We start from the raw sequence: 121653 nt of genomic DNA, 5'->3' as shown, positions 1-121653 counted from the left end.
GGGACAGGGAGGCTGCCTGGGGAGGGAGGCTGGGAGGGCGGGACCGCAGGCCCCTCCCCCGCTGCCATGTGCCTCCCAGCCTGACCCTCGGGACCGTCCACTGTGACCAGGGAACTGGCAGTGTTCCTGGTGAGGCCGACCACAGGAAGGGGAACATCTCAGGGCCCGGGGACAGGGGCTCCTGGCAGTCACCTGGCCTGTGGCCTGAGCCAGGAGCCCTTGCAGGGAGGCACTGACCAGGGACACTCGTGCAGGGGAGCCGCCGGGTGGAGTGCCTCAGCATTTCTGGGCGGCGGGGCCAGCGCTGCTGCATGTTCCTAGAAACCCAGGCCACCTCCGGGACCCTCCCGGCCCACCCTCCCGGTCCACCCTCCCGCAGCGCCGGCCGGTCTGCCTGGAGACGTCGATCAGGATGGAGTATGGGGTCACTTAAGATGAAAGGGGCCTTGGGGGTCCCGCCCTCCAGGGTTCAGAGAGAGCCATTTACAGATGGGGACTTCTGGGGCTCCGTGAGGGCCGGCCAATCATCCGCTGTCCCCAAGGTGAGCCACCAAATCCTGGCCCCAGTCCTGGCCCAGGGAGCTGAGCCAAAGTCCCTCTGGGCACCTTCACCCCCAAGCCCAGCTTGTCTGTCACTCAAACAGGATTCTTACCCAGGGCATCTCCCCAGGAATAAGGCTCGGACATCCCTTCCAGGCTGAGCATCAGACACAGAGCGGCCCCGGCTTGGCCCACCAGCAGCCCCCACCTGGGGACCGTTACAGGTGCCACCGGCTGGGCGGAGGAGGGCCAGGCCCTGTGTTCCTGCGGGACACAGGCAGGGAGCCTGGGATGTCCGGCAGGGAGCCGGAGCGGCCGTCAGCCCCCTGCCTCCAAGCAGAGCTCTCCCGGGCCATCTGAGACACGCCCAGGGCATCCATGGCTCTGCCCCGGGTGACAAGTGCCTGGATGGAGGCCTCTCCAGACAGAAACAGGGATGAGTCCATGCTCCAGGGGTAGCCTGGTTTCTCCATTTCTGCAGATCATGCGACTGCGAGTACCCAGAGGTGGTGTGACGGCCTCCCCGGGCACAGGGCAGGACCAAGCACTGCTGTGACCTCTGCTAAAACGCCACCAACCACCTGCCCATGACCACGCCTGGCACACGGCCAAGGTGGAGGCTCCACAGCCGCACAGGCCCCCCCCACATCCAGGAGGCACACACCGGGCCCGCCCTGGAGGGCAGCGGCCACAGGCCCTTCGCAGACGCTGACAGAGCCCAGGGACAGACACCTACTGACGGCCCCACCCCCAAGGAGACCACGCAGAGCTGGTGGTCGCCAGCCCTGGCAGGGAGGGGGTAGAATAAAAGCCCCAACCTGGGCTCAGCCAGGTCTCTACCATCGGGCCGGGCAGCTGCCCCAGCCCTGACCCGCCTGGCACTGGGCGGCCCCACGTGGGCAGGGGCAGAGCAGAGGACAGTCGGGCAGTGCAGACGGGACGGGGGCGGAGGCACACAGAGCTCCAGGCAGATGCTGTGGGCAGAGTCCAGGACAACAGCAGGGCTTCCAGGACCTTCTGTGGGGCGGGAGCCGCTGCCAGACAGACGTGTGCTGGTCGGACTGCTCCGTATGCCACTCAACTTTTATCAAGACAAACGGTTCAAGTCTTCAATAGGAAAGTGCAAAAGGTGTACAAATAAATGAAATCTCCTCTAAGAAGTCGTCTGGCAAGGCGGCCCGGCGCGTCTCTGTGGTGTGGCTCGACGCGGTGTGGAACACGTGGGTTGTGATGACGTGGAAGTCCTGGGCCCCGCCCACGTGATGGTATCCCTCGTCCCCTTTCCGTCCCGCGGTGGCAACGGCTCCTACAAAGGCGGTAGCTCTTCTCTCCCGTGGGGGCCAGGCAGGTGGCCCAGCGGGCGTGGCTGCAAGAGGCAGAGCCCGGGGACAGGTGGGTGGTCAGGTCTCCATTTCAGAGAGCACCCCACACCTGTCCCTCCCCACCACTGCCTGTCACAGGCAGCTGCACTCAGAGGGGCGCCCTAGCCAAGACCTCCCAGAGCGCCAGGGCGCGCCCGGAACCAGCAGCCCACTGGGGCAGCCGGTCTGGAAAGCCCTCCCCTGCGCACCTCCACCTCAAGCTGAGTTCTTACAGGACAGACAGGGCTTGGGGGGCAGGGTGAACTGGAATAAGCTGCCTCTGCTGGCCCCACCCCAACCCTGAGCCACCCTCCTGGTCCTGGGCGGGGAGTGGAGCACCCACTACTCAGCAGGGCAGCGGAGACAGGAGAGGAGGGTTCCGGGCAGGGGCGATGGTCCCTGATCAAGGCCATGGACACGCGTGTACACACAGGAGCACCTTTGTGTCCTGCCTTCCCCGGCTCCCAGGAAGCTTCTGGAAGCCTGGGTGGACACACCGGCCGCGACACAGTCCCCAGGGCAGAGGAGGCTGGGGTGGGGGCTCTGGCTCGTGGGCAGTGAGGACCCCACGCTCAGGGGCATGAATCGAGCATGGACCAGGGTTGACTCTGGCCGGGCCTGACCCGCCGAGCTGGGGAGGGGACGAGGGACACTGGGGCATCCAGGAGCATCCTTACCTCAGCTGGGAACGAGCTTTGCAAGAGAGGGAATTCGCGGGGACGGCTAGATATCTGACAGAGAGAGAGAACCAAGGCTTGCCCGGGGCGTGGTGGGCAGGGCCCCGCGGGCGCCCCTGTGCATGCTGCCCGGGAGCAGACGGGCACCTACCAGTCACATAGGGGCCCAGGGGCATCTGGTTGTAGTTGACAATCCCTCCCGGTCCAGGGCCCCGGAAGTTGGGCCCAAAGTTGTTGTTGTACATCTGGGAGGAGCCGAAAGCACCCTGGAGGCAAGGACTCGGGTTTAAAGATCACAGTCCCGCACCGCGGACCCGAGCCCCAAGCCAAGGTGCTCAGGACCTGCGTGAGGGGGACTCGGGCCCGGGCGCTGACCTGCTGGATGGCGGGGTCGCCGGCTCGGTTGGTCAGGCGGCTCAGGATGCTGCGTTCCGACATCTGGAGGCGGGCGGCCACCGGGGGGATGCGGGACAGCATGGAGGGCAGGCGGGTCACGTCCGCCTTCATGTCACTCAGCAGCTCCTCCAGCTGGTTCAAGACTGGGGGACAGAGGCGGGGAGGGAAGGGCTGATGCAGATGCCCAGGCCGCTGCTTCGTTACCAGGGTGTGTCGCTGCACCCCCGGGCCGCGGGCACCAGGGGGCGCTCCTCACAGGGCCCGCAAAGCAGGGACATTCCACCAGGGAGAGGACCCGGGTTCCCCAAAGAGCGTCTCCCCGGGGACCTCGGCTATAGAGAGGAGGGTAGAAACTTCCCTCCAGCCCTCAGCCAGGCTCCCGGCTCCCGGGGAGGCCCGCAGCCCCACCCAAGCGGGGGACAGGGAGGCCCACGGCAGAGCGGCCTCAGGGAGCATCTGCCAGACGGGGGGCCAGCGAGCCCAGGGGGTCCCGTCCGCCCACCAGCTGCAGCTTCCTGGAGACACGGGCAGTGAGGGTCAAAGGTCTGAATCGGGGAACTCTCGGGCAGTGACTTCACCTCCCTGAGTTTCAATGCCTGGTCTTTAACGTGGGCATAAACCTCCCCACTCGCGGACGCACGAGGGTTACAGAGAGAACGTATTAAAAGCATGTCGTCAGGGCTCGAGGGGCTGGATGCTGGGCCGTCTGGGCCCCGTTCTGTCCCCAGCCCCATGCCCCCATCACGCCCTCATCCATGGCCGCCCTCCCCTGGGCGGGGGCAGGCGGGCAGCCTCGGGGAGCAGGCTCCTCACCCTTGTGCAGGACGGCGTTGGCAGGCTTGTTCCCGGCCAGGGACTCCTTGGACAGGTGCTGGTGGCTCTCGGCAAGGCACTCCACCTCGGCCAGGCGCGCGTTGAGGGCCATGGCGGGATGGTTGGGGTCCTGGGTCATGTTGAGGTACGCGGCCCTCCGCAGCTGCTCCTCGATGACCAGTGCCTGCTCCAGCAGCTGGGGGCGGGAGGCAGGGGCGACTGAGCGGTGTCCCTTCGCCACCAGCGCCGCCCCCAGCACCGCCCCAGGCCGAGGCTCTGGGCAGAAAGGAGGGAGGAAGGACACAGTCCCACCCAGCAGCCCATCCTCATCTGATCTTGGGCACCCCTTAGAGTCCTCACCAAGTTGGGTCCTCTGCACCCATCACCCAGGACCGGGACACTCGCCCAGAGGGGCCTGACCCAGGGCAAGGACCCAGCACCGTCAGCTGATGGACTAAATGACGCCCCTTTGCAGACAGCCTGGCCCACGACCAGATAGAAGGGGAGGGGTCGCCGCTCACTGACTCCTCAGCCTGCCCCCCTCACTGCGCCCCTCCGCCCTCGGCCTCTGACCTTGAACCTGCGGGCCAGGAACTTGTTCTTCATCTCCAGGTAGTTGCCCTTGTGTATCTCAGACTTGAAGGGCTCGTTGAGGATCATGTATCTCGGGTCGTTCTGGATGTCCTGCCAGCGGGCGTAGCCGTGCCTGGGTGGCGCCGTTAAGGACAAACCTGGCCAGGGGCGCAGGGTCCCGACTGTGTTCTCAGGGATCGTGGACCTTGGCTGCAGACTGAGCGTGTCGATGACGGGATATGACATCAGCAGGTGCCGAGGCAGGGCGGCCTGCGGAACGTCCCGGGCCGAGCAGGGCCAAGCGGAGTTCGACCCTCGGCACCTGTGGCTGACCTCATCTGGAAATAGGGTCTCTGCAGGTGTGTCTACTGAGTTAGAGGGAGCACTGACCCCGAGACCTGAGTCCTCCTAAGAGGAAATTTGGACAAATACACACAGATACCAGGGAAGATTGGGGGGATGTAGCTGCAAACCAAGGGGTGCCAGGGATTGATGGCTGCCACCAGGGCTGGCGAGAAGCAAGGAAGGAGCCTCCCCTGAAGTCTCCTGAGGGAGCAGGGGACAGGAATGTTATCGTGCCCGGGGTCCCACAGATATGAGAGGCAGAGTCAGGATTTGAACCCAGGCAGCCTGACTCCAACACGTTAGCCTCCTTGACAGGGATCAGTAAACTGTGGCCCACAGCTTGGTTTTGTAAATAAAGTTTTATCGGAACACGGCCACGCTCACTGGTTTGCTCACGTGCGTGGCTCCTTTGGCTGCCACGGCAGAGTAGAGTGGTCACTCTGCAAAGCCTGCGACATTCACGCTCTGGCTCCTGGCAGGGACAGTCAGCCAACTCCTGTCCACCACACACCACCTCTCCTCACCACAGCCCCCACCCCAGCTGTCACGAAGGCCCCTTTGCTGTGTGGCCCTCCCCTTGCCCCTGGGAGCTCTGTGCTCAAATATCACCTTCTCTAACCACCCCAGTGGAAATGCAACCCCCACCCCAAAGCCCCCTTCGCCCCTTCCTGCTCTGCCGGGTTCCGTTGGGCCCACACTTGGCTAAGGCATCGTGCTCACCATCTCCCCTCGTGGGACATGGGGTCCAGGCAGACAGGGCCTGGGGGCCGTTCTGGTCACAACTGCACCCCCCACGCCTCGCACACAGTAGGCGAGCGACAGAGACAGAATCGAGGGTGGAAGCAGCTTCGAGGTGTCACTACTGGGAGGAGGTGAGGTCTGCGCCAGGTAGGCGTTAGGGGCACTTGCTGTGGAGTCAGGTGGGTGGGTCGCGACTTATTAGCTGTGTGTCTCTGGGCAAAGGCCCTGGCCTCTGCTTCCTCCTCTGACAACGGGGACCGTGTAGCGCCGTGTGGAAAGCTGCTGGGAGGGTGCGTGAGCACTGAGGGGAGGGGGAGCTGCTGCCGTGGGCTCCATCACCATCGTCATCGTCATCAGCACCAGGAAGGGGCCTCGGACCTGGTCAGGAGCACTGCTCTGACTCCTCACCCCGCACACCTCACGTCCCTCCCCGAGGTGCTCAGGGAAACAGGCCAGCGTCCTGCCTGGCCTGGCTTGGAAAAGATACGTCACGATGCCTGCCAGCAGCCAGTAGTCGTGGCGCCGGTGCCAGATGTCGTAGATTTTCCCCGAGGACACAGCAGCGCGTTCTTCATTCTGCCACAGTGTGTGCAGCTCTAGGAAGCCAGCCAAGGAAAACAGAATGAGGTACCCCCAGTCCCTCAGAGCCTAGGAAAGCCTCTCCTCACTGCCTTCCATCCTCCCACCCCTACAGGGGCAGTGTTACTAGAAAAGGCGCCTATCAACCATTCACACTGTAGTATAAAATAGCCATCTGCCCAGGTTCCCAGGACCCACAGTCAGGAAGGCGATGATACCAAGCAGCACAGCTCTCTGCCCACCACCCCACCCCCTACCTGTGAAGCCCCCATCTGCAATGTTGAACATGAATTTGAACTTCCCATTCTTGTCTTCCTTCTTCCCCTCTTCGTCTTCCTCTCTGTCACCATTTTGCTGTGTTTCAATGGGTTCCTTCTCTTCAACTTTGGTGTCCTCTGTGGGAGGACAGACCACATTCACTTATCCATCCACAAGGCACTGCCCAGGGGCCTCTCTCTGCCAAGAACTGGGACCCAAAGCCAGTGGGAAACATGCCCCACCCCCCAGGCTCTCCGCAGACAGGGATTGTAAATGTTCAAGCAGGCAGGGCTGGCTGCCAGCCCCGGTGCCCCTTCCCCACCAAGTCAGGACCACCTGGGAACACGGGGAGGGCCCTGTGAACATGCAGCTCATGTCCAAGAAAGACAGCACCAGCTTAGGGGTGCGATCAGAGGACAACTGTTCTGGAACATTCCGGCACCGAGAGGTACACAAGGCTTCCGGCTAAGACCCGAATGTTCAGGCCAAGCTCTGTGGTCAGCTCTCCTTCCTCCTGCAGGGCTGGCAGGTCCAGGTCCCCACCCCCAGCTCCATCCAGTGCCCAGAACCCAGGGGACAGCACCCAGGAGGCCGCAGAAGCCCCAACAGTGTCCAGACAGTGCCTTGAAGAGACCACAGGACAGAGCGCACGCAAGAGCCCCAAACCTGGTCTGTAATCGCTGCTGTCCCCTCTGCTGTGAATCAAGCTTAGCTCCAGCTTGTCCAGAATTTTCTCCTTCTCGGGAAGCACTTCTTCTGCAAGACAAAGGGTGTTCATAGGATGGGGAGGAGTCCGGGGAGGACAGGAGGACTCTGGGATGGGGGCTTTCCAACCCCGCTTTAGCTGTGCAAGGACCCCAAGCCATCGCTTCCTTGGGAGTGGCAGGTGCCATCAGGGAGAACTCTGGGAGGCAGGGGCGGGCGGGCATGGACCGCACCCACCCCCATCGCCTACCTCTTCCCTCGCCCCCCATTCCAGCAGCACCCCTCCCCGCAAACTCCTCCAGGCACAGTCTCAAAATCCTCCCCCCCAATGACAACCAAAGTTCTGGCAAAAGTCAGAAAACAATGATCCAGCCGCCAGAGCGAGAAACAGGAAGAGAACCCACAGGGAAAGACGAGACCGAAGGAAGGGGGAACTGGAACAAGCCAGATGAACCTTCTAGACATAACAGACAGCTACAAAGTAACACTGAACACCCCCCCTGCAGATTTCTAAGACACCCAGGCCCGGAGGACAAGCCTCACCCAGTCCTCAGGACTGCGGACGCTCTGGATTCGGTCCTGTGAGCGGGTCACACCATGGGACACGGATGACCTTGAGAGAGGGAGGTCATCCAGGTGGCCCTGACCTCATCACACCAGCCTTTTAAAATCAGAGTTTTCTCTGACTGGTCACAGAAAAGGACGTCAGAGCCCTGGCCAGTGTGGGTCAGGGGTTAGAGCGTTGGCCCGCGCACGGAAGGGTCACAAGTGCACTTCCTGTTCAAGGGAATGTACCTGGGTTGCAGGTTCGATCCCTGGCCCTGGTCAGGGCACGTGTGGGAGACAACCAACGGTCCCTTCTCACATCGATGTTTCCTTCTCTCTCTCTCTCTCTCTCCCTCCCTCCCATCCTCCCTCCCTCCCTCCTTCCTTTCCACTCTGTCTAAAAACCAATGGAAAAAAACATATCCTCAGGTGAGGATTAACAAAAAAACAAAAAGAGATACACTTCCATTTATTGCTGATTGCCTGTCTCCCCTCTAAAACACAAATTCCATGCGAAGGCTTTGCTCTTTGAGCTAATTGTGTGACCCCCGTCCCTAGGGCAGCACCCCACACACAGCCTTCCATATAAAGGGTGGGCAAGGTAGGCGTACAGTTGTTCGAATGGGTAGACACACGGGTCATGATGATTACAATAGCTTTATAAACTCTGTACCTCGCGTACTCAACACCTGTAAGCCTACTTTTGCCCACCTCTGTACACGTGTTGGATGAATGAATGAAACAATAAGCCATAGGAATGCCAGGGAGGAAATTAACATAATGGGAGCGAAGATAATATTCAGAGAGAGACTGGCTGGAAATGTGCCTATAATCAATGAAGGACATAACATTTAGCTTTCAGAATCACACTTATCGAAAGCAAGATACATAGAGATGTCATTGTAGTGAAAGTGCACATCACCAAAGACAAACGGAACATCTTAAAGTGGTCTTGCGATGTGAGAAAAGATGCAGATTTCCTATCAAAGCAGTAATTACCCAAAGAGCAGTCTTTCTGAGACGCACAACGGAAGCCGGAATACAAAGGGAACAACACTTTTAAAGTGGTGAGGGAAAACCCTACCCCACCTTGAATTTCGCTGACCATCATTCAAAAGTAAAAGAGAGGGGGAAACACACTGAGAGAAAATTTGCCATTCGCAGAAATTTGCTGAAAGTGCTATTAAAGAGTCCACTTTGGGAAGAAGGACATCAAACGAAGCAACAAGGAACAACTAAGCAAACACGACAGGGCTAAGAATGTGGGAAGCTCGAAACCAGGATTAAAGGTTTGGAAATAAGCATACTAACAGATCTGGGGAATTACAACAAGTTAAAACTAAAACACTGGCAAGAGTACCTGGCCAATGGAAAGAGAGTGCGTTAGAGCTAAAGGTGTCTACAGTCCTAATAGTATAGAAAAATCAGAAGTACAGAGTAGCATTGACTACAAACTTGCCAAAGGAACTGAAGGGGGACAGGTAACTATAAAGAAAAATTGATCGCCCTGGCCAGTTTGGCTCCGTGGTTAGAGCGTCGGCCCATGTACCATAGAGTGGAGAGCTCGATCCCGGTGAAGAGCGTGTACCTGGACTGTGCTTCAGTCCCCAGCCCTGGTTGGGGTTGTGTGGGAGGCAGCCAATTGATTTGTCTCTCTCACATCGATGTTTCCCTCTCTCTCTCCCTCCCTCCCTTCCACCCTATCTGAAAATAAATGGAAAAATATCCTCAGGTGAAGATTAAAAAAAAAAAAAAAACAGAAAAGAAAGAAAAATTGATCCATCCAAGAGATGGCAGAGAAGAAGAAATAAAGGAGAAAGGGGCAAGAGTAATATAAAGCACAAAATAACAGAAATTCATCCAAATATTTAGCTATTACAATAAATGTAAAGAAATTAAACTTGCCAGCTAAAAGGTAGAGATTCCATGGTGAGATTTAAAATAACAAATCCTGCCCTGGCCAGTTTGGCTCAGCGGGTAGAGCGCTGGCCTGTGGACCAATGAGTCCAGGTTTGATTCCGGCCAAGGGCATGTGCCTCAGTTGCGGTTCGTCCCCGGCCCTGGTCAGGTTGTGTGAGAGGCAGCCCGTCAATGTGGCTCTATCACATCAATGTTTCTCTCTGTCTCTCTCTCTCTCTCCCCCTCCCCTCTACTCTATCTAATAATAAGTAGAAAAATATCATCAGGTGAGGAGTAAAAAAAAAAAAGGAAAATAAATCCTGATATACACTGTTTATAAGAGACATACCTAAAACATTATTTAAAGTAAAGGAATAGAAGAAAATACTTGCAAATTATATCTCTGATAAGGTACATGTATATATAAAGAACTCTTATAAGTCAATAATAAAGACAAACAGTCCAATTTTAAAATGGGCAAATGATCTGAAATGCATTTTCCCAACAAAGATATTCAAAGGCCAATAAGCACGTGAAAAGATACTCAACAATGTTATGCATACGGGAAATACAAACCAAAACCACATCCGGCTGGCGTGGCTCAGTGGTTGAGCGTCCACCCACACACCAAGAGGTTGCCGGTTCGAGTCCCAGTCAGGGTACATGCCCGGGTTGTGGGCCCGATCCCCAGTAGGGGGCGTGCAGGAGGCAGCCAATTGATGTTCTCTCTCATCAATGTTTCTCTCTCTCTCTCCCTCTCCCTTCCTCTCTCTCTAAAAACCAATAAAGAAAAATAAAATTTTAAAAAAAAGAAACAAACAATAGCATACACCCTTGTGTTTTTAGACCGCAAGGCAAGATGAGTTTGAAATCACAAACAAAAAGGAAGCATGTGAACCCCCAAACCCTGAAGAGCGAAAGACCAGAGTCCAGCCCTCCCCTGGGGTCCAAGGCCCTAGGACGGAGCAAGCACAGTCCGCCTTAAGCCAGGGGCAGCTGGCATGAGGCGCAGCCCGGCACCCTTCTCTAACCTGGGGCGGACGAGGCCAGAGCCTGCGCCGGGGTGGGGGGCTGAGGGAAGCCGGCACCTTTCGGGAGCTGCTCCGGGGAGGGCTGGGCCTTCTCCGCCTCCTCCAGCCGCTCATCTCGGGCCCTCTCCTTGCCGTCTGAGCTGTCATGTTTGTCCTCGCCCTCCGCTCTGTCCAGGGCAGCTGGCAGGGCCTAGAAAGGACAGGCTAGGGCTTCAACAGGAGTGGAGGGCAAGGAACGGGCACTGAGCGCGTACCCACCCTCCGGGCTCCCAACCTGCCCCTCTTAACCCAGAGGCCCAAACTTGGGCAAGGCCTGAGAAGGCCCCCAGACCCACCTCCCTCCCCTCACATCTACCAGGGGCCCAGGCACCAGCATCGCCCATACCTGGATTTCTGGAGGCTTCTTTGGCTTCTGCACCCCCAGCTCTTTCTCATCCATGTAGCCCAGTGGGGTTTCCATTTTGTCTGAAAGATCAAGGGAGGAGGTGAGGGATGCAGGTCCGGGCGGGGGCAGGGATGCCACAGAGCACAGCCAGGGTCTGGCCGTTAGGAGGCTCCACCTGGACCAGGTACCCCCAGGAGAAGGGCGGGACCCCAGGTGAGCCAGAGTGCTCACGGGGTAAGTGGTGTGCTAATGTCCACAGGGCCAGGAAGCAGACCCAGGGGTGTCTACCTCCGGGTCACGTGGGGAGACACCTCAGGTCTGCCCCAGGCCTGAGAGGTCCCAGTGAGAGAAGACATTTTGCCCAAAAAATACACGGATCACCAAAAAGACACTCGGAGAGAAATACTGTAACCCGATTAGAGATGGGCAAGGGATCTGAAAAGACCTTTCTCCAGAGGAGTTGTACAAAGGGCCCTAAGCACCTAAGAGGCTCACTGTCGTCACCCCCAGGGGAATGCAAATCCAAGCCACAGTGAGAACGAAGTCCCACCCCCCAGGATGGCACAAGAGAAAAGTCAGATAACACTGGTGAGGACATGGGGAAACACCGCTGGCGAGGCAGCAGAATGGAGGTCACCATGAACAGTGTGGCGGTTCCTCAAAGCGTTAGACCCTGTGACCCGGAGATCCCTGTCTTAGCTGTGTACCCGAGAGACATGAACACACACACCCACATAAAAACTGGAGCACAAATGTTCACAGTAACACTGTTCACGAGAGCCAGAGAGAAGAAACAGCCCCAGATGCACCCGCTGATGAATGGATAAACAGAATGTGGTCTATCCACGCTGTGGAATATTACACAGCCGTGAAAAAGAATGAAATGGATAGACCCTGAAGACATTATGCTGAGTCAAGGAGCCAGGCATCAGGGCCACATGTTGTCTGACTCCATTTACGAGAAAGGTCCAGAACAGACAAACCCGTAGGCACAGAACCAGTGGCTGCCAGGGGCTGGGGATATTGGGGAGAAATGGGGAATGATGGCTAATGGGTACATGTTTGTTTTGGGGGCGATACAATGTTCTGGGATTAGAGTGATGGTGGCCCTCCCTGGGAATATCCTGGAAACTAACGAATAGTTCCCTTGTAAAGAATGAATGTCATGGTACGTGAATCACATCTCAAAGCTGCCATCAGAGAGAAAAGCTCTCAGGAAAGCAGCTCCTTCAGGCAGAAGCGTTGGGGGAAGGGAGGCCATTCTCTGCGGGGTGCGCGGAGGACTTGGGGGCCTCTTCAGGCCTCGTCACCTCCCATGACCCGGGTCCCCGCCCCCACGCATCCGAGCGCGCACCTGGCGGGCCCAGCGGGGCGGGCAGGAGGTGAGCAGGGCTGGCGGGCACTGGAGTGTTGGGATCCGAGGAGATGACCTCACCCGGCTTCTTGCCCTCGGACCCCTCGGGGATCAAGTCCGGGGTGCTGTACTTCCCGTTGACGTGCTCAAACTCCTGAACCTGGGTCCGAGGGGAGGGGAGGAGGGAGGAAGGTGGTCACAGTTCAGATATAAGGGCCTCAGGGCTGCAGTGCCACTGGGGGCGCCCCAGGCTTAGGATAAAGGCCACCTCTGCCCAAGGTTGGCCACGTCAGACACACTTCTGGCCCCAAATGCCCATGCCAAGCCCCACGCCAACCCCAGTCTCCCTGTGTCCTCTGTCCTCTGCCACTCTGGCCTCCAGCACCCCCAAACCACCACCAGAGAGGCATTCTGGGCCAGTCCCTCTGGCCTGGCTCAGACCCCAAGCAGCTGTGTGGCCCTGAGCTAGGTACGTGCCCTCTGCCCATTGAACCCCAGGACCGTGTCGGGACCACGGGCAGCCACCAGGAAGGCCCACGGAAGGCTGACTCACCCACCTTCTTCCTAACTAGCGACATGACGCCGATGCGCGTGAGCACGTGCTGCCTCGAGAGGCCCTCCCGGGGCACACCGTCCGCGAAGGTCTCCGCACCGTCAGCCCCCGGCTCACACAGGTGCCGCATGAAGAGGGACACATAGGCTCTGGGGTGGGGGGGACTGGGGCTCAGGGAGTGGGGGGCCAGCAACGACCCTCTGTGAGGGCTGGCAGGACCCCCGGGGAGACCTCCTGGCTGGAATCACCATCCCTCACCGGCTCAGGGCCCCAGGGAAGGGCAGAGGGGGCTCCCCTGGCAGGGGAACCTCTGAGGACGGCCCTCGCCCTGGATAAGCCAGATCTTTCTCCGGAGACGTGGCTGCGCAGCGTTGTCTGCAAATCAGCCCAGCCCAGCCCCCCAAAGACCAAATGGCGGGGATTCCCCAAGCCTGGCAGGAGCAGAGACGCTGCCTCGCCCCGCCGGAGCCTGCCCACTGCCAGCTGGACGGCCGCGGCCTGGGCCACCACGCAGCCCCTTTACCTAAACTCCTTCTCGCTCTTTCCGCGAAGGTCCCGCACCAGCCAGTGGGAGTTGAAGGCGTCCTGGGGGGGCATGCCCCAGCGCATGATGGCGTTCAGAAAGGCCTTCCTCTGCCGGGCATTGAAGCCCAGCACCTGGGAGGGCGCGGAGCAGGGCGGGGAGCAGAGATCTCAGGGGTGGACAGGAAAGGTGTGGGGGGAGGGGCAGGCAGAAGACAGGCGCCTCCAGCCGGGGCAGGACACAGAGGGTGGGACCCAGCCCCCCTCTACCTGCTGTGACCGCAGCCCTCCCCTCCCACCTGTCCTCCACACCCCATCTTCTGAGAGGGGACACAATGAATCGGGGGGAGGGGAGCTGAGAATGTGGGGATAAAACCGGGCCCCACCTCAATGTTGCCTCCAACACGGGCAAGAAGAGGTGGCAGGGGCTTGTCCCTGTCGCTCTTCAGCTGCCTCCTGGACTGTCGCCGACCACCTGGGAGCAGGTGACCACCACCTTTCAGCAGGATCCCGGGCATCCTGAGCCCCCTCTCCGCAACTCACCCAGGACTGGGACCCCAAAGGTGCCCTTGAGCCTGCCCTGACATCCCCAGAGTACCCCAGCTGGCCATCGGCCCCCAGCACACCGCCTTGGCCCAGCCCAGGTGGCCAGCGCTGACTCACTCTGCCCTTCCGGCCTCTCCTCGAAGTCTTCATCCTCATCCTCAGAGCCGATGGAATATTCAGACTGGTTGTCCGAAAGCTCGTCCTGCCACTCTGGGGACCCGGCGGAGGGGCACAGGGTGAGGCCCCCATCCTCGGGGCCACACCGCGGCCCTAAAGCCCAGCCCGGTAACTGACCATGAAAACCTGTGAGCTCACCTCGTAACCCCAGCTAACCGACACTGTTTCCTAAGCTGTGGGCCCATTAGTGGCCGCATTTCACAGATGGGGCAGCTGAGGCTTCCCCAAGGTCACACCCTGGCAGCGAAGTCTCTGGACCACTACCTCCCCTAACCCCAAACGCCCAACACCCCACACCTGCTCCCACACCCCTTCTCCAGAAGCCTTTCAGCTCAGGCCCTTCTGCAGGGCACCTGCTCCCTGGCCCCCAGGGCTTCCCGCCGCCGGATGCCCTCTGCACCCAGTAGCACCCTGCCACCGAGGCCCGAGGCCCAGAGCGCTGCGCGCACTCCCGACCGGACACGCACCCTGGTCCTCCTGGGACGTGTCGTTGTAGTTGACCTGCTTGCGGATCCGCTTCCCCTTGCCCAGGTTGCGGGCGAGGTCCTCCTGCTGCTGCTCGTAGTGATGCCGAAGCAGCTTCTCCCAGTAGTCGGGGTCCACGTTCTCCTCCTGCTTGATGATCTCCCGCTCCACCTCCTCCTGGAGACAGCACCAGGGCCCCGTGAGGGCAGAGCCGGCAGTGCGAGGCCAGCAGACCAGGAGACGGGGCTCGGTCAGCGGGCGCCCGCTGGTGGGCACCTCTGCCCAGGGGGGGCCTCATGCTGCCTCCCACCCTCATATTTAGGGGCTCAAGGATGAAATGAAGCCTGCCTACTCCAGGAAGCCTTCCCTGATGTGCCCAGCTTCCTGACCCCCGTCACGGTCACCATCGCTCATCCATCATTCATTCATTCATGCCCCCCAAGTATGTCCTGGCCGTGTGCAGCGTGGAACAGCCCCAACCTGTCCTCAGGGGGCTCCCGGTTTCAAACTGGCCTGTGGAAGGGCAATCAGCACCCACGTGGAGGGTGCTGGGAGCTGAGGAGAGACTCAGGAGTTGGCCTTTGGGGACAGTAGAGAATTACTGGGTGGATAGGTGTGGCGGGCATGTCCTAGAAGATGGGGGGTGCTGGTGCGGGCCCTGCTGGGCAGGACTGGGAGGAGCCTGAGCACCAGACCCCCTGCCCTACAAGGGCTGCTTGCAGGAGGATCCCAGGTCTGCTGCAGTGGGGGAAGGGGGGGGCGTGGGGATGGACGGGGGCGGGGCCGCAGGGTGGGGGCGGGGCTGCGGGTGGGGCGGGGCCTCAGACTCACCACGCCGTCCTCCTCGCGCACCACGTACTGGGCCACCTTGAAGGAGCTCAGGTACTCGTTCATGTTCTGCAGCTCCGTGTCGTCCGTGGCGTCCTGGTTCCGGTCCAGCAGCTTGGAGATGGCCGCATCGTCATAGTGGATCACACTGCTGTCCTCCACATCCTTGTTGTCACCTGGGAGGAGACAGGGTGCAGAGTCTGGGGGCAGACAGGGTGCCCAGGTCCAGTGCAGGGCCCCACGGGACAGACCCCCGACCCTGGTCTTCCCCGTCCCCGCCTGGGGCTGCCGCGGGGACGCATGGTGACCAGAGGGCGACCCTGAACTGCAGCAGCCCCGCTGCCAGCCCAGGGGCAGTCCGCGGGCACAAAAGCGGGGGCAGGGGGACCCAACAAAACGCCAAACAGATGAAGCATGGTGGGGGGGACCCCCTCTTCTCCAGGAGCAGCCATGCACCGCACAGGAGGAGCAGGGGGGCTGGGCCAGGTTGCCCCCTACCTGGTGGGGTGCTGCCATGCTTTTTCTTGGCGCTGGCGGCCAGGGCGCCCCCTTTGGAGGACTGGACATCGGGGATGGGTGTGATGGGCCTCTGGCCCTGAGACATCATACCTGTAGGGCAGAGGTTGAGGGATTGCAGGCCTCGGGGACAGGGCTCAGGGACACCACCCTGGGGTAGGGAGTGGGGAACAGACGAGAGAGAGGCTGGGGGCTGGGGCAGGCCCTGGGAGGGGTGTGTCTCAAGCAGCACCCCCCATCACCCTGGACACCCACCCTCCACGTCATCCTTGAAGAGCTCCTCTGTGCCAAACTTGAGGATGTCGTCCAACTCCTGCTTGGTCATGGAGCCTGACTTGGAGCCCAGGCCGGGCCGCACGACCAGGTGGGTGAGCATCATCTTGCGCTTGGCCACCTGCGTGATGCGCTCCTCCACCGACGCCCGCGTCACAAAGCGGTAGATCATCACCTTCTTGTTCTGCCCGATGCGGTGGGCACGGCTGAAGGCCTGGGGGCGACCTGGAGCTCAACCAAGGGCTGGGCCCACGGCCAGCACCACATGGGGCAGGGCATGCAAGTGTGCTCACCGGCGTGTTCTGCGTGGGGGGCTGAGGGACTCTGCATGGAGGTGTGCGTACCCCGGGGTCACTGTGGTCACTCCCTGACTTTATGTAGTCTCCCGGGGGCCTGGGGGCCTGTGCAGGTGGAACTCAGCGTGACTGCAGGCATGCAGGGGTGTGTACAGGTGCAGCACGGACAGTGTAAGGATGTAAGGAACCACGGGAGGCTCTGATGAGGGTCACAGGGAGAGTCAAGCCGCACCTCCCTGGGAGGGAGCCAGTAACAGGATCACGGGGTGCACGACCACCCTGTGAGGACAGCAAGGCCCGGAGGCCACCCAGTGTGCTGCGAGCTGAGGCTCTGTGCATCGGGTCCCTGAGTGATGTGACCCAGTGTAATCATCTCTGTGGGTGGCTGCGCAGGTGTACACACCTGAGCATGAGCACAAGCTTGCGTGTGTACCTGAGAGCATACGTGTTCAGTGTGTGTGTGCAACGTGTGTCCCTGCCCAAGTGAGGTGGCCAGGGGACATTAGGATGTGTCTCTGCCCCTAACCTTCCAACTTTCCCATCCTTTCTCATCATCTGCATTTGCCTCTCCTCCATCTCTTCCTCCCCCAGCCTCCAGCAGGCTTGGTCCCCCACTTTGTTCTCCTGTCCCATCCCAAACTGGCCCCTTTGGGATTCAGAACTGACTCCCTCCTCCGCCCTCTCTGGCCCTGGTCCTGAGGGTGATGGGACAGCCCAGGGGTTGGCAGCCATATAGATTGCTGTGTGTCCTTGGACACGTCCCCTGCCCTCTCTGGGCCTGTTTCTTCCATTGTACAATGAGGAGCCGGAGGGGTGGGCAAAGCCTCCACTCACCTCCCAAGGCCCCTATTGGGGCTGAGACTCCGTGGGGCTGGCCCAGGAGGCCGTGAAGCCCTGAGACACTGAGGGGGTTGGAGGAAGGGAGCAAAACTAGGGGCAGGGAGGGGCCCAGAAGGACTCAGTGGCCACAGACCTGGATGTCATTGTGCGGATTCCAGTCGGAGTCGTAGATGATAACCGTGTCTGCGGTGGCCAGGTTGATGCCCAGGCCACCTGCCCGGGTGGAGAGGAGAAAGCAAAACTGCTGGGCCCCCGGGGCTGAAAGAGAGGTGGGTGCCAGGCAGGTGAGGGGGGGCAGGGACAGGCAGAGGACAGACGGGGCTGGCACGGTGACTCCATTACAGGAGAGCCACATCTCACGCAGTGAGGCCGGGGGGCCCAGAGTGGGGACAGAGCAGCCCGCCTGCGCCCCGTGAGCCCCAGCTGCGCTCTGAGCCCTGCCCCAGCAGGAGCCAGAATGAGGAGGAATCCGCTTTCTCAGCCCAGATGAGCAAAGACCAAACTGCAGGCAGCCAGCGAACACAGGCAGAGCCCCTGACAAGGCCCAGAGCACGTCATCCATGATGCTCTGCGGGCACCAGGACCGCTCGGGGTCACAGCGCCAGGGCCCAGGCTTCCCCACAGCTATCCTGACAGGTTCTCAGGCCCATCGGGGCCCTTCGATAAGGGGCCTAAAACTGACCACAGCACCCACGGGAGCTGTAAACAGGTCCCCGATGTGGCCGATGCTCAGCCACCCCTCTACCACAAGTGGCCACACCTGCATGTTCTGTGTTCGCTCTCCGGCTGACGTGAGTGGGCAACAGGAATGGCTGCTGGGGTGTTCGGGCAGCGGGGCCCCAGCCCTGTTCTGAGTGTGGAAGCCGGGAAGCAGCCAGACCCCAGGAAAACAGAGCCCGTGGCTGCTTGCTGCAGACCCGCTGCCAACGACGCCTGCCGGGTTCAGCTGGTGCTTCCCCACTCCACACGACCCTTGCTCCTGCCTCCCGCCCTCATCTCCTCCCCAGGGCGGGGCAAGCAGACCGACACGTGTGGGTATGTGGCCCCGCCCTGCCCTTGTCCCTGTACCCATCCTTTACCGGGTATCAGTGTTAGAAGCCCACAGGTGCCAGCCAGCCCCTGGGCAACTGCTCCATATAGTAACAAAGGTGGTACTCTCCTCCCCCTCTGCCTTTCTCCTTGTCTGCTTCTCAGCTCTGAACAGGTGTTACCTAGCCGGCCCCCAGAAGTTTCCATGGGATGAACTCCTTTTAGCGTAAAACTAAGGGGCAGCTGTTAAAATCTCAGGACTGTCACTTTCCTGGGGTCCCAATCAAGAACTCTGGGTGTGCCCTGGCCGGTGTGGCTCAGTGGTTAGAGTGCCAGCCCACACACCGGAAGGTCGCAGGTTCGATTCCTGGTCAAAGGCAAGTACCTGGGTTGCAGGTTTGAGCTCCGGTCAGGGCGAGTGTGGGAGGCAACTGATCAATGTGTCGCTCTCTCTTTCTCTCTCCCCCCTCCCTCCTCCCTTCCACTCTCTCTAAAAATCAATGGAAAAAATTTCCTCGAGGACTAAAAAAAAACTGTTTCAAGAACCCTGGGTGAGCCCTGGCCAATGCGGCTGATAGTTGGGCGTGGTCCCTTGCACCAGGAAGTTGCAGGTTCGATCCCCAGTGAGGGGCAGACATGGCAGCCGATCCATGTTAAGCTCTCACATCGATGTTTTTCTCTAAACATCAAGGAAACCATTCTAAATAAAAGAACCCTGGGTGAGGTGGGGGTACCATTGAATCTGTCGATCGCCTCTTGCCGGAGGCCCCCGGTGATGCCGCCATCAATCCGCTCGTACTTGTAACCCTCATACTCCAGGAAGTCCTCCAGGAGGTCCAGCATCTTGGTCATCTGTAGGGAACATGATTTGCCTAAGGGGCTATGGCAAAACAAGAAACCGCATGGGACTGGGGGCAGGGACCTAACAACAGCTGGAGGACGGAGCAGCCTGCCAAGTGGAGAGACAGGTGGGCCCCTGCCAGACATGACATGGGCTCTCTGGAGAAGAACGCAGCCTCCAACCTGGACGCCCAGGAGCCACTCACTCTGCCAGCCCCACAGCCTCCCTGCTCTCGCCTCTCAGAATAAAGCCCCAGCTCCTTACCCTGGCATTCAGGCTGGCAGGACTTGGTGTCCCCTCCATTTGGGCTTCATTTCCCAGTGCTTCCTTCGTAGCCCCCAGACATCCCAAAGGACCGGGACCCTCTGCCTGCAACGCCCACCCCCTTACTGCCTAGAGAACTCAAACAGCATGTCCTCTGTGATGTCTTCCCTGATTTCACTCCTCACTATAAGAATAGAAAGTCAGTCCCTTCTGAGCTCCCATAATCCTATGTATTTCCCTTCATTCTTGAGAGATAGTTTAGCTGGAAATAAAATTACTGTAGCCGTTTCTCCTGCAGTGTGTCGAACGTTTCATAATGGTCTCCTGCCACCTACTGATGATGAGGCGGCCAAGGGCAGTGACTGTCACTCCTTTGTAGGTACTAGGTCTGGCATGCTGCAGCTTCCCTCAGATGTGCCTGGGGGGGGGGGGTATTTATTTATATTTATATTTCTGTCCCATGGTACTCCAGGGTGCACTTCAGAACTGAGTGCTCACATCTCTCCCAGGTCTGCAAATTCTCACTAAATCCAGCTTCCCCATTTTCTCTCTTTCTTCTGCAACTCGTGTGAGATGACTGTGGGAGCCTCTCTGGTGTCCTCCATGCTCCTTGTCATTTTCATCCGCTCTCAAAGCTGCACTCAGGGAATGCCTCAGTGCAGGCTCCCATCGACCTGTCTTCTCCGCAGCAGTGCTGCAAGTGTAACCAGGGTGTGGAAATGTGTCCTTGCAGTCCCCTGCAGGTCCTTTTGCCAAGCGATCGCTCTGATTTCACTTCTTCCTGCGTGGGCTTCATTGATTTATTCCTGATTTATGGGAACTATTCTGTTGCTTTGGAGGATCCTAAGGCTTTTTATAAAGTCTTTTCCAGGTTTTTCTATTATTCTTTTCATTTGGATTCTACTTACTGTTTTGTGAGATGTCTGGGCGTTCGGTTTTGCCGTGAGTTTCGGAATTGGGCTTGTAGGCTCATCTGGGGTGGGAGGGTTCTGTCTTTCCCTCGGCACACTCCTAGGGGGTGTGCCATCCCCCTACTTGGTCCCGCGAGGCCTCGGCCCAGAATCACATCTTATGTCGGCAGAGAGGTTGGCACAACTTGGATCCCATGTGCAGGCCAGCCCACGGTCCCAGCCTCAATCAGCTTTCCCCAGACTCCTCGGCCTTCAGCCGGCGGCAGCACCTGTGTCCAGGTGACTCGTGCACAGAGGCGCCCCCTCCCAGCCTGCGGCTTGGAGCAATGGCTCAGTCCCACCACAGGGAGCGTTGTAGGACCCGATAGGACCATCACTGTGACTTCCTCACAGAGCTGACCGCAGGATTGGATAACTGTCTTCTGCCTCCGCTCCCATAAAGACTAGGAGTGTCTTGAGGACAGGGGCACCCCCCATGCCTAGCACAGAGCCTGACGTGTGACAGAGGCTGACCGCCTACCTCTCACCGCCCAGAATGCAGTGCTGCACATGTAACTTTCGAATGGAGCTGGAGGGAGGGCGCCAGAGCCGCACCACCCGGGGGATCCTCCCGAGCCGACCCAGGGCCCAGGCTGCAGGATGAGGGGTGGGGTGTTCGGAGCGCCTGGATACACAGACAGGCTCCACACTGCTTCGGGAGCACACCAGAAGGGGCGGAGGTCTTTACAGCCAAGGTGTCCTGAGCGCCTTGAGCTTGGCACCCAGCCAGCTCTCCTTGGCCGGGTCATGCCAGGGCACAGAGGAGTAACCTGACATGCAACCCACATGGAGACAGTCGGCCCTGAGGGGCTGCCAGCAGGTTGTGCCCTCAGCTAACAGATGCCTAAGACCCTTTGGGAGGGCGGGGGGGGGCAGCCACCAGGACACCCACCTGGGAGAAAATGAGCACACGGTGCCCTTCATCCCGCAGTTTCTTGAGCATCTTCTGGAGCAGCATGAGCTTCCCCGAAGACTTGACCAAGGAGCTTCCATCATAGGAGCCGTTGGGCAAGACGGGGGCCTCCTACGGACACAGCAGAAGGTGGGGCGTTGGGGGGCCAGGCGTAGGAGCAGATGTGCCCGGGCCACGTGTGCCCAGTGCTATGGTCCCAGGCGAGGCTCCGACTTGCCAGCCCTGCCCTGTCCCCCTGCTGCTGACACTCCACCAAGGCCACAGACGTCCGTGAACGACAAAGGACACAGAGCATTCAGATGCGCTGGCCTTCCAGCAGGGCTGTGGCCTGGCCCCTGGGGTTACCGTGGGCACATCCAGACAAGGCCGAGCCCCGAGCGCCAGCCGGGCAGTGTCAATCAGAAGGCCTCTGCCACCCAGGAATGAGCAGTCATACCACCCATACATGGTCTCCCCCAATCTCTGCACTGGCCTTTGCATTGGGAGCGGGGGGCAAACTGTGGAGGGTTCTCCTCTGAACCAGAACCAGAACCAGAGCCCGAACGGCAGCCACAGCAAGGACGGCGGCCAGCGTTTCTGAGAACGGACATGTCGGGCTCTCATCTGGTCCTCACCCCCGTGTAGGTGCTGTTATTGTCCCGTTTCATTTTTATTTTTACTCTTGTCAACCCTCACCCGAGGATATGTTTTTAGTTATCTTCAGATAGAGTGGGAGGGAGGGAAAAAGAGGGAGAGAGAGTAACATCAACATGCGAAGGACACATCGACAGGTCGCCTCCCGCATGACCCCACCCAGGGCTGGGGACCAAACCACAACCAAGGTATGTCGTGCCCTTCACCCGAATAAAACCCGCGACTCACTGGTCCGCGGGCTGCCACTCTAACCTCTGAGCCAAACCAGCCAGGGCATATTGTCCCATTTTACAGAGGAAAAACTGAGATTCGGAGAGGACCATCGACCTTGCTGAGCCCACAGGGCTGGAGCTGGGTGTGACCCAGGGGTGGTCCAGTCTCCCCAGGCTGCTTATCAGAATCAGCTGGGCCGCCCCTCGGTGACTGAGTGTAGTCGGGTCAGCCGTCAGAACCCTGGCCTGGGGGGACCTTGGTGACCCAATGCTCCCCATTACTGTTTGGGTCACAGGAAGGCCAAGGGAAGGAAAGGGCCTGAGCAAGCAGATGGAGGCTGGTTTTCAGAAACTTCTGGCACCATGGAAGCCTGCATCGCCTCCAGGTCCTCGAAGTCGAGAAGCACCACGGTGCCATGGACACATACCTTGACGGCCCCCAGGCTCCCCCCACTGCCGCCCACAGGCTCCTCCCACTGCAGCCACGGGCACCTCCCACTGCAGCCACGAGCTCCTCCCACTGCAGCCACGGGCACCTCCCACTGCAGCCACGGGCACCTCCCACGGCAGCCACGGGCTCCTCCCACTGCAGCCACAGTCTTTCCCCACTGCAGCCACGGGCACCTCCCACAGCAGCCACGGGCTCCCTCCTCCCACTGCAGCCACAGGCACCTCCCACGGCAGCCACGGGCCACGGGCTCCTCCCATGGCAGCCACGGGCTCCCCTCCTCCCACTGCAGCCACAGGCACCTACCACAGCAGCCACAGGGAAGAGGTAGGGATGGTTGCAACACTTCTTCAGGTCCATCATGATGTTGAGCAGCGACACCTGGTTCCCGCCCCCCTTGGAGTTCAGCGCCTCGAAGTTCCGTGTGAGGATGAACTTGTAGTACTTCCTGCAGCAGGGCACCGGGGAGAGGTGGCTGGGCATACCCAGCAATACCAGCCTCCGCCAGGGCTGGGGCCGGGGCCAAGCACCCATTTACGGAGAGACCAGGGGACCCTGAGAGGTGACCCCACAGGCCTGGAGTCACCCAGCGAGCTGCTGGGGGACACTGGGAACTCAGGCAGCCCAGAGCCTGGACACTGAAGTTGGAAAAGAGGCCTCTGGAAGGAAGCGTGGGGGGAAGGGGTGCCGAGGCCTCTGGGACGCTGCAGAGTCCTCCCGCCCACCCGGGAAGGCTAGATGGGGCCCCTTGGGGAGGGGTGGCTGAAGGCCAAGCCCAGGGAAAACGGGGCAGTGTTCCAGGGCGGGTCCCCCACAGGCCGAGCCCCCACTCACTTCTGCATCTGACTCAGCTCCACGCGGACAATCAGCTCAGTCTTGGCCGGCATGTTCTTGAACACGTCAGCCTTGAGCCGCCTCAGCATGTGCGGCCCCAGCAGGTCGTGCAGCTTCTTGATCTGGTCTTCTTTGGAGATGTCGGCAAACTCCTCCAGGAAGCCCTCCAGGTTGCTGCAAGGGAGCTGGGATGAGAGCCAGAAGCAAGAGGCAGGAGCAGGCCACGGCCCGCCTGCAGGGGGAGTCAGGATTGGGGTGAGGCAGCGAGCCGGCCCCCAGCCAGAGGGTCATAGGGCAGGCTGGCTGGTGGGCCCTGGAGCACTGGTCCTGCCCGAGGTGTCCTTGTGCCTGCGTCACCCCACACACCACAGCCCTCACCACACAGGACACCTTCCTCCACCCTGAACCCCCATTCTGAGCGGGAAAATGGGGACAGGTGAAGACAAGGAGACAGAGGAAGGAGAGTCCACTGATTGGTCCTGTTCTCGTCCCCCCTCCACTGCCGCCCAGCCTTCTCCCTCCATCACTGTCACCCACGGGGTCATTTTTGGTCTTTGAGCCTGGCCTATGGGAGCAGGGACAGGACCCAGGGGGTCTTCTGGGGAAGAGCCACGGAAAAGTCAGGATTGTTCCCAAGCAGTGGGCTGGCGCCCCCTCCACGCAGGCCATCTGAAGTGGGCACTGCTCACGCGCCCACTCCACCGAGGACAAGCCCAGGCCCGCCGCCCGGCCACGCCCGCTCACTTGAACCTCTCTGGAGTCAGGAAGTTGAGCAGGTGGAACAGCTCCTCCAGGTTGTTCTGAAGAGGGGTCCCCGTCAGCAGCAGCTTGTAGTCGATCTTGTAGCTGTTCAGGACCCTGAAGAACTGAGGGAGGAGGGGCCGTCAGGGGCGCGGCGGCCCCACAGGGCGCCCGGGCAGGTCGCACCCCTACCTTGGACTGGTTGTTCTTCAGCCGGTGGGCCTCGTCCACCACGAGGCAGGCCCACTCGATGGAGCCCAGGATGGCCTGGTCGATGGTGATGAGCTCGTAGGAGGTGAGCAGGACGTGGAATTTGATCTGCACTTCTTTCTGGAGGGAAGAGGAGCGCGTGGGGGCGGAGCTGGGACAAGCGGGGCACAGTCTCCAGAGGCAGAGGGGAGAGAGGAACTGCGAGACCCCGGGGAGTCACTGGCCGCCAGGCAGAGGGATGGGCGGAGGCCCAGAGCACCAACGGCACCCAGGACGGCCTGCTCGCGACGCTCAGAACCGGCTGCGTGGGGAGGCTGCGTGGGGAGGCTGCGCGGGGAGCCCGCACCTCGTTCCTCGCTCAGGCCCATCTCGTCCTCACGAGCCATCCCAGTTCCCGTTATATCCCCACCTACAGTGCACAGGGTCTCAGGCTGGATGCCTTTGCCCAGGTCCCCGTGGCCAACAAATGGCCGAGCTAGGATGTGAACAGTGAAGGGGACCCTGCACTTGGGGCTTAGAGCTATGCCGTTGCCAACTTGAAATTCTTTTTTTTTAATCCTCACCCGAGGATATTTTTCTGTTTATCTTCAGATAGAGTGGAAGGGAGGGAGGAAGAGAGAAATATCGATGTGAGAGGGACACATCGACTGGTTGCCTCCTGCACGGCCCAACCAGGGCCAGGGAAAAACCGCACCTGAGGTACGTGCCCTTGACCAGAATCGAACCTGCGACTCTTTGGTCCACAGGCCAAGGCTCTGACCACTGAGCTAAACAGCCAGGGACCAATTTGAAATTCTTAATAATTTTATTGCTAAATTTGTTTTGTAAGAGAAGGCCTATGGGACAATGGACACTTCTCCATTGGGGGCTTGGAGCCCAGGCTCAGGTGAGGTCCCACCCCACCCCACCCCCGCCCCAGACAGGTCTCAGCCCCCTGCTCCCTCCCCTGCCCAGCAGACACTGCCACCTTCCATCCCCAGCAAGGGCTGGGCACGGGCATGGAGGGCACTCACCCACGAGTACCCCCAAACCGAGAAAATGTAACATTAAACAGCAAATAGAAACACCACGCCGGTCAAGAGAGACACAGGGATGGGACAGCGCTGTCTCCCACGTTTTCATTCTCACTGGGCCTCGTGCAGGATGCAGCCCGTCCTGGCCAACCCAGCTGGCCCTCCGGGCGACCCGAGGGAGGGGTTGGGCAGAGGGAAGCCTGGCACACAGGCTCTGCCTACAGGTGGCGCCTGGGTTTGCTTCCGGCCCTGCCCTTCCTAGCTAGACCTTGGGCAGGTTAATTCTCTTCCCTGCACCTTGGTCTCCTCACCCGTGAAAGGGAACGGTGGGAGGAATGCTGTGGGCATGAACAGAGCTGTGGGGACGAACAAAACATTGCACGGAGAAATGCCACACGCAGAGGCCTGGACAAATGTCTGCACGCCTGTGTCCACAGTATATTCACCATCGCCAAACGGCGGAAGAAGCGGCCCAGGTGTGCACGGGCCGAGGAATGAACCACCAGCATTTGGTCCGTTCACCTGGTGGAGTGTTCTTGAAAAGGACGGAGGTGCTGATGCTTGCCACGACGTGGAACCTTAAGGACGCTGCGCTAAATTAAACCAGCCAGCCATAAAGGACAAATAAATGCTATGTGGCTCCACTCATAGGAGGTCCCTGGAGGGTGGCTGCCAAAGGCTGGGGGGACTGGTGTGGAGTGGGGCGGAGCTTCCGTTTTGCGAGATAAAAGGGCCCTGGAGATGGATGGTGGTGCTGGCAGCACAACGTGTGTGGACTTCGTGCCCTGGAACTGTACACTTCAAAACAGTGAAGATGGGCCCGGCCCGTGTGGCTCAGTGGTTGAGCGTCGACCCTGCACCAAGAGGTTGCCGGTTCAATTCCTGGTCAGGGCACATGCCCGGGTTGTGGGCCTGATCCCCAGTGGGGGGCATGCAGGAGGCGGCCAGTCGATGTTCTCTTTCATCGATGTTTCTCTCTCTCTCTCTCCCTTCCTCTCTCTCTAAAATCAATAAAGAAAAACATTTTTAAATGAAAAATAGTGAAGATGGTAAATTTTATGTTTATGTGTGCTTTACCACAATTTTCAACCATAAGTAAAAAAGCTGAGTCTGCAGAGTGTCCAGCCCACCACGGGGACCCAGTGTGAGCTTGGGCGAAGTGCCTTCTGTGGCTAGCTGGCCCACCTGTCTGCAGCCACCTCTGGGGTCCCTGAATCACCCGCTCATTCAACAAAAAGTCACTGAGCCTCTCCTGGGCCGTGACTGTTCCGAGCCGATGGAGAAGCCGAGGGAGACTCGGAGCCCGGGAGCTGACCTGCCCCCCGGCAGCCCCCACTAGGGTGAGCACTGTGGACGAGGGCCCGCCACAGGCCAGGAGCGGTCCCGAGTGCCCCTCGAAGTGCGGTCCGGGGACCAGAGCGTCTCCATCACCTGGGGCTGGGTCAGAAGCAGCCTCGGGCTGCACCCAGACTGCCGGTCAGCACCTGCCCTTCGGCACCACCCTGGCGACCTGCCCTGGGCTCACTTGCGCTCGGCCCTCCGCCCTTCTGTGCCAGGCTCTGGGACCTCCGCTTTGCTGGGAAGACGCCCAGGCACCGAGCGACTCGCCAGAGGTCACAGCTGGTGTACGGAACCTCAGAATGGCCCCCTTTTTTGGAGGTAGGGTCTTTGCAGGTGTAATTAGTTAAGAAAAGGTCACACTAGAATAGGATGGGCCCTAAATCCAATGAGTGGTGTCTTTTTTGTTGTTAATCCTCACCTGAGGACATTTTTCCATTGATTTTCTTAGTGAGTGGAAGGGGGGGGGGAGAGAAATAGTGATGTGAGAGAGACCATCAACTAGTTGCCTCCCATATGCACCCCAACTGGGGCCAGGGAAAGAACCTGCAACCCAGGTACATGCCCTTGACCAGGAATCGAACCCGAGACCCTTCGGTGCACAGGCCAACACTCTAACCGCTGAGCCACACCGACCAGGGTGACGAATGGTGTCTTTATGAGACACAGACACAGAGGGGAGACAGCCAGGTGACAGTTCAGACAGAGGCTGGAGGGATGGCCTACAGTCCCCAGAAGCGGGCAGCGACCCTCTCCTGGCGTCCTCGGGGACAGCGTGCCCTGCTGACACACTGAAGTCCGACCTCTGGCCTCCAGAGTCACCAGTGCAGAGAGACCCCGAGTGGAGGGACCCCCAAAGGACCGCAGAGCCCTTGTGGCCGCCAGGCAGACCAGTGGCCTCTCCAGCGCCCTCCCAGGGGTGAGGGGCGCTCACCTTCATGCGGAACACCTTCTTCCCACTGCGAATGGCGTTGTCCTCGAAGGAGAACTCGTTCTCCCGGATCACGGAGCGGCTCTCCTTGTCCCCCGTGTAGGTGACCACGTAGAAGTCGGGTGCCCACATCTCAAACTCGCGCTCCCAGTTGATGATGGTGGACAGGGGCGCACTGACCAGGTACGGCCCCTTGGAATGCCCCTGGAGAGAGCCGGCCGCGGTGAGGCTGCCTGCCCACAGCCGGCGCCGCCCCCCCCGCCCCCCCACACGGCCCACACCTCCTTGTACAGGGAGTAGAGGAAGACTATGGTCTGCACCGTCTTGCCCAGACCCATCTCGTCAGCCAGGATGGTGTCGGTGCCCTGCGCCCAAGAGAAGCGCAGCCAGTTGAGGCCCTCCAGCTGGTACGGGTGCAGCGTGCCGCCCGTGGAGTCGATGTACCACGGCTGCTTGTCAAACTTGACCGTGGGCTGCGGGGGAGGCAGAGGTGCAGAGACACCCTGAGTCCGGGGCCACCAGAGCCCACCCTCCCGTGGGCACACAGCTCCCTCTCCTCGTTCCTGCTCATCAGCCTTCAGGTCTCCGCTGAAGTGCCTCTTCCTCCAGGAAGCCCTCACTCCCACCCTGGTCACGTTCCCAACGCCATGGCAGCCCCATACTTTCCTATCTGGACAGCCTCCCCGTTGTTAGACCCCTGACACTGAGCACAGGCTGGTCACTACACTGGTCCTCAACACGGCTTCCTCCGAGTCCCATACAGTCCCGGGACACGGGGCACCGAGGCGACATTTGATTGATGCCTATGCCTAGACTGCTTCTACTTCACCCTTCTTGCTTCTTTTATCCTGCAGTTCAAGGCCACCTCCCCCATGAAGTCCTCCCGATATACCAGACCCACTCACCTTCCCTGGCATCCCACAGTCCCAAGCTGAACCCCCCTGTTCTGTGTGCACCCACTATGGGCCCCTAGAAGACGGACAGTTCTTGAAACGGGCTAGGGCCCCTTTCTCCCCAGGGCCAGGCGCTGGCAGACCCCTCAGAGAGGTCTGCTAGACGAATACAGGTCAGCCATCCCCCTCCTGATGAACAGAGCTCCAGGGTCCCTCCCGGGAACAGATAAGAATGGTCTGTAATGGACCGTGGTGCTCCTGAAGTCAGCGACACTTTCTGATTTAAATGCTTGGACTTAGCAATGAAAGTTCATGAGCTGAGGAGAGACCGTCCCCCCGTCTGTGCACAGGTAACCCACATGTCAACATGCACAGGGAGCCAAGGCCTCGGTCCTCCCCACAGTCACCCCTCTACATGAGGCAGGGGCCCTAGACCCCAGAGGGTGAGCTCTCTCCTGCAAGGAGGGGCTGGGTCTTGTCACCCTTGTCCCCTGGGGTGCCTGGCATGAGTGGTCTGAACGGCAGGACCCCGGCATACCCCCTACTGCATGGGTAAGGCCCATGTGCCCAGGCCGCGGGGACCAAAGTAGAGTCCCGTGGACAACATGCCCTCCTCTGAGGCTGAGCCTGGGGTGGCAGCTCTGGTGACACCCCCCTGCTGCCCATTCCTCACTCACATCCACAATGGGCGTGTCCGGTGGCTTCTCCTGCTTATCGTCCTTCAGCTTCTTGCCCTTCTTGACCAGCCTCTTGGGCAGCCTGGCGTCCTCGCCCAGCATCAGCTCCCTGGGGAGAGGGCGGGATGCGGGTGAGCCAGGCTCGGGCCAGCAGGAGGCGAGTCCAGGAGGGGCCCAGGCCCCGGCCCACCTGTGGCCCCAGTAGGCTTGTTTCAGGTTGTCATAGTAGGGGATGTCGATGTCATCGATCTCCCAGGTGCACTGGTCGTAGGACAGGTCTTTCCACTTGATCAGGTAGTGCACGTCCCCCTTTTTGTCGAAGCTGCAACACAGTAGACGGGGGGGGGGGGGGCAGATGGGTCACTGGAGGTGCAGGGAGAGTCCGGGGTGCCAGCCCCCTTCCCCAGCTGCAGGCCGGGGAGAGGGAGGAGGAGGCGTGGCGGAGAGGAGCCGAACCCTTCCCGCCTGCTGCACCGACGGCGGCGGTCCGGGGTCTGGACACAACTCTCCAGTTGTTAGGTCGGACGGTTCTCTCCCTGGACCAGAGGCCTTTCTTTTCTAACTTAAAAGTCAAAGACCTGCCCTGGCTGCTTTGGCTCGGCAGCTGCAGGGGTGGGGCACGTCCGGCCCGTGGGCCCTGTGAGGCCCACAAAGTCCATACCAGCTCGTATCTCACACCTCACCAGACTAGCCTGACCAATAGAGCAGGCTCGTTTTTAAGTTGGTAATGTTGGGGGGGCTCGTGAATGATGTTATAAATATCCAAATGGCCCTTGGCAGAGAAAAGGTTCCCCACCTCTCTAACTTAGAGCATCGGCCTGTGGACAAGCCAAAGAGTCTCGGGTTCGGTTCCCGGTCAAGGGCACATACCTTGGTTGCAGGTTCAATCCTAGGCCCCAGTCAGGGTTGTGCGGGAGGCAACTAATGGATGTGTCTTTCTCATATCGATATTTCTCCCCCCCCCCCACTCTATATAAAGAAACAATGGAGCCCTGGCTGGTTTTCTCAGTGGTTAGAGCGTCGGCCTGAGGTCCAGAGAGACCCGGGTTTGGTTCCTGCTGGGGGCACGTGCCTCGGTTACAGTTTGTCCCCGGCCCTGGTTGGTTGTGTGGGTGCCACCCACTCGATGTGTCTCTCTCACGTCGATGTTTTTCTCTCTCTCTCTTCCTCCTTCTCTCCCTCCCTTTCTCCCTCCTGCTCTATCTGAAGATAAATGCAAAAACGTCCTTGGGTGAGGATAAAAAATAAAATTAAAAAATATCCTTGGGTGAGGATTTTTTTTAAAAGGCAAAGACCCAGCGCGGTGCCCATCCCAGTCCGAGGCCATCTCCACGAAGTAGACAGGCTGTGATTCCTGCAGGCGGAGTGCCCTCTTCTGGAGGCCCCGGGCACAGGGGCCCGAGGGCCAGGCCAGCAGCACAGCGGAGGGCCGGACACTGCAGCCTGATTCTGGCCCCAAGCTGGGCTCAGAGCCCCCCACCCAATCTGAGTTGATCGGGACCTGAGCTGCCTGGGAGCAGGGAGCTGTGGCTCCCTACATGGCGGTGGCGTCCTGGGGACCACTAAGAGGAAGTCCAATCCCTGGTCACCATAGAAACCGATGGATTTTCTCAACACGTAGTTGGTTCTTCCCCAAACCTCGTTCAGGTAAAAAAAAAAAAAAAAAAATGGGGGGAGGTTCACCTGCCCTGCTTTGGAGATAGTGAGAAAAACTGCCATTTACATTTTTAGCATGAAATGTAATAAAGGTAAATAACTGTGGGTCAGCCCAGTGAGGGGCCTGAGTTCCCATAAGAACGGACCCCTTTTTAAGGGTCATTTTCAGTGAGGGCCGGGAATGGGAAAGAGGGTGTTTCATAGCCAAGGTGGACGGCTTTGAACACTCTCCTGCCCTCTCCAGCAAGCTCCCTTCGCCCTCACAAGTGTGTGTGTGGGGGGGTACTCTCATGATCCCATTTCACATGACTCAGAGGCTCAGAGCCCAGAAAATAGGGAGCCAGGATTGAAATCGGAGCAGCTGGCTCAGGTGCTTAACCTTTGCTCCACCCAGCTGCTGTCTCAGGATGCCTGTGGTCGCTGGATCCTAAGTCCCTCCAAGGCAGAGCCCGTGTGTGCAGACAGGGTGTGGCAAGCCCAGGCTCCGAGCCTGCAACCATGCAGCAGGGCCCCAGGGCCTTACGGGGTGCCTACCTGTTGCCCATTGCTAGTTCTCAAGCACCTGAGCTCCCACCACCCAGAAAACCAAAGTCAGACTCAACAGAGTTGTCACAGAGGTGCCGGTGTTCAGAACAGTGGCCAAGGAAGCAAGTCCTGCCATCAGAAAGCACTGGGTTCAAATCCCAGCTCCACTGCCTCTTGGCTGTGTGATTTTGGGCAAGTGACTTAACCCTGCTGGGCCTGCTCTCACATCCATAAAACAGAGGCAGAAATAAAACGCCCACCTCTTAGGGTAGACAGCGCTGGGTGGTGCTGTTGTAAACGAGGGACCAATGCGTACATGCCCCACACACCAGGCTCACCTTGGTCCCTGGGACCCTCCAACAGGCATCACACGCTAAGTTCAGCAGGAGCCCAGGAGCACAAGGATGCTGAACCCCTGAGCACCCCACTCTGTGCAAGTCTCACAGGCTGTTCATTATGTGTTAAATTGACCTTTATATTTATCACCTTGGAACTGTTCTCCCGCAAGTGTGACGTGTGCCCATGCGCATGACAGTCCTCCAGCTGGACAGGCAAATCACCCACAGTTGGGGCCCTCGGCCTCTTCCCCTGCCCCACTGCACACAGACGGGCCCTGCGCTCGTTCTCCTGTGCCAAGGAGCAGTGTCCTGGCCACGGGCGCCCCCTCCAGCAGGCCCAGGGCCGCACAGCCGGCACACACCTGTGGTTCAGGATGCGGTGGATCATCATCCACTCGGGCTTGATGCCATAGCGGTAGAAGCGCTCCTCCATCTTGGCATAGAGAGGGTCCTTACTCTTCCTCTTTTCGCTCTTGCCATCCTCATCGCCAGAGCCGTAGTCAAAAGGCGGTGGTTCGTCCATGTCGTTCTTTCTTTGGTAGTTGCGATACATCACCGTGTGGTACAGCTCCAGCTGCCCCGGGAGGTGGCAGAGGTCACCAGGGGGAGTGCGCTGTGGCCCCCTTGTCTCCTTGACCCGGCCTCCCCTTTCCCTAGCCAGGGTCCCAGACGGGACCTTCAGCCTCCCCTCCCCAACACTCAGGGAGCTGAGCGTTAGCCCAGCCACAGCGGCCCAGGCACTCACCTGTAGCTCCTTCACCCAGGAACAGTGCCAGTAGGAGAGCCCAGCCCACTTGACAAAGAACTCTCTCTCCGGGATGCCCTCCAGAGGCTTGGGTGGAGGGATGCTGGGCTCCACGTCGGGCCCTGGCAGCCCCACCATGAAGGGGGCGGGGGGCTCTGTCCACCTCCAGTGTAGGATCCTCTGGACTTTGCCCTTCAGTGGGGGACACTGTGGACAGAGGAGGGTCCCCAAGTTCAGGGCTTAGCTGCAGAAGCCCACCCTGAGGCTCCTGTGACAGCAGGCAGGGGAGCTGCACTGCTCCCCGAGTCAGAAAGCACGACTCCACACACGGACCTGTCCCAGGAGCCCAGGTGAGCTGTGTGCATAGGAGATGGGCCATGTGGGTCTGTGTGCACACACGCACACACACACGCACACACACAGCAGAGCCCAGATGCACACAGGGAGAGCTGGCCACAGCATAGCCCAGGACCCAGGGGTGGGCCTGGGGGACAACTCAGAGCATGGGGGCATTTGGGGGCACCGGTGGGGGCTCTCTCCTCTCTCCGGCACCAGAGGCCTCCTACCCTCTCGCCACCCCTGGCCCTGGGACAGGAGCCAGTCCTGAGTGAGTCTGAGTGGACAGTTCTGAGGTTGTGTGGCCTCAGGCAAGTCACTTTACCTCCTGACCCTCAGTTTTCTCACCCAAAAATGGGAATAACAAACAGCCTAGAACCTGGAAACGCAGTAAGACTGAAGGACAGGCCCTGGCTGTGGTGGGTGGTTAGGGTTATCACCACACCTGTCTCTTCATAAGGACTCTGTCCTCAGATTCCATGAGAAACCTGCATGAGTCTTAAGATGGGGGCGAGGTGGTGGGCAGGACTCCGGTGGGTGGGGACCTGCGATGGGCGGGGCTTCGGCTTAAGCATGGGGCTGTGGGGGCGGGGCCCCGAGAGGGCGTGGCCTTGTTGGGTGGAGCTTAAATGCCGTGGGTGGGGCCTTTGGCGGGCGGGGCGGGGCTGGTGTGGGGGCGGGGCTTGCGTGGGGGTGTGGCCTGAGCCGGCCTTTCGGCGCAGGGCCTCCCGGGAGGGGACGCTGGCCGTGTGGGCGGGGCCTGGCCGGCGGGGCGGGGCGTTCCGCGCGGGGCGGGCGGTAACACTCACAGTACAGCGCGGGCAGAGCCATTCACCGTTTGGGATCTCGGGCAGCGGCGGGTTGAGGCAGTGCAGGTGGTAGGAGGAGGGGCAGGCGTCGCAGCAGAGCAGCTCGCCGCCGTCCTTGCACACTCGGCAGAACTCCATGTGGTCGTCCTCCTCCTCGCAGCCGCCCTCCTCCTCCTCCTCCGGGTCGTCCTTCGGCTCCCACTGGATCCCCTCCTTCTCCTTGAGGAAGGGGTACAGGTGGAGGCATCCTGGGCCGAGACACCCCCCACCTGCGTGGGACCCCCGCCTCCCACGCAGCACCGCCCCACGTTGTCCCGAGCTGACCGGCGCAGGCTGCACGGCCGGGGCCGCCCAGGGCTTACACAGTGAGGGCAGCTCCACTCGCCCGCAGGCGCCTTCTCCAGCTCGGGGTCCAGGCACACCAGGTGGTAGGCCCGGGGACAGGTGTCACACAGGATGATCTCCCCGCCCTGCTGGCAGACCTCGCAGTAGTCCTGGTGGTCTGTCTCGTAGCCGTCGCCATCTTCAACTGAAAGGGGGCAGAGGCGTCCCTGCAGCCTTCGTCCCCTTCCCAATGCCCAGCCAGTCCCCACCCTTAGCCGCACTGGCACAGAATCGTGCTTGATAGACGCTGGAAGAATGAATGGATGGTGCTGAGGGTAATGGCTGAGGAAGTAAAGGGGTAAAGAGATGGGTAGAAGATGGATAAAAGGAAAGAAGGAAGGGAGGGAAGAAGGAAAATGGATATAAAAATGGATGGATAAAAGAAATGGAGGAAAGGAGGGACGAGAGATAGGAGAGTAGGGGGATGGGGATGAGGGGTGGATGGTTGAATGAGTGGACTGTGGATGAGGTTATGGAGCCCTTTCTTGCCCTGGCCGGTTTGGCTCAGCGGTTAGAGCATCGGCCTGCGGACCAGAGAGTCCTGGGATCGGTTCCGCTAAGGGCACGTACCTCACTTGCAGTTTGTCCCCAGCCCCGGTTGGGGTCATGTGGGTGGCAACCACTCGATGTCTCTCTCTCTCTCTCTCTCTCTCTCTCTCTCTCTCTTCCTCTCTCCCTCCCACTCGATCTGAAGATAAATGCAAAAATGTCCTCGGGTGAGGATAAAAAAAAAGAAAAAGAAGAAGCCCTTTCTTCTCCAGTGCCCCCTTTGCTAGTGCAAAGGCCCTGGGGTGGCTCACACACAGATCCTGAATTTAGCCTCCCTGGGACAGGACCCCTTCTCCTGCCATAGACACCAGGGTGGTTGAGGAACTGCCTAGCTGAGGCCAGAAGAGTCCGAGGCATGAGGACACCTCCCCTGCTTCCAAAGGGGGCCTCTGTACCCCCCACACCCACATGGCGGCCATGGGAACCCTGCAGACAGAAAGTCATACTCCTCTTCTTCTTGCGCCTCCTCTTGCTCTTCTTCCCCAGGGCTGCAGAACACTCGGAGCGCATGGAGGAGCTGTGGATGCTGGCACTGTCGAAGTCCGACTCCTCCCGCTCGTCCTCCTCGCTCTGCGGGGGCAGGGGAGGGCCTGTGAGCCCAGAGCCTACCCTGGGGCTCGGCCTGAGGGGTCACTGGCCTGGGCAGAGGGGGTGGGGCACCGCGGAGGCTCTGGAGCTGCAGGGTTCCTGCAGTTCATCTAGTTTCTGTATCCAGCTAGAAACCCCCAGGGCCCAGCCTAGTGTCCTACCACCCTTCCTAAGCCCAGCTCCCCAGCCCTCTGAGAGTCCCCACATTTTCCACCTCAATACCTTTCCCCAGGCCATGCCCTCCACCTTGCCAAACTCCTACACATCCCTCAGGGACACCTCCCCAAGGAGCCTTCCCAGATCTCTCCTTAACTGAACCTGTGCACAGCCTGCGTGCCAGACCTGGCCTGTCCCATCTGCCTGTCGCTGGCTCTCGCCAGTGCACATGCCCAACCCCTTCCAGACTGTGAGCCTCTGGAGCAGGGCCCACATGGCTGAGCAGAGACTAGCACATTAGGAGGTGCTGTTCCGGGGGCTCCAGGCTGGGCCTCGCCTGCTGCTCCTTCCCTCCAGAGCAGCTCAACTCAAGATGTCTCTGTTCCTCTACCAAGGACAGAGAAATGGCTTCCATTTCTGCCCCCTACAGGGGTGGGGCAAGGTGGGGGTACAAGTGTCCCCACCAGGGAGAAGGGAGGGCCCAGGGCATCCCCTATAAAGAAGGACAAAGTGCTCCTGGGGTAGGTTCCCTTACAGTCAGTCTAACCTGATGCAGAGGGGCCCCGAAAGGACAAGGGGGCCCAGCCTGATGCTGCCCACATGCCAGCTTCCTGGGGAGCAGCTTCCCAGCAGACCTGGGCATCCAGGCCTCATCAGGACTCTGACGGGCCAGCTGACCTCCCACCTGCTGCCCGACTGGGGTGGCAGCTCAGGGCAGCGGGACCAGGACCGAGCCCCCAGCTCAGCAGGGTGGGCTCCACACTCAGAGTCCAAGCTGCGGGACCTTGGGAAGGATCTAGTCTGAACCCCTCACTAGTCAGGTTGGGAAACTGAGGCCCAGCAGGCCTGAGTGTAGAATGGGAAAAGAGTGGGGGAGAGAGGAGGACCTACCCCAGGTCACTTCAGGAGAATGAACTGACAACCCTGCTTTGTAGTCACTCCAACCTCTGTACACACGTGCAAAATGCATATCAGAGCTATTCACATGCACACCCTCAGACACTCCCAAGTACACGTGGGCTCACTGTGTCACACCCACAGACACCTGCACACTCACACATGCTCACTCAACTCTGGCATTCCCAAGTACACATGAGCTTGCTGTGTCACACCCACACAGCTCACCCCCTCTCATACTCAGTCACACATGCTCACACACATACACGCTCACATGCTCACACACACACTTGCACGCACGCACCCTCACACACACTCGCATGCACACACCCTCACACACACTCGCAGGTGCACACCCTCATACATGCTCGCACACATGCTCTCACGTTCACACACACTCACATGCACACACCCTCACACATGCACACGCACACACACTCACATGCACACACGCTCGCATGCACACACCCTCCCATGCTCGCACGCACACACCCTCACACACGCTCACATGCACACACTCGCACAATGCTCTCGCACACTTGCACGCACACACCCTAATACATACTCGTATGCACACACTCTCACACTCACACATGTTCTGCATGCACACGTTCTTGCACACTCGCACATACACACCCTCACACGCTCGCATGCACCCCACACGCTCTCACACACACACCCTCACACGCTGGCACGCACACGTTCTTGCACACTCGCACGCACACACCCTCACACGCTCGCACGCACGCACACTCACCGAGGAGCCTTTCTTTCTCTTGTTGCTGAACCCTCCGAAGCGGAACTTGAACCCAGCCACCTTTTTCCCCTTGCCCTTCTTCTTGGCATCCTTGGAGCCTTTGACCTTCTTCCTCACGCCAGGCCCTGAAAAGTCGCGGAATGAGCGGCATGGTGCGTTCAGCCCTCACAGTAGCAGCACAAGAAAAGGGTCATTTTGCCGCGACCCTTTCCAGATGAGAAGACCGAGGCTCAGCAAGGTGACGCCCTGCTCACAGTTCACAGTGTGGCAGGAGGGGCGCCAGGGAATAACCTGCACCAGGCTCAGCCCTGGCAGCATGATGCCCCTCTCCCTCCAACAGCAGAAACACTGGCCGTTCAGGAACAGCCTTGACCTGTCCCCTCTTCCCAGAAAAGAGCTGTCCCCGGTGGAGCCATAGCCAACAGGACCACCGAGGGCCCACCCACCTGTGGCCCACACCTGGGCCCTGGAGGGGTGTCCTAGGGCAGGAAGCTGCCAGCCTCTGGGTCATCCCCACACACAGGCAACACGAGCCCCCCTCAAGGTGGCCCTCACCTCTGCCAGTCCCCCCAGTGCTGGCTCCTGGGTAGTCAGCAGGCTGGAGGCTGTTTTTATGGAGTTGCCCACAGAACAGTGAGCCCCCTGGGGAGTAGCGAGCCCCCAGCAGCCCCTCCCACTGGCCTCCCCTGGGACCTCCTCTCTTGCATCACTTGCAGGGAGATGGGAGGGGCCCGGCTGTAACCTGGGGCCGCCAGGAAAATCTATCAGTTTCCAGGCCCTGAATAGGCAGCCCAGGGAATCCACAGCCCGAGAGGAAGTGAGAAAGCAGTGAGGAGCCCAGGACGGAGGCCAGCAGGGAGCCAAGCAGGACAGGCTCTGACCCATGTCACTGTGCCCTCCGGGCCCCGCAGGGCCCTGGCAGAGGGGCACATTGTCCCAGAAGGCAAAGCTCCTTGGGGCTGAAGCAAGGAGCCCTCAGCCTCTCCAGCCCCCAATAGAATCCAGTCGGGGCACCCAGAAAAGCTGAGCAGCTGGATCCATGTGCCCACCTGCAGTGGGGCCTGACACCCTCCACCCGGGGCGGAGGGTCCCTCCCTGGGGATGTCGAGTCACAGAGAGCCTCTGCTGTCCCTGTTATCCCCACCTAGACACCCCACTGAGGCCAACTTGTATCTGGACCTCCTTCCAGGACTCCCGGACGCCAGCCCTGACCACATCCATGCATATCTGTTACCCCAAGGACCCCGGTGCTCAGGCAAGAGGGGTCACAGGCTGACCTTGAACCCCTTCTCCCTGCTAATGGCACAGCCTCAAACTCAATAGACCCTGACTCTCAGCAGCCTGGGCCGCCCAAGTAGGAGGGGGCCAGGGCTAAACGCCCAAAGCTCTGAGCACCATCTTCCCCTTCTCCCCAGCCCAATGCCCTGCAATACCAGCCAAGGCCACATGGGTCAAGGTCAGCCAAGGCACAGGATCCTCAGACACCGCCCCAGCTGCCCGCTGTCCGAGGCCACAGGGTCTGGAATGGCTCCTGCCAGCAGGCTGGGTGCCCACCCAGCCCCAGCCTTACCTTTGCCCTCTTTGGTCTTGGCTTTGCGGATGGGCACAGGCTGGGGTGCCTGCTGGGGGCTGACCGCCAGCGGAGGGGCGATGGTGACCGTCTCCACAGCCGCAGCCACTGCCGCCGCAGCTGCCGCCGCCGAGCTGCCCTTGAAGGGGTTGTTGGCGCTGAATTCCCGCCACTTGGCACCCAGGACAGTCATCATTTTGGACATGGGGATCTTCGGGTTCTTCTTGGCAATGAGGGGCCTGTGTGGGGAGAGGCGGAGGGAGAGGGAAGAGCCATGAGGGGATGAGAACCCCGTGACCCCGGCAGGGCACGCCCCTTCTCCTCCCCATACTCCAGCTCCATACTCCAGGTTGGGAAAACTGGGCAGAAATGGGGGGCAGGGGAGAAGACAAAGTTTGAGACAGCAGTCCACTCCCCAAATGCTCGAGTCCCCGTTTAAGGTTGTTGGCAATCTAATTGGGTTTCTAGAACCTGCAAGAACCTGGGGGGCCAGAGAGAGGGGCTTGCCATGGGCACTGCTGTCTTCCAGAGCTGAGAGGGGCCACAAGACCCCGGGATGGACTGGGGCCCCATCCCCAGGTGCAGGGCCCGCGAGGGAGGTGACTGTCTGCCACAGTGAAAGGAAGGGTCCCAGCAGCTCTGCCCACCCCCCACCCGGGAGCTGGGCTCTGCCCCCCTGACCACCGTGGACACCCAGCATGGCGCCGGGCCCGGCCACCTGAGGAACTGGCTGAAGGCCTTGTAGTTGGTCAGCGTGTGGTAGTCGGCCTCTGAGAACAGATAGTCCACGTCGTCCAGGCCCCACTCGGCCATGAGCTGCCCCGAGGACTTGGGCTCCTACGGACACGCAGGCGAGAGGTGAGATCGGAGGTGGGTCCTTCCAACCTGCACCCCACCCCCAGGGCCCCCAGCCAGGCCTCGGAGCAGGGGGAAGGGGAGGCCTCGTGCCTGCAACTTAACCAGAACAGTTTCCAGCCTGAAGCATCCAGCCCCCACCCCCTTGATTGGGGGACTGGCTCAGGTGCCCGTTTATAAAGGGGTGCAGGGGAAACTGCTTGGGGGTTCATGGAGCTTGGGGAGAGACCGTGTGTGCCCAGGGCAGGGATAGCAGGACTCTCTCTCTGGGAGGAATACACTCGGGGTGCTGGGACACAACAGTGACCTGCAGATGGCCCTGGGCAGGCAGCAGGCTAAAGGGCTGCCTAGGGCATGTTGGGGAAAATGAGGCCTCCCCAGGATGTCCCCTGGTACAGTCATGCACGGATCCCATGAAAGGACAGGTTGCCGCCAGTTTCCAGAGCCAGCAAGGTGTGCCCTGGCCAGGGTAGGGGCAGAGGACAACCCCAAGAGGGTCCCTCAGTTACTATGTCCCGTTCCGGATGGGGCACTGAGGCCAGGGAGGTATGTGACTTCCCCAGGAAACACAGTGAGCTCATGAGACAGCCACCCAGGTGTCAAATCATCAGGCCACCGGGGCTGGTTGGGGTGGATGCTGGCTATGAGCTTGCATCCACCCCAACCAGCCCGAATCCTGGCTCTGCCACATATTGGCAGTGGGAGGTGGACAAGCTACTTCACCTCCATACCTCAGTTTCCCCACCTGCAAAACAGGGATCACAGCGCCTGCCTCACAGGAGGGAACAAGTCAGCGTAGATGCAGATGCTTGGACAGGGCCTGATTTCTAGCTTGTTCCAGGCAGCCCCGCCCCAGCCCCACCCACTGCCCCAGGCAGCCAATCAGCACGTGCCACGCCCAGGCTCAGTCCCTGGACACAGGCCCTGTCAGCCCCCTGCTGGATGGGGCAGTGAATGGCCAAGAAGCCCAGAGCTGCCGCTACTTCCATTCTCCTTCGTGCCCAGAGCGTCCCGGCCCCCGGTTCTCTGCGACATTTCAGAGAGGAACCCCTCCGGGGCCCAACCGGTCCCCACCCCACACAGCCCTTCCGGGAGGCACACAGGCCTTGGCTCCCCCAGGACGCAGGCAGCAGTGAGCCGGCTGAGGACAGTTACAGGATAACCCAGGTCACGCCTGTCAGTTCATCGTTCAAAGTTGCCAGCCCTCGGCTGGCCTCAGTCACACACGACCCACAGCACACCCCCAGAGGCCTGAAGTCCCTCTGGGGGCCAGGACATCACGGGGGCTTCCTAACGCCAGAAGTTGACAGGCACCATTTCTGCCTCACCCAGCAGCCGCTGTACTAACATTTACGGAGCATTGAGCTATAAATCCAGGCCAGTCCGAACTGCGCCTGGGAAGCTGGTCCCGGTGGCCCTGGGAGACTCAAGGTCCTCTGCCCCGTGCCTGACAGCTGGGCCCAGCACTGTCCTCGAGCCTTACCCTCGGCCCCTCACCCCCAGGAGCTCCCCGGGTGTGGCCTTGGACACCTCACTCCCCAGGTCGGGGAAGATGCTTCTCCCAGGGGTGCAGGCCGTCCGTGCCGCGTCCCTGACGGGCTCACTCTGAGCCCCACCTGGGCAGTATTTCAGACCTGTGCCCAGCTGCAAGTTCCCCTCTACTCTAAGCAGAACCGTCCGGCCGCTACCCACTGGCAAAGGCTCCATTTGCTGACTCATTTTCCCAAATTGCTCCAAGCGACACAGAACTGGAGCTCAGACCATCCCTCTCTTCGGAAGGAGCTGCGCGCTAGGATCTAGGATCTCAGACAAGACACCGGAGAGGCTAACTTCCTCCTCGAACTCCTCGACCTCCTGCGTCCTCATTTCAAACGTGTCTGAGACGCGTGGCTACAGCCTTTCTCGCAAACGTACCCAGCCTCCACAGGCGTGCACACGCACCCACTCGCGCACAGACCCATCCCCCGAACCACCACCCGTGGGAGACGATGCTCGGGCCCTGTCCTCAGGGGCTCCGGGCAGGAAGGCAGAGACGCCCAGCAGGAGGCTCTGCCATGCAGGCAGGTAAGCCCTGCGGAGCCGGGGCCCTCCAGCCGGCCTCGGGGTTACCTTCAGGCACCCATCATCATTGGCATCCTCGTCGTCACCCTTCCTTTTTCGCTTGGCTTTCTTCTCCTTCTTGTCCTTGAGTTTCTTCTTCTTCTTTTTGTTAGGGGAGTAGTCGCTGCCCTCACTCTCCGACTTCTCTTCCAGATCCTCTTCGTTTTCCGACAGCTCATCGTGGCTCCCCTACGAGACAAGGGGCACAGTGAGGGCCGCAGGGGCCCAAAGGAACCTGGAGTCCGGGGCAGCAGCCTCCCGGCCGTCAGCTGGCCGTGCTCTCCGGAGTGTCCAGCGGCTCACAGCGCAGCACCCAAGCCCGGCCAGAGGGGCTGCCCCGAGCCAGCACGGTCACGGATCTCGGCCGGATCTCACCCTGACGCCCGGCCACCAGCACCCAAGTCGGGCTCCCCCTCCCTGGGCCAGTCAGCACAGCCTGCAGTGAGGCTCGGGCTCAGCTCCCATCAGAACCAGGCTTCTGTGGACTTTGGAGTTTTAACGAGTCTTGTGTGATGGTGCCTGGACCCAAGAACTCAAAGCAGAGGACATGATACCGGGAGCCAGAGAGCCAAGTGCACAGCCTCAGGAGCGCTGGCTCCGCCCAGGGAGCACCTCCCTCTGGGCTACTGTACCCGCCGGGGAGTCCGGCGCACCTGGACAGCACGCAGCCCCGCTTTCCCTGCCTGTGGGCTCCCCAGAGCTGCCGGGCACCAGGCCACCTTCCCCGCACCCCTCCCTGGCTGCAGCTCTCAAGCTTGGCTTCCGTGGCTTCGTTGCCCCTTCCATGCAGGCATGAAATGGCCATTTATATGGAGATCAGGGCGTTTGCAGCCAGAGCATCCCCACTAGAAGGCACGGCCCCAGAAAGCTGTTTGCTCTCAGCCCCTCCACACAGATGCAAGTGGACTGGCAAGCCCCTGCCCAGCCCCTCCTGGCTGGGTCTGCAAGGGGGGGGGGGCTGGGCGCTGATGCCCTGGGGACCAGCACGGACTTGTTATCTTTCTGCTGGCTGTTTGCTGTTCTCAAGGTGAGCAAAATGAGGCATGGACGAGATGGAGAAGAACCAGAGAGGTGGAAAATGAGCTCAGGGCCTGGCTGGTGTGGCTCAGTGGTTGAGCATCGACCCATGCACCAAGAGGTCGCCAGTTCGATTCCCAGTCAGGGCACATGTCCCCTAGGTTGTGGGCCCAATCCCCAGTGGGGGGCATGCAGGAGGCGGCCAATCGATGCTCTCTCTCATCGATGTTTCTCTCTCTCTCTCTCCCTCTCCCTTCCTCTCTAAATATCAATAAAGAAAAAAACTGTTTTCAGTGAGCTCAGAAACACCAAGGGGGAGACAGGCATAGTGGAGGAAGGAGAGAAGGGGAAGGAGGGAGGAGGACAGGGAAGGGAGGGAGGGAGGAGAGGGGAGAAGGAAAGGGAGCAGGTGGGAGAAGGGAGGAGAAGGAGGGTGCTGGGGAGAGTGGGGTCTTCTGGAGAATCCTGGGAGGCCCCCGCTGGTCTCTGCCCTTTGCAGGGAACTCCTGTAAGGAGTTGCGAGACTTTTCCCAGGAGGGAAGCTCTCCCTGACATGCAGCTGGGAAAGGGCCCTCCCACAGGCTCCCCACACTTCCCGGACTCTCTCAAGTGCTCAGCCCACTGTCTCCCAGCTCCACGCTCTCTGTCCCCAAACCTTTGGTGCCCATTCAGGACTGAGTCAGAGTACTGGCTGGCGCTTGGCCAGCCTCGACGCCTTTCCTGAAGCCTGGGGTTTGCCAAATACGGATGGCCATGCTGGGCGCCAGGGGCAGTGCAGGTCCTGGCTGCTGAGCCTGCCTGGGCAGGACAGCCTCATCGGTGGCTCCTGCTCCCAGGGCTAGTGGCCACAATTACCAGCTGGGCCTTGGTCCTCCAGGGAAGTGGGGGTCAGACAGGGATGCCCATCCCCCAAGGGTGCAGAGTTTGGCCAGCTTAAAGAGGTCACCCTTCGAGAGCCCTAAGAGACAGGCTCCATTCCAGCCCTCACCCCAGCAAAGGTAAGGACGGGAGGAAGAGGCCACAGACTTCAGCACCATGGACAGAGGCCATGGGACCCACAGAGGTTGGGCCGCAGGGCTGGCCCTCAGCTGCCCTGGGACAGACCAGGGATAAGACAAGACAACCCAGGGTGGGTCCTGGGGCTCCCTGGGGGGCGGGGGGCTGCAGACAGAGAATGCCTTGAAGCTCCAACCCTTGCTAGCCTGGGAACGGGGCACGTCACTGCAGCACCCTGACCTCAGCTTCCTCGCCTGAGAAACGGGGACGCCACTCGCGTGGTCGTGGGACAAAGGAGATCATGTAAGAGAGAGGCTCGAACATTCTGAAGTGGGAGCACCCCACGTACCCACAACGACAACCCCAACTCTGCTTGGAAGCCAAAGATGCAGCCAGGACGACAAGCTGGAGGACATAGCCAGCCTCGAGGCCCCCGTTTCTGGGGATCAGGAAGGAGCCTGCAGCTACAGTGCAGATGGCTCGAAGCTGACGGGTTGCTGTGGCCACACCTGGGGGAGTGGGCCCGAGCCTCTGACGGGAAGCAGGCTCTGCCACGTCTCACGCATCCCACGTGCAGAAGGGGCAAGGAGTGGTCAGCAAAGCCCCAGTGCGAGCCCAGAGGGAGCCGGGGGAGGGAGGGAGCCGGAGGGAGGAGCAGGCCTAGCAGAAGGCCCATGGGCACCGCCAGCAGGGCTGGCCCAGCATTCACTCCAGGGCCACCTGGGAGAGCAGGAGGGCAACGACCTCCTCGAGGAAGGGGAGCTGGAGCTTCGGCGGGGCCCCTCGTTTCAGGGAAGGGGGAGACAGCTCCCTCTGCTGTCACCCACACTGGGAAAGCCTGGTCAGAGAGCAGGCTCCGACTCCCCAGTTCCCGGACCCTCTCTCCGCCCCACCTTCTCCTTCAACCTAACTGTACCAACAGCTCATCCAAGCCCTCCTGCCTCCCCGGGGCTGGCGGAAGCTGGGGTGCCGGGCAGGTGCTGGAGGCTGGGTTTCCGCCGGCACAGTGTCTGTCCAGAGCACACCTCTGCACCCAACTCTGCACCTGCCTAGATCTCCCCAAATCTTTTCTTGCAGCGAAGGGGCAGGGGAAGGGCAGTGACCCGTGGGACCTGGGGGGATGCCGCCTCAGCCAGAGGCAAGAAGGGGAGCAATATCGGAGAAGCAGGGTGAGTTCTCTATCTTGAAACTGGTGAAGGGGGGCTGCAGGCCAAGCCATGTTCAGGGGAGAAGCAGCAGGCACGGAACTATAACGCCCTGACCAACCTCAGCCCTGAGTTACACCGTGGACTCTGAAAGTCAGGGTCACAGTCGGGGCTGGGACCTGATGCTATCCTTTGGGTGAAGGCAGCCTTGGGCCGGACTATGGGGAATGTACTTGGTGTAGAAGAATTTTAGGGCATTGGAGCCCCCCACAGAATCTATCTGCAAAGCTGCCTTAATCACCCCGGTTGTGCGAGCCAGCAGCTGGAGGCAGGCAGGAGGGGTCTGGGCCCTGCGCCCCAAGCCCACAGAGGACAGAGCACGCCCCGGGGCAGGCCTGGGGACTCCGAGTGAGCAGTCCCTTCCTCCTCCATGCTCTGCAGATGTTTCTGGATCCAGGCCGCCCCTCTCCCCCTCCCCCTTCCCTCCATGCCCAGCGCCTGGCACACACCAGCCATGTACACGCGAAAGGAAGGACTCGGACAGCGGGTCATTCCCGATCTGGGGTCCTTCAAGATTGAGAGGGAAGAAGAAAGAAGCAAATATGAGCTTCCCCATTCACGACTGTTATAAACAGTTATAATTTAGCACTGAATAATTGGTTGCTATGGTAACCGCTGCAGTACAGGTTGAAATCATTTCTCCCTCCTGCGCTGGGTTTGACAAGGAGCTTCATCTACATACGCTCAGGTTCTGGCCCGAGTCCGGTTATTTTATGTAAATCAGAAACCGAGGCTTGCTTCTTGCTCCCCTCTCCCCACACACACACAGAGGAAACGAGACTACTGTTCGTCCAGCTGCGCCCCCACCCCTGCCTCCGCCCACAGCCCGACCGGGCCACCTGGCTGGAGATGGAGAGGAGCAAAGGTCGCAATTCCCTTCCCCTGGTCCTGAGGACACAGGTCTGTAGGTGGGCAGGGGTGGGGTGGGGAGGCGGGACACAGCCCCCGGGATCCTGGCCCCTGACCACAGATGCTCCAGACCCTCTACGACCTGCCAGGCCAAGCCAGGCTCTGGGGGTACAGGTGAGGAGCGGCAGTGGCCCAAGGCTGGTCTTCACCCCCGCTGCCGGGTGTCTGCAGCCCTCCAGGCGGCCCTGCCCCCACCCCTGTTGAGAACAGAACTGCATCTCAGAAGAGGGCGGAAGGAGAGAGTGTGAGAAGAGAGGGGAGGGAGAGAGGAGGAGAGGGAGAGGGAGGGGAGGGACATGAGGAGCGGGAAGAAACTGAAGGAAGTGGGAAGAGGGCAGGGGACCCGGAGCCGGCCAGGGACGCACCGCAGAGGCCCAGCGAGGCTGCCTGCAGAACACGCAGAAGAACCAGAGCCAGGGAGACAGGCGCAGGCACGTGCTTGGTGGGTGGAGACGGGCAGGAGCTCTGAGCGATCAAGGCGCTGGGCATGCAGGAGGCAGACCAGCCCCACCCCCGCACGGCCGCACCCCTGCACCTCGACAGTCCACCACTGTCCAAACCTGCCCACCTCCCACCGCGGTCCTGGCCGGGCCGTGAGGAGGGTCCTGCTGTGCCCTGTCCCTGCCTGGGGCTGGGGACGGAGGCAGGGACACCCACAGGCCCATGGCACTCCTAGGGTTCCTTCATTTGCGTTTGGGAACTGGGGAGACCCCGCCTGAAGACCAGATGGCATCCTCTGTGCTGACCTGGCCTCTGCCCAGTCCCATAAAAGAAGCTGCTAGAGAGAAAAGGCTCAGGGGGAGCTGGCAGAGGCGTGGGAAGCCCCTGCCCTCGGCCACTGGGCCCCGGGACCCTAGATCCCACCACCCCAGCATACACGGGGTCTTGAGGACGAGGACAGCGGTGGCATAACATTGCCACGTCCACCAGGAAGCCAGGCCCTGCACTCCAGGGCCCGCCAGCCATCCTCTGCCCACAGGGACCGACCTGCAGGGCCAGGTGTCATCGGAGGAAGGACGGAACAGAAATTCAGAGCCCCAGCTCCATCCCACGATCCTCAGTGTCTCCCTCAATGGGGGACGGTACACGTGAGAAACGCTGACCACCACCCTCATGGGACAGCAAGGAGGCTGGGTGCCCCTGGGCTGGTTCCGGCCTGAGGAGCCGCCCCAGGCTCTCAGCTCCCGGCGGGCAGCCCCAGGCTGACCACCAGGGGGCCCAGGGCACGGTCTGGGGCAGGCCTTGCCCCCCAGGCACATCCAGGCCAACACCGCAGTGCCCAGGTGCCTCCAGCCCCCCCACAGCTCCTCTCCCATGGAGGTGCCCTGTGTCACACCTGCTTCACCCCAAAACCAGCCAGGGAGGTGGACAGGTGAGGACCCCTTGCACAGGGAACAGTGGCTTCAGGGGCACACCTTCGCCTGTCCCCCTTCACGGCCCTGTCCTCAGAGGTCTCTCCTTCCAGAGATGCCACGTGGCTCAGGGGACAAGCAAGGGGCCCCCTTGGCCTCCGTCACTCACACCAGCCCCCTCCAGGACAGCTGCACCCTCAGCCTGGGAGGGCCCCACTTCACCGAGTCAGGGGGCCAGAGTCCCAGGGCCCCCAAGGACACTGCACTCACCCACCACCTCTGCCGGGCCTCTGCCCTGCAAAGCTGGCCTGGGTGGGCTGCCCGGGGGAGGCGGGCTTGGGAGGACCGGCCAGGGGACAGCGCGGGGCAGAACCGACAGCCCTGCGCCAGACGCCAGCGGGGTCACGTGTCACCCTGGGCAATGTCCTCTCTGAGCCTCCACACTCCACTGGCTGGTCTGTGAAGTGGGGTGCACACCACCCCAGCCCCACGGGGCCGCCTGGAGGACCGGGGAGGACGCCCAAGAGGAGGTGGCCGGCTAGCACGCGGTGACAGAGGCGCTGGCCCGTGGTCCTGCTACCGTCCCTGCCCTTCCGAGGGGAAGGGCTGTTAGGAACCGGCTGGCCTCAGCTTCCCCACCTGGGCAGTGGTGACAGCCCTCCCGCCCCACAGCTCCAAGGTTGACCTGAGAAAGTGAGTCTGCGTGGACACATTCTGGAAATGACACCACGAGGCTCACACACGTCACTCCTGAGGGACCCGGTCCCACGCCGGGGCCGGTGATCCTTCCTCCCCTTTCTCATTTTCAACAGGGTTCCGACTGAACAGGTTGGAAGCAGCAAACACAGGGACAGAGGCTATCAGGGACGGGAGGCAGCGCCCCACAGTGCAGGCAGGAGCGGGGTCCTCCGGTGAAGGCGTCTGGGGACGCAGTGTGGTCACGGCCCAGGACAGCCACGCGGGAGGAGAAACCCCCCTTGAACATCCTGCTCAGAAGACAGGGCACTTCGAGGGGTCTCAGGGAGGTGTCCGCTCACAGCTCAGCACTGCGTCCCCCACTCGAACCCGTGTCGGCAGCCCCAGCCCTGACGCCCCGCCCCAGGCCCGCGCACCTCCTTCTTCTTCCGCTTCCCTTTGGACCTGTTCTCCTTGAGCTTCTTGGATTTCTTCTTCTTGGGAAGGCTCACGGGCTCCTCGGGGAAAAAGTCCTCGAAGGCTTCAAGGCCACCATCTTCCTCTGGAGGAAACAGAGGGGGTTACTCTGCCACTTCCTCTGGGAGACCCCGAGACACAGCAGGGGGCGCTGGGGCAGCCAGCCCCTCCCCCACCACGCTGCCAGGTCACAGGCCGGGGGCCGCACCCCGCCCTCCGCCCCAGACAGTGCCCGGCAGCCCCTCCCCACCCCAGGCCCCGCGGACCCAGTGAGCAGAAGCCCAGCTCTGGGGCTGTCGCATCACCTCACGGGACCCCTCCTTCCTCATCAGTACCATAGGGCGTGGTACCACCCCACACCCCTGCAGGACATGCCCAGGAAGCAGTGTGCTGACCAAAGGGAGTGGCCGGGAAGCCTGGTGGGCATGGCTCCTGGGGAGAAAGCGGCTGTGGGATCACACAGCCCTCCAGCGGCCCGTCCCCGCCCGCCACAGGCCCCCTGGAAGGTCGGAGCAGGCTGGGGTACAGGGCAATGGGAACCACAGCTCACCTCTCCCGGACCAGGGAGCTGGACAGCAAGCACTGGGGATCTGGATGGGAGCCCAGCAAGGAGGGTGCCAGGACCCTCTCAGTGAGGAATCGAAGACCACACCGCTCTCCCCTCAACACACCTACACAGGTACACACACCCCTGTCACACCCACACAGGTACACACCATCACACCAACAAACACACACACCTCTGTCACACCCACACAGGTACACACCATCACACCAACAAACACACACACCCCTGTCACACCCACACAGGTACACACACCCGTCACACCAAAAAAAACACACACAAGTCACACCCACACAGGTACACACACCCCTGTCACACCCACACAGGTACACACCATCACACCAACAAAAACACACACACAGTCACACCCACACAGGTACACACACCCCCGTCACACCCACACAGGTACACACCATCACACCAACAAAAACACACACACAGTCACACCCACACAGGTACACACACCCCTGTCACACCCACACAGGTACACAGTGTCCCCTCACTCCCCACGTGCACCCAGGGGACAAAGACAGCCAACCTGGGTGTGGGGACACAACAGGGGGTCTCACTCAGCCTGAGGACTGCCATCAGGGGATCTGAGGAGGGAGGCGTCCCAGGACCACTGGCAGACTTTACGTGGGAAAGGGGCAGGGCGCTGGGGGAACCAGGGTTAGAGACAGGGCCCCCCACACCCACCCCACCCAGGCACCTTCTATGCTCGAGTTGTTGCCACATCAGACCCACAGCCCACAGGTGCTGGGGCACACGTGTGCACACTCAGGGCACACCAGCATCTGGCCCCCCCCGTCCTCCACATGGGTCCCCCCCACACCAGCCTGGGGTACCCTGCCCCGCCTAGTGCCCAAGTAGAGGGGAAAGGCCCCACCCCGGGGCTCATGGCCCCCATGACACAGTCTGGGAGCAGCTGGAGGGCACTTGTGACTCTGGTGGCCCAGGGGATGCCCCCCCACACCCGAGACCCACACATCCTGCTCCTACCAGGAAAAGGGACTGTACACTGTCTGGGCACCCCTTTGCACTGGGACCCCCCCCAGGGGCCTCCCCACCCAGGCACAAGTGTCCTCCCTGTCTTGTACAGTGCCCGCCCCGGGAGCCCCAGCCCAGCCCTGTCCCCATCCTGCAGGGCAGGCGACTGAGAGAGGCAGACTCCAGGCAGGACAGGGAGCTGCCCCAGAGGCGGCGGCCTGAGCGTGGCCTGGGTGCCAGCCATCCCTGGGGGGCCAGCTCGGTGGCCCTGACCAGCAGACAAGGGCACTGCTGAGGACAGGACCACATGGAAGGCCCAGCTGCTGTGGCCTGGGCCTGGCGCGCCCCCCGAAGTCGGGCTGATGTGGTCAGGCCTTGCGAGGGGCAGGCCAAGGCTGCACGGGGGTCCAGCCGGTCCCGGAGCCTGATGTGGGAGGGGCAGAGATCTGGGGGGCCAGATGGAAATGAGCATGGGGACCCCCAGAGTCATCCTGGAGTGGAGAGGCCTGAGGGGCAGGGATGGGGCTGGCTGGGAGCCAGGTTGGGGTTGGGGTGCCTGTCCACACCTGCCCCCTCCCCCCACCGCCTCCGCCTCCCCACACTGCAGGGAGACCGCCTGGGCAGAGCCGCCCGCCTCGGGCAGTGCCCAGCACGTTATGTAACAGGCTCAGGCTGATGTCATCGGGAGGGGGCCTCTCCCTCCGCCTCCTGCCACCTCCCCATGTCCCTGTCCCCTCCGCTGGGCAGTCCCCCAGACTGGGAAGGCCAGCCCAGCACACGGCCACTGACTGACCTGCAGAGCAGACAAGGCGAGGCCAGGGGGCTGCAGGAGGCTCAGAAGGGAGCCTGTGCCGCGTGCTGGGGGGAGGAGGCACACTCCAGCCGTGACCCACACCCAGGACATGCCTCCGAGGATAAGGCCCTAAACTCTCTGCCCAGGCAGCCCGCCCCCACTCCTGAGGACCTCCCGGCCCAGGACCACCTGCCTGCTTGGACCTCTGCTCCAGGAATGGTCCAGGGCTGCACAGGGGGAGAGACCCCACCCTGCCCACCCGCCTGAGACTCTCCCTCTCCTCTAGCGCCCTGTGTGGCCTGAGGACATCCCTGGGCTGACCTGCTGTGACACGGCCGCCCCATGACTCCCACTCAGAGTGTCCTCACTGCTGCCCCGCCCCACCGCCTTCTGCAGGGCCTGAGCTTTCTAAACCCAGACCTGGGGAGTCATCCGAGCAGCCCTTCCCCTGCCCGTACCCCTCCTGAGCCCCGGCCCTGCGCCCCTCCTCAGGGCATAGAGCCAGTGGTAAGCTGAGGTCCCACTCACCAGGGTGAGGGTCCCGAGGAGAAGAGGCCTCAGGACTCCTTGTCCTGCTAGCTCCCGGCTGCCCACAGCCTGCCGGGCAGTGCCCTCCACACCAGCCCTGCCTCTCCAGCCCAAGGCTCCATTGATCCACAGGCTATAATTAGGACCCATTAGCCTTGTTATCTCCCACCTGCTGGGCTCCCAGGTCGGAGCAGGCCTGGGGGGGGCTGGGGGAGGACAGACAGGGGGACTAGCGAGGACAGAGTGTACCGTGCTGGTTCCTAAGCTCACCCCCAGCCCCTTGCAGCTCCCTGCGGGCTGCAGCCCGGATGAGCTGAACTAGGCCTGCGCAGGGCGACGCGTCAGAACCTGGGAAGTCTCTACACACCCTGCGCTGGGCAAAGCAGGCAGCCCGCTGCATTTCTGTCAGCTGTGCGGTGACCTGGGAGATGCACTACTGTGATTCCCATGTGCAGATGGGGAAACTGAGGCCCGCCAGGCCTCCTCCCTGGCCCACATGTTCTACAGCCGGCAGGCTGACAGAGCCAGCCGGTCCCCACCCCTGCCCCTGCCCCCCATTCTTGGCAGCAGACCCCTCCCCCCCCGAGCTCAGACTTTCCCACATCTAAGCAGCATTCAAACCTAAACAGCCAAGCTTGGGTGGCACCCTGGGGACATTGAGGTGACTCATATGGAAGCACATATGGGGTCCCTTGGTCGCATGGGGCTAGTCCACAGTCCCCACGCTCACCACCCCGCAGGTTACGGTCTGGCCAGCTCCTGCCACCCCCCCCAGGGGCCGCAGCAGAGCCCAGCCCAGAGCGGAGAGCACAGCCCCCAGGGGCTCTGCAAACGCAAGGTCATCAGAGCAAGTGAACGTGTTTGCAGAGAGAGAAGTTAGGGCATCTGACTTCGGTGGTGAAGGGCCTTGGGGTTGCCAAGCGCTCCATCGCTGGACCCAGAAAGGCCAGCAAATCTGCCAGGGATGGGGACCCAGCTCGATGCCCACCTCTCCGGGCCTGCAGAGAGGGACCCCTTCCGGTCCCCCCTCAACCGGCACTGAGCAGGGTACAAGAGCACCTGGTGACCAGAAGGGAGGGACAGGGAAGCACAGGCTTCACCCCACAAGCCCTCCCCAGCGGGGTCGCCCACACATGTCTTCATCCTTCAAATGTGCCTCATTCTGCCTTTCCCCCAGGTGATGAAAAAGTTGGAACTGGGAATGAAAGTTGCGATGCAAGGCCCAGTAGGTGCCCGGCAATGGCAGGCAACACCCAGGGAGGCCCCAAGACACTAAGACAGCAGGTAGCCAAGGGGTGGGTGGCAGAGGTGGAGGGTCTCTGGTTCAGGCACTGCTGGGCCAGGGGTTTTCAGGGCTACCCCAGGGTGCCCAACACTAAGGTTCCCATGAGTCCTTGGGGAGTCTCCGCCCCGCAGGCCCTCTGCTGACAATGGGGGGAAGGGAGATACTCCCGACAAGAGAGGATTAATAATTTATTTATGACATTTAACAAAACCCAGACATCACCTCATTGGCATCTCATCAAAGAAAGTGGCAGACCTGGGCACTCAGGGCAGGCAGGTGGGGGTGGTGATGGGGACGGCGAGGCTTTTGCCCTCAGGGACTGGGAGAAGGGGAGACATGATGGGGAGAAGTGCAGCCCAGGGCAGTCAGAGAGAGGCCCCCATGCAAGCCCGGAGCCCTGGCGGGGAGGGGGAGGAGAGAGAGGCAAAGGAGAGGGGGTGACATGCCAGGAGGGCCAGGGAGAGAGGGACAGCAGCCACTGACAGGGCAGACAGACTGGCAGAGTTGGAGACAGACAGGGTTAGACAAGGGGACAGCAAGAGAGACAGGGAGAGGGAAATACGGACAGGGCCAAAGAGATAAGGTGGGAAGTTCCAAAAGTTTTACCTACAAAAGCCCCAGAAAGACACGACACTGTATTCAGTACCTTGCTCAGATAAGACAGGAAATCTACATTGCATAGGTGGATGGACGGATAGATACAGCATGGGTAGGATGCATGGTGAGTGGATGGTGAGTGGGTTGGATGAATGATGGATAGATGGATGGAGAGTGAGTAGGATGCATGGATGGATGGACGATGGATGGATGGATGGATGGATGGACAGATGGACAATGGATGGATGGAGAGTGAGTGGGTAGGATGCATGGATGGATGGACGATGGATAGATGGATGGATGGATGGATGAATGGTGAGTGGGTAGAATGCATGGATGGATGGTGGGTGGGTGGATGGTGGGTGGATAGATGGATGGGTGGATGGGTGGATGAGTGGATGGTGATGGGTAGGATGCATGGATGAATGGTGGGCAGATGGTGGGTGGATGGATGTGGATAAAGGATGGGTAGAATGGATTTGGATGGAGACTGGGTAGGATAGATGGACGGCTGATGAGTGGACAGTTGGTTGGTTTTATGGTTGGATGGGTAGATGTTTGGGTGGGAGGGTGGATACATGGGTGGGTAGATTAATAGATGGGAGGGTGATGGAATGAATTGATGAAATGATAGATAGATAGATAGATAGATAGATAGATAGATAGATAGATATAGATAGATAGATCTTAGTCTCTATCAATTTAGAGTAAGGTAAGTATTCCACAGGCCAAGCCACTGGGCAAACTGGGCTCGTCACGTTGCCTCCCTCCTCCCAGCAAAGAGTATTAAATACCATCAGGCACTTGGGGACCCCTCCAAACCCACATTTCCCCAGTGGGAAGAGGGAGCAAGCTAAGAAGGTACGACCTTGGGAATCACCGCCCCTTGGCTCCAGGAAGCCTAAGATGTTCACGTGACTGGGGCCAGTCCTGTGGGCTTGGGGGACATAGTCCCCGTGTCTCTGGGGACAGAGTGGTCGTACTGCCTGGCCAGGGGAGACGCTCCCCTCTCTGGCTGAGTGTGGCTGGGAAAGGGCTGGGGCACCAGGCAGGGAACTGCCAAGGAAAAGGCCTGGGTGCCGAGTCCTCCCTCACCCCGCCCTCCCTCCTGCCCCACCATGGGTCTCGCCCTCCCAGTCCCCAGCCCAGGCTCGCATGGCCCTCAGCTTACTGGGTGAAGGCGCAAGTCTCGGAAGCATTTCCTTGGGGAAGGCAGGTCAGCCGCCCCCCTTGGATGGTGCTAATTTTAATAGTCACAGTTTATTGGGAACCTATTATGTGCCGGGCACTGTGACCTAAATGTCCCACGGGCACTATCTCACCGGTCCTCATAGTAACCCTCTGTGAGGTAGTTGGCCTGCACCCCATTCTCCAGGTGGGCGCGCTCAGGCAGAGGCTGGGGAACTTGCCCGGTCAGGCAGCTCTGACTCCGCCCCTGCCAAACCCCCAGGAGAACTGCCTCTGCCAGAGAGCTGGCTGGGCAAAGCCCGTGTGGGAACCAAGAATCCTGCCGGGGGAGGCGGGGGAGGCTCAGTGAAAAGAAAGTGGGTTTGACCAGTAACAAGTCAAACTGTTGCAGATTCAAAATTCTCGTGACAGCTCCCAACTCACTAGCTCCTCCTGCCACCAACGGGTATTGGAACCCACTGGCTCCAGGTCCACGCGGGTCACGGCCATGGGCTCAGGCCGAGAGCGGCAGGGTGTCTGCAATAGGCGAGGGGGCCAGCTGGTGCCACCACAGGAAAAACTGAGGCCCTGGTTGAGGCTGTCATAGTGCCCAGGAGCCGGGGGTGACCCAGGGACTCCCAGCCCTCAGATATTAAGACCACAACCATCTCTTAAGCATCCATGGTGCCAGGTGCAGGGCACAGCTGTGACCAAGGAAGCCCCACTCCAGGGGAGACCATCGGCACCCAAGCTGGTGATGCCATCCCAGGGAGTGGGCAGTGCCGCCAAGGAAATAAAGCGTCTGGGTCTGAGAGCAATGGCTGGGGCCACACTCGAGCTGGGAGGTCAGGGAGGCCTCCGGGTGGTGACACTGAGCTGGACCTAAATGACGAGGAGGAGGCAGTGGTGAGCAGAGGAAAGAGCAGTCAGGCAGAGGTCACAGCCAGTGCTCAAGGGCAAGATGGAATGGGGGGGGGGGGTCCAGAAGCAGCAGAAAGACCACATGGCTGCAGAAGGGGAACAGGGGCGGTGGGGGGAGAGGGTAGGAGAGCAGGGCTGCTCAAGCCATCCAAGCCATAGGGTCTGGGGTCTCATTTAGGTTACAAAGGTGACCCTGGCTGCTGAGCAGAGGAGGCTCTGGGGTGGGCCAGCAGGAGGGGACAGCGGCTTGACCCAGGGACGTGGAGAGAAGCTGGGAGCTTGGGAAGGCTCGGGACAAGCTCTGGAGTGGCACATGTGGTCCCGCTGATGGATGGGGCTGCTGCAGTCCCCAGCCACAGGGGCCAAAGAAGACCTCTCCTCTGCAGGGCTTGAAGGAGTTCCTAGGGTCTCTGGGGACAACCCCCCACCCCTGCAGCAATGGGCACAAGCAGGAGGGACAGGAGACTAGGTAGCGGGTGGTAACTCTGACTGAGCCCCTTCAGAGGGAGTTGGGTGTCCAACAGCCTCCCCGCGCTAGGCACCTTGATACAACCAGGGAGAGGCAGAGTCTTCAGGACAAGGGCACAGGGGACCCCACCAGGGTGTCGGTGAAGTTCCAAGAATAAACCTGTTAATGCAAGTTCAGCTGTCCACTGTCCCCATCAGTGCCACAAAGGGCCACGCCCAGAGCACCACAGGGAACCAAGGCTCACCAAGGACCAGCCTCCTGGGTAGGAAGCAGCCATGTTTTCTGTGACTGTGCTGGGCCTCTGTGTCCCTCCCAGGAAATGGGCCTGATCCCTGGACCCAGGCCCCCGCCCATGTGGGCCACCTCGCCCCACCCCTCGCACCCCAGCAGGTCTTTGCCAAGCCGGCCAGACTGAACGATGGAGTGAGGTCAGGCTCGGGCGGGGGCCCCAGTCACTGCGTTAAAGCAAGCAAACAAGTGGGGAGCGGAGGCAGCCCCTAGTAGGCATGGCCACCTGATGGGAACCCTCCCTACAGAGCATCCTGGGCAGTGCGGCCTGCTGGCCCCTCCTCACCTCCTACACACGGGAGTTGGGTATCAATGTGTGGAATATTCTGTCCCCTGGGAAAGGCACTCCTGGGGCCTGACAGCACTCTGCTGGGCCAGGGAGAGCCCCTGGACCCCGCCATGGGTCTCTCTGGAACAGGCCATGGACGTGGTGCCGGACACTAAGAAGTATCAGAGTCCCCAGAAGGGAGGGAGGGAGGCTGGTTGACCGGGTGAGGCCCTGCCCAGCTGTGCCAAGCGGGGAACCGTCCCAAACAAATGGTGAGCAGTGAACTCAAGAATGATCCTGCGAGGTTACACACACCAGCCATGTTTATGCTGAATTCTGAGAGGGATGGCCAGGGCAGGGGCGTGGCCTGGCCAGCGGGCGGTAGCCAAGGCAGGGTGGGCTGGGAACACCCCGCCTGCAAAGTGCTTGGGAGCAGGGGTCGCAATGCCCAGCGCCTGGGTACGGGGAGGAGGAGTTCGAATCCACAAGCCCCGGCCCGGGCCCTCGTGGGCCCTGAAGGCAGCTGCCCCATCCAGAGAGCCCGCAGGGTCTCCAAGAGGGGCCCGTCTGAGCCCCACTCCCGGCCCCACCCAGCCCGCCCTGGAGCCAAGAGGGGCCAGCCCCCGGGAGGCCAGAGGCGGAGGGGTGGCGTAGGGGTGGAGAGAGAGAGAGAGAGAGAGAGAGAGAGAGAGAGAAGGGTGAGCGGCTCCGGGAGCCAAGCGCGACTCCCGCCCCCTTCAAGGGCACGCGGGCTGACCCCGGCGGCGCCGCGCCCCCTCCTCGCCCGGAGTGCCCAGCGCAGCCCCGCGCCACCGCCCGCGCCACCCTCCGCCTGCGCCTGGCCCGTGCGCGGCCCGGGTGGCCCCGATTGCACCCGCCCTTGGCCGCCCCGCCGCGCCCCGGCGCTCGCCCAGCCCCGCGCCCTTGGCCGCGCGGCGCCAGCAGGGCGGGAGCGCAGCCTGAAGCCCGGGCACCCCCACCCGCGCGCCGCCCGCGCCGCCCACGCTGCCCGGCCCTGGGGCCCCGCCGGTCCTCGAGCCCCTGGCCTCCCCGGCCCCAGGCGCAGCCGGTGCCCTGCTCACCTGACATCTCGTCCTCGTTCTCCATCTCGTCCGCGAACAGCCGCGGCAGCTCCTCCTCGGTGCCCAGCGGGCCCCGCATGCCCGGCGTGGGGGGGAGGGGAGGTGGGCGCCCCCCCTCCCGCCGGGCGCGGTGCCAGCCTTAACCCGTGCGCTACCGGACTGGTGAGCGCGGCGGGCGAGGCGGCCTCGGCGAGAAGATGGCGGCCGCCTGCCCCCCCAACCCCCCAAACCTCCACCCTCCCGTCTCGACCCCCTTCCTCTAGGCCGCCTTCACTCAGCTCCCGCAAAGCCCGGGCCGCTCCGCCCACCTAGCCCCGCAGCCCGAGTCCGCAGCCGGCCGAGGGTGGCGGTGGCAGCGCCCGCGGCAGGGCTGCACGGCGGGGGGGCGGCACACATGCCCGGATTGTGACGTCCAGTCTGGTTGCTGTGGCAACCCCATCCCATCGTTCCGGCAGCACGACTAGTTAACAGCAGCGAACAAGTTGGGGACTAGTCCTGAGCCTCCGGGTGCAAGGTGGGGACAGAGCGCTCCGGCAGGGGGAGCCGTCGAGGTGCCGTGCACCCGGGACCCGACGGCCGGGCGGGCATCGGGGCCTCGGGCGAGCGGGGCCCAGTGGGAGGCTGGGAAACGCCGCCAGCGTGCACCCCGGACAGGGGCCGCCGTCCCCGCCTGGGAATGCACTGGGCTCCGGGTTCCCAAGGGCACGAGGGCAGGGTCCCCGGGACCGCGCGTTCCGCTCACACGCACCGGGGCCTTCGCCTCTCCGCACCTGCCTCGGCTCCACACGCTTCTAACCCCCTTTCCGGAGAGGATTAGAAGAAAAATGTGCCCCGCACGTGGAGCTGGGCCTCCCCATTGACTGAGGGTCTGATCCCTTCAGAAAAATCCGTGCAGGCTGGCTCCTCCCTCGCCCCATCGCGCCCCGCTCCCACCAGCTCCCACCGCCCACGCGCCCTCTTGCCAACAGCCCCTCCAGGCTGGACCCAGCCCTCTGGGGGTGGTGTGGATCAGCGATCCCTGTGCCCAAAGCTCCATTTCAGAAGCCACACGTGTGGCGGGGCGGGAAGGAAGCCACCAGCCCTCGGTTGTTAAAGGTGAAGATGGAGGTCAGAGCTCTCGGGAGCAAGACTGGAATTTTAAATCAGCGCCGCCAGTCCCAGCTGCGCGAGTCTTAAAGCAACTCTGAGAAGGCACACGTTTCAGTGGCCGGCAGCATGGCCAGCTCTCTCCTCTAGAATGGGCAGTAAGGGGAGGGCACCCTCACCTCCCCGCCTCCAGCCAGAAACGTTTGGGGGAACCCACAGGAGCCGCATGTCGCCGCCAGGGACCTGCAGGGTCCGCCTGACTTGGGAAGTCAAAAGCAGAAGGAGAGGAGGCCTCTGTAGCACCAACCGCTCTGGTCTTGGTTGAGCACCTGAACCCCATCCATGTCACACTGACAGCAGGAGGGCTGGCCTTTGGGGAGTCAGGAGAGTTGTGCCTGCCCTAGGCACCTTTTGGGGAGGTGGCCACAACCCAAGCCACGGTGAGTCCAAGCTGTGTCCAAGCTGTGACCAGATGCAATGGATGGCCGGGAAAGATGTGTGGCCAGTTTTTCCTCCCCCCTCCCACTCAGATGAACTGCCAGCAAGCCCCAAGCACAAGCTCTCCCTGGGCAAGGCCAGGTTTGCGCGCCTCCTGGATCACAGTGCGGGGTGCTGGGACTCCCTTCTCCTCGCTTGCTCTTGGGCCACACTGGAGATGCGTGGGCCCCTGCAGGCTGCCTGCCAGGGCACAAGGCAAGGCGGCCGGGAGGCAGGCGAAGGAAGCAGGGGGCTTCTGGCGGTCCGAGGCAGCATTTCACTTCACCGGGAAGAGGGACCCAATCACTGACGCTCTAGCAGGCCTGCATTTTCCCCGACAAAGCTGCCTTGCTCTTTCCAGGAAAATACCCTGAGGACCTCCAAACATGCCCACCTCTGTCACCAGCCCCTCAGCGCCCGCCAGCTTGCAGGATGAGCTCGAGACACTTGTACAGCTTCCTTGTCCCACTTTGGAGAAACTGAGGGACAGTATTTCCCATCACCAGAAAGCCCCCCCCCACACACACACACCCCTTGGCTCCAACCCCCAGGACCAGGCTAAGTGAAGACAACGGTCAAGAGAGAACAATTCCAGCTGCTCCAGCTGCCCCAGCTGCTCCAGCTGCTCCAGCTGCCCCCAGTTCAAGCTGATGCTCCACTCACCAGCCTCTCCCCAGCCTGTTCTTGCCCACAGCGGCGGCCACGTAACTAACGTTCCTTCAGTGACCAAAAGCAGAACAACACGTGGAGTGGTGGGAACAAATGGATTTTTGACTACAAATCTTCAGTGATAGTTAATTTTTTTTTTTAATTCTCTTAATATATCTCGAGGATATATTGATTTTCAGATAGAGTTGTGGGGAGGGAGAGAAAGAGAAACATCAATGTGAGAGAGAGACATCGATTGGTTGCCTCCCACACCACCCTGACCAGGGTCAGGGATCGAACTGAAACCAAGGCATGTTCCCTTAATCAGAATTGAACCCAAGACTCTTTGGTCCGCAGGCCAATGATCTAATTGCTGAGCCAAACCAGCCCGGGCTCCAGTGATACTTAAAAGACAGCTCTTGGCCCTGGCTGGTTTGGCTCAGCAGTTAAGAGCATCGGCCTGCACAACCAGGGATTCCTGGGTTTGATTCCAGCCAAGGGCACGTACCTTCATTGCAGTTCGTCCCCAGTCCCGATTGGGGTTGTGCGGATGGCAACCAATCGATGTGTCTCACATTGATGTTTCTCTCTCTCTCTCTCTCTCTCTCTCTCTCTCTCTCTCTCTCTCTCTCACCTTCCCACTCCCTCTGAAGATAAATGTAAAAATATCCTCAGATGAGGATTAAAAAAAATGAAAGACAACTCTTGCCCAGCCAGTGTGGCTCAGTGGTTGAGCGTTGACCCATGCACCAAGAGATCGCTGGTTCGATTCCTGGTCAGGGAACATGTCCAGGTTGTGGGCCTGATCCCCAGTGGGGGGGTTGCAGGGGGCAGCCAATCGATGTTCTCTCTCATTGATGTTTCTCTCTCTCCCTTCCTCTCTCTAAAATCAATAAAGAAAAATATTTTTTAAATAAATAAAGCATAGCTCTTGTTATTGTTCGACTATAAATGTGCATTTTAATAACAGCAGGTCAAAAAAGCCTGATGTTAAAAGCAATCCCCCCCAAAGTGAAAATTCAATCAATTCTGCAATTCCAAGAGCAAGGAATTAAGTAATTAAGGTCACAGTTGCAGGAGATAAGAGTCTCCTGTTTGCATTTCCCAGAGCTTGTAATTACACCTCAGTGAAAATTCAAATTCAAAGTATTTTTTAAAAAATATATTGAGCCCTGTCCGGTTTGCTCAGTGGTTAGAGTCAGCCCATGCACGGAAGGGTCACAGGTTCGATTTCCAGTTAAGGGCACATACCTGGTTTGCAGGTTCAACCCCCAACCTGATGGGGCGGGTGCAGGAGGCAACCAACTGATCTCTCTCACATCGATGTTTCTTTGTCTCTCTGCCGCCCCTCCCTTCCACTCTATCTAAGAGTCAATGAAGCCCTGGCCGGTTTGGCTCAGCAGTTAGAACGATGGCCCACAGACCAGAGTCCTGGGTTCAGTTCCCGCTAAGGGCACGTACGTCGGTTGCAGTCTGTCCCCCGCCGCAGTTGAGGTCGTGTGGGTGGCAACCACTCGATGTCTCTCTCACATCAATGTTTCTCTCTTCCTCCCTCTCTCCCTCCTGCTCTTTCTGAAGATAAATGCAAAAATGTCCTCAGGTGAGGATTAAAAAAAAAGTCAATGGAAAAATATCTAGTGAGGATTAACCACACACACACACACACACACACACACACACAAGTTATAAAAGCACCAATGAAAAAATGTTTTCCTGCCCTGGCCGGTTTGGCTCAGCGGTTAGCGCGTCAGCCTGTGGTCCAGAGAGACCTGGGTTCAGTTCCCGCTAAGGGCACGTACCTCGGTTGCAGTTTGTCCCCGGCCCTGGTTGGGTCGCGAGGGTGGCAACCACTCGATGTGTCCCTTTTACATTGATGATTCTCTCTCTCCCTCCTGCTCTATCTGAACAAAATATGGAAAAATGTCCTCGGGTGAGGGAAAAAAAAAGAAAGAAAAAATGTTTTCCCAAGCCCAGAGCTGCATCCGTTAACAACCCCAGCACAAACCCTCCTCAGTCCCCGAAGTCCTCCTCCAGGCAGGCGCCCTCCCGTCCTCGAGGACAGTTCCTTTGGCGGCAGGTCCCATCACGGCCCCACCGGGCCCCGGAGGGCAGTGAAGCGCGTCCCTACGCCCCCGCAGCAGCCACGCAGGTCCCGCTGACCGGCAGAGCAGCGAGGCTGTCCCTGGCAGGACGGCAGTCTCCCGAAACGAAGGGTGGGCGCCCCACGGATAAGGCCTCACCTGCTCTGGAAGCCCGTTTCCCTAGAGGGAGGCGGAGGGGCTCGGCCCCGAGCCTGCGGAAGCCCTTGCACCCGCCTGCAGGGAGCTGGGCGGCACAGCCTTGGCTGTCGCCGCTCGGCCTCAAACAGCCTGGGAGAGGCCTCCGAGCCGGAATGACAAACCCCCGACCAGGTGTCTTCCGTAATGACCTTCCAGACACACGGCACCACCACAGCCGGTTACCCCAAAGAACAGAGGCTATTTGCCACGATTCAGCGGACCCCTCCGGTGAGACCCCACCAAGGCTCCCCAAGGCGGCTTCGGAGCCCAGCCAGCCTTGCGTTGTCCAGGGTCACCAAGGGTGATGCTGCCAAATCTGGGCCAGCACACGGCTGTTCCTCCAAAACTCAGTAAGTTGGGGGGTGGGGGGTGTCACAGGAGGACCACAGCAGACGGAAATGGACGTGGTCTGCTCTCCTGAGGTCATCAGAGCCTCACTGGGGTCCTGCTCATGTTCTAAGGAATCAAGTGTCCCCTAAAAAGGCTGAGATCTAAATACCCCAGAACAGTGTGATTTTGACCAGTTGTCCGAAATCGAACTTGACAGGCTCACCCCAGCCCCATGTCTCCGACTCGACCCCAGAACCGGGGCTGCGCACCAACACGCCGTGAGCACCCCGCAGGAGGGAAGAGCACCCCCGACTGTAAAGTCACAGGAGATCGCTGGGGCTTCCGAAAGGATATGACCAACACTAAACCTCAGAGCGAGATGGTGTTGAACAGCGAGGCAGATTGCTGGCGACCACTCAGCTGAGAACAAGGCTGTTCCTACTTCGCTTCCTCCACAATCCTAACTCTCAGCTGGAAGCGCCCCATGACCCAACCTGCTCCTGTGCCCGGGGCATTGCAGACCAGACAGGTGACGCGCGAGGCCGGAGATGCAAGGGAACCGGGCTGCAGCGTGGCCCAGGCTCCCGCTGCACCTCCTCCCTCAGAAAAAGCCCCTTATTTGCAAGGACCCGAGGAAATCCGTTCTGGACCCTGGAGCTCGGCTGTGGTCAGCTGCCAAACCTCCCAAGGCACAGTGGCACGACTGGGTGAAGAAAAGGGGAACGAGGAACATTTTCTTCTCAAGCAGAATGAAGACCAAGGTCACTGTCAACACAGCAATTCATCGGTGAACAAAACTTTTGCTTCTAAACAAACTGACGTGCCAATCCTTCATAAAAAAAAAAAAAAAAAGTCTTGCACAGTGACAGTAGCCATGTGTTAGCCACTTTAATATAAAATGTAATCAAAACTCAATTACAAGAGTTCAAAAAGGCATAGAAAAACCAATGTTTCAATTTTATTACAAATTTTAAAATCTGGGAGCAGTTTATTTTTTTTTAAAGAAACTTATATGCTAATTTCAGCCCAGGGTTAATATTTTACAACCAAACTAAGAATCGCTACAGGGGAACATCAATGCAACAAAGTAAAGTTTGCAAACCCAAGTCATGAACTTACTGACAGTTACTAAGCGTGGGGAGGGCAGAGCCCGAGCGACTGAGGCCCCAGTGGAGTGGGAAAGGAACCCTGCCTTCTGGGGGGCGGAGCAAGCGCAAACAATTCTGCTTCGGGAAATTTGCATAGAAATAGAAAAGGCTGGAGCCTTCACCACAGGTGAAATTGCGAAGCCTCGAGGGTTCACAGCAAGCCAAGCAGCAGGAAGGTGCCACCGGAGCAGGCAGGACTCCAACGTCCAATCCCCGCTCCGCTCCGCAACTAGCAGAGCACAGGCATTTCAGGTGTGGAAATTAGCTGTAGGCAAGCTCCGGAAAAACATGGATTTATGCGCCGCCCTTTAAGACAATGCAGGCATTTCTGCAGCATTGCTCAGATTCTAGAAGGGCACTGTAAGGCACCAGGGTCTCTTTCCAGTCACTCGGGACACTGGTTTTTCAGCAACGATGACATCTTTACAGCCTCAATCTTCCAGAGCTCTAGCCTCTGCACACATGCCATGAGACACCACGTTATCTTCTACCTCAACATCAGGTAGGATCAAGACTGTTTGGTCCTGCGCAGTGTCAGTCTATGGAATGACCTCTGACATGAAATCCAGCCATGGTCTAAGTGGCATGGAAGTGGCTATCCCCTGGGCATCTCAACATTTCTTTCAGCCTGAACCGTGTCTGCCAATCATTTGCTCTCAGTGCCCATCCCCCACACTCCCACCCACGAAGAGACTCAGCTCTGGGCAGCAAAGAATTCCCACCCAGGACCTGCAGATGCTGACATCTGGAAGCTCTACTCTTCCTCATCTCCAGCTCCCCCTGCTGGAGGCCAAAGTAACAGTGTTGCAAAGACTTAGAGAAACAAGTATTTACAAATTCATTTTTGTGCACTTTAAATGTAAAACCTGGACTTTGAGTCGCTCTCCAAACCCTTTCCCGGGATGCAGCAACGCCAAAGGACCAGTTTATTTCTAGGGAAGAAAACAGATTAACATACACAATAATTATGGGCACTGAGAGCAATTTGTAATAAAAAGAGACAAGACAAGTGCCCCAGAACCCTGCCTCGTGCGGACGCCCTTTTCCCACAAGGGGAGCTGACAGAGCCCCTGGCTTTGCCCTCACCGACTAAGGAGCCCCACGTTTGTTGTGCTCCTGAATCTGCGAGAAGCGGCAGATGAAACTGTCACCTTTCCAAGTGAAACAGTGGAGCTCACATCTCCACACCCTTACCCCCCGCTTGGTGCCAAACCCCGTCAGTTCCCTTAGGAGACTTCCTCTTCTGTTTTGGTATGACTACCAGAGAACCGAAATTGAAGCAAGCAGGAAAAAGTCTAATTACAAAGTGCCTGGCATGCCGAGTGTAGCCCTATGCTTTCCAATTTTCTGTCCAAACCACACTGCAGAGATACAAGGAAAACCACCGATTCGGTTCCCAATTTTATTCAAGAACTCATAAAAAATATGTCAGACAAATGAGCTTTAATCCTCGTCCTCCTCCTCCTCTTCATCCTGGTTTATCTGGAAGTAACGCAATTCGTAACTCTCTTTGCTGTTGGCGACTACACGCAACCAGTCACGTAGGTTATTCTTCTTCAAATATTTTTTGGTGAGATATTTCAAGTACCTGCAGAGAGAGAACATTTGAGAACTCCTCTGGATATACTTGCATTTGGAAACACTTTTATGAAACGCTTGCATTCAGTCATTCCAGTGCAAAGTGTCTTCCCACCTTTCAAAAATGGCAAAGACACCAGGACAGTGGTCTCACAAGAATAAAGAGCCAATTTCATCTAAACTAGCAATAAAAGTGAGAACTGGTAAGCTGTAAGAGTTGCCCATGAAACAACAGCAAACACCTGTAACATGACCTTTCGTGACTCCTGGAGAAAGATGGCATGGCTGACTGGCAGGGAGCACACACCGCAGCACCTTGCACTGAGAAAGCTCCCAAGGAGCTCCAAGTACCCGCCTCATGTCACCCTCAGTGAGCCAGACCTCCACTGCAGGCTGTCCAGGTTACGGCACTGTTTCTCAGGGCTGTGTTATATACACGGTCTCTTCTGCTCTGCGACACTCACTACGCAACGCGCCGAACAGGCTGCTACCCGCCACCCTGGCTCCAGGTCTGCGAGAGCATGCTTCTCCCCCGTCTGCTCCAGAAGCCCTGGGGTCTATCTACCCCGGCACCTCCCCCAGGCCAGAGAAGGAACAGACTGCCAAGCAAAGAAACCTTTCCAAACCGCAGTTTCTCCCTCTGTAAAACAGGACCCATGAACCTGGCATCTCTTCAGACTGTTAGGAGGCCTAAGTGAGACACACAAACTGGCATATTCACAACAACCCAAATGTTAAAGGAACAAATCACATCTCCACGAAACGAATACTGTCAACAGTGTTACTTACGCCGACAAAGCAATCTTCACCAAGATGTGAAGCTCTCAGTTCAATCCTACCCACTTTTCCCTACATAAAAATAAATCAGTTTGGTTGTTCCATCTAAAAAGAATTCCTTTTCCTTTATTATTTTCACCACAATGCATTCGGGTGGTTTGAAAAATATCATACTAGGGCCCGGCTGCTGTGGCTCAGTGGTTGAGCGTCAAACCCATTCACCAAGAGGTCGTCAGTTCGATTCCTGGTCAGGGCACATGCCCAGGTTGTGGGCCCAATCCCCAGTGGGCGGCATGCAGGAGGCAGCCAATCGATGTCCTCTCTCATCGATGTGTCTCTCTCTCCCTTCCTCTCTCTCTAAAATCAATAAAGAAAAAAATTTTTTTTTTTTAAAGAAAATGTTCATACTAGACCCTGGCTGGTTGCTCAATGCTTAGAGCATCAGCCCGCAGACCAGAGTCACGGGTTCGATTTTGGCCAAGGGCACGTACCTTGGTTGCAGTTCGGTCCCGGCCCTGGTTGGGGTCGTGCGGAAGGCAACCAATCAATGTGTATCTCTCACACTGATGTCTCCCTCTCCCCTACTCTATCTGAAGATAAGTGGAAAATATCATCAGGTGAGGCTTTTAAAAGAAGATTTTTTTAAAATGAAAATGCTCACAGTAGGGTGCTGGGGAGGAGCTACAGGAACAGCTAGCTGCAGAAGTCAAGAGACAAGCAAGAGGCAGGTTCCAACTAGCAGCACCTTGATCGGTCAAAGAAAAGAAAACGTCTGGCAACAAGACAGGACAACCCGAGCAGGTCACAGCTCCTTTCTCTGGCCACTGGGCAAAGACCAGGAAATGTGTGAAACTGCGAGTGAGCTGCGCTGGGGGCACTGTCAGGCCGGGTCGGTCAAGGCAGAGACAGTGCACAGGAATCACAGAAGCTTCCCGAGGGCTCTGCGAAAGCCCAGCAAGTTAGACGCCGTGTACACCCTGGAGCCTCCCTGCAGCGGCAAAGGTCCCTTTGTCCAGCTGCCTTCTGCACAAATAACTCCGCCAGGTGAACAGGAGTCCTTCTCTTACACATTTAAGTAATCTCCTGATCACTTAAAAACAAAGGCAAAGGCTTAACGATAGCCCATTTGTCCTCACACACCTTCGAATTTCCCACTATTTGATAGTTTGATAAAAAGCCCCTAAGAATACGCCAGGTTCAGGTTCTGGGCTAGGAGCTATGCACGAACACGTCCGATTCTTAGCGACTTGTAAAGTGCTTTAACTTCATCCTCAGAACAAAAACCATATAATAAAGCAGGACAAGAGAAATGACATCTCCAACTCAGAAAATGGACCCACAGGAATTAGAGTGGCTTCAGTCTAAAATGAAATGTCCGAGTATTTGTACAATTATAGTAACACTTACAGGTAAAAAAAAAAAAATGGATTTAAAAATGAAAGCTCTGCCCTGGCTGGGTTGGCTCAGCAGTTAGAGTGTCCGCCCGTGGACCAATGAGTCGCCAGTTCAGTTCCGGTCAAGGGCACGTACCTTGGTTGCAGTTCTTCCCGGCCCTGGTCAGGGTCGTGCGGGAGGCAACAAGTGTCCTCTCACAGTTGTTTCTCTCTCTCTCTAAAAATCAGTTAAAAAAAAAAAATGCCCTGGCCAGTTTGCCTCAGCAGTTAAGAGTGTTGGCCCGTGGACCAATGAGACCCAGGTTCAATTCCGGCCAAGGGCACATACCTCGGTTGCGGTTCATCCCTGGCTCTGGTCAGGGTCACGCAGGAGGCAACCAGTCAATGTGTCTTTCTCGCATCTGTCTCTCTCTCTCTCCACCCCCTCTTCTTCCCTCCCTCCCTCCTACTCTAAGGATAAATGGAAAAATATCCTCGGGTGAGAGAGAGAGAGAGAGAGAGAGAGAGAGAGAGAGATATTAGATAGATAAATAAATAAATAGAGAAAGCTCTTCACTGTGGCCTAGAGGCAGAGGAGCAAAGTCTTTATCTTCTACAATGCAATCTAAGCAAGTCTGCCCATCTTACTGCTGATAACACTTTAGCCTTTGAAAAACGAGCTTTTTAAAACTACCAAAAGTTGACTACATTAACTGCAGTAACAGCCCCCATTCATTCACAGCCGCCTTGCACTGGGCACTGCTCCATCACAGACCAGGCACACCACGACCGAGACAGCGACACTCCTGCCCTGGTGAGGCGGGACTCGCGGCTGGGACAGGCGAGCGGCACTCCTCTCTCCATACCTTTTGGAAAAAGGCACCTCAGACGTTACTGTGATCTTACTCTTGCTTCTTTCAATGGTTACAACCCCTCCGCCGAGATTCCCAGCTTTTCCGTTCACTTTGATTCTCTCCTGAAGAAACTGCTCCTGTAAAAACCATCAAATCGACCAATTAGTGAAGTGACAAGTTCATCCATTCAGCGGCAGAACATTTTATTTTTCATACTATTTACACTGGGCATAGTTTTTTAAATGTTCAATCTTTTATTTTTTTTAACTTTTTTTTCTTTATTGATTTTAAAGAGAAGAAGGGAGAGGGAGAGATAGAAACATCGATGAGAGAGAACATCAACTGGCCACCTCCTGCATGCCCCACACTGGGGATCGGGCCCACAACCTGAGCATGTGCCCTCATAAGGAATCGAACCAACGATCTCTTGGTGCAGGGTCTATGCTCAACCACTGAGCCACACTGGCTGGGCAAATGTTCAATCTTTTACAAAAAAGACAGCAAATCTTTAGCTATGAATATAAGCTCTAAAATCTAAGAATAGCAACTAGAAAATCGTGCTATTGCCCTGGCCAGTGTGGCTCCATTGGCTGGAGCATCGTCCTATACACCAAAAAGGTGGCGGGTTGAATTCCCAGCCAGGGCACATACCTAGGTTGCAGGTTGATCCGTGGTCAAGTGCATGGAAGGAGGCAACCAACTGATGTTTGGCATGGATGCTTCTTTCTCTTTCTCTCTCCCGTTTCCTCTCTCCAAAATCAATTTTTTTGAAATAAAGTGGCACTATTAAACTTGATTTAAAAATCTAATATGAAAACAAAATCCCAACACACTTGACTGTTCCACACAAGGTCAAATGCGTCTCTACATGGAAGGCTTTGGCTCATGGGTCAAAAGTAAAGAGCAGATGGGAAACTCAGGGCCAAACCGCTACAGGCTCAGCACAGGCAACCCCACCGCAGGCAACTTCTGAGCCGAGGGAGCACGGAGCGCTGTTCTCAGCGCAGTCAGTTCCGTTCTCTCCAACCTGGTGAAGGGAGAGGAAACAGTGACCGAAACAATCATGGTCTGCTCCGGGGCCATGTGCGTGGCATGGGCAGGGCAGCAGCCAGGGGGCCCAGGGGTGGACTCTCAGCAAAGCCCTGTGGCCGCTGGGGCCGGCCCTTCACCTCCCTGGGCTTCGGGGGTCTCTGTCCAAAAGGAACTTTTTGGTTTTCTTTCTTTCTTTTCCTTGTCCCCGCCAACACCCCCTCCCCCAATTGTTGTTATTTTTTTTGCTTCTTGGTTTTCTTTCCACTGCAATGATATGAAGTCCTTTTCAGCTGAAAATTCCTACCACCTGTTTCAACTTTCCAACACACAGCATGCTGACGATGGGGCAATTAGGTCAGAAAGCTTGACTTCGGCTCCTGAGACTCATAAATGACTCAAGTCTTCTATCCTAAGGAGAATCCTAGTAGGAAAGACAATCACACACACACACGTGTGTGCAAGGAAGGGAGAAGAAAATAATGGGCAGGGCCACCAGACACTAACGGGAAGAAGCCACAAAGGTTAGGAGGGAAAAGAAGCCAATGGATGGAGAGGAACTAAAGAGCCACAAGAGGGGCTTCTCACGGGACAGGGCACAGAAGGCATGCATACAAGGGCGGCAAACCACACGGGGCGGCGGAATCCCTTTCTGTGTCATCAGAGGCCACAGGCCAAGTTTTTCTTTTCTCTTTTTTTAATTCGAAAATTGTTCGTGCTGTAATGACATTATCTTGGCAATAGTTGATGTTCTGGAGACAGAAAACCAAATGTAAACTTCGAAGGCTTCTGCACAGTAAGAAGCCGGATTCCTCAGGTGTGGTTACTGGGGAGGAAGTCAAGCACCAAACCAGCTGCAGAACCATCATGTGGGATAGAGGAACACTGGGAATGGACCAAATACAGGAGCAAAACATCAGTAATGAGCAAAGTCTAAAGCTCTAGCCCTGGCCGGTTTGGCTCAGCAGCTGGAGTATTGGCCCTCAGACCAAAGGGCCTCCGGTTCTATGCCCGGTCAAGGGCATGTACCTCAGTTGCAGGTTTGATCCCCATCCCCGGTGGGGTGGGGGTCGTGCAGGAAACAACCAATGTGTCTTTCTCGCATCGGTGTTTCTCTCTCTCTCTTCCCTTCCACTCTATCTAAAAATCAATGGAAAAATATCCTCGGATGAGGATTAACAAAAAATAAATAAAACCAAGCTCTGCCCTGGCCAATTTGACTTCGTTGGTGGGAGTGTTATCCCAGACACCAAAGGTTGGTGGGTTCAATTCCCGATCAGGGCACATGCCCCGGTTGAGGGTTTGAAACCCAGTAGGGGCGTGTGTGGGAGGCAAATGATCGATGTTTCTCTCTCTCTAAAGTCAACTTTAAAAACAAACCCAAGCTCTAATTACAAGCCAGCCAGCAGGACCTTTTAGCACAAACGTGAAGCTCTGACCCGTCAGTGACCTGGCTAGCTTGAGGAGATGCCGCCATCCGCCCACTGCTCCGCAGCCTAGCAGGTAGGTTCACGCCAGGGCCGAGGCAGCCCCGTCCCTGAGGACCAGGGCTCGGTGCTTATGCTCAAACATACCAGAGTGCAAAGGGGATGTGGATCTGAGGACGTTTCCTGGGAACTTTTAAGTAAAATCATTTTTGGACAATAAGAAAGGAAAAGAAGGAGGTAGTTCTCTAGCACCGATGTGCTACAGCTCAACTTGTTCAGTCCTCATAACTGTTACACACACGAGACGGCAAGACCGAGAAACAAGGAACTAGACACCACTCGAGTTCAACCCAGAGCCAAGCTGTGGGGCTGCCGGGAGCCGGAAGCAGAGACGTGCTCCTCCAGTAGGTTTGCTCAGCACTCTCAAAAGGTACCTTACTGTCCCGAGTGACATCCAGGGTTCAACTTACGAAATTGGCAGCATCCATGATTCCATCTTCTACAGGGTGGGTGCAGTCGAGGGTAAACTTCAAAACCTGCTTCTTTTTTTTGCCCCCCTTCGCCACAAGCTTTTTCTAAGAAAGTATACAAAGAGATGAAAGCACAAGCAGCCCCCACCCACCCACCCACCCACCCACCCACAACTAAGAGTCAAAAACACCGGAGGTGTAAAAGACCATTCAAATGCAAAACCCATGGAGCCCTGGTCCCTTGCAAGGGTGCCAAAAACCATCCTCTGCCCAAAAATGGAGGAATAACACCCAAGCTTAGGCCTTTTAAAGGGAAAAATGGGTACACTCTATGTTTCAGAGTCTTGGAAAGAAAAAGAAATTCACTAGATCATTAATTAACAGCTAACAGGATGGGATTGAACCCACGAACTTGGGGAGGAGAGCAGGCCCTTCTGGCCCTGGGGTCCCATTCTAGCACTCTCAAGCCATTTACATTCTCCAGCCTCCCATCTCTATGGGCAAGAACGTCTGTTGGTTTCAGGAACTACCATAAAATGAAGTTTTCCTTCTCGGTGCCATGAAATTTCCATAAGTATTTCTTGCATTACAGGATTCAGGCACAGGCATACAAATGCCTCCGATACCTAAAACGATTTCGGTCTAGCCTGGCCCGTGTGGCTCAGCAGATTGAGCGTCAGCCCCTGGACTGAGAGGACCCGGTTCAATTCCTGGGCAGGACACATACCCAGGTTGCAGGCTGGATTCCCCCAATCCCCGGTAGGGGGCGTGCAGGAGGCAGCCACCGATGTTCCCATCTCTCTCCCTTCCTCTCAAAAAAATCAATACAAACACACATTTAAAAAACCAGTTTTAACCTAAAATCAACACTTGTCCTGACTATCCAGACCAGGGTCCTGACCCAGTTTAGCGGGTTCTCCCTTCATCCTGTCTCCCCTCCCTCCTCAGAGCAGCAGAGACAAGGTTGAGGCCAACTTAGCTTTTGATTACAACCCTACTGTCAACCACCTCTGGCCTTTTAATCTACGAATTAGCCCTTCCAAGCCATCAGCCGGCACACAGCCTCCAAGGTTCTATTTCCTTTACTCACAAAAAAAGGGCTCACATCAACTTTCTCCCTCTACACAGTGCACCACCATTGGGGGGGGGGGAGCTTTTGTACAACCTACTTACCTGTGTAATTCCGCCCTGAACACCCTTTCCAGAATCAAAAGACCTTTCTTTACAAGAAGCCCCTCCTAACCCCCGCCCCCGCCCCTTGGGCTTCCAGGAACTCCACCTGAAACTTGCGACAACCGCGTCAACTCCTCAAACCCTTAGCTACAACCCACATCACCGACTTGTCTGCGTCCTAAGACATCATCTCTTCCTAGTTCCCGGCGCGAGGGCGGCTCTAGGACCGACCCCAAACCTGCCATCCTGGCTCGAAACCGAAAGCACCCCAAAAGCCCAGAAGCATTAGAAGAAGCCCCCCCAGGAGGAGATGGAGCGGACACGGCGACAGGGGTGACCCACTACCAGGGGAGGGCAGGGACCCGACTTTCTCGGAGCCGCAGCAGGGCGAGGCGCGCAGCCGCGTCCCGGCCGGCGCAGGATCGAGCCCTACCCAAGGGTCTGCACCGCGGCGCCCTGGGCTGCCTGCCTCCGGGGACGCTACAGGGGCCCTCGACCTCGGGCCGCCCTCCGGAATCAGACCACCTTCCGCGGGCATTTCCACTCGACCCCGAGTCCTGGCCATAGGCTTCCCGGATGCGCGGCTCCCAGGGGTGGCAGGTCCCCTCTCCTTCCCCCGCGCCACCCCGGTAACCAGGCCCAGGCAGCCTCACGCCGGCCGGGCTCCCAGGGCCGCTGACCGGCCCGGGCCGCCGCCTCGGCGCCGCAGGTCCCTGCGGGCCGCCAGCTGGGACGCGAGCCGCGGCCTCGGGGCGCTGTGGGGCTCCCTGTCCGGCCCCAGGCCGCGGCCTCCTCCGCCCACAGCGTGCTGAGCCTGCCGGCGGCCCTGCCCCGATCCGGCCGGCCTGCCAGCCCAGCCCAGGGCGGCCGCTGCAGAGCGCCGTCCCGCGCGAGCCGAGCAGGAGCCGGGCCCGCGAGGCCCACGTGCTAGTCCCTCAGCTGAGGCCTCACGCGGAGCCATACTAACCACAGGAGCCATGGCGGCAGCGGAGGCAGAAAGGGAGTTGCGCGCACTGCGCAGACGCAAAGAGTCCGCTCGGCGCAGAGCACGTAGGGTTCAGGCCGTACCAGCCGCTCCGCCACGCCCCCTGTTCGCCATCGCGGCTGCCCGTTCGGTACGCTCGGCGAGCGATTGTTTTCCCCTGCTTGCAAAACCGGTCCTGTCGCAGGCCTAGAGGTAGAGGGAGGAAGGAAAGGGGTCAGGTGGCCGGTCTCCCTGCGAAGGGTCCGAGTCAGGGAGGGAGAGGGAGGAGCTGATAGAGAAATAAAGGGGTACACTCTACGTTTCAGAGTCTTGGGAAGAAAAAGAAATTCACTAGATCATAAATGACCAGCTAACAGGATGGGAGTTGAACCAATGAACGTGGGGAGGAGAGACCAGGCCCTTCTGGCCCTGGGGTCCCAATACCTAGGGCACCCTGGCTTCTTTCTACCTTATTCTATGTTCGGAAGCTGGTGCCTCCCAGCGCTGGCCCTTCCTGCCGTAGTTGGGTGCACTTCTGTGTGACCCCTGCGCAGTCTCAAATGCAAGCTGCCTGCCCGCCCACCGATCACCTAGTTTCCAGTTCCGCCAGTGCTTCTCTAACTGGCATGTAGACAGGAATCTCCTGGGTTCCCAGTTAAAATGCAGAGTCCTAGTCAGTGGGTCTCAGTGCTTGAGACTGCATTTCTCGCAAGCCCCCAGGACATGCTGCTGCTGGTGGTGGCTCACCAGCCACAAGTTGAGTAGCAAGGGTCTTCTTCCCCAGGCCTACAGTCCATTGACTGTGACAAGGAAGAATAAAGTCAGAGGTGTTCTAAATCAAAGTCACAGCTGCTAGAAAGTGAGAGAAAGAGAACAGTTACCCTGTTAATAGCTGTGGACTAGCTCTGACCAATGACTGCTCACATTCCCTTTTATCTGTTAGAATTTAGGGTTAATTTCCAGGTGGCTATTTCTGTGATTATAGAACCCTAAGAGCCTCCGCTTATTTACACATGGATTTGCCCATCTGCTGCCCACAGATAATCCACAGGACTCCGCAGAACTGGCCCCAACTGGCCCACTTGGGCTTCTGTCCCTTTTTGTCTATAGCTAACGTACATCCTCTCAGAACGGCTTACGTACATATCCTCCCCGCTGCTTGTATAAAAATGCTTGCAAAACTCCACTACTGGTGGCTGAGACTCCATGCCCCAAGACCAGTCTTCTTCTTCTTCTTTTTTTTGGCTAGCAATGGCCTAACAAACCCTTTGTATGTTTGTTTGCTTGTTTGTTTGTTTAAAAACCTGCTGTGGAAGTTAAAATTTTTGTTTAACAACTGGAATACTTTCTCCCACCCTCACCCTCGTGTCCTTACCAATTACGTGCAGGGGTCTCGCACCAGAAGCACTCGGCTGCAAACACCCTCTGCTCCCTTTACATGTCTGCAGTGTGCTCACCTAGCCAAAGCCCCATCCTGGCTTAGGACAGGCCACGCTGACTGGTCTAGGTTTAAACTCGGGCCTCCTGTGCCAGTTGACCTCGCTCCAAACCCACCCTGCTCTTCTCGACTGCAAACCACGTGTCTGCTTTGCCAGCTGCTCCTGGCTAGGTTCTCTCAAAAGGGGACAAGGGGGAGACCAGGCTGGAGGAGAAGAGACTTCTTCCCATCCGCTTCCTGCTTGTTCTCTGTCAGCGTCAACCAATCTTGCTTCTTCATCTGGGCAGTGGCGGTTGGAACATTCCAGAAGCAGCCGTTGAATCCAGTTTGCAGTTACTCCAACACTCTGTTCCTCAAAGACCCCAGCCGAGCAGCCCCTCCTTGAGGGACCCTTCCTTGGAACGTCTACATTTTAATAATAACCCCCAGGATTGGAAGCTGCTTCCTGTAGCTCCTGCAGCAGCTACTGTTTATTTCACCCCTTCAGTGACCTAGTTTAAGCAAGCCCTTGGGGTGCCTGCCAATCCTAAAATATCTCCTAAGCGACTGTTTTACACCTCTGGCCAGAATGCCAGGCACTCCTCCCCAAGTCTTCCTCTCAGCTGACGACGTGCATCGCTCTTTCTTTGAAAACTGAAGCAATCCGAAGAGAACTCACAGACACTCTTGCTCATATCTAACCACCCAGCAACACCTGTGCCCCAAACACTGCCTCCCCTCCTGTGATTATGGAAGAAGCGCCCTTGCCCCCATGTGAGGCTGATACCAACACTTCGGCATTTACCTCTACACTTCTGCCTACTTGAGAACATCACTCCAACAGCCCTCCTCCCTCCCAAGAAATCATCACTGTACTGTATCCTTTCTTCTGGACCATGCTTTACTATCTCTCAAAAAGAAAAAGCAGTCCAGCTGGTGTGACTCAGTGGTTGAGCATCGACCCTGCACCAAGAGGTCGTCGGTTTGATTCCCAGTCAGAGCACATGCCCAGGTTGTGGGCCTGATCCCCAGTGGGGGGCATGCAGGAGGCAGCCAGTCGATGTTCTCTCTCATCTATGTTTCTATCTCTCTCTCTCTCCCTTCCTCTTTCTCTAAAATCAATAAAGAAAAATATTTTTAAAAAAGAAAAAGCAGCCCTGGCCGGTTTGGCTCAGCGGTTAGAGCGTCGACCTGCGGTCCGGAGAGACCCGGGTTCGGTTCCCGCTAAGGGCATGTGCCCTGGTTGCAGTTTGTCCCCGGCCCTGGTTGGTCGTGCGGGTGGCAGCCACTTGATGTGTCCCTTTCACATCGATGTTTCTCTCTCTCTCTCTCTTCCTCTCTCTCCCTCCCACTCTATCTGTGCAAAAAATGGAAAAAAATGTCCTCGGGTGAGGATAAAAAATAAAATAAAAATAAAAATAAATAAAAATAAAAAGCAACCCCTTGACCCCCCAACATTTCCCTTCAGTTACTACCCCCTTTCTCTGCATCTCTGCTAGGACTGCATGTGTGTATCCCCCATAATTCACATGTCGAAGTCCTGACTCCCAGCGTGATGGTAGTAGGTGTGGCCTTGGGGATGTGGTTAGGGCAGGCGCCGTGGTGGGACCTGGGATCGGTGCCCTTATGAAGTAGACACAAGATCTCTCCACCACGTGAGGATGGCGCTAGAAGGCCGCCTGCTGGCTCCAAGCCAGGAAGAGCTTCTTCTCCGGAACCACATCTGCCAGCACACTGATCTTGGACGGCCCAGACTCCAGAACGGTGACAAACACATTGCTGTGGTCATTTTGTCCTAGCAGCCTGAACAGACAGTGTCTTTACAGTTTTCCTAGAGGAGTTGCCTCCATGTGCTGTCTGCAATCTCTCTCCCATTTTCTGTGGACCCCACTCTGGTTGGGCTTTCACCCACCCGCCACCTGGACCACTCTGTTCAGGTCCCTGTCATCCGATTCAGGTCCCATCCTCCTCTTCGCATTGCTCTTAGCATCTGATACCACAGGTCCCTGCCCCGGCCTTGGTGCCCTCCTTCTTCCTGGACCAAAACGGGGGCAGGGCAGGGAGCTCCTCTCATCTCCCTCTGCACTTGACCTTTGGCAGGACCCGGGCTCAGGCCTCTAAATACAACTCCCCAAGTCTGCGTGCAGCCTGGACCCCTCCCTCGACCCCTGACTCATACATTCAGCAGCCTCCCAACATCTCTAGTCCAGAGTGTCAGGTAGACCAGCCTCACCCCCACTGGCCCACTGGCCCCTCCCCACATCCTACACCCTCACTCTCAGCCCCATCCCCCCCTGAGTCCCTTCATCTCCAACCACATTGGTCTCTCCTTTCCTATAAATTTATTCCAGCTCCCGGCACCTCGTACTTGTTGCTCCCTCTGCTCTGAACTCTCCCTGGAATTTATTATGTCTGATTTCTCCTCATCTTCCTCATCCAGGGCCTCACCCTCTCTGCCCGTGAGTGTCCAGTGTGCCCCCAGCTCCGCCCCTACCCCCATCACATCATTCTGATTATTTTCTTTGGAGCGTGTAACACAGTCTGCCATTATACTTGTTTATTTGTGCACTTGGTTAGCCTTGGCTGCTGTGTTTCCTTCTATGTGTATGGCCCTGACAGATGCTGAATAAATACTGTCCAAACAGAGAAAGGTAGGAACGGATGGATTAAATAAGCCTGAGTATCAGGAGCAATCATCCACCTCCTACTGCCCTTCCACAGGGAAACTAACGCATCATCCATTGATAAAGCACCAGCCTGGTTTTGTACAGCAGCTCTACCACTTACAAGGGTAGCATTTTCTACCTCCCTTGGGTTGTTGTCTCGATTAACAAGTAAAAGAATTTTGAATACTGCTTTGGCCCATAAACATTAGTCATTGTTAGTATTGTCATCATGACTCGGAACACAAATGGAACCAAGGCTAGGGAGGACCCTTAAAAGAACAGGTAGTTTCTGCCTAGAATTCACTTATTTTCTTTCCCCCTGGCAAACTCCTATACATCCTTCAAAACCCAGCTTGAATATTATCTCCTAGTTTTTTTTTCTGATTAGTAAGACTTTATTGAGCACATTCTGTGGGTCAGGCTCTAGGCTTCTTCACTCTTTGCTTTCAAGAAGGGCAAAGACAGGGGCTGTTTTCCCAAAGCTCAGTGTGCAAAGAAGGTAGATAATAACCTAGGGATGAGGGTCACTCTAGAGAAAATCATACTGGGATAAACAAGCGCTCACCAGGCCTAGAATGGCAGAGGGGACCCTGCAGGAAAGGCCTGGAGCCTTTCCCCCACCCTCCTGCCCAATCTCACCCATCTTGGGAACTTCCCTGGTGATGGTGGTGGGGCCTACTTATTTGGAAGCCTAATATGCGCATTTCACTTCAGAAAAGTCTCATCCCATCACTGGGAGACCTGCCCCCCTTTACCCAAGCTCCGAGGCCCTGGGAGGTCAATAACTTGGCCAAGAGTCCCCAACTAGCCAAAGACAGGCCCTGGATTCCAAGCCCTCTCACGCCAGTGAAAGGGTGTCTGTGGAGGGGCATCCGCTGCTTTCTGTCGCCTCCAATTGGCCGCGTTGGAAATGGGGCCGCGCGGACCCACTCCTGTCCAGGCTTAAGTCTGGGAGGTACAGGCCCCTGCGCTCCTGCGGCTGCGTACTCCGGGTTCTGCCTTCCCAGGCCCAGTCTTCTCCGAGCCTCGAACCCTCGTACGGAGCCATCCTTTACAGCCGCGGTGTCCCCCCGCCCCTCCTCCCGTACTGGGGCTGGAGTGGCTGTGGCTGGACCCCGCGGGCAGAACGGCCTTCCGGGCTTTCGCCTGGGGTACGTGGAAGGGGGCACCGCGCCCAAGCAGAGGTGCGGCCCAGCACGGAAGGGGTGTCGCCTGCAGGTCACTCAGAGGACGCCGGGCGGGGAATTCCTGGGGTGGGAGTGAGGGTTGGTGGGAGAGGGGAGGCTGGTCGTTGGGTAGGAAGCGTTGCTGGTCCAGCGGCCTGACCTTCCAGGGCCACCGCGGGGGTGCGGGAGAGGCTGGGAGCGCGGGCACCAGACGGGCCCTTCCCTGCCTCCCTGCCCATTCTCCCTGTGCCCTGCGCTCCAAGGTCAAGCCCCGGGCCCTTGCTGCTCCCGGTTCCGTGACCGCTGGACGCCCTCCGCCGTCCTGCGCTATCCCAGCAGATGTCGGGAGCGATCTTCGCGCCCCCGGAGGGTCCAGGCGTCCTGGACACTGCGAGCGGACACCCGCTCGTGTGCCCGCTGTGCCACGCGCAGTACGAGCGCCCGTGCCTGCTGGACTGCTTCCACTACTTCTGCGCTGGCTGCCTGCGCGGCCGCCTCGCCGACGGCCGCCTCGCCTGCCCGCTGTGCCAGTGAGTGCCCCGAGCTCCCACACACCCCTCCCCAGGAGGGGAGGCTGGCTCGGCCGGCGGGGCCCTGGGCGCACGGTGGGCAAGGCTCTGACTCCCAGCAGAGACCCGGGCCTGGGCGCGGGGTGCGCAAGGCTCTGACTCCGAGCAGAGACCCGGGCCCTGGGCGCACGGTGGGCAAGGCTCTGACTCCCAGCAGAGACCCGGGCCCTGGGCGCACGGTGGGCAAGGCTCTGACTCCCAGCAGAGACCCGGGCCCTGGGCGCGGGGTGCGCACGGCTCTGACTCCCAGCAGAGACCCGGGCTCTGGGCGCGGGGTGCGCATGGCTCTGACTCCCAGCAGAGACCCGGGCTCCGGGCGCGGGGTGCGCAAGGCTCTGACTCCCAGCAGAGACCCGGGCCCTGGGCGCGGGGTGCGCACGGCTCTGACTCCCAGCAGAGACCCGGGTCCTGGGCGCACGGTGGGCACGGCTCTGACTCCCAGCAGAGACCCGGGCCCTGGGCGCGGGGTGGGCAAGGCTCTGACTCCCAGCAGAGACCCGGGCTCTGGGCGCGGGGTGCGCAAGGCTCTGACTCCCAGAAGAGACTGGGAAAGGCCTCACGCAGGCCGAACCTCTCCGCGGGAGAATCACGGCTCCCGCCCATTCTGCAGGTCAGATTCACGGAGGCCAGGGGTTCCTGGCCCAGGGCTCCCACAGAAAGTCAGGGGGCAAGGGAGGGGTAGAACGCATGTCATGTCAGGACTTAATGCTGCTAGAGTACCCTGTCTCAGCACAGCGTCAAGACTCCCAGTAATTCACTTGGGGTCCCTGAAATCTTAGGTCAACCTAACCAGGTGATGCTGGCTCAAGTTCTTAGGGTGTGGCTGTAAATGTCCCTGAAATCTTAGGTCAACCTAACCAGGTGATGCTGGCTCAGGTTCCCAGGGTGTGGCTGTAAATGTCCCCAATGTAATGAGAGGGGCTGGAGGGCAGGCTTCTGCCTTGTCACCCCAGTTCCACAGCCCCCTGATCTCCCAGGATTTGCCCAGGACTGGGTCAGAGTGAGCAATGGCTGAGATATTTATAGCAGACGCCAGCCTGCCGCACCCCACCTCCCACCTTATTTTTAGTTCCAGACTGGAAGGTGGCGGTGGGAACCCGTAGGGAACCGGGGGGAAGGGGCATCTTGATCTTGGCTGCAGCTTCTCCTCAGACACCAGACGGTGGTGAAAGGCCCCAGCGGGCTCCCTCCGGCGGACCGGCTGCTGCAGTTCCTCGTGGACAACTCCAGGGACGGCCTGGAGGTGGTGTGCTGCGCCAACTGTGACCTGGAGTGCAGCGAGCAGGCAGGAGCACCTGGGGGGAGGCCAGGGTGCCGATATTGGCAGTGTAGCCAACATGTCCTCAGAGGATTACCATCAGGGGCTCCTCCAACGTCTCCCTAAGTCACCCTGGATCCCAAGTGTGGACCCCGTTTCACAGGTGGGGAGATTAAGGTTCAGAATGAGTGACTTGAGTGTCAGACAGTGGCATAGGTCAAAGCCAGTCAGTGTGGGAGGAGCTTACTTGTCCCCAACTCAGAGTGGAGTTGAACCTGGCATAGGAAGCAAGGTTCAGTGCCCAGGGCTGGGCCAGCCCCTGAGGCTCACTGCGACCTGGGCAGCGGGGGGCAGCTTCCCACAGCCCCAAGGGAAGTGAGGACAGTGTGCTATTGGGGAAGAGGGACCCTGCCCCTAAGTCTTAGGAAAAAAATGAATAAATAAACCAAGGAGCTGCGGCAGGCTTCAGGCCAGGCTCTGAAGGGCACATGAGACTGCCCTGTGGAGGCTGGATGGGTAGGTCTGATTCCGGGAGGATGGCCCTACAGGAGCTGGGAGGGGGCTGCAGGGCAAGTGCTAGGACATGTGTGACCCAGTAGCACAGAGAGGACCAGCCAGAGAGCAGGGGAGGAAATGGCCTTGAATGCCAAGGAGAACACTTTTGTTTCGGTCAGTGCCATGGCTGCAGCCCATGCCGGGCACTGTCAGCCCTGGGTTTGGCCTGGGGAGGGGAACCTCACTCCCTTTCCCCTCCCAGCCAAACTTGGCCTCCAAGGCAGGGCTCGAAATGTTTACACACACACACACACAATTTTTGTTGTAGGTAAAACGTTTTGCAAATGTGGTTTCTGCCCTCCCCACCCCCCAACTCCATGTAACCGCCTCTTCGAGGGTTCTCATCTGTAAAGTGGGTGTATTAGAGCGTTGTCGGGGTTACACCAAAGGGCTGCACTGGGAGGAGCGCCTGCCCCAGGCGGGGCCTGGCACGCTCGGTGACGCGCAGGGACTGCCGTCCGCCTGGGCGGTGGTCTGGCTCAGGCTCCCGGCCGGTGGGCGGGCTGAGACTGAGCTGGGCCCGCAGGACGCTGAGACCACGTACTTCTGCAACACGTGCGGGCAGCCGCTGTGCGCGCGCTGCCGCGACGAGACGCACCGGGCACGCATGTTCGCGCGCCACGACATCGTGGCCCTGGGCCAGCGCAGCCGCGACGTGCTCCAAAAGTGCAGTGAGTGCGGCGTGGGAGGGGACGCGGCGAGAGAGGGCACAGGGCGGGCACTGCCCCGCCCTCACCGCCGGCCGTTCCGCAGCGCTGCACGCCGAGCCCTACATCATGTTCTCCACCGATAAGAAGTCGCTGCTGTGCATTCGCTGCTTCCGGGACATGCAGGGGTGGGTAGAGGGAGCGGGAGGCGAGGGCACCGGGAGGAGCGGGGCTCTGAGCCGGGCTCACCCGCGGCGTCCCCGCAGGGAGAGCCGAGCCCACTGCGTGGACCTGGAGTCGGCCTACGTGCAGGGCTGTGAGCGGCTGGAGCAGGCGGTGCTGGTGAGCGCGGGGTGCCCTGTGCGCTGGCCGGACCCGGCTGGGGACGCGCGCGCGCACGAGGCTGAGCCGTCTGTCCCCAGGCCGTGAAGGCCCTACAGACGGCCACGCGGGAGGCCATCGCGCTGCTGCAAGCAATGGTGGAGGAGGTGCGGCGCAGCGCGGCGGAGGAGGAGGCCGCCATCCACTCCCTGTTCGGCAGCATGCAGGTGCGGGGTAGGGAGGACCGACAGCCACTGGTTGAGCATCCTCATCAGCCATGACCCCGGTGCCCACGACATCGGGCGACCCCCGGAGCTTTTGTGGAGTTCCCAGGGTAGCAGGGCAGCAGGCATTGAGCTGCTCTCCAGGAGTTCATACAGCTGCCAGGACAGCTGGTGGGGGATGGTCAGGGAGAGTTTCCCCCAGCAGGTGCCATTTAAGGTGAGGGCCCTGGGGCTCTCAGGCAGTGGGATGCCACCGGAGGGCCTCTGGCTCAGTGGTGGGGCTGGCAGGTTGGAGAGGGCCAGCCTGGAGTGTGTGGCTCCGGCCCAGGGGGTGGAGAGTGCTGGGAGGTGGCAGGGCTGGTATGCCCAGCCAGCAGCAGCCTGTCCCTCCCAGGACAAACTGGCAGAAAGAAAAGAGTTGCTGCTGCAGGCGGTGCAGAGGTGAGTGGTCTGGGGTCTCCCCGCTGCCCCTTGGCCTCCATACACCTGGCTCACAGCCCGGCCTGGGCAGGCCTTGCCCCGCCCTGGGGAGCGAAACATCCAGGTATCCGCCCAGTGAAGAGGGCAGGTGGTGCAGGGCAGAGGGAGGGTGGCACAAAGCTGGTGGGGTGCTGGCCCCTTGTGAGTAGGGAGCCCTCCCCTTGAAGATGAGGCTGCCTGCCCCTCCCCCAGCCAGTATGAAGAGAAGGACAAGGCCTTCAAGGAGCAGCTCTCCCACTTGGCCACTCTGCTGCCCACCCTGCAGGTAAAGGGATCTGGGGGTGCGGGGCTGGGCACCCCTGCACAGAGGCCCCCTCCAAGGCCAGGACTGAGCAGTGTCTCCCCTGCAGGTTCATCTGGTCATCTGCTCCTCCTTCCTCAGCCTGGCCAACAAGGCTGAGTTCCTGGACCTGGGCTACGTGAGTCCACCTCCCCCTGCTCCTGTGGCATCTCCCCTCCCCCACTGGGAGCCCACCCAGCGCATGCGCACCGGAGACTGCCATGTCAGGGTTTGTCAGCCTGTCAGCTGGAGGCTGGACCAGGGGTTCTCTGAGCTTACCTTCTCCCACGCACCATTATCTACATGCGGGTTAGCCACTTTTACTTATTTTTAAAATGTTTTTATTGATTTTTTAGAGAGAGAGGAAGGGGGAGAGAGAGAAACATCAATGTGAGAGAGATACATTGATTGGCTACCTCCTGCATGCCCCCTGCTGGGGATCAAGTCCACAACCGGGGCATGTGCCCTGACCGGAATTGGGACCCTCAGTCCATGGGAGGAGGTGCAATCCACGGGAGGAGGTGCAATCCACAAGGCCACACCCACCGGGCACCAGTTAGCCCTCTTTAAAGGGAGAGCAAAGCCTGGAAGGGAGCATAAGCCACGACTCCCCCAAGTGCAGTGTCTACAGGAGTCCTTTCCTGTGGGTTTTGGGGCAGGGTGATGAGTGGGTTCCCAGCCAGGCTCAGGGAAGAGTTGGAAATGCCAAGGACAGACTTGCCCTTGAGGCCTCCCCATGGCTAGCATCCCACCCGCTAAACACGCAGCGTGAGCAGCGCCTCCCCACCCCCCACCTCGCAGGAGCTGATGGAGAGGCTGCAGAGCATCGCCACGCGGCCGCATCGCCTCCGGCCGGCACAGAGCAGCAAGGTGCGCGGGCCCCGGTGAGCCTGGGCCGGGCTGGGGCCGCGGGTCCTGGGGCTCACGACCTGTCTCCCCGTCCAGATCGTCAGCGACCACCGGGCGGAGTTCGCGCGCTGCCTGGAGCCGCTGCTGCTGCCGCAGGGGCCGCGCCGGGCGGCGGGTGCTGGAGGCGGCACCAGCACGTGAGCAACAAGGTCCCCATCTGGGTGCGGCGCCCCAGAGGCCCGACAGGCTGAGCGCTGCCCTTCCCAGCTCGCTGCGCCCCGTGCCTGCCTGCCGCGCCAGCGGAGAATGAGGGTGCCATCTGGGAAGCAACCTGCAGGGGCGCCCGGATCCCAAGCTGAGCCTGGTCAGGGGAGGACCGGGACTCCCCCCAGCCATATTGCAGCCTGGCTCCCGGCCGGGGTGCCTGGGCACCGAATGGATGGGGCAATTTAGGGCGGAGCCTGACACCCTGAGCCTGAGTCCCGGAAGGAGTTAGGAGCAGTGCATGGGGGCGGGGCCTGTGTGTGAGCGCTCATAGCATTTACTCAGCACTAGCCCTGACCTCCTCCTTGCAGGCTCTTCCCTACCATTGACATCACCCTGGAGGGTTTAAAAAATACCCTGTTGACGCCCTGGCCAGTTTGGCTCAGCGGTTGGAGCATCGGCCTGTGGTCCGGAGAGACCCAGGTTCGGTTCCCGCTAAGGGCACGTACCTCGGTTGCAGTTTGTCCCCGACCCTGGTTGGGTTGTGTGGGTGGCAGCCACTCGATGTCTCCCTTTCACATCGATGTTTCTCTCTCTCTCCCCCTCCCACTCTATCTGAACAACAAAAAAGGAAAAATGCCCTCGGGTGAGGGGGAAAAAGTGCCCTGTTGATGCCATTGGTCTTCATTGTGGTCTTCCACCAGTCTTCGGGAGCTCCCAGGGTGGTTCTGGGGTGCAGTCTGGGGTGAGGAGGCTGAGAGGCACTGGGAAGCTGGGGGAGGGGAAGGCCGCCCCACCCCCACACCCCATCTGCTTCCACACTGGTTTTGTCCCCAGGTTAGCAGGGGTCCCAGGCCCCAAGGTGCTGGTGGTGCCCAGCTGCCCTTCCCCAGTAGGGAAGATGTTGGGGTCACCGGTCCAAAGGCCCACGCTGCATCGGTCCATCAGCACCAAGGTGCTGCTGGCAGAGGGCGAGGACACGCCCTTCGTGGAGCACTGCCGCCGCTATGAGGACTCCTACCGGGTGAGGGGGCCGCGGGGCCCTGCGGGCTGCGGAGGGCCTCGCCCCTTTCGCACCAAGGCCCGGTGGCCACGTCTAGTCCTGGACACCCTGGCCAGCGCTGCCCTGAGGCTCTGCCAGGGACATGCGCGGGAACCACAGGCCTGGTCTCTCGCACAGGTCCTGCAGGCGGAGATGCAGAGCCTGAAGGACCAGGTCCAGGAGCTGCACCGGGACCTAACCAAACACCACTCGCTCATCAAGGCTGAGATCATGGGAGACATTCTGCACAAGTCCCAGCAGGTGGACGCACAGATCAACTCGGAGTATGCTTCCGTGGAGGGCATGAGAGCAGTCTTCCAGGAGGTAGCCCCTTCCAAGGACCTAACTCCCCTACAGCCCACCTGTCAGCATACACATGGCTACCCCAACACGGGAAGGGAAGAAAGAGGACATTGGCGGTGCCCCATGAGACCCGGTGTGGCAGGCTCTGGAACCTGGGCCTTTGCCGCCTGGAACCACACGAACTGGCTGGGGTGCCACATGGCTCCAAGTAGCTAGAGGATAAAAATGCCACCAATAGAAATTCCAACTCACCCCACATTCGGTGTCCAACTGACTTTCTCTTTCAGATGTGGGCGGAATCCTACCAGCGGGTGGCCAACGAGCAGGAGATTTATGAAGGTCTCAGGCAGCCATGCTGGGTGCACACCTGTCCTGGAGCTAACCCACGTGCCAGTAGGGGCAGGAAGGCAGTACCACTAACCAGACACAAACATCCCCATGCTCTTCCCCTTTGCCCTTGACTTTGCCTCAGCTGCTAACTGGCCCCAAAACGATGCATCTGAGGTCACGATTCAGTGAGTAGAATGCCCTCACATGTCTTACCTCACTTTTTAATCAAAGAGATACCTATGGAAGTGGTTGGGATATTTCTATGATGTGAGGCTGGAGAATAAGAATCTAAAACCAATAAGACCCAACGCTCTGGCCTTGGCCCCCACAGCCCAGCTCTATGACCTTCTCCAGCTGAAGCAGGAGAATGCCTACCTGACCACCATCACCAAGCAGATCACACCCTACATCCGCTCAATCGCCAAGGTGAAGGAGCGGCTGGAGCCCAGGTGAGACCAGGGGGTGTCCCCAGGGGAGCCAAGACACTTCAGAATGGGCGTGGAAAGCCGCTGCACACTGGCAATAGCCCCTTTCAGAAGTCAGTGGGCCAAGTCATGAGGGTGTAATTGGGGCACCTGGGTGAACCAGGTGCTGGACATGTGCAAAGACACAGAATGAGGGGCTACTCTGAGCTTCTGCTCCTAGGCCCACAGTCGCCCACCTCTAGCCCTCAGGAGTTGGTCAAAGCAGAAGACACTTCTTGGGGGTGTCATGGAGGTCTTCAGCCAAACCAGGCAGCAGAACATGGAGGAGAGGGCAGAACTTCCTCTGTGCATGGTCAAATCTAGATAAGAACTTGCACCACGCTCTCAGCACCATACGTGGGCTTTAAAAGGTGTTACAGTTGCAGAGGGATCTTGGTAGCAGGTCCTCAATGTGCCCATCTCTTAAGTCACTCAGGCCCAACATAGGCCGGTTGTTCTACATCTGGTGCACAGAGGTCAGCTTGGGCTCTCCCTCCGTCACCCTCCAGGGGACTCCATTTGCCTCATTCCTGTCCGATCTCCTGTTTCCTATATCCCATTTGCCCGTTTCATGCTTAGATGGAGCCCATACCCAGTGGCTCCTTGAAAAAGGGGGCACAGAAGGTATATGTTTTGGACAGCACAAGTCTAAAATGTCTAGTTTGCCTTCACACTTGACGGATAGTTTTGCTGGGTATCGAATTCTAGATTGAAATTCTAGACTGGAGAGGACTCTCCCTTGAAGGCATTACTCTGTTGTCCTCTAACTTTCAAGGCTGTCTTTGAGAATTTTGAAGGCATTCTGATTCCTAATCCTTGTAATAATGTGACCTACTGATTCTCCTTAGGAGCTGTGGAACCTTCTCTGCTTCCAAGGTTCTGAAATTTCACATTGATGAGGGCCGATTCCCATCCACTAGGTTGAGTACTGATGAGTTCTTTCAACCTGGAAATTCATGTCCTTCAGTTTGGGCGTATTTCCTTTTGGACTTGTTAATTGATTTCTCCACGTTTTCTTTCTGGAATTCTCACTCTCGGATATCAGCCCTCTGATCTACCTTCCCTTTTTGGTACCATTTTCCATTTCTTTTTGCTGTACTTTCTGGAGATTTCCTCACTTATCTTCCAACTGGTCATTTAGTTCTTCATTTCTGAAAAAAAAAAAAATTCCTAGAGCTCTTACCTGACTATTCTTTTTTTTTTTTATCCTCACTGGAGGACATTTTTGCATTTATCTTCAGATAGAGCAGGAGGGAGAGAAACATCGATGTGAGAGAGAGACATATTAAGTGGCTGTCACCCACACAACCCCAACCGGGGCCGGGTACAAACTGCAACCGAGGTACGTGCCCTTAGTGGGAACTGAACCCGGGACCCTCTGGTTCACAGGCTGACGCTCTAACGCTGAGCCAAACCAGCCAGGGCCTGACTGTTCATTTTACACAGCATTCTGTTGTTTCATAGACACGGTCTCTTACCTCTCTGAGGCCGATAGGTATGGGTTTACTTTTTGTTTTGTTGTTTGTTAAGTTTCCTCCAAGTTACCTGTTGTTTGTTTGGGTTTCTCTCTTCCATGTTAAAGTCTTTTCTCAGAGGTCAGGACATCTTTGAGGGTCTGCTCATGTCAGGATGGGGGGCAGACCAGAAGCTCTGAGCACACGGGTGGTGCTTCACTCTGGGGCTCCGGGTGGCCAGGGTTTTGTGTTGCTTTGTTTTCTTGAAGGCACCAAGGTCAGTTTTAGGTCTCTTCCCAGTTCCTTCCTGGAAGGTCACTGTCTGGAGCTCCTGTGTTCACCCTGGTCTCTGTCGTTCCCATCTGAGGGCTGTACCTTCTCAGAGACTAATCCTTCAGACGCCTGTGGGCGGCTGCTTGGTGTGGGGATCTTGGCCATCACCGTCCACCCTGTTGCTGCCCATTCTGGGGCCCCCTGAGCAGTCTGTAGTGTGAAAGGTGGGGCCTCAGCGTGGCCTGCTGTGCACTCTGAATGCAGGTGTCTCAAGTCCACTCAGTTAGTTCCCACGGTCTGCATGCTCTCCAGCTTCCAAAGCCGTGGTGGTACCCGTTCCTGCTCTCAACCTGGACACTTTCTCTTTCTCCCTCTTGTTGTTTTGGTCCCTTTATGAGAGTTGTAGTGAGTTTGGAGAGGAAGGAAAATCAGAGTGTACGTGTGCAATCTCCGTGCTAGTCCAGAACCACCAAGTCACCTGGTGACGATTTGAGGTTAAACTCATCGTACCTTTTGTACCATTGTGATCGAATCCCTGCCCACCCAGGACGAGCTGCAGTGTTTCCTCCTAAGCTGACATTCAAAGTAGTTAGTTTATTCCAGATACTGTGTGATTCCATCGATAAAACCTCAGAACCAGGCAGAACCAGCCTCTACCGTGGACAGTTGAGATGGCGACTCTTCTGGGGCGGGAAGCGGGGGTATCTGGGTGGAGGTGATGTTCTGGGTGCTGTCTACCCAGCTTGTTCACACTGTGAGTGTGCGCCAAGCCACACTGTGGCGTTCGCACACTTTCCCTTCTGGTGCGCTGCGTCCGTGCACACTGGTTCTCGGGAGCCGCTCCTGCCTGCCAGCAGAGGGCCACTCGTGGGCAGAGCGGCTGCCAGGAGGTAGTGTCTCAGGGCAGGACAGCAAAGGGGAGGGAACTCAGGCTGCAGCCAAGCTCCTAAAGGTTTGGGGTGAGGAGGGAAGCTGTCACACAGCCAGCGCCGTTTTTGTAATTCTCACCCGAGGATATTTTTCTATTTATTGTCAGATAGAGTGGGAGGGGGAGAGAGAGAGAAACATCGATGAGAGAGACACATCGACTGGTTGCCTCCCGCACAACCCCGACCAGGGCCAGGGACTGAACCACAACCAAGGTACGTGCCCTTGTCCGGAATCAAACCTGAGACTCTTTGGTCCCCAGGCTGAGGCTCTAACTGCTGAGCCAGACCAGCCCGGGCACGAGTGATCTTTCTAAAGCCTATGCTTCCCGCCCGGCCGGCGCGGCTCAGTGGCTGAGTGTCAACCCTGCACCAAGAGGTCACTGGTTTGATTGCTGGTCGGGGCACATGCCCGGGGCATGGGCTCGATCCCCAGCAGAGGGCGTGCAGGAGACAGCCAATAGATGTTTCTCTCTCATCAACCTTTCTATCTCTCTCTCCAAAAAATCAATAAAAATGTATTTAAAAATAAATAAACAAAGCCTGTAGTTCCCATCACACCGGGCCTGACAGTCCACCTCTGCCCGCATCGGCCCCTCCCCACACGCCAGCCACATGACCTTTCAGTTCCCCAAAGACCTAGACCGGCTTGCGCCTCCCGCCCCTGCCTGGAGTCTTCTGGCTGCGGACAGAGTCACGGATGCTCGCCGTCGGGTCGGCTTGAGTGTCCACAGAGACTGTCAAGCCCGCGATTTGAAGCCGGCCTATGTCCACTGCCCCTCCCCTCCAGCTGCCCCTTCCCCCACCTGGCATCTCCCTGACCGGAACGGGGCCCCATGAGCAGGGCCACCCGCTCCCACAGCCCTGCCCGCAGAGATACTTGAGGACCAAAGCCCCAGGCTTGGAGTGGTCACTCGAGTTTGGTTTTTGTGCAAAGAGCTGGCTCTGTGCCTTCAGGTTCCCGGTCTGCATCCTCCACACAGGTTCCAGGCACCCGTGGACGAAGAGTCAGAGCAGCCACGGGACACGTGTGAGGGCAGCACGGACGACGAGGCCCAGGCCAGGTAAAGGTGCTTCCACCCTGGGCGGGCAGACGGCTCATCCCAGAGACGAAGACAGACCCTGGGTTTTCCTCCCCCCTCGGTCCCCTCCCTCTATGGCCTTAGCGGGTAAAGCACGAGTCGGAGAGGTTTGTAGTCTGGACGGTGACTCCAGTGACTCCTAGATGACAGATGTGACTTTGATAGACGTGGCCCACATTTTCTCACCGTCCATGCGTGGTGGCTGCCTGCACCCCGACCCCACCGAGAGCTGCCAGCACTCACTGCAGGCAGCTCAAATTCACCCCAGTGAGCACCTCTGCCGAGAGCACTGAGCCAGGGTTTGCAAATACTGCCAGAGGGACAACACCGGCACAGCGGGGCTCCCGGTGAAATGTGCTGGGCAGGGGCAGAGAGTGGGGCTGCAGATCAGAGCTGTAGCCCTGGCTGGTTTGGCTCAGTGGTTGGAGCGTCAGCCTGCGGACCAGAGAGTCCCGGGTTCGGTTCCTGGTGGGGCACATACCAAAAAAAACCCAAAAAAACCAATAGAGCGGTTAGACCCAGAGGTCTGCTGCTGTGCTTGGTGACAAGGCATGCCCCCTCCCCGGCCCCGCCAGACACCAGGCTTAGCTCTGGGGCTCCAGGGCAGTGTCAGCTCTATGCTCCTGCTGAGATGCCGGAACTGATATTTGGACAACAGTCATCAGAAGTGACATAGTCCTTTAGGAGGCCCTCTGGTTCTGGCTCTGATGGCGTGGTCGCCCGGTGCCTTCCGGAAAGGCCTCCTGTTCCAAAGGCCTGGGCCCGAGTGGGTTTCAGTGCTGGGCACAGGGACACGGGGTAGCGAGTGTCCCAGACTACAGCTCACGTTCAGGTGTTCCTTTAGGAGTGACCCTGGGTCACGGACAAGAGAGAGAAGACCTCAGAGCCGAGAGGAAACAGCCGGACCCTGAGCAGCCTCACGGAAGAGCCTCCACTGAGATCCTCACAGACCCAAACTGAAAAACGGGGGTGACGTCTCCCCACGGAGGGAGCACCCCACTTAGCCACTGGGCCTGTCACCGCAAGCCCGGGGGCCTACAAAAAGGTCCTTCCCATCCCGATATTTGTAAAGGGTCGGAGGTGGTTGCTTCTCAGCAGTAGAACCAAGAAACTCCCACCGTTCCTGGTGCCGGATTCTCTGGCCTGGGCCACACTTCGCTTTTCCTGTTTACACAGCACTAAGTCTTGCTTCTCATCAGGACGCCAGGGGACGCGTCCCAGTCCACGGGGATGTTAAACAGGGGAGCACCCAGCCTCAAGCCCCTCACTGGTCCAGCTTCTCCCCGGTGCCTGTGCACGGCCCCGTGCCAGGGGTACCTGCGGGCCTGTGCGGACGTGCTCTGAACCTAGGTAATAAGTCTCCGTCCTCGAAGGAATCCAGTCTCTCCTGAGTCGCAGCCCCACTGTTGACGGGCGCCACTGGAGGGTTCCACCCAGTAACCTGAGCACTGCGCAGCAAAGGGAGAAAACCCATGCCCCGGCGTGTCTCCCTCCTGGCAAGGGCTGGGCTCCCAGCAGCACCGTGCCCCGCAGGATGTCCCCATCACAACCCTCCGCCCCCTTTCCGGGCTGCCAGCCTGGCCCTGTGCTTACCTTCTGTTGGTTCTCAAAGCAGATACCGCAGCGACTTTTCTCCAGCAGCTTCCCAGCTACACAGAGCCCTTTCTCCAAGTGCAATGTTATGCTTTTTTTTTTTAATCCTCACCTGAGGACATTTTTGCATTCATCTTCAGATACAGCGGAAGACACAGAGAGAAACATTGATGTGAGAGAGACACATCTACTGGTTGCCATCCACACGCCCCCAACCAGGGCGGGGACAAATTGTCATCGAGGTACGTGCCCTTAGCAAGAACCAAACCCGGGCCTCTCTGGTTTGCGGACCAACGCTCTAAGCGCTGAGCCAAACTGGCCAGGGCATGTTATGCTTTTTAAAAAGGAAAATTAACCTACGTGACCTCACATTTAAAATGATGCCGGGGAGTCACATTTTACGCAAATATCCACCTTGATTCAGTGGTTCGAGCAGCAAATGGCTTCTCTGCGCTGGGCTGGCTCACATGTCAATCCGTTAACGTCACATGTGGACACCCACACCCCCGGAGCTGCCGTTTCGTCTCGGGGCACTGCCGTCCTCGCGCGTGGGAGCCCGCAGGGCAGGGCTCAGGTGGGAATTCCGCGCTCAGGCTGCAGGGCCTCCCAGCTCAGCCGCGGGCGACATGACCTGCGAGTTTCCACTGCCCACACAATCACACTGTGGTTCAGAGTGAAATCAAGTATAGTTTTATTTCAGATTTGGAAAGAATATCAGTATCTGGGAAAGAAAATCCAGTTTAAAGTACTTAAATAAACATTTCTGCATGTAAAAAGAAGAGTAGAATAATTACTCCATGAAGTTACTCTCCTAGCCACGGGCGGCTTCCCGACAGCAGGCGCCTCTGCGGCCGGCCTCCCGGGCCAGGACAAGGTACCAGCACTCACAGCAGGGCAGAGCGCGTGCCCACCACTCGGGTAATGCCCAGGTCGCCTACCCTTGCCAAGTCACTACAGAAGCAAGATCGGTGGGAGATGGCAGCTATCTAAGGCAGTAAGAAAGTGCAGAGAAGGGACAGGGTTACTGTACCTGTGACGAGGGACTGCTACCAAAATGAGCTGTGGCCGAGACCTCACCGAGCCTCGTCTAGTAATACGACGCGCTCGCTGAGGACTGGTTCCTGTCACGTTATCACCCAGAGCGCTGCGTGGGCGGGAGGGACTGATCAAGGTTACTTTTCGGCCCCAGAAGCAGCTCACACCAAGGCGGGCTACGGGGCTCGCTGCCTTTCGCCGTCTGCCGGGCTCGCCCCTCCTGCGAATCCCTGCGCGTGTGCCCCTGGCGTGGCTTCGGACCAGCTTTGTTCTGTGCTGCGCCTGCGTTCCCTTTAAGAGCCTGCACTTTAAAGCCTGTCCTGGGAAGAGAAACCTCCTGACAGTCTCTAACTGGAGGGAACTGGAGACGTGGCCTCTACCCAGAAAGCCTTGGGGAACACCCAGGAAGCCGGTCCTGTTAACCGGATTCTCTGGCCTGGATGCATCACGGCTAAATTCATATGGTTAAGAACAATCTGAAGATCTCATACGAGATGAAAGTCAATCACTCGCCAAACCCTGTCCCTCAATAGTTCATCTCTCATCCCTAAGCAGCTGCGGACTTCTGGGATTACGAACGCGGTGTGAACGCGCTCACCGCCCCCCACCCCTGCTCTGGGGAGCCGAGCAGACCGTCCAGCCCAAACACAAAGCCTGCCTCCCAAGCTCCTGGCCGGCTGGCAGATGGAGGGAGACAGCATCCCACCCAGCACCTCACACTTCCCACTCACAGGGCCCTCATGCGCTGCTCTCCAGCTATTAAAAAGGCCAATTCGTGACCCCGGGAAGTGTCCTTAAAGCTGGGCCCGAGCCTGCTCAATGCAGCAGTTTCCCTCCAAGAGCTGGGGTGGCAGCCGGCCCCCCTCTATTCTGCAGTCCTACTAAGTGGAGCTGACTTTGCTAAGTGTGGTCTGGGGAACACGTTTAGAGCCAGTCCAACCTGGATTCGCAGTCAGGGCGTGCTGACACCCCTCCCGGGAGGGCTCCCGCCCTGGCCCTGGCCAGGCGGACTGCGTGGCCCTCCTGAGGGCCGCCGCTGGGGTCTCCCTGGTGCTCACACCAGCGATCAACGATCCCGCACACCTCTTTGGTATATATAACAACAAAAAGATTGATTAGGCCATGAAAGCTAGAAATTAATACTATTTTGAGTTGGTAAAATGCTCTTGTGAACACACATCTCCGGCGTCTGGGACAGTGAACCAGTCCGTTTTTGTGTTCCTCTCACACAGTATGGATCCCGTTAATGTCCTCTCTCATCTAAGTATTAAAAACGTTTGACGTCGTCCTTCTAAGTCTTCACAACACCCCTGTGAGGTAGGTGGTACTGACCCCATTCTACAGATGGGGAGGTCTAGGCACGGAAAGGTAGGTGGCTCCTCGGAAGCCGCGTGGCTGGCGTGGGTGGGGCAGGCTGCGCTCCGCCGGGCTCGCCGCCTTCAGTCTGTGCCCCAGCGCCACCGCAGGGCCGCGCAGAAGGACCCCGCACTGGGACCACGGCCCTGTCTGGTCCGGGATTAAACAAGCGTCTCTACAGTTTACACGTTTGACTCATCAAGCCATACACTCTCCCTGAACTTGAAACACAAAAATACGACTAAATCTCAGCTGGGATTATTTGCTTGATTGAAGACTTGTGTCGCCTTGAATTCTGTACTTGTGCATGCTCTCGAACCCTTGGAAGACAGTTTGAGATGGCCTTAGGGATGATGACATTTCGGGAACGGAACACAGGACTCAATAGTTAATAGATTTAAATCGAAACACAAAACTGTACGCTCTGGTAGAATAAGAACGAAACCCCAAGTCAGTGGAGAGCGGGGTCTCTGTGTTTCACAACGCCTCGCACAGAGCAGGCATTCAGTGAGCATTTCTCCCAGAAAGGAAAGATGACACCCTCTGGCCTGCCTGTCACTGAAAACAGCCCCCACTGGGGAGAAGGGCAGGAGCCCCGGGAAGCCACTGGGGTCCCTGGTAGCACAAAGCCGCTCCGCCCAGTCGTCTGGGTGTCGATGCTTCCTTTCTGCCAAATACAAGTTGGGGCTATGAACAAGGAGCCCCCTTCGAATTTACACCGCGTCCCGGAAAATGCAGACGTGTAAATGCGGTTCCGTACAGGGAGAGCCCAAGGGGCGTGTCTGTGAAACCAGCGGGGGCTCAGCACTGAGGGCACAGGAGGTGGAAGCCGGCAGCGCGCAGGTTTCTTAAAGGAAGGGTTTCCGATGTACTTCCACCGCCGGGAGGCGCTGGTGCCCGCGGGCCCGGCGGCCTGCGGAACAGCCTCACTGGGAGGGACGAGTCCACGCCCTCGTCCAGGGAGGGGACGCGGAGGCTGGCAGGACGGCGGCCTGGCGCCCCGAGCTGAGCGCACTGACGGTGCTGGTGTCTGCTCCTTGCCCATCTGTAATCCGCGTCCGATCCTGGTTCCGCCCGGAACAGACTGCACCGGGAAGGTGGGGGTGGGGTCCTTTGGTCCTGTGGCCTTCCGACCATCTGGTCTTGAGTGACAGTCCCGAAGAGCACGATGACATATAAAACGATTAAGAAAATCCGTTCTGCGGTGACCGACCAGAGGCCGTTCTGTCCCGGGCAGCGCGGAGCGGGTGACCCCGCGGCTCCGCGGCCCCCGGGGGTCATAGCTCCACCTTGACCCCTTTTATAAAAGGCAGGCCTGTGGGCACCCGCTTCTTATACTCCAGGTACTCCTCTCCGAAAAAGTGGATCAGGGAGACCTCCTCCTCTTCTGTCCGGTCGCGGAAGAATCGCCACACGGTCAGGGCGTAGCCAACACCACAGACGGGGTTGCACAGCATCACCTGACAGGGAACACGAGGTGGACCAGGTCAGAGGGCGGCACTGGGGAGTCCGTGGCATCTGCTTCTCTCAGACCCACAGAGGATTTCCTGCCGGGCCCGGGAGACTCAAAATACAACACATGATTAGGGTCTCAGCGTCATGGGCAGGGTGCCCTTAGGGGACACCACACCAGGACGTCCACTAGACCTCAACACTCAGCACGGGCTTTCTTTCATGTACATTCGCACACTTTCTGTGTTGTCCTTCCTACCCGAAGGCCAGCTAACCACGGAGAGGAAAGAGCAACCTCTTGGGTTTCAACCCTGGGGCGGGGTGAGAGCAACTCTTCCTCCGGCCTCCACCAGTGAACCCCCATTCATTCAGTGCACAGAGCTCTCTGCGGTGCTCAGCCCGCACCTTCCTGCCTGGCCCTCCGCAGCCGAACCTGCTCCCTGGACCCTGGGGCCAGAGCCTGACACCCTGCCCCCTGACTGAGCACCTCATCCAGCCACTCCCCTAATCTCCAAGGTCTGCCTGCCCCCCTGGACCTCGGCAGGAGCACAGCACCTGAGCCCACTTCTTCCGGCGCCCGCCCCACGCCAGCCGGATCCCCTTGGGCTGCCTCTTACCTCCGTACTCACGTGGTTTTCCCACTTTTGACAACGCCTTGCCCACTGACCCATCGCCAAAGAGTCCTTCCAGGCCAGAGCTCACCTGGCTCTCGGGGAACTTCCTGTGCTGCTGGGGAACCCACTGAGCCCCCCTCCCCACTCTGACTGACCCTCCGGGACGCGTGTCTTCCCCAAGTGGGTGACCCTTCCCGGAGAGAACCAGGCACATGCCCTCAACTTATCCTCACTGTTTACCTACAAGCACTTCTGCGTTCCCAGTGCACGCTCAGCCCTTGACAACCAATGAGCCAGTCAAGCCCACAGCTAACCTGAGGTGTCCTCACATAACTCGTGAGGACGGAGGGGGGGGGGGGCAACCAGTCAGCATTAAAACCAGGACTGGCCCGGTCAGCGACCCCAGAGCCTGCAGGCAAGCGGCCTTGCGGTGTGCTACAGTGGGGTTTCCCAATCGCAGGCCGTGACCTGTTCCCGAGACATGCGAGCAGTCTGGGCGTCAGAAACACGTTACAGATGACAACGCGGTAGAAAACAGTGTTTTGCACACTGTAAGGGCGAGTGTTGTCCCGGGAAAGAGTTGCTCCGTTTCCACACCTGTGCTGGGTCACAGTGTAAAATGATCTATGATCGAAAAAGTATGAAAAACTCTTTGGTCCTTAGGTCTCCAGCTAGCATTTAAGGCAAATTACATAATTCAACTATGACTGGTTTGTTCCCAGGGAATGCACTTGTTAATGCAGGAGTCTTACGTTTCAGAAATGCAAGTTTTAGAACAAATGCTACCTGCCCCTACTGCTCCATTGGGGGTCATCAGAGTCCCCACGGACCATGCACTGCGCTAGAATGTCTGAGGGCCCAGACTGGGTTCTCCCTAAGAGATGCTGAGGTTCCTAAGTTCTATTCATGTTCTCTGGCCAAGTCCCAGGACTGTCAAGAACTAAAGCTCAATTAGCAGCCTGAGACAGAACAAAGCTCCGTAGGTCACATTAAACCTAATACAGGACCTCGGCCTCATCAAGAGCAGCTTCTAATGAAAATTAGCTAAGGTACCACTTGGGCGGCAGCTCTGTCTCTGTCCTCACCCCTCTGGGGTGCTTCAGATCCAAGTTAAAGAGGCAGAGAACGGTATGGCAGGTGGGGTAACAGCACCTAGAATTACCAAAAGCTTACAAATTAAGGATGCCCAGATTTTAAGTACATGGTAAAAAATGTTAAGGACTAAAATGATCCTTTTGACTTTTATTGAGTGATCACGTGAAGCATGACAAGGAGCAGGGGTACCTATTTAAAGAGGACCAGCAACCTTGTGAACACACTGTGAAACCCACTGAATGGCTGGTACACCTTGAACTGGCGAACTTTGTGGTGGGTGAGTTATATGTCAAATAAAACAATATTTTAAGAAAACTTAAAAGGAGACCAGTGTCCCATCTGATACTATACCTGGGTTCCGATACTCCAGTAAAACCACCCCACGTAAGAAGGGTGCCGGAACCAGGCATACACGCCACTCGTCACCAGAGTGTGGGTTTCTGATTTTTCGTTCTGCACCACGTGGTTGAAGTTGGAACCAGCTGTAAACATGGCCGCTTTCCTCAGACACTCTCCGAAGACCACCATCAGCAGGCCCGTGGCACTGAGCCAGGTGATCTGCTTCAGCTCTGCAGGGCACACGGTGACAAGTGGGAAGTGGAGACACGGGACTGTTGAGTTCCCCCTTTGGATGCTTAAAATTAATCTATTTTTCCAAAGACAGGAACAGCGGGAAACATGCTGGTGGGCGATCAGCACTTGCCATCATGTTAAAATTTAAGTGTGAGCAAAACACATCCCCCTAAGTTGTGTTGTTCGTCCGTTTAAAGCGCCAACAACCCAATTACAGCACCAGAGCAAGGAGCTGAGGGGCTCTCAGTCCATGTCCCCCTGCATACGCTTCTGTCCTTTGCTTGGGGACAAGGACGGCTAAGTGAAACAGAGAAGGACCCAGGGTCTCCTGCCTTGGCCATTTACTGAATCCTGGGATCGACATACATTTGATTTAATTTGCTGTGCAAAGTTCAACTTGAGAGTAGGTTGCTGGTGCAGAGGCTTTTGCTAATAAAATCTTCGTATGAAATTTCTCAAGTCACAGATCCAACTCTCCTCCGAATGTAACGTCAGGATTACAGCTATCAAAGGGAGGACCTTCACATCAGAGGGTGCACTACGCTATACGGGGCTTAAAACAAAAGGTCATGTCCTCGACTCACAATCCAGAAGCGGATTCACCAGCCTGTCCTCTATAAAGAGCTTAGCGAGGCTCGAGGGCTGCGGAAATCACTCGGGGAGATTAGACTGAGGGGTGCACCCACATCACTGCTCACGCCCACGTGGAAGCCACCCACCTCCCCTCCAGAGGGGAGTGCAGGGCACACTGACCTGGCCAGAAGATATTTTCAAGTGTGAACTCTATCCAAGAAGAAAGAGCAGCTACGGTGTACTCCAGACTGTGATTCAGGAGAAAGGAGTCCAAGGACAGACTTTTGGGATTGTTCACTGCTGTGACTAAGTATTCGGAATAGTGGAACAATGACAGGGAGCACATATACCTATTCAAAACAAAAAGAAACGTTAAATGTGAACTTTTCTGGGAAGAAATTAAAAGAAAAAAGAGAGAGAGAGGTAAGTTGGGATAAGGGAATAGCCATAAATCAAAGTACTGATTCGGGTCCGTGAAACTGTCCCCGAGATTCTGTGATGAAGTCGTGTTGTCACCCGTCTGACAGTGGACCTCAGGCACCCTATTAATCCCTCATGTTTGCAGAAAAGTATTTGTTGTTTGTTGTTGTTTTTTAATCCTCACCGGAGGACATTTTTGTATTTATCTTCAGATAGAGCAGGAGGGAGAAAGGGAAGAAGAGAGAGAGAGAAACATCGATGTGAGAGAGACACATTGACTGGTTGCCACCCACACAACCCCAACTGGGGCCAGGGACAAACTGCAACCGAGGTACGTGCCCTTGGTGGGAACCAAATCCAGGTCCCTCTGGTCCGTGGGCCGACACTCCAACCGCTGACCCTATCTGGCCAGGGCTGGGTTGTTTTTTTTTTTTTTAAGACTTTTTTCTCTTTTGTTTTAGTGAGACAGAGAAACAGGAACATGGATCATTGCCTCCTGCAGGCCCCCTACTGGGAATCGAGCCTGCAACCCGGCATCTGAATCAGGAATTGAATCATCAACTTTTCAGGGCACAGGATGAATCCCAACCAACTGAGCCACACGGGCCAGGGCCGAAAGTGGGGTTTTAAAGGGACTACACTTTTGCATGTTATAGGCAAACAAACATAGGTTAGGAAGGCATTATGGGCCCTTCAGCCTTTTTAAAATGACACTACACACAGTAAAACATGAACATGGGAAGTGGCAAAATAAAGTAGTAATGTATGCCGAATACAAAAATTTTAAAAACTTGAACAATTCCAGCAACAAAGAGTTACACAGCTCAGTGTTGAGAACAGGAGATGAAGCTTTCTACTTGAAGCCACTAGTTCATATCCAGGTCAGGGACTAGAAGGCTCAAGGGACTAAAATCATAGTGTAGGGAAAAACTCTACACTGGCCATGGGGGATGCCTAGATGTGACCTAACAGAAATGAGAGATGGAAGAGGCCTGTGAGGACGAGCTAGAGCCTTGCCCCTTCCCATCAGCAAGGACATCACAGCAGCTGCAGGTGAGGGCACCTGTGGGGAGGGTGCCAGGGAGACAGACCTGCTTCTGCCGGCAACAGAAACAACCAATGGGCACAATTTCTCCAAGTCTAAGATGTAGGAATCTAGGTGGAAGACAGCTACGTCATTTCCACAGAACCCTACACAGTTTTCAGCCAGGGATGATGAAACACCAGTACTAACCCTCCAATCTGCCCACCCAAGCCTCAAACCATTGTCCCCAAAGTACTTCTTACCAGCCAAAGTGAGTCCAAGAAGACTGGCTAAAACTCAGCAGCACCCCGCAGCCGAACACGAAACCCAGAAAGCAAGCTCGGATGGCTATCTAAAAGAGACTCAAAAGCAGATCAGTCACTGGGAAGTTCCCGGAGCATACACACCCTACTTCCTGGGACAAGCAGGCCCCAGGCAAGTACCGAGCCTGGGTTGAATTCCCGCGCCCACCTCTCTCCACCTGTGCGGCCTTGGGCAAGTTACTTAACCTCTCTGGACCTCGGTTTCGCCATCTACGCAATGGGGATAATAATTACCTTTTAGAATCGCCTTGAAGATCACCCATGTAAAGCACTTAAGAGCAAAGGCTACATAACTTTAGCTGTCGTTATGAATTATTGCTGCTATTATTCTTCAGGGCTGTGGGTAAACTGTGAACCTAATTTTGGAAGCGGATTCTCCCAAGTCCCCGCGGCGAATCTGGTCCCGGCGCCCGGGACTCTGCGCCCAGCCCCCTCCACGTAACTGCGGGGCCTCTGACCTCAGCCTTGACCGCAGGTAGGTAGGTCTCCACACCTTCAATTACATAAAAGAACTCGCGCGCTCGCTCACTCCTCACCCCACGCGCATCTGCCGCAGCTGCTGAACAGCACCAACTGCAAATCTGCACCCACTCCGCCGGGTGGAGGGCCCCGGGCCCCACGCCCCCGAGCCTGCCCCCTGCACTCGCGGCCGGGGAGCTCGCCGCGGGAAGGAGCCCCGCTGCCCTCCGCTGCCACCCCGCGCCCGCCCGGGGAAGGTGCCCTCGGCCGCCCGGCCCGCACCTGGTAGCGCGGCGGCCGGTAGAGCAGCAGCAGCAGCGCGTTGAGCCCGGCCACATAGAGCGCCAGCCCGGTGCGGCCCTGCAGGCCGGCGCGCGTGAGCAGCGGCAGCGCGAGCACCGAGGCGCCCAGCAGGAAGGTGGCGAAGCTGAGACGCGCCTCGGAGCCCGGCGGAGCCCGCGCCGCGCAGCCCGCCATGGCGCAGGGCGGCGGACCAGCGGGCGACAGCGCCGGCCGTAGCCCGGGGAAACCCGCCCGCCGCGCCTGCGCACTGCGCCGCCAACGCCAGCCGGGAGGGAGCGGCCGGAGCTGCGCGCCGCCCGTCAGCTCTCGCGATACCGCCGCGCCGCGGGGCGGAGGCTGGAGTTTGGCGGGAGCGCCCCGCCCCGCAGGGACCGCCCGGCCCGTCGGCTCCGCCCAGCCGGCCGGGTCCCGCCTGCGGGCGGCGGCGGGCGGGGTGGGGCCGCAGGTTGCCTGGGTCCCGGGCGGAGAAATCGCCACCAAACTCCGGCAAGTCCTCGACCAGAGACTCCGGTGAAATGCGAAGCGACCCCACCCTCGGCGCGCCCCGCGCCGTCCTCCCCCAAATTCACACCCTTCGGCCCCAGCCGCGAGCGCGGCCGGTCCCGTCCTCCACCTCTAGGGATCCGCACGCAGGGACGAGCACGGCGACCCCCACCTGCCCCCCGCAGGGTCCCCGCGCGCCCGCCGAGCCCACGCCGCGCCCCGCGAGCACACTGCCCGTGGGGCACCCTACGCGCCGGGCACCCACGCGGCGGGGTGACCGCCCACATGGTCGATGGTGGAACAACTCAGGATAGGTTCCATTTTCTAAAAGGCAGGATTCAGAACTTGACAGTCTGATCTCGATTTCCCCCGGGGAAAGCAGAATCTTTTGCGTGAGCCCGGGAAAATGATTGAAATCGAAGCGGAAATGATTTCACAGCGGTCGTCTTCACGTGGTAAAGCTCTGGGCGACTTTTATTTTCTCCGTCATATGTTTTTGTATTTTGCATACGGCTCACAATCAACTGACATTACTTTCATAATCAGAAATTGTTCTTTACTGGTGTGTGTGTGTGTGTTAATCCTCACCCAGGGTATTTTCCACTGATTTTTAGATAGAGTGGAAGGGGACATTGATGTGAGAGAAAAACATCGATTGGTTGATTGCCTCCCAAAGGGATCAAACCTACAACCCAGGTACGTGCTTTTGACAGGGGATGGAAGCCGTGACCCTTCAGTCCGCAAACCAGTGTTCTAAGCACCGAGCCGAACCTGCCCCGGGTGTCCTTTTTTTTTTTTTTTTAAGGGTTAATAATGCCCCCATCTGGGGAGCTACAGAGCGATGGTGGGGGAGAAAGGCAAGTCAACAAATGTCTAGAAAAGTATGGTGGGGTGGGAGGGACCATGGGCGGGAGAGCGGAAGGGTTAGGAGTCTGCGTGGAAGAGAGATGCTGCAGCTAGGTCTTGGGGCCCTTGGGGGGAGGGTAGCAGCCCTCCTGCCACTAGAAATGAGAACAAGGGCATCTAAGGGGAGGAAGGGAGGGAGCGTGGCACGGAGTTTGTAGTCACAGAGGCAGGAGGAAGCAAGCGCGAGGCAGGATAGGGGACAGGCCCCAGGGGAGGCTGGAGCCCAGAGTAGTGGGCCAGACAGCTCCATGGAGGCCTGGTGGGCTGAGCTGCAGTCAGCCAGGTCCTGGCTCTGAGCCCCTGGCTGCCCCGAAGGACCTGGCAGGACACCTGGCTTTGGGGCAGCTGGGTTCAGGGAAGGATACAGAGCTGGTACTGGGGCCCCCGTGCCGCTGCAGTCCAGCTTTGTGACCTTGGGCAAATCAACTCTAGGAGCCTCAGTTTCTGTAAAATGGGGATCCTGATTTCTGTAAGGCCTAGTACCATATTTAAATGGTGCACAGAAGACATGTGCTGAACTCAGTTGGTTCGAATTAAAAAGAGATATAATGTTTAAAAAATCCAGAGTCGCCCAGTGCCATGTGGCAAGAAGGCCTGGGTATTAGGTTGAACTCCTGCCTCTGCCTGTTTCTCATGGGTTCCCCCAGACTCAGGACTTCCCCTTCTGTGCCAGGATGCCTGGGGGCCACTAGAGAGCGCTCGTGGCATCTTCACTCCTGGGAGTGAGTCTGGTCCTGGGGCAGAGAGCTGCCCCCAGGAACCTCCATTGCTGGCCATTGACTTCTGCTCTCCATGCTGACTTACGGCCCTGATTCCCCCCAGAAACATCCCTATGATGAGGACACAGTAATGTAATCCAGACTGGAGAGTCTCCTTTCTCCTCTGCCCATCACTCCCCATTAGACCCTACCAGCCCCATCTTGGAAAGGGAGAAAGCAAGGGGGAGCAAGAAAGATAGGGCCAGCTGAGAGGGATGGGGAATTTTTAGAAGTTACCGGAGTTGCTGATTCTATCAGGGCTCAGGGCTCACAGGGCAGTGATGGAGGAGAAAGGCAAGCAAGCAAATATATTCACACTATAGCCTAGACCCAGAGAAACAAAGTAACACTGGCATAGACCCAGCGAAACAAAGTAACACAAAGAGATACACACAGACACACAGAGGTACACACACACAAACGGGCTTTCCCACCAGAGAGGAAAGCAATGTGATCAAACAAATCCACTCTGCACCCAGCTCTCCAGTGTCATCCCAGTGTGTCATCCCCCTCCCCCAGTCCAGAGCAACAACAAGCCTACAGATAATATAAGAAAATAAAGGAGAGCAGCTCGGCCCTGGGATGCCTTGCTCGCCTTTTTTTTGTAAATAAGCATTTGAATGTGTTTTGTTCTAGGAGCTGCAAGGCAAGCACAAAGGGAGCTCTTTCTCATGCAGGAGGAAGGTCCTTCAGCAGGGCCCTCCCTCTGCCATCCACCCACCAGCTGAGGTGGCTTTCCATCCTCCGAATCCCTCCTGATTAAAGAGTCCTAAGAACCACCTTGACTTTTCCAAGTTAAACTGCAGGCTGAGATGAAATTGGGCTTCCGTTTCTTTAACGGATTACATTCTTGAGCAAGAATGAGGTGGGGAGCTGCAGAGCAAGCAGGAGGCAGGGGCAAGGACAGGAGTTAACCAAGCACCTCAACCTACATTCACTTCCCTAGATGGAAAGTTTGCTCTTCTCCAAGCTTTGCACCGAGCAGGGAAAAGTCCAGGAGCCAGGTTTCTCTCCCTTCTCTGCATGTAGGTCCCTAGTCAGTTGCTGTTAGAGTGGCCTCTTGGGGCCCCGTGAGGCTGTCCAGTGTGGTGGCCTCAGATCTTCCCGGGAGGGAACCCTGGTCCTCCAAAGTTTTCTTTTCTCTCCCATGGCCATTCTGGGCACCAGGCATTCAAGCCTCCTCTCTCTAGTCTGGAAATGGGTAAATGATGCGTGATTTATGAGCACATCAGCGCAAAGTGCATAAGTCATATGCGCACAAAGCAGCCGGGTAAATATTTAAAGATTAGAGCCAGCTGGGGAGAAACACAAAAGGCTGGGACAATGGGGGTCTCTCTGAATTCACTCTCCCGGAGCTGGGCCAGCCCGGTTCAGTGTTGATGCACTCACCGGAGTCCCAGCCTTTGTCCCCTAAAGGACCCTTGGCTGCTGAGCTATTCGGAGTCCCAACACAGCTAAACAGAGTTAAACAATTGCAGCCTCTCCAACCCCATCTGGAGACAATTGGCTGAGTCATTCCGGGGCTTTTGCTGGTCCCAATAGTTAATTGCATGGAGCAATCACTCCATTCCTCTTTGAAATGCGTCTGCAGAGGGGAGGGTACATTTCTCCCACCAGTCACCACACCCTAAGTGGCCTTCACAGCACTTGCCTGGGAGCATTGCTGAAATCCTGGGGCTGCAGGACAGAAGAGGCCCTGGCACAAGGCAGACAGCCTGCACAGGGCTGTCACCTGGGATGGCTGTGGGCCATCTAATGGGATTCTTGACCTGGGGCCTACAGACCCCTCCCCACCCCGTTTCCAGACTCGACTCATTCTGTAATGTTTTTGTTGTTGTTGTTGTTGTTGTTGCCAAAGTTAAGAAAGCCAAAGGGGAGAAGGCAGGGCAAAGCCACAGTTACTCTTCGCCTTAAATTCCCAAGGGCGAGGAGGCAGGGGGCTCTTCTGGGCGCCCCGAGAGCTGTCCGAAGTTACAGAAGGAGTTTGTTCCTTGAATGAGCAAGGACAGCCTCAGTCTCTCGGCGCTCTGCCCGGACTGACTTGTGCTCCCTCCAAGCACCCTGGGGACCCCAGATCCTAAGGATGGAAAGGGAGCCGGTGGCCTACATCCCAGCTTGCATAAGCCCTGCTTCTGAGTTGGTACATGCCCTTCCCGGCAGCTCGAGAGCACTTGGTTCTGAGTGCTGTGAGAGAGGGCGTGGAGTGAACCCCTGCAGCACCCACACTTCGGAAACCGTCTCCCCCACCCCTGCGCGCCCCGGGGGCCTGGCCTGCCGGAGTGAGCGCAGAATGCCCAGACGCAGAACTGGCCAACTGCATGGGAGACGGGGAGAAGCTGGGTCCCCAGCCTGGGCATCGGAGAGGGATCTTGGTGGAGACTTATCTACTATTTTCTCCAATGACCTCGCCTTTAATTTCGTGGGGGAAGTGGCTGCCCTGAAGAAGGAGCCCGAATTGGGGTCAAGTGGGGAAGGGGCGGGGGACGCTGTCTTGGAGCACGGGGAAAGGGAGGGTGCGACCCTCGGCCGGCTTACGACGAGATCGGCGGCGGGGGAGCCGCACTAGGAAGATCGGACAGTGGGATGAGGGGAATCAGCCTAGGGAGGGAGACCCAGCGAGAGGACCTTGGAGGGGCGAGCGAGCGGTGCCGGGGTGAGAGTGGGGGCGGCGGAGGCAGAGGCTCTTGAAGTGGGCGGAGGCGGATCCTGACGGCTGAGAATCCCGCCCCGCCGGCCTAGCCCCTGCAGCCAAAGCAGAACATTGCGAATTAGAGCATTTTGCGGTCAATTTTCCACTGCTTAAGAAACACTAAGCCACCCACGTGAGCGGCCCCACCCTGCGCGGCCGGGGTTCTTGGGCATCAGCTCGAGAGGAGTGGTGCCGGGTGCGAGCAGGAACGGCCCGGGGGCCCCTTTATGGTGGCCCTAGCTCTGGAGAGGGGCGGGCCCCGCGCTCCCGCTGCGGCTGCGAGAGCCACGCCGGGGGCCATTGGTTTGCCTACGCGCCGGAGTTGAAAGGCGCGGGCAGCGGTTTATGGGGAGGGATCCTAATTAGAGGACAAATTGCCCCGCTGCCCGCGCAGCTCGAGAGCGGAGGCGGGGGCTTAGGGGACCGCCAGAGCGCAGCGCGCGCCCAGCTTCGGTGCAGCTGTGCAGCAGCTGGAAGCCTGTGCGCAGCGGGGCGCCCCGAGTTTGGCACCGAGGGGGAGGGCGCGGGCGCGGCTTTGTGGGGCCGGCACAATGCCCTTAACACTCGGCTGCCCCCTTTGTGCCCGGTTGCGCCGCCCGGCCACCCCGCGGTGCCTTTGTACCGCGCCGCCCAGGCCCAAGCCGGAGCGCACGCACGGAGGCCGCTCGGGCCCAGCCAGCCCCGGAGTTTCAAAGCTACGTGGCGCGTGCCAGCGCCCTCCGTCTGGCCTCAGCCCCGCGGCGCGCCCCGGCCCGGCCCGGATCTGGCCCGTGGGCCCTGCGGCCGGGGCGGAACAGCACCGTGGAGCCGCTGTCGCCGCAGCTTCAGCCTGAAAGGAAGACGGGGCGCCATTCTCCACGCTGCTTGGCGCCGGGGAAGACGCTGCCCTGGTGGGGCCCTTCCAAGTCTCTCGGGCGGGGCGGGGAGCGGGAGAGATGCCCCGGGTGGAGGTGAAAGGGGGCCCACACAGCACCGAGCAGCTTTCCCTCACCCCTCACGAGGAGGCCCTGCAAGGGCTAATTTGTTCGTTTCTCCGCCGCGGGGCTCAACTTCGAAATTTTTGCGTCCATGTGACTTCCCCATCGCCCTGGAAGCAGCTGCGGGCGTCGCATTGTTCGGAACCCCATTTTACAAACCCTGAAACTGAGGCTATGAGGCCAGTAGAGGGAGTTGTGTAGGCTCGAACCCTGGGTCTCCCTGGACGTCAGTCTTCCTGTCAGTCAAAGCTACTGGAGTCCTGCTCCTGGAGCCAAACCCTTGACGGCACGAGTCGTCCGTGGGGCCCAGCGCGTCCTGGGACGGGGGTCTCCTTCCCAGAGTCCCTGGGTCTCCAGCTACGGCCGGAATAATGAAAAGAAGTTGGGGTACCAGACCTTCAAAAGCACAGAATGACTCCCATATGATCAGTGGTGTTCCCCACCCCCATCTGCCATTTGTTGGAACCCAGAGAAGGCCGGTGGGCATACACTCCCAGGCCTGCCCTGTAAGGAAAGGGTTCTCAGAGCCCGAGTTGTCCAGCCCGGAAACCCAGAACTGGAGGTGGGGAAGGCTGTTCGGACTCACCCTGGCCAGGGATTGCCTGCAGGTTGCCCCACGTCCCCCAAGGAAGAGCATAATTCCTAACAGGGCTTGAGGGCACTGCGTCCAGGCTGCAAGCTGACAGGGTGGCTCCCAGTCCCAAGGCCCCAGGGAGGAGGAGGCTGGCTGTGGCCCTGCGGGCGGGCTGCATGCTTTAATGGGACACATGTTGCTGTGTGGCCCCCTCAGGCCCTGCCTGAGCTGGGCTTTGAGCAGCCACAGGCAGAAAATTGCTGCATTGTCCCAACATTAGGGTTACTAATGCAGCATTGGCAACGCGGCCAGAGCGTGAAGCCCGCAGAAAGGCCTCACTGGTGGGCGCTCCCTGCCTCCGCATCTTCATCAGGCCGGCGGAGGCCTGGTGCTGTCACAGTCATTAGCGGGACTCAAAGCTGGCTGGGCCCAAGGACCCTCGGTGGATGCCCCCGAGAATGCTCGGAGACAAGAGTGGCAAGGACAGGATAAATGGGCCTGGTGGAGAGAGCTGGCACCTAGGGATACTGGGATGAGACAGGCTTGGAGGGAATGGGCATGGGAGAGGACCCCAGACTTGGGAAGTGGTGGAGGTGAGAGGGATAAAGGGAAGACTGAGAAAGAATAAAAGAGGTTGCTAGGGAGGGGGAGAGGTTCTGGAGGAGAGGCTGAAGCCTGAGCTAGGGGAGGAGGTCAGGCAGAGGGAGGTGGGAATGTACTGGTGTGTCCCCTGCTCATCCCCTCCCCTTCAAGGTTCCTGGAGTCTGGGATCACCTCATTGACATGTAAACGAGGGGCCCCTATAAAGGCTGAGCTGCCTCCCTCGGGTACAGATACGACAACATGGGCACTGAGCCCCAGACCCAGGACAACTCCAGCGGCCCTGCAGGCAGATTCCGAAAGGTCTGGGGTTCTGAAGAGCTCAAAGTGGGGGCCCTGCCAGGCCAGCGGGGGCAAAGGTCGAGAGGGCCATGGCCCTGCCCTCTGACAGCCTCTTGTCCACAGATCTCCAAGCCGCTGATGGAGAAGAAGCGCCGGGCACGCATCAATGTGTCGCTGGAGCAGCTCAGGTCATTGCTGGAGAAGCACTATTCACACCAGGTGAGGCACAGGTGCCATGGACCCTCATCTCCTCCAACACGGGCTCCCCAGCTAAGAGCCCTCTTCACAAACCCGCAGATCCGAAAACGCAAGTTGGAGAAGGCAGACATCCTGGAGCTGAGCGTCAAGTACATGAAAAGCCTTCAGAACTCGGTACAAGGTAGAGGTGGACCCTGGAAGGCTTGGGGGGTAGGATCAAGAGGGGAGGGGCTAGTAGGATCAGAGCCATGCATAACACAAGGCCAGATAAAGGAGGGAGGGATGGATGGAAAAGAAAGTGCAGCGCCTGTCCCACCGGTGTGGCTCTGTGGACTGAGCGTCGTCCCATGGACTGAGAGGTTCTGGTTGGATTCCCGGTCAGGGCACGTGTCTGCGTTGAGGGCTCAATCCCCAGTGGGGGACGTGCAGGAGGTAGCCGATCCATGTTTCTCCTTCACATAGATGTTTCTCTCTCTCTCTCTCCCTCTCTCTCTAAGTCATCAATAAAAACTTATTTAAAAGAAAGGAGAGAGAGAGAGAGAGAGAGGTGCAGGGCAGTGTGCAGCTGAGTGAGGAGGGGCCCCCGATGGCTGGAGGAGGGAGGCGGCACAGGCCGGCTGGCTGAGCTGTAATCCGAATGGAAGAAGGTTTGGACCCCTGGGGAGACGTTCAGGAAGCCTCCTCTCCCCTCCTCTCCCTTCTCTTCCTTTCCCCTCCACACTTCTCCCCTTCCCTTTTCTCTCTTCTCTACAACTCTCCTTTTCGTTTACCTTCTTCTACTCTACCCTGCACTCCACAATTCTCTCGTCCGCTCCCCTTCCCCCAGGGCTCTGGCCGGTCTCCAGCGGAGTCGAGTACCCGTCGGGCTTCCGGGGCTGTCTGCCCGGCGTTAGCCAGCTTCTGCGCCGCGAGGAGGAGGGTGGCGGCGGACTGCGCTGCCCCCTGGTGCACGAGCACGTGGCAGGCAGCACCATGGACAGCGCCAGCCCCGGCCCGGAGGCGTCCGCGCGGCGAGGTCCTTGTGCCCCCACCATTTGGGCCCCTGATCCGGCCTCCGGCGGCCCGCGGTCCCCGCCAACCCGGCTCCTCCACCCCAGTGGTCTCCCTGGCCCGTCCACCAACGTCTCGGCACCGCAGGCGGCGTCTCGCCACTGCGCCGAGAGCCCGGGGACGGGGCTGCGCCTGTGGCGGCCCTGGTGAGGCCCAGGCGTGGCCTCGGACTCAAGGGGGTCCCCCGTCTGGTCTGCGGGCGCAGTTTTGAGCGCGTCCGTCCTGGTCCGTGGTGAGGGTGGCCGGACGGGTGCCCCGAGAACGCAGAGAAATATGCGAAGCCACGGTGGACCCAGGTCTGCGCGTCTAGGCATAACATACCCCCGACTCCAGCCTCACCTACTCGGGCTGGACCTGCTCCTCCTCCTCCCACTTCTAAAGGGGCTGGGAGAGGATGTCCTGGGCTGCACCTCTTTCCCAGGGCCCCCAGCGGGAGCCCGCCCTCGCCCCCACCCCGCAGCCGCGCTGCGGTGGGAAGGTCGCAGTCTGCAGCGGCGCAGAGCAGACCCCTCGCAGCGAGGAGAATCGCTGCCCCGCCCCGGCCCATTCAACCTGCCAGGGACTCCCGGTTCCCACCGGCACAAAGCGCGCCGGGCCCGCCCCGGGGGCGAGGGGCCCCCAGCCCACCCCCACCCTCGACCTCCTTCTCGGCTTCCACGGATCCCCAACCCCCTCCGCACGTAGCGCGGTACCCTCGCCGCGGGCGCGCGCTCCAAGGCCCGCGCCTGTGAGAAGCACCTCCCGGAGCTGCCCCCTCCCCGCAGCCCGCCCAGAGCTCTGTCTTTGCTCCACGAGAAGCTCCTCCCACCTCTCTGCCCACCAGACGCGGTTCTTGGAGGGGACCCCGCGCACTGCTGCGCCAGTTTGAGGTCTGATGGAGTGAAGCCGACCTCCTCTGGTGGGAGAATCCACTCCTTCCCACTCGGCGAAGACCCCGGCCCGGCTCCGCAGAGCCCGCGCCTCCGGATTTCTGGGGCCGCCTGGGAGCCCACGACCTTCGACAGCCCTTGGAGCACTGGGCATCTGTTTCCGGGGTCCCGGCACGCGATGGGGATCGTGGGGGTGGAGGACCAGATGGGGTTCTTGGGCTGTGCTCAGGAAGAGATTTCGACACCTCCTCCCACCAGCTTGAAATGCAGAATAAAGAGTGCGAACCTGTGAAATGGGTATAAAGAGACTACCAAGGTTCTCCTTTATCCCACCATGATTATTTAAGTGCATCTTTTTGAACTACAAATATCACTTTGTAGAAAACATTTCTTGTTTTTGGCTGCCCCGGTCTTGCTCATGTGCTAAACCCGTACTGGCCAGATCGCAAGGAGAAAGCGACCCGGCTCCCCCATCCCACCCAGCGAGCTCTGGCGCGAGGCGAAGGCAGGAGTCCCGGTGGCGGCGGTTTTTCCCGGCCGCCTGCGGGGTCTCGCTTACCGCAGTCCTAGGTTTGGGTGGAGGCTCTAAGACTCCTTCTGGTCACCAGGTGGCGATCTCGCACCGCGGACCCAGGGCGCGGCCTCCAAATTCCAATGCGGCCAGGGGTCTGGTCACTGGGCAAAACAGGTCCAGCGACCCTGGCTCCAACTGCCCTGCCCTTTTCGCCCTCCTGAATCAACCTCACAGGGGCTAGAGGCTAGTGGCCTCAGAAACCATCAGTGGGGCAGGGGCCTCTCCTGACGGTAGGGCCTTGGTGCCCACCCCACTCACTGCTCCAGGCCTGGAAAACTCCACCTGGGGCACGGCCCTTTCAGAAAAAATGGGCAGGTCCAACCCAGAAGAACGGCGCACCAATAGAGGAATTCGAGACCCGAGGGAGAGGCATTTGGGGGCAGCTGGCCAGGGGCGCTGTTAGATTCTAGAAAGGCATTTCCATGAAACCATTCTAGAAATGCTGGGTGCGAATCATAGGAAATTTTTATTGGGTCTGTACAGAAGAGAAATGATTAGTTGTAAAAACAACAACAACAAAAAACTACAAACCGATCCCTGGCTTTGGGCTGGGTGGTGATAGGAGGATAGAACTTCCTCCCCACTAAGCCCAGGGTCAAGCTGCTAATCAACGCAGCTCACAAAGTGTAAGAGGGAGCTCCAGGCCCCAGGGCCCTCGGCTTGGGGCCCTCCCTCCTCTTTATTTTTGTAATAATCAGGACTAGAAGGACTTCGAGGTACCATGTCCCCCTGCAAGTATTGCCATTGGATATGAAATAGAGTGAAAACCCAAGGTGACAAATGTGCCAGCCTGAGGGGGGAGAGTAGCTAGCTGATGACCTCATGACATGTCAGTCCTTGAAGGCCCAGCTGGACAGCAGTCCCCTGCCTCGCTCACCAGTGGCCAGCTTGTCCCCAAGATAATCTCGCAGCCAGGGACTGCAGGAGCCTCTGAAGCAGGGATGGAGCCAGGCAGCCCATCCTCCCTCCTCCCAGGGGCTGCTTCTGGGGCTGGGACCCAGTCTGGGGAGTGAGGAGAAAGGCGTAGCCCCTGGAGGGGCAGAGCAGGAGGGGACAGTGTGCAGGCAGGCTCCATGCTGGCCCTGGACCTGCTCCAGGGCTCCATGTTTTAGTCACTGCATGAAGGCAGGAGCCGAGACCAGACAGCCTCTGCACTTGCCCCTGTCCCTCCAATTCACAGCCGTCCCTGGGCCTCTCCTTAGCCTGTGTCTAGGGGCTTCCCCCCTAGAAGTCCCAGCCAGCTCCTCCCCAGGGCCCATGCCAAAGCCCAGGCCTGCAAGGGGTCTGCCAGGACGGAGAGCAAAGAATCCTGTTTACATGGTTGGGGAGGACCCTTGTCAGAAACCCAGAAACGGGGGCTTTCGGCCAGACCCATAGGGTGGGGTGAGGCTGGGATGGACACCAGAATAAGTAAGCCCACTTTTCCTTTGCTTCAGTCCTTCCCACCCTGTACCCTCGACCTTCATGGGGGGAGTCACAGAGATGGCCAACGTGGAGGACAGGCAATGAGAAATAATGCAAGTGAGGACAATAACCAGTCAAGGTGGGTGTCGTGCCCATGGTGAAGATGTCAAAGTGTTGTGCTTTAGCCTGCTGGGAGAACTTGTTTGGGCTCCGAAGACCCCTGTGCCTGGGGACCCTCTGTACCCCACCCCCCGAGGTGAGACAGGTCTAGTACAGAGTGGAAAGCCGGCAGTCCGGTGGCTCCGCCTCCTGCAGAGCCAGGCTTTGCTCTGTCTGGAGGTGGCCCTGTCCCGAGGCTCCACCACCCCGACCCCAGCCCTGCTGTCCAGGGGCTGGGCACATGTGGACCCCCCTTTACCCAAGCCCAGCTTCACTGCCCCAGAGATGAAGTGCTGGGCACAGTCCTCCGGGGCAGCCATCGTCTCTCCAGGCAAAGCCTGCTTCACAGGGCGACAAAGCTGCGTCCCGCCGCCCCGGGAAGGCTGGCACATGTCCAGTCGTCACTGGCGGGCTCAGTGCCGCCCTGCCCGGAGCCCTGCTGGGGCAGGTGGCATCTTTGGTGCTTTGGCCCGGAGGGCTGCTCCTAGGTCGCGGAGCCCAGCGAGTCCGAGTGCAGCGTGGCGTAGCCCGAGGACTCGGAAGGCGAGCTCAGAAAGCTGCTGGTGCTGCCGCCGCCGCCCGCCACTGGCAGGCCGGTGGGTTCGCCCCACGACGCACTCAGGGCTGTCCGCAGGGGCCGGGCGTGCGCATGCGCAGCCGCGCGCGGCCCAGGGCTCCGCTGCGCGCTGGCCCCGCCAGGGGGCACCGTGTCCACGCCGGGCTGGGCGGTGCCGGCGGCGTCGGGGGCGCGCGCGGGGAAGAGCGCCGGCGGGGCGGGCGGGCGGCGCAGGGCCTGCGGCTCGCGCTCGAAGGCTGTCAGCGCAAAGGCGTCGGGCAGCAGCGAGGCCGAGGCGGAGCGGGCTCCAGGCCCGGGGCGGCGGCGGGGGCTGCTGGGGTGCGAGTGGCGAGCGCGGCGCGGGCGGCCGTCCAGGGCGGGGGGGCGCGGCGACAGCAGGCTCTCGGCCGAGCGGCGGCGCGGACGGAACGGGGGCGTGTCCTCGGCGAGGGCCCGCAGGCGGTCGGGGCGCGGGTCGGGCCCAGAGGGCTGCACCAGGGCGGCCAGGTCCTCCCCAGAGCCCCAGCGCGGCAGGAAGGCGGGTAGCGGGACCGCGGCCCAAAGGTCTGCGTCCTCGTGCGAGAAGCGTCGCGTGGGCGGGACCTGTCAGGACCGGCGGGGTTAACCCGGGCTGCCCTCCTAGAAAACAGTGACCCACGCCTCCATACACGGGGCGGGCGGCTTGCGGACCAGGACGACGCCTGGGGCAGAGCACCCTGTTCTATCTCCCCGAGTCTGTGTTGTCATCTGGGCCTTGGGAGGTTGGGGAGATACCCCTTGCGTGCCTGCCGTGCTGAGCCCCAAGGAAATAACAGGCGCTGGGTGGACCACGCTCCCAGAGCGCAAGGAAGACTGGGGCGGACTGGGGTGCCCCACCTGCGTAGGTTCTGCACCTGGGGCCGCCCATCCTTGGGAGGGTGAAAGCCAGCCCTCGGAGCTGGAGCTGCGGCGGGAGATGGAGTCAGAGGGGAAGGGCTTGAGGGAGCTCAGGATGACCCCCCTCCAGTACCTTCCGAGCCTTGCGTGTGCCTACCTGCAGGTACTGCATCTTGTCCTCCTGCAAGGGCCCCAGCTGGTAGAACTGGGGCAGGGCCCCCTCCAGGGACAGCTCATAGCTGGTCATCCTGTCCAGGGCCACAAAGTCGCCCCCATAGCTGTAGTCGAGGGAGCGCTCCAGGATCAGGTCCCGAGGCGCGCCATCCTCCAAGCTGGTATCTGCAGGGTGGGGCAGAAGCTTAGGGCCGGCCACCGAAACTTGGGGGTATCAAAAAATTAGTCCAGGGCCCCCCACAGGCATGCACAGGACAGAGGGCTGGTTAGTGGGAGAGAGGAAGGATGGGGTCCTGGGTACAAATCCTGACTCTGTCGCCTTTTAGCTGTGGGACTGGGGCAGTCACACACTGAGCCAGTTTCCTTGTCAGTGGGGGTGCAACTTGAGGTTACTTCATGAGTTTTGGGAAGACTGAGTACGCACAAGGGGCCAACAGTGCCTGGCACATAGCAAGGTCTCAGCTTAGGGTAACACTGTCATTGTTGGGGGAGACAGGACCTGGGCCTGCAGGAGCCACTGGGAACCCCTAAAGTTGGAACCTCGGAACACATGCAGTTTGGTGTCCACAGCTAGTGCCTGGGGCAGGCAACCAGGATAGGAGGATGTCTCATGGGACACTTAGGTCCCTTAAGGGTTCAAGCACATTTGGAAGTAATACAGGGGATGTTTGGCAGTTGACAGTGGGATCACCTCAGTGCCATGAGGTGGTCACCTGACAACTGTTATCCCGATGACTTCGCCCAGAGGCCCCTCTCCTGAGGGGCCACACTCAGGGCATCCTCACCACCGTCCGAATCCTCGTCGTTGGCCATGAGGGCCATGCACTTCTCCCAGACAGCCTTGAGGTCGGCGCGGTAGCGGTCGCAGGCCCAGAGGAACATGGGCAGCAGAAGGGCCTGGGTCACTGAGCACCACAGCACACACAGCGTCATCCAGGGAGCTGAGGCATCTGCCCGGAGGCTGTTGAAGCTTACCACCTGTGGGCACAGTGCTCCGCCTGGCACCGGGCAGGGACCCCCACACAGCTTCCCCTCCCAGACTCAGCTCTCCCTTCTGGGTGGCAGGTCTGACTGCCCACCTGCCCGAGGAGGTGGCGGCAGACAGCTCTGGGCTCTAGGGCAGAAAAGAGCCCGAGTGAGGGCAGAAGTCCCTGCCCGCTGCAGAGATAAACAGGCACAGCCCACGTGTGCACGCCCTCCACGGTGTACCGGGCAGCGCTGGGCGTGCCGCCCCTCAGGGTACCCGCGTGACTGCCTGAGGACAGGGGTGGGGGTATGGATCGCCACCCCCTCTTGGGGAAGAGAAACAGACTTGGAGAATCGGTCTCAAGCCTCCCAGTGCCCCTACTCGGGGGGTCTAGGCTTAGACCCCAGAGGAGAATCAGAGCAGTTTCTAAGGGTCAGAGGGTCCAACCAGTGGCCTCTGGGTCACTGCCCAGAGAGCCCCATTCCTCCTCTCCCATTCCCCCACCTGGAGTGACATTTAACTTTCCCCCATCAGAGAGGAAGAGGGCGTGATGCAGACATCACGTTGGTTCTTCCCCTCGAGCTGCACGTCCCTCAGAAAGGTGCTGAACCTCTCTGGCGCGGTTTCTTCATCTGTGAAATGGACCAAGAACACCCTACAGGGTGAGGCAAAGATGGCAGACACTGCGCCAGGCCTACAGCAGAGTGGGCTCCATAGACAGCACCCCCTTTCCTGCCCTGCAGAGAAGCTGGGGGTAATTTCATACACACTCCCTCCCTCAGCACAGGGGCAGGGGCTGCTGGGCCCCAGTGCACACAGGAGGGCCCCGTACCTGGGGGATACTGGGCCCACCGAAGGTGGAGAGCAGGTCGCTAGGGGCTGCATCCCTGACCATGAGGCTGCCACCCCACCTGTCACCTTCTTGAGCTTGTGTTATAATGTCTCCAGGGACACAACCCTACCCAGCTGCTTGGAGGAAGCCTCTGTCTGGTCCTTGTCCCTATACTTCAACCTGTCCTATTTCAGGCTGGGGGCTGGGCTAGAGACCCATGGGTGGGAAGGCTCTTGGGTCTAGAGTTCATTCTTGGGCCAGGGCTTGGGTCACTGGCAGGACCCCAGTCAGCCTCAGTGGACCTTGGACCTTGTTGACTGGGCCTTCCTCGGACCAGACCTCACCTTGACCTTCAGCCCCTGGGATGCAGTCCAACTCCCCAGTAGACGTTCGCAGCTTGCCCTGCCTCCCCGTCCAGGACAGAGGTCAGTCTGCTACACCACAGCCTCGCTCTGTACATCCGAGGCCTGGACCCACCAGGAAGCCTGTGGGCTCGTTAACCCCCTTTCATACCCTCTGCACTAAACGGGCCGCACTCAGGTGAGAGTCCCCTGCAATGTGGTAGAAAGGTCCTGGGTCGTGAAGTCACCTGAGATGAGTTCAAGTCCTACCAAGGCTGCCCTGACTTTGGGTCAGTCAGCCACCTCTCTGAGCCTCGGTTTCCAAGCCTGTAAAATGGGGATGTGGATAATGCCCCCCTTAGAGGATTGGGTATGAGAATTCAAGCACCTAATGCCTGCAGTGTGCCTGCCCCAAGCCCACATCCCCCGACAGGCTCCCCACAACTGACGGGCTCACCCACCAGCACGGGGAAGCCCATGAGGCAGTCATAGATGAAGACAATGGTGGCCACCAGGCCCGTGATCTGCAGCGAGGTCTTGGCAGGCTCGGACCCGTCGATGGAGGAGCGGCGCTTGCCCTGTGCGTCCTCGACCACGATGGTGGGCACGGTGAAGGCACGGCGGTCAGCCCGGCGGCCCGCCTGCACGGCCAGCGTCTGGAAGAGGGCGACAGCTGTGCAGACCACGCCCATGGCCACGCTGCCTCCCAGCAGCAGCAGGAAGCAGACGCCAAAGCCCAGGCCGATCTCAGCCACGATGAAGCGGCAGCCGTGGGTGTAGAAGCGCTCGCTCGTGTCGTGCCAGCCAACAGCAGGCAGGGCCGACAGGATGAAGGACACCATCCAGATGCCCATGACAGTGTGCACCGCCTGCTTCTTGGCGTTGCTCAGCCTGACATGGGGGGGGGTTGGACAGAGGGACTCGGTGTCACTCAGAGGGTCTCCCTGGGATCCCGGGGACCTGCAGAGGACCCCCAAATGCCCTGGCCCCGCAGTACATCATACAACCAGCATGACGGGCTTTGTCTCTTGCAAGGGGACACTCATGCACATTGACACGTCCTCCTCATGGAGCGTTTCTGCGCCGGACCCTGCACACCCATGCGTCCCTACATGCGCCTCCCCCGCAGCCCAGAGCAGCCCCTCCCTGCCCGCCCCCAGCAGCACAGCCGTGGCACCCTACGGGGCACTGTCACCACACCTGGGGCATCGTGCCCACAGGTACACCAGGTGGTCTTCGCGTTCATGCCCACAGGTGCCCCCTCCAAAAACAAAAGCCAGCCCAGCGCACACGTGCATATGCCGGGCTCACCTGTAGTTCACCGGCCAGCGAACCATCCACATGCGGTGGTAGGACAGGGAGGTGACAGAGAAGCAGGTGGCCAGGGTGAGGGTGTAGAAGGTGGAGACGAAGACCTTGCAGAGGCCCTCGTTCCACTCGTAGTCGGGGCGCTGCCGCCGCAGCTGCACCACGGCGTAGGTGGCGATGGGCACCGCCACATTGAGCATGTGGGTGGCCGCGAGCGTGCACAGCAGGAACTCTAGAGGCTTCCACTTCTTCTGCTTGGCACCCACACTGAGGATGCCCCAGGCGTTGGCCAGCAGAGAGAGGCCGCCGCATGCCAGCCAGCCCACGGCGCTGCCCGGCGGCCGCCGCTCATCACTCATGGTGCAGACAGAAGCTGGCAGGTGGCTGCGGCATCCTCCTTGGAGCCAGGCCTTGGCTCAGAGCAGCAGCCCTCACACTCAGTGGCCCGGGGACACCAGGGACAAGCATCTGCAGCGGGGAACAAGCCAACAAGCACTTGCCCCGCTCCCTCTGGCTACAGCGGCAGGCTCGGGGTGGGGCGGAGAGCTTCCCCGGTATGCCGGCACCTGTTGGTCCTGGTTTGGGCTGGGCTGCTTTGCTCTCCTCTCTGTGGCCTCCTGCTCCTGACCCTGGCACCGCAGGGAACATATACAGAAGTGCCTAATAAGTGCATGTTTCTTTACTTCCAGGCACCCCTGGTCAAGGCGTGGAATTTGGGCTTCTTTCCAAGCTACCTGTGCCCTCCGGGAAGCAGCCAGGCTGGGCTCAGATGGGCGTTCTTGCAAACATCCCCAAATGCTAGGACAGCCCTCGGAAGGCTTCCCCAGTGCACGCCGGGGGCCCGCACCTCAATCTGTCCCATTTCATTTGGCAAAATGAGGATGTTCCTGGGAGGATGAGTCCCCTAAAAGTCCCCTGTAAAGTAGGGGTGATGTGGTGACAACTTTCACGCCCACCCTGGGAAAGGGCAGCCTGCCGTGTCCAGGTCAGCGCTCCCCTTTCCCCCGCATCCTAACTGTGTGGGCAGAGCAAGGTCCCTGAACCCATGTCCAACACTGCCACTGGCCCACCACTTCCAGGGGACGCTGGGGCGGACAGGCTCACACTCAGTGGCCCTCTGGGTGGTGAAGAGCATTACGTTACAGATGCCTTGGGCACAGCCCAGGGACCAGACCTTGACCCAAGGAGGAACTGCTGACAGCCTGTGGACACGAGCCAGGAACAAAGGATGCTGGGAAGGAGCCACGTGTTGGGGAGGTGCCCCATCCTGCTGGAGGGCTGGGCAGTGACCCCCACCCCCGCCCTTTCCCAGCCTGACAGCCCCAACTGCCTCCTGGGCAGCGTGCTGGAGCCCCCACGACAGGCTCCTCTGGCCACGGCCTGGAGCAGGCAGCGGGGAGGAGCGTAGGCGAAGTGAAGGCCCACTGTGCACTCTGCCTACACTCGGCCCTTCTCACCCGGAGCCTGCTTAATTTCATTGGCTGCACTTCTGGCCCAACACTTACAGGTGCCTACTGTACCAGACAGTCATGTGATCCCCCAGGGACTGTTTCCAGCTTGGGGTGGACAGGCCACTGCAGGACCCTGGTGCTCAGGGCAGAGGACACGATACCTCCCAGCATAGCCAGGCCCCTATGCTTGTCTTGTTGGGGGTTCTTTTGGTCTGTGTGTGGCCTGACACCCCTGGACATCAAGGGGCCTCTGAGGGATGTGTCTCATTCATCTTGGAGTCTCTGCTGTGGGCCTGCCCAGCCCCCGGCCCAGGGGAGGAGTCCATTCTGGATCACACCCCAGGGGGCTCAGGGACCTCCTTCTCAATGAGGCTTGGGCTTGCAGAATGGCCCTCCCTTCCCCATCCCAGACCCAGTGCAGGAGGCAGGGTGGCCCTGTCGGACCACAGCCAGCTATTCTGATGTCTGGTGAACCCCTTGACCTCAGCATACCGAGGCCACACGTGTGAGGTAGGAGCCGCTAGACTCCAGCTCCTGCTCCCACCCGTTACTTCACTCAGCCGGGCCTCAGTTTTCTTATCTGTAAGCTGGACATGATAGCACCTACCTTGAAAAGCATTGTGGACCTCTGGCTCATTCTGAGCACTCCCAGTCAATACGCTATCCCAGGGGGAGTGCTCAGAATGAGCCAGAGGCCCGGTAAGTGCTCAGTAGATTTCATGTCGATGTCTGTGCTAAAGCCCTTGCAGCTCACTGAGCTACGCTGTCTCCTACGGACTAAGACACTGAGCTCAGAGATGTGGGTGAACCTCAGACCTGCGGGCGGACACAGTCTCCCTGACCAGCCTTGGGACAGCCCAGCTTTGTTTGTTTTTTACCCTCACTGAGAACATTTTTTCCACTGATTTTTAGAGAGAGTGGAAGGGAGGGAGGAAAGGGGAGAAAGAGAAACATTGATGTGAAAGAGAAACATCAATTGGTTGCCTCCTGCACATGCCCCAACCGGGGTTGGAGATTGAACTCACAACCCAGGCACCTGCCCTTGACCAGGAATCCAACCCACGACCCTTTGGTGTGAGGGCCGATGCTCTAAGCACTGAGCCACACCAGCCAGGGTGGGACAGCCCAGTTTTGGGGGTGAGGAGGCCACAGGGCTGCCCCCAGCCCTGTGGGGGGCCCAGCAGCCTGCTGGGGAAGCAGAGCAGGCAGAGTGTGGGTGCTCCTGTGGTCCAGAGGCTGCAGCCACCAGTGATCTTGGAGTTGTCAAATAGGGAACTGGATTCAGCATGCACCTGGGGGCAGCATCTTTTCCACCTGCACTGGGCCACCTACGCTGGCCGACTGGGAGGCCTTCCCTGAGGTGCCCAAGCAGGAGCCTGAGCCCTGTGACCCTGGGGCAGGGCGGTGGGGAAGGAGCCACAGGCTACCACTGGCACAACCCTTCCCGTGCCAGGTGATGCCCTCGTCTAGCATAACTTTACTGCAGGGCAGGGCTTGAGGTCTGCAGGCAGGGGATCCCGTGGGTAGAGGGAGGAAGCATCCTCCCGGGAACAGGCACACTCCCCCCAGGGAGCATCCCCAGTGATTTTGTGTGCTGGACAATGTCATCTTCCCAACTTTATTTATTTATATTTTTTGTTAATCCTCACCTGAAGATAGTTTTCCATTGATTTGTAAACAGAGTGAAAGGGAGGGAGGAAGAGGGAGAGACAAACTTCAATGTGAGAGAGACACATCGATTGGTTGCCTCCCGCATGACCCTAGCCAGGGCCGGAGAGCTAACCTGCTACCCAGGTACGTGCCCTTGACTGGGAATCAAACCTGCGACCCTTTGGTCTGAAGGCCAACGTTCCAACCGCTGAGCCAAACCAGCCAGGCCATCACCCCCACTTTAAAGACGGTCAAGCAGAGGCAGAGAAAGGTACAATTGTTTGCCCAAGCTATTATGTGCCCAGGTGAGGATCCAAACTCAGTTCGTCTGACATAAGAAAGCCTGGCCTCTCGGGCCCTGGACAGACGAGCATCCTCCCAATATGCCGAGAATGCAGTTTCCACCTCCAGCCAGGACACAGACAAGAAGGAACCAATGAAAGCATCCATTCGTGGAACAACAAATCCATCTCTCTTTCAAAAATAAATAAATACAATACAATACAATACAATACAATACAATACATCCCCGCCTCTCAAACCCCAAAATGCTCAGGAACAAGGCATTTTTTTGTTGTTCCTCGTTCAGATGGTCTTTCTGAGTCTCCTATCCCTGCAGCGTGGGCCCTCCTGTCCCCACACTGTCCCCACACTGCGAGGGAACACTGAAGCTTGCAGCCCCAGGCAAAACAGGGAGGGAAGTGTGAGGGCTGGTTTGGGGCTCAGCACTCCGGGGGCGGTGGTCCTGGGAGGGGAATGGGGAGTGTACACCCAAATCTCCACATGCGGAGTGAGAAGGGGTGGGCTCTGTGGGACCAGGGAGTCGCCCTTCCTCCAGGATGGTGACCCGCAGATCACACACCTGTGGATCTTTCTTCACGAACAGCGGACATTTGGGGCCAGACCCCTTGGCTGGGCTCCCTCCAGTGGGGTCCGCACCCAGGGCGTCACTACCCCCAACTGGGAAGTTTCTCCTCCATCTCAGCATTTCAGAGGGGCTCCCCAGCCCCATGTCAAAGGGCAGGCTGCAGGTGGGAGAGGCCTGGGACCCACAGCCCAGAAGCCTCCCTCTGCAGGGTCTGCGGGCGGGGCCCGCGTGACGTCACGGCCTCCGGCCAATGAGGCTGCATGGCCCCAGGGTTCGATTGCGCAACAAAGAGGACCGAGAACTTGAAAGGATTCCCCGGGCTCCATCGGCCGCCCCCGGGCTGCTCAGCCTGCGCCGACGAGCATCCGCAGGGCCCGGCCTGGCCGCTGCCCAGGGCGGGGCTCGAAGCGCAGAACCTTTGCGCGTCCGGCAACCCCCATCCCCGCGGTCCCCGCTCCTCCGTGCTCAGATCCCCACGACCGACCCAGCGCGACCCCGCCTGCTGGCCCAGCCCCAGCGGGGGGGCCCCCAGCCCTGCCCAGCCCCGAGGGCGCGTCCCAGCGCCAGCCGGGAAACCGGACGCAGGCGGGACTGTGGTCCTCGGACACACCTCACCCCACCCCGGTTACGCTAGGCAGGAGGGCTCCCAGAACCGCCATCCCGCCCGTGCAATCCAGCCCCGGGGGCGGCGCTGCTAAGCCCCGAGGCTGTGGGACGGAGGAAGGGGCCAGCCCCGGGGAAGTTACCTCCTAAGGTCCCCAAGTTGGGGGGGAACACAGCCCTAAGCAGTGCCCGAGGCCCCCCGGACAGACGACGCGACCGACACACCGCGGACAGCCCCTCCCCGGCCGGAGTCCTCGCGCAGGGGGTCCCTGCCCGGGGTCCTCCCTCCCTCCCGCCCGCCCCCGAGCTGGGCGGCTGCGCTCACCGTACGTTCGGGCGCCCAGGGCTACTGCTCTCTGCTCCCGCCTCCGGCTGCGACTGTGGCTCCCGCGCCCCCGGGCTGGCTGGCGGCGGAGCGGCCCGAGGGCCGGAGCATCCTGGAGGCGGCCGCCGTGGCCGGGGCGATCGGCTCGGCTCGGCCGGGCCCTGCGGCCCCTCCCACCCTGCCTCCCTCCCCACGCGCGCCGCCGTCACCGCCGCGCTCCGCTCCCGCCGCTCGGCTGGCTGCG

The 121653-nt window shown here is 59.0% G+C and overlaps 6 protein-coding genes across 7 annotated transcripts; 2 read left to right on the top strand and 4 right to left on the bottom strand.

Moving 5' to 3' along the window:
* Positions 1–1863: 1863 nt before the first annotated feature.
* CHD5 (chromodomain helicase DNA binding protein 5) lies at positions 1864–57071 on the bottom strand. Its single transcript, XM_036256920.1, has 42 exons — positions 56993–57071; positions 48003–48127; positions 41421–41600; positions 39175–39293; positions 38457–38695; positions 36887–37011; positions 34935–35058; positions 33918–34084; positions 33556–33774; positions 32411–32617; positions 32028–32239; positions 29337–29468; positions 29147–29255; positions 27858–28049; positions 27580–27780; positions 24277–24414; positions 24088–24209; positions 23344–23517; positions 22816–22957; positions 21196–21327; positions 18983–19100; positions 17353–17477; positions 16066–16297; positions 15793–15903; positions 15298–15470; positions 14469–14643; positions 13942–14034; positions 13665–13753; positions 13280–13413; positions 12761–12905; positions 12204–12363; positions 10850–10929; positions 10522–10654; positions 6950–7039; positions 6283–6420; positions 5934–6042; positions 4361–4493; positions 3788–3983; positions 2954–3117; positions 2730–2844; positions 2579–2632; positions 1864–1906 (listed from the first exon to the last, which is right to left on the bottom strand). The coding sequence occupies exons 1-41, from the start codon at positions 57069–57071 to the stop codon at positions 2625–2627; spliced, it is 5859 nt and encodes a 1952-aa protein (XP_036112813.1). The 3' UTR covers positions 1864–1906; positions 2579–2624.
* Positions 57072–64348: 7277 nt separating this feature from the next.
* On the bottom strand, positions 64349–72709 carry RPL22 (ribosomal protein L22). 2 transcript variants are annotated; one of them, XM_036256980.1, is made up of 4 exons: positions 72609–72709; positions 70469–70573; positions 67555–67679; positions 64349–64548 (listed from the first exon to the last, which is right to left on the bottom strand). In XM_036256980.1, the coding sequence occupies exons 1-4, from the start codon at positions 72618–72620 to the stop codon at positions 64404–64406; spliced, it is 387 nt and encodes a 128-aa protein (XP_036112873.1). In that variant the 5' UTR covers positions 72621–72709; the 3' UTR covers positions 64349–64403. The 2 variants fall into 2 exon arrangements, with proteins under 2 accessions (XP_036112873.1, XP_036112872.1); XM_036256979.1 differs by lacking the exon at positions 72609–72709 and adding an exon at positions 70999–71070.
* A 5460-nt stretch (positions 72710–78169) lies between these two features.
* Positions 78170–90556, top strand: RNF207 (ring finger protein 207). The gene is given in 19 exon segments (XM_036255963.1): positions 78170–78384; positions 79576–79708; positions 80763–80907; positions 80990–81071; positions 81150–81225; positions 81306–81431; positions 81823–81869; positions 82101–82173; positions 82259–82327; positions 82990–83058; positions 83134–83234; positions 84079–84265; positions 84422–84607; positions 84874–84925; positions 85248–85365; positions 89017–89097; positions 89960–89973; positions 89976–90051; positions 90053–90556. Coding segments are annotated over 19 exon segments (1893 nt in total). The 5' UTR covers positions 78170–78193; the 3' UTR covers positions 90120–90556.
* Positions 90557–91295: 739 nt separating this feature from the next.
* Positions 91296–100109, bottom strand: ICMT (isoprenylcysteine carboxyl methyltransferase). Its single transcript, XM_036256928.1, has 5 exons — positions 99915–100109; positions 99114–99202; positions 97587–97756; positions 96612–96829; positions 91296–94559 (listed from the first exon to the last, which is right to left on the bottom strand). The coding sequence occupies exons 1-5, from the start codon at positions 100107–100109 to the stop codon at positions 94377–94379; spliced, it is 855 nt and encodes a 284-aa protein (XP_036112821.1). The 3' UTR covers positions 91296–94376.
* A 7233-nt stretch (positions 100110–107342) lies between these two features.
* On the top strand, positions 107343–108602 carry HES3 (hes family bHLH transcription factor 3). Its single transcript, XM_036255099.1, has 3 exons — positions 107343–107423; positions 107502–107583; positions 108229–108602. Exons 1-3 carry the CDS (start codon positions 107343–107345, stop codon positions 108600–108602), a joined length of 537 nt encoding a protein of 178 aa, XP_036110992.1.
* Positions 108603–111942: 3340 nt separating this feature from the next.
* GPR153 (G protein-coupled receptor 153) lies at positions 111943–116871 on the bottom strand. Its single transcript, XM_036256935.1, has 5 exons — positions 116516–116871; positions 115666–116095; positions 113850–114042; positions 113048–113229; positions 111943–112617 (listed from the first exon to the last, which is right to left on the bottom strand). Exons 1-5 carry the CDS (start codon positions 116869–116871, stop codon positions 111943–111945), a joined length of 1836 nt encoding a protein of 611 aa, XP_036112828.1.
* Positions 116872–121653: the final 4782 nt, after the last annotated feature.

This window comes from Molossus molossus, unplaced genomic scaffold, assembly GCF_014108415.1.
Source record: "Molossus molossus isolate mMolMol1 unplaced genomic scaffold, mMolMol1.p scaffold_m16_p_12, whole genome shotgun sequence".
Lineage (NCBI taxonomy): Eukaryota > Metazoa > Chordata > Mammalia > Chiroptera > Molossidae > Molossus > Molossus molossus.
Note: the sequence above shows the minus strand (reverse complement) of the source record. Positions and strands in the feature narration are given on the sequence as shown.

Coding starts and splice junctions, on each gene's coding strand:
- ICMT (XM_036256928.1), bottom strand. CDS start 100,109: ATGGCGGGCTGCGCGGCGCGGGCTCCGCCGGGCTCCGAGGCGCGTCTC. Junction 99,203..99,914: donor ACCGGCCGCCGCGCTACCAG/GTGCGGGCCGGG, acceptor AGTCTCTTTTAG/ATAGCCATCCGAGCTTGCTT. Junction 97,757..99,113: donor TCTTGGACTCACTTTGGCTG/GTAAGAAGTACT, acceptor TGTTTTGAATAG/GTATATGTGCTCCCTGTCAT.
- HES3 (XM_036255099.1), top strand. CDS start 107,343: ATGGAGAAGAAGCGCCGGGCACGCATCAATGTGTCGCTGGAGCAGCTC. Junction 107,424..107,501: donor AGAAGCACTATTCACACCAG/GTGAGGCACAGG, acceptor ACAAACCCGCAG/ATCCGAAAACGCAAGTTGGA. Junction 107,584..108,228: donor CCTTCAGAACTCGGTACAAG/GTAGAGGTGGAC, acceptor CCCTTCCCCCAG/GGCTCTGGCCGGTCTCCAGC.
- RPL22 (XM_036256979.1), bottom strand. CDS start 71,055: ATGCAAGAAATACTTATGGAAATTTCATGGCACCGAGAAGGAAAACTT. Junction 70,574..70,998: donor AAGGAAAACTTCATTTTATG/GTAGTTCCTGAA, acceptor ATACTTTCTTAG/AAAAAGCTTGTGGCGAAGGG. Junction 64,549..67,554: donor GAGGTGCCTTTTTCCAAAAG/GTATGGAGAGAG, acceptor CTCTCTCTGCAG/GTACTTGAAATATCTCACCA.
- CHD5 (XM_036256920.1), bottom strand. CDS start 57,071: ATGCGGGGCCCGCTGGGCACCGAGGAGGAGCTGCCGCGGCTGTTCGCG. Junction 32,240..32,410: donor CCTGGGTGAAGGAGCTACAG/GTGAGTGCCTGG, acceptor CTCCCGGGGCAG/CTGGAGCTGTACCACACGGT. Junction 28,050..29,146: donor CGGACACGCCCATTGTGGAT/GTGAGTGAGGAA, acceptor CCTCCCCCGCAG/CCCACGGTCAAGTTTGACAA.
- GPR153 (XM_036256935.1), bottom strand. CDS start 116,871: ATGAGTGATGAGCGGCGGCCGCCGGGCAGCGCCGTGGGCTGGCTGGCA. Junction 116,096..116,515: donor CGCTGGCCGGTGAACTACAG/GTGAGCCCGGCA, acceptor CCCCCATGTCAG/GCTGAGCAACGCCAAGAAGC. Junction 113,230..113,849: donor CGACGAGGATTCGGACGGTG/GTGAGGATGCCC, acceptor CCCACCCTGCAG/ATACCAGCTTGGAGGATGGC.